General features: G+C 48.9%; 1 protein-coding gene, 1 long non-coding RNA gene and 1 pseudogene across 7 annotated transcripts; 2 read left to right on the top strand and 1 right to left on the bottom strand.

Moving 5' to 3' along the window:
• Positions 1-8,137: 8,137 nt before the first annotated feature.
• On the top strand, positions 8,138-9,214 carry LOC148685181 (uncharacterized; annotated as a pseudogene).
• Positions 9,215-17,935: 8,721 nt separating this feature from the next.
• On the bottom strand, positions 17,936-86,600 carry UCKL1 (uridine-cytidine kinase 1 like 1). Of its 6 annotated transcripts, none has more exons than XM_035122407.3 (15): positions 86,467-86,600; positions 46,867-47,060; positions 44,258-44,364; positions 42,571-42,741; positions 41,641-41,712; positions 39,191-39,380; positions 36,387-36,448; positions 32,934-32,950; positions 26,305-26,403; positions 25,798-25,891; positions 23,423-23,485; positions 21,327-21,449; positions 19,725-19,832; positions 19,259-19,415; positions 17,936-18,326 (listed from the first exon to the last, which is right to left on the bottom strand). In XM_035122407.3, exons 1-15 carry the CDS (start codon positions 86,544-86,546, stop codon positions 18,250-18,252), a joined length of 1,614 nt encoding a protein of 537 aa, XP_034978298.1. In that variant the 5' UTR covers positions 86,547-86,600; the 3' UTR covers positions 17,936-18,249. The 6 variants fall into 6 exon arrangements, with proteins under 6 accessions (XP_034978298.1, XP_034978297.1, XP_088530874.1 ...); XM_035122406.3 differs by lacking the exon at positions 32,934-32,950 and adding an exon at positions 29,243-29,262; XM_088674748.1 differs by lacking the exons at positions 32,934-32,950; positions 86,467-86,600 and adding exons at positions 29,243-29,262; positions 63,301-63,628.
• LOC132592465 (uncharacterized) lies at positions 53,888-68,271 on the top strand. Its single transcript, XR_009557965.2, has 4 exons — positions 53,888-54,026; positions 57,077-57,348; positions 60,568-60,754; positions 67,675-68,271. It is a non-coding gene; the product is annotated as an uncharacterized LOC132592465 (long non-coding RNA).
• Positions 86,601-110,930: the final 24,330 nt, after the last annotated feature.

Raw genomic sequence — 110,930 nt, 5'->3', positions numbered from 1 at the left:
AAATGTGTGAAAAAGGGCCAGTGAAGAGACCCAGGGGCCAGATACAGCGGCCTAGAGGGCTACATTTTGTCCACAGTCCTGACAAACGGGCCAGTAAAAACAAGGACCCTGAAGCTGATGAATCTAGAGGGCATCAAATGGGAAAGAAAACAGACTTGCCACACATCCGGGCTCATGTACAGTCAAAGCACCACAGCTAAGAGATATTCTCCACACAGAAGTACAGAGATGGGAGAAACTTCTGCTGCAAAGGAGAGTTGCTTGAGGAAAGCTAGCAGCCCTCCTAGGGCCAAAGGTATTCATAGATTCATAAGAGCAGGAAAGGACCCACGAGGGTCATCTAGTCCAACCCCCTTCAATGCAGGAATCTCAGCTAAAGCATCCATGACAGATGGCCATCCAACCTCTGCTTAAAAACCTCCAGGGAAGGAGAGACCACAGTCTCCTGAGGGAGGCCGTTGCACTGTGAAACCGCTCTCATGGTCAGAAAGTTCTTCCTGAAGCCATTGGTTCATGTCCTACCCTCCGAAGCAGGAGAAAACAAGCTGGTTCCGGAGGGTAGGACTCGAACTCATGGCTTCAACTTGCAAGAAAGGAGACTCTCTGCCTTGAAGATCCCCCCCCCCATGAGCCCACCTTGCTTCTGACCAAATGTCTGTCTATTTTGATAACGACACCTCCCCATCCCCCGGTCTTTGAAGGTAGGGCAACCATCGCTTGTTCCACCCCACAGAGAGAACAATCATTGGGGGTGGGGAATGGCGAGGGACGAAGAACGTGAAGCTTCGCCTCAACTGTAAAAACCCGGACTCGCACGCCTGTCAAACAAAAGAGCAGCAAGGGTTTAATGTCTGCGGCTTGGGACCTGCCTATTTTTAGCTGCCAAGGGGCCCTCATTCAAGAGCACCTGGTTGTGGCTCGATTTCTTTGTGTCCGGGCAGGAAGTCGGTCTAATATTTCCAGCAGAGCACTGCAGAAGAAGGAAAGCCAGCAGGGCAGAGGGAGGGAGGGAGGGAGGGAGGGAGGGAGGGAGGGAGGGAGGGAGGGAGGGAAGGAAGCCTTGTGCCCCATAGAAGGTGGGTGCATGGGTGTGCGGCTGTGTAGCTTGAAGCCCCATAAAGTGTGCAGACAGGCCCGTTCCTTGAGGAGATGTGTGTGTTTCGGGGAGGTGGTTAATGTAAGGTAAACACAACGGACCTCCAGCAGCTCCTCTTTATCAAAGCGAAATTGCTCAGCATTTGCAAAGGATGAGTAGCCAGGCCCCCGGCCCCAAGGAGCTTACAAATCTGCAGCTCACCCCAGGAAGACAATTGCTTTCATTTTATGCCGTCCTTCCTCTGCAGAGCTCAGAATATCTATTTAGCGTATTTTCCCATCTATAAGACACCCCCATGTATAAGATGCCCCCTATTTGAGAAATTTGGGGGGGGAGATGTATCTGTGTATAAGACGCCCCCTAATTTTTGACATTCTTTTTTAGGGGAAAAACCTAGTCGTCTACATGGAAAAATATAGTATTTATTGTGTTCATATCCTATCTTTCCTACAGGTTGGTCCGAGCAGCCTATGTAGTTACCCCCCCTCCCCATTTTATTACTATTTATTAAGTTTCTTGGGCTCCTTGATCACTGCAGATGGTAACAGCAGTCACGAAATTAAAAGACGCCTGCTTCTTTGGAGAAAAGCAATGACAAACCTAGACAGCATCTTAAAAAGCAGAGACATCACCTTGCCTACAAAGGTCCGTCTAGTTAAAGCTATGGTTTTCCCAGTAGTGATGTATGGAAGTGAGAGCTGGACCATAAAGAAGGCTGATCGCCGAAGAATTGATGCTTTTGAATTATGGTGCTGGAGGAGACTCTTGAGAGTCCCATGGACTGCAAGAAGATCAAATCTATCCATTCTGAAGGAAATCAGCCCTGAGTGCTCACTGGAAGGACAGATCGTGAAGCTGAGGCTCCAATACTTTGGCCACCTCATGAGAAGAGAAGACTCCCTGGAAAAGACCCTGATGTTGGGAAAGGTGGAGGGTACAAGGAGAAGGGGATGACAGAGGACGAGATGGTTGGACAGTGTTCTCGAAGCTACGAACATGAGTCTGACCAAACTGCGGGAGGCAGTGGAAGACAGGAGTGCCTGGCGTGCTTTGGTCCATGGGGTCACGAAGAGTCGGACACAACTAAACGACTAAACAACAACAAGTTTCAATACTGTCCTTCACCCTCACAACAACCCTGCCAGGTAGGTCAGGCTACGAGTGAATGACTGGCCCAAGGTCATTTGGCATGTTATCCTCGTAAAAAGCCTGCAGGGCAACTGACTGATGACGGTCAGCTTCATTCTTTAAGCAGGCTTTGTGGGTATCTGCCCCCTTATCCATGCATCCCCAAATATCCTATTTTTCTGCCCGGTTTTGTTCTGCTCCTCCCACCTCCTCCCTCAAATACCAGGTTCTCTTAGGACAAACCCTGCCATCACCGCTGCCTAATTCACCCCCATTGCCCACTAGGGATGTGTTATGTACTGAGCTGAATCCTAGAACAATAGGATTCAGAATCAGCGGGAGCTACCCAATCCAACTCCAGGTGGAAGTGAATCCGCAACCTGATTGGCCTGCTGGAGCAGCCAATCAGGCGGCTGGCAGAAGTGAATCTGCTACCTGATTGGCCTGTAGGAGCAGCCAATCAGGCTGCAGGCAAAAGTCAATCCACAATATAATTGGCCCACAGGTGTAGCCCTGAAGTAGCCAATCACGCAAGGCCCATTGTGTAAATAATGTATATAAGCAGATGGTTTTGGGAAAAGAGCCATTCGTCTTCTCTTCTCCTCCTTGATGACTATGAGCTGAATAAAGAGCATGAAATTCACTCTTGACTCCGAGTATATTTCACTGGCGACGAAGGTGGGATCCTGCTGAGCTGACCGCCACCACGCACTGCACCGCAGCACCGCCACCTGCTGCACCGCTGCATCGCACCGTGCATCCAGGCTTCAGCTCCAGGACCCAAGGAACCCAGAATGGCAACCGACAGCAGCTTCTCGCCATTCAAACCAGCATCAGGAGACTGGGAAGGGTACGCCGCCCGTTTCAACTTCCTCCTGCAAGCGAAAGAAGTCACCAACGATGCCATGAAGAGGGCGACATTCTTCAGCGTCTGTGGAGAGGAGACGTTTGAAATCGCCCGGGCTCTCCTTGCACCTAGAGATGTCGCTACCGTCTCTTACAAAACAATAATGGAACGGCTGAAGGAGCACTTCTCACCACAGCCCTCGGTGGTAGCTTGCCGAAATGCCTTCTACGCAAAACGGCAAGCCCCGGGGGAAACCATAACTGGGTTTGTGACCTCCCTCCGCCAAGCCACCCGGTTATGCAACTTCTCAGAATTGGAGAACATGCTTCGTGACCGCCTCGTCGGTGGCCTGAGGGACGAGATGTTGCAACGACGCCTCTACGCCAAAAAAGACCTCACGTTCCAGATTGCTCTGGAGGAAGCCCTGGCAACCGAAGCCGCCGAGAGGTCAACGCAAGAGGCACGACCGGCCCCGCCATCCCAACCGAGGGTCTACCACGAAGACCTCACCGACGAATCCGAATCTGACAGGGAGGAAGTACACCGAGTACAGCGGCGCACTCAAGCAGCACACACACCACAGCAGCCTCGACGAGAAGGAGGGAACTGTGCAAGCTGCGGGGAGAACCACGAGAGGAGGACCTGTCGTTTCCGCAACGCAGAGTGCAGGCAGTGCAGAAAATTGGGACACATCGCCCGGGTGTGTCGGGCTCGACTCACCCGTCGACAAGCATCAGATGACCGACCCAGGAGCCCCAGGTCACACGGCACCATGCACCAAGGCAACTCGACGGAGATCACGGACTACCAGGTATTCCAGTTGCCCCATCCCAGCACAGAGAAAATTTATATAGAGGTACAGATAGAGGGAGCCCCATGCCGCATGGAGCTGGACACGGGTTCAACTCTATCCATAATCTCGGCCCGAACATTAAGGGAACTGTGCCCTAATGGGGGTCCCAAACTAAGGCCGGCCCCATTCACCCTCCGGGACTTCCAGAAACGTAAGGTCCCTACTATGGGGGTGGGGACCTTCAGCGTGCAATATCGAGGGCGAAAGCAACAATTGGACTTGCTGGTAGTTAAGGGCCCCTACGTTAGCTTACTGGGACTGGCATGGTTTGGACCTCTGGGGCTAGCCGTTACCGGGGTGAACCGCACTAGCTTACAAGTGGACGTGGACACCATATGCAAAGAGTTTCCAGGGGTTTTCGATGGGGCATTGGGACGATATACAGGACCCCCCATTGCCCTACAGCTAGACCCCGCTGTACGACCCATCAGGCACAAGGCCCGCCGGGTCCCGTTTGCCCTGAAACCCCGCATAGACGAGGAATTGGACCGGCTCGTGGAGCAAGGAGTGCTGGAGCCGGTGCCCAACGCCCCCTGGGAAACTCCAATTGTCACACCCGTCAAGCCTAACGGTTCGGTCCGCATCTGTGCAGACTACAAATGCACCATAAACAAGGCTCTCACGGCCCATGCATACCCAGTGCCAGTGGTCAGCCATGTCCTCGCCACCCTGGCTGGGTCAAAAATCTTTGGCAAACTGGACTTGGCCCAAGCGTATCAACAGTTGCCTGTGGACGAAGCCACAGCAGAGGCTCAGACGATTGTGACGCACAGAGGGGCATTCAGAGTAAAGCGGCTGCAATTTGGCGTTAGCGTGGCACCAGGCATATTCCAGAATCTAATGGACTCTCTCCTTAAAGGGATTCCTGGTGTCACCCCCTTCTTCGATGATGTACTGATCGCCGGGCCCACACCAGAGGAATTTGAGGACCGCCTCCGCTCCGTCCTGCACCGTTTCCAGACGGCGGGCCTCAAGGTGAAGCGGGAAAAGTGTTTACTGGGAGTGCCGCAGGTGGACTTTCTGGGATTTAAGGTGGACGCAGAAGGGGTCCATCCAACCGGTGACAAGGTACGGGCCATTTGTGAGGCCCCAGCGCCCAAGAGCAAGCCCGAACTTCAGTCATTCTTGGGACTATTGAACTTTTACCATGCCTTCCTTCCCCATAAGGCAGCGGTAGCGGAGCCCCTACACAGACTCCTAGATAAAAGGGCCCCTTGGGTGTGGGGCCAGCGACAAAGGGCCGCATTCCAGGCAGTCAAGGACTTGCTCGTCTCGAACTCGGTCTTAGCACACTTCGACGAGAGGCTGCCAGTGGTGCTGGCATGCGACGCCTCTCCCTATGGCATCGGCGCTGTCCTGGGACACCAACTCCCGGATGGAAGAGAGGTGCCGGTGGCATACTTCTCCCAGACGCTTGCTGCAGCCGAACGAAACTACTCACAGATTGACAAGGAGGGTCTGGCAATCGTGAAGGGCGTAAAAAAATTCCATGATTTCTTGTACGGGCGGCCCTTTACCATAGTGACTGACCACAAGCCGTTGCTTGGCCTGTTTGCCCCTGAGAAGCAGACCCCCCAAGTGTTGTCTCCACGTGTCCTCAGGTGGTCAATTTTCCTTGCCGGCTACCAGTATGCACTAATCCACCGCCCTGGGAAGGCGATGGGCCACGCAGACGCCCTCAGCAGGCTACCACTACCAGAAACAGGCCCCGACCCAGCGCCTGCGCAAGAGGTTATGACCCTGGAGCTGCTTCCCGACCGACCCATTCAGGCACAAGAAGTTGCGCACCATTCCACAAAAGATAGGGTCATCTCCCGGGTCCTGGACTGGGTGTGGCGAGGATGGCCCAGCAGCAGCCCCGGGCCAGAATTCGCTGGCTACACAAGCCGCAAACATGAACTGTCGGCCCACAAGGGGTGCCTGTTATGGGGAAGCAGGGTTGTTGTTCCCCAGCCCCTCCGCAAAAGGGTCCTCACAGCCCTACACGAGACACACCCAGGGGTAGTGAGGATGAAGGCCCTTGCCAGGAGTTATGTGTGGTGGCCGGGGATTGACAGAGAGATAGAGGCCTGGGTCCAACACTGCCAGACCTGCCAAGAATCCCGCCCGGATCCCCCAAGGGCCCCAGTCCAGCCCTGGGAGTCCGCCCGACATCCATGGTCACGCTTGCACGTGGACTTCGCTGGCCCCTTCCAGGGAAAAACATTCTTCATAGTGGTGGATTCCTACACCAAATGGCTGGAGGTCGCACTGGTACCATCCACTTCTACGGCGGCAGCCATCCGGGTACTACGTAAGCTGTTTGCGACCCACGGGCTCCCTGACACCCTCGTCTCGGACAATGGAACCGCATTCACGTCAGAGGAGTTCCAGACCTTCACAGCGCAGAACGCCATCCGCCACATCCGCTCAGCACCATTCCACCCTGCCACCAATGGCCAAGCGGAGCGCATGGTGCGGACCACCAAGGACAGCCTCCGCCGCATGACACAAGGGGACTGGGAATACCGCCTTGCCGCATTTCTTCTAGCACAGCACAGCACCCCAAGCACAACGACGGGCCGGAGCCCAGCTGAATTACTAATGGGCCGGCGCCTTGCAACTAGACTGGACCGACTTCACCCCGACAGAGCTCAGGATGAGGTAGTGGTGGGGAAAGGCAGGAACCCCCGGACATTTGTGGCCCAGGACCCAGTGTATGCAAAGAATTTTGGGGCAGGCCCAGCATGGGTACCCGCCACAGTCACCAAGGTGACCGGTCCCGTGTCGTACGAGGTACTAACGGAAGGGGGGCAATGTTGGCGCCGCCACTGCGACCAGATACGGCGACGATTCCCAGGAGGAACCCGGGAGGAGAGCGGGACAGAGGGGTCCCAAGGGGACAGCAGGGCAGTGAGGCCTGCAGAGCGAGAGGGGTGGGCAGAGGAAGCAGAAGCAGTAGGCACAGAGGGGCGCCCCGAGGCTGGAAGGACACCGGAACCAGAGCTACAACCTAGTGGTTCAGTGGCGCCAGACCAGACAGCCCCGGCACAGCCAGCAGCCTCGGAACACGAGCCAGAACCAGAACCCCTGACCAAGGAACACCCCAGGCCACAACGCACACGGAGGCGGCCAGCAGACCTTGGGGACTACGAATGCAACTTCCCGGGCAGGACTGGAACTTAGAGGGGAGGGGTGTTATGTACTGAGCTGAATCCTAGAACAATAGGATTCAGAATCAGCGGGAGCTACCCAATCCAACTCCAGGTGGAAGTGAATCCGCAACCTGATTGGCCTGCTGGAGCAGCCAATCAGGCGGCTGGCAGAAGTGAATCTGCTACCTGATTGGCCTGTAGGAGCAGCCAATCAGGCTGCAGGCAAAAGTCAATCCACAATATAATTGGCCCACAGGTGTAGCCCTGAAGTAGCCAATCACGCAAGGCCCATTGTGTAAATAATGTATATAAGCAGATGGTTTTGGGAAAAGAGCCATTCGTCTTCTCTTCTCCTCCTTGATGACTATGAGCTGAATAAAGAGCATGAAATTCACTCTTGACTCCGAGTATATTTCAGGATGGAAGAGAAATTTGATTCAGTTCCCATTTAAAGCCTATTCTACCTCATTCACACTTTCTGAAAGAAGAAGCAAACTGTGACACAGCCGTCCCTCGAAAAGTGCACTTCTCCGAATTTTGCAATACAGTTCTCCAGCCTAGTCGTAGGTATATTAGAGAGAAAGGTGCACATAAAAAAATGCACATATTTGTGAAAATAATGTACAGGTGGGAAAGTACTATGCAAAAAAGGGGCATACGTTAGGCAAAAAAGGCATATGCATTAGGAGAAATTGGCACTACAGAGGAACCTCGGGTTGTGGACCTGATCCGTTCCGGGGTGCCGTTCGCACCCCGAAAAGTCCGCAACCCGAGTGGCACTTCTGTGCATGCGCGGAAGCGTGATAGAGTGCTTCTGTGCATGCGCAAAGTGCGTAGAACGCTTCTGTGCATGCACACGCGGTGAAACCCGGAAGTAAACACTTTTGGATCCGCCGCATTCATAACCTGGAAAAACGCAACCCGCAGCAGACACAACATAAGGTATGACTGTAAAATGCTGATGAGTTTTCATTTTTCAGAAAATGTGAAAAACTGAAATTAAGGGCAGTTCGTGGGGTGTGCAGGAGAGGAGAGGAGAGAGCAGGGTTACAGTGGTTCTGGGTAGGGGGAGGTATGTCATGGGAGGAGGGGCAGGCCGGGTAAGGGGCACATGGCCCAGGCAGTCAGTGGCTGTGCCATTTGCCACCCCCTCCTCCAACCTGGGGGATTGTGGTATCAGCCAGCTCTCGGGTCTGCGACTGCTGCTGTTGAATGCCAGGTCGGTTCGGAATAAAATCTCCCTGATCCATGATCTGATTACGGATGAGGAGGCTGATCTGACATGTATCACTGAAACCTGGGTGGGTGAACAGGGTGGAGTTGGTCTCACCCAGCTGTGCCCACCTGGGTACTCAGTGCAGCATCAGGCCAGACTTGAGGGTCAGGGAGTTGCTGTGGTCTATAGAGATTCTCTATCTCCAGGCTCTCTGTCCAGTCGGGTTTGGGTGTGAATCTAGAGTGTGTGTTCCTGGCATTGGACAATCGGGACAGATTAGGCAGGGGTCAGCAAACTTTTTCAGCAGGGGGCCCCAGTCCACTGTCCCTCAGACCTTGGGGCGGACTATATTTTTTGGGAGGGGAAATATGAACGAATTCCTATGCCCCACAAATAACCCAGAGATGCATTTTAAATAAAAGGACACATTCTACTCATGTAAAAACACGCTGATTCCCGGACCGTCCGCAGGCTGGATTTAGAAGGCGATTGGGCTGGATCCGGCCCCCGGGCCTTAGTTTGCCTACCCATGGATTAGGGATTCTGCTGGTTTAGCACCCGCCTCGCTGCCCAGCAGTCTCCCTTCCTGAGCTGGCAGAGCTGGTCTCGGAGGCAGTGTTGAGGACTCCCAGACTGCTGGTTCTGGGAGACTTCCGCATCCACGCCAAGGCAGCTGGCTCTGGGGTGGCCCAGGACTTCATGGCCGCCATTGCGACCATGGGGCTGTCCCAACATGTCACCGGCCCAACGCACATGGTAGGCCACACTCTGGTCCTTGTTTTCTCGACTGGGCAAGAAGAGGGTGATCTGAAGGTGGGGGGACATTGACATCAGTCCCTTGTCATGGTCAAATCACTTTCTGTTGAGATTTTGGCTGCCAGAGCGTTTCCCCCTCCACAAAGGCAGGGGACCTATTAGGAAGTCTGCCCTCGGCGGCTGATGGATCCAGTGGGATTCCAAATGGCTCTTGGGTTTTTCCCGGCTGACATGCCCCCGTCAAAGCCTTGGCCGACCTCTGGAACACCTGAATGGCTCAGGCCCTGAACACCCTCTCCCACTTCATGGAACCTGTTTGACCCCCTGATATACTCCAGAGCTTAGGGCGAGGAAACAAGCTGAGAGATACCTTGAATGCAAGTGGAGGAACCATCTGAGTGAAAGCAACCAAACGCTGGTTGAGAACTTTGCCCCAGGATGAGAATGGAAATTTTGTGGCGGCGGCACAGCGAAAGCACGCCTCTAGTTAAGAACAGTTTCAGGTTAAGAACGGACCTCCGGAACGAATTAAGTTCCTAACCAGAGGTACCACTGTACTTTGTTGCCTCCATTGCATCCTCATTGTATGTCGTCTGGTCGAGCTTTTCTGGGTTGTACAGGGCCTTTTACAGGCTGGCCCCAAGGCGGTGGTAGAACCAACGGTAGCTCACTGAGACTTGTTTCCAAAGCATTTTGTGGATAAAATCACTTGCATCCACCCAGACCTACACTCTGCTGTTATAGCAGATGAATCTCATGGGGTGTCCAGAGCACAGTCTAGTCCTGTTGCGTTGGATGAGTTTCAGTTGGTACGGCTCGAGGATGTGAACAAGGTGCTCGGAGCAATCAGGGCGGCCAGTTGCGCCCTAGACCCTTGCCCCTCTTGACTGATAGAAACCAGCAGGGAGGGAACAGCTGGCTGGGCCAGGGAGGTGATCAATGCCTCTTTAGGAGAGGGGTGGTCCCTGCCTGTTTGAAGGAGGCAATGGTAAAACCACTCCTTAAGAAACCTTCCCAGAATTCGGGAAACCTAACTAACTACCGGCCGGTTGCTAACCTCCCTTCCCGGGCAAGGTTCTGGAGGCGCTTTTTGGAAGAAACTGATTTTCTGGAGCCATTTCAAACCAGGTTTAGGGCCTGGTTTGGGCACGGAAACACCTCTGGTCTCCCTGCATAGTGTGCTCCAAGAGATCTCATGAGGTTTCGATGAGATCTCATGAAATTTTGGTGCCACTTCTCTGCCACCAGCAGGGCTTCTGCCACCGGAGGCTGCTGCCTCACCTTGCCTCACGGTTGGGCCGGCCCTGCTCCTCACCCATTCATTCATTGACCCTCTTGGCAGTTTGCCTAGAGCTTTGGCAAAGAGATTCTGCTTTCCCCCAATCTCTCCTACCTGAGATATTTTGAATATGAGACACCAGCGGTTTGGCTTCAGCCACTCTCCAACGCCCACACTCTTTTTCATTCCTTTCTGAAGCCCTCTGGATGACTTTAGAGCTGCTGGATCCCCTTTTAGTGCAAGCATACGTACGGTATATTTGTAATGTTGTATCAGTCGCTTTTTAAAAAATGCTCCAAGCCACGTGCACAAATATATAAATTGCAATTTAAAATATCAGAAAAAATGTGAGATTTAAAGACATACACAACAATACTAGTATCTAGTATCCTGGTTATTTGGTCAGTGGTAGTACCGCAGTCATTCTGCAAACTTGTAAATTTAACAAATAAGTTTTTCCAACTGGATCTCCCCCCCCCTTTTCTTCTTCTTCATGCTGCATAATATAAATCAGATGTTTAGGTCTGCAGTTAGACATGTTTGTTCAGAGGTTTGTGAGTGTCCATTTCCCCTTTCATGTGTGATGTGCTTTTCTCACACCTTCTCCACTTACGCTACTCCCACACACGATTCTTTCACATACTGACACCTTGAGAAGCGGGGGGACGGACGACGCAGATAATGACCCACTTGCAACAATGCTTCTAACTTCCTCCCCTTCGCAAGCTGGAACCTGAACAGAGGCTAGATCAGTAGGCCTTTTGAAATCGCATTTCTGTTAGTTGTGTCTGGTTTTTGTCTGGTTTGCTTGTTTCAACCAAAATACATTTTTTTTTGGGGGGGGGGGGAAATGGGTGCGTCTTGTCCCCTAATAAAATACTCTCTCGTCCAGGTCTGTCTTTACTAGCTTAAGCTGAGTTTGCGTAACCATGTCCTTAGAACATCCCTATTTTCATCGGAGAAATATTGGAGGGGGTGGAGTTATCTGACCCCTGAGCCATATGAAGGCAATCCTGTATAGGGAAGGTATTTTTTTTAAAAAAAAGTTTACTGTTTTGTTATGTTTTTATGTATGTTGGAAGAAGCCCAGAGTTGCTGAGGCAACCCAGTAAGATGTGTGGGGTAGAAATAGTATAATTATCCTTATGACGTGATCCCCGTGTAAATGGGTGGTTACCTGTAATTCCAAATAAAGTAATAGATATCAACATTCTGATCCACATGTAAGTCTGGGAAGTGCTGCGTGGGTCTGTTTCTGAATTTGCAAGGATCAAATTCTTCAAGGAGAAATGTAAAGTACTACACTTGGGCAAAAAAAATGAAAGGCACAAATACAGGATGGGAGACACCTGGCTTGAGAGCAGTACATGTGAAAAGGATCTAGGAGTCTTGGTAGACCACAAACTTGACATGAGTCAGCAGTGTGATGCAGCAGCTAAAAAAGCCAATGCAATTCTGGGCTGCATCAATAGGAGTATAGCATCTAGATCAAGGGAAGTAATAGTACCACTGTATTCTGCTTTGGTCAGACCTCACCTGGAGTACTGTGTCCAGTTCTGGGCACCACAGTTCAAGAAGGATACTGATAAGCTGGAACGTGTCCAGAAGAGGGCAACCAAAATGGTCAAAGGCCTGGAAACGATGCCTTATGAGGAACGGCTTAGGGAGCTGGGTATGTTTAGCCTGGAGAAGAGAAGGTTAAGGGGTGATATGATAACCATGTTCAAATATATAAAAGGATGTCATATAGAGGAGGGAGAAAGGTTGTTTTCTGCTGCTCCAGAGAAGCGAACACGGAGCAACGGATTCAAACTACAAGAAAGAAAATTCCACCTAAACATTAGGAAGAACTTCCTGACAGTAAGAGCTGTTCGGCAGTGGAATTTGCTGCCAAGGAGTGTGGTGGAGTCTCCTTCTTTGGAGGTCTTTAAGCAGAGGCTTGACAGCCATCTGTCAGGAATGCTTTGATGGTGTTTCCTGCTTGGCAGGGGGTTGGACTGGATGGCCCTTGTGGTCTCTTCCAACTCTATGATTCTATGATCCCTAATTATTATGAAAGACAGAGATGTTCGAAGTATGGTTGTCTCTGAATACCAGCTGCTAGAGAGAAATCAACTAGGGGTGGTATATGCTTCAAATTACGTTTTTAAATGTGAATTTTCGTGCAGAATGAAAACATCACATATTAACTAGGAAGCAAGGGGGAACAGACTTACAAATAAACATGAATGAATGCAAAAGTGAAATAGACTAAAGACAAACGGTCCCTAGATGTAATGGCCAACGATAATTTCTCCTTCCACTCCCTGAAAGCCAACAGGGGCATGCAATGGCCAGAATATTGGACTTGTACTGGAAAGCCAAAGGCACGAATCCTTGCTCATCCATAAAGCTCATTTGGTGACCTCATTGGGACAATCACAAGATCTTGGCATGACCTACCTCACAGGGTCGTTGTGGAAAATAAAAGGGGAATGGGACAGAACCAACCATACAAATGGCATCCTGAAGAAAAAGGTAGGATTAAAATGTAAACAGACATGCTGGTGCTGAGACCAATGATTTTTCCGGCCTCACTTTGCTATGGCTCCAGAGAAGCATATTTATTGTCAATCCTTTGGGATTTGCGGGAATAGAGAGCGCTGTAGGCGCTGTCACAAAATGGCTGCCATGGAGGGGGCAGCTATTCACAAAATGGCTGCCAGTCACAAAAACCTGACGGAAGGCAAATGGACCCATTTCTAGGACACCCAAACCCAGCTCAACAGAGAGTGATAAACGTCAACCCATCCCCAGAAACAAAGAGAGAAACCCAGCCCAAAAGAGAAAGAAAACAAACAAACAAACAAACAAACAAACAAACAAACACAAAAGCTAAATTGGTCCTAGTGACTGCTGCTGTTCCTCACAAAATAACATTTTTTTTCTGTCCGTCCCTCTTTGCCTTCCAACACATTTTCTCCAGGCACTTTCCCTCTTTCCTGCCTGGCTACCCGGGTGCCAAAGGCAGGCTGGCAAAGGTCACAGGGTGGAAGTAGGAAACACTGACGCCCCTTTCACTTCCTCTCTGTTCTTTTTATGGCTGTGGTCAGAACCTCCCCACTTCCTTTTCCTTCTTTTAAAATAAATAAATAAATCATCAGCATTTTTAAAATAAAAACATATCTAATATAACGGATATTTTATTTTCCGCAACCCTGTAAATACAAAGAGAAAGTAAGATTCTATTTGAAGCATAGATAGGTCGTGGTTATATTATTATTTTCTATTTCTCCCCACTTCTAAAGGAGATTTTAAAAAATGTGGGAGGAATTGCAGAGGCCTCATAGGTGCTGGGGGGGGGAACCATCTCAGGTGCAACGGTGCTCATGGGCACCAGGTTGGCGATACCAAGATTAGAGAGCGGCTGGTTTCAAAGGGCTTTGAAATAACAGAGCACCCCCTTTCCAGTTCTTACACCTTTTGGACTGAACACGTGTAATCTTTTCTGCTGGGCTTGGAGCTCCTGTGTAGTTGGAAGGAAACCCCCAGCAATATATGAGAGGACCTGTAAAAATTCCCCCTACCTGCACCCAGTCTCTGTATAGGATATTGACAATAATGGACGCTTCCGCTGGAAAGAATAGACTCTCTCTGAGCTATATATGGAAGAGCTTGACGGCTTGGCCTCTCTGAGATCTGTATCTGCCGCTGCTCTCACTATCAGCACAAATCTGGGTTTTTCTGGTCACTCGCCAAGGGAGTGGCAGGGTACGATCATAACCGGGGACTAGGGTTCGCAAGGACGCCCACACACTTTTTCCAGTGTGGTGGGGCAGCTGCCGCAACCAGCAGGATGCTCTCAAAGGTCAGCCCTTTAAGGCAGGGTTGGTCAGGAGACGAGCGATGCAGCGAATTTGAAATTGCACCGGAAAGTTGCAGGCTTAAGAGCTTTGCTTAGTGGCAGAGCACAGGCACTGCAGGCAGACGGTCCCCGATTCAACCCCCAGCATTGCCAGCAGGGGGAAAAGGTATTGGGTTGAGAGGCTGAAGAACGGACAATCCACCTCGGACCTCCAGCAAGTTCTAGCCAAAAAGAGCGAAAAATTCCTGGACTAGAAACTCAACGGGCATGGAAAGGCCTTTCAGGCCGATAGCTCTTTCTTGATACTGGGAATGATGCTGCCATTCATAGGTGGTGGAGCAATTTTGCATGGTTAATTTCAATAATAAGCTGCACTGGCTCCCGGTGGAGTACAGGACCAGGTTTAAGGTGCTGGTTTTGACCTTTAAAGCCCTATGCGGCTTGGGACCCTCGTACCTACGGAACCACCTCTCCTGGTATGCCCCGCGGAGGACCTTAAGGTCCACAAACAACAATATTCTGGAGATCCCGAGCCATAAGGTGGCTAGATTGGCCTCTACTAGGGCCAGGGCCTTTTCAGTACTGGCCCCAACTTGGTGGAACGCTCTTTCACAGGAGACCAGGGCCCTGCGGGATTTGTCATCTTTCCGCAGGGCCTGCAAGACAGAACTGTTCCGCCTGGCCTTTGGGTTGGACTTAGTCTGACCCCTGTGTTTTCCTCCCTCATGGCTTGGATTTATGGACTACTTAAAATCAGGCTGCATTTTAAACTTAAATTTAAAATTTTAATACTGTATTTTAATCTGTATTTTAATCAATTGCTTTTTATGTTTTATTGTAATTTTATTGGTGTGAGCCGCCCTGAGCCCGGTTTTGACTGGGGAGGGCGGGGTATAAATTAAAAATTATTATTATTATTATTATTAATGAACAAGACTATGGCATGGTTACACAAACCCAGCTTATGCTAGAAAAAAAAGCAGCAACACCAGCAGCAACCCCCACCCACCCAACTGGATTGCCCCAGCCTCTCTGGGTGGCTTCCAACAATTTATAAAACCACAGTAAAACACCAAACATTAAAACTTCCCTGAACAGGACTGCCTTCACATGTCTTCTAAAAGTTGCACATTCGTCTATCAGTTGCTTATTTCCTTGGCGTCTGCTGGGAGGCTGTTCCACCGGGTGAGTGCTACTGCCGAGAAGGCCTTCTGCCTGGTTCCCTGTAACTTTGCTTCTTGCAGTGAGGGAACCGCCAGAAAACTCTAGGAGGAGGACCTCCGTGTCCGGGCAGAACGACGGGGGTGGAGAAACTTCTTCAGGTATACTGGACCGAGGCCGTTTAGGGCTTTAAAGGTCAGCACCAACACTTTGAATTGGGCTTAGAAACGTACTGGGAGCCAATGTAGATCTTTTAGGACCGGTGTAATATGGTCCAGGCAGCCGCGACCAGTTGCTACATTCTGGATTAGTTGTAGTTTCCAAGTCACCTTCAAAGGTAGCTTGCTTCCACGTTTCTTAAAATTGCTATTTTATGTTTCTCCTGCTAGCCATCTTGAGCACCATTTGGTTGATATAAATTTGGGTGACATAAATTTAACAAACACATGGAAACACAGTAGTGTACTCAGCGTATAAGGGCAAGGCAGGATCCATACCTGAGACCCCAAAGAGCCCTTGCCAGCCAGAACAGGCAGCACTGGCTTTGGTGGAACAGTTTCCTGGCTCAGAGCAAGACTTCTTCACAGGTACTTTTTGTCTCCTGGCTAATCTCATCGCCGCATGGAAGCCAAGCCAAATTCTGTGGAAATACTGGTTCGGGACTTGCTATAATTAGAGAGATGGTTCTGGTTCCTGTTTTCTAGGACAAGGGCTCCTTCGCCAGAAAGCCCTTCTCAGATTTGGCCTATTTGAGCCTCTTGCCAAGCTAGAAACAGGACGGTGGCAGAGAGTTCTCATGAATGCAGCCATATTGGAGCATCACATGACTTGTCATGTGTTGCTCATTAGCCCATTGGCCACATCCAAGATGGCAGTACTGCATGTCACTCAGCCCATAGCTGCCAAGTCTCCCGTATTCCCCGGGAAATCCCCGTTTTTCCAGCTGTTCTTAGCTAAAAAAACTGATTCCCCCCCCCCGGTTTATTCTGGTGCGGCGACCATTTTGAAACTGGGCGGAGCATGCTCAGAAGTGACTTTTGATGCTGCTCTGCCCAGTTCCAAAATGGCTGCAGTGCGACTTCTGGCGCGACGGCCATTTTGGAACTGGGCAAAGCAGCATCAAAAGTCACTTCTGAGCATGCTCCGCCCAGTTCCAAAATGGCGGCAGCGCTACTTCCGGTCTGCTACTTCCGGCCCGGTCCCTTATTTCTCGGACAGCAACTTGGCAGGTATGCACTCAGCCCCAACTGCCATCTTGAGTAGGTCTGCTCTTGCAGAGTGTAGGTGCCCATTTCACATCAAAATGGAGGCAAGCAACCAACTGATTAGTCCCGCAGACATTGCTAGACTACGACTCCCACCGTACCTCATTATTGGCCTTGATGACTGGAGCTGGTGGGAGTTGGAATCCAAAAACATCTGAGAGGGGGAAGACAAATTAGTCTACCACCTTCATTCCCTTAGCAAGGTGCCCATGTTGTGAGAGGTGTTGGGATTCATCTGCCCTGACATTTCTCCTAAGACAACAACCCCCGAGATCGTTTCATCCTCCAGGTTGTTTATATTTCAGTGTGTGAATCACAGAGCCTATTTGCAGGAGACGCGGAAGGCACAGACAATGTGAAAACATACCCATATCGAGTTTAACATGGCCTGGAGTCTCACTGGAAACGTTGTTGCTTTTTAAACTCGATGCACCATCTCCAATGCACAGCTACCACCGCTGCAAACAGTCTGGCGAGAAGCTGAACACGTGGATGAGTGCATTTAAAAAACTTTTTCCCCCCTAACTGCATCAAAACTGCAATGCACAACAGAATAAACAGCCCAATCACAAATCATGGAATTCTGGAAAATGGGTCATATAATATCAAAAATACTCATATAAAGGATTACGGTTAAGTGGAAGGTGCTGCTCTTAATTAGAGTTTTTACTCTGGATTCCAAAATTCCCTAAAGCTTCTCCATTCCTTCCCAGCTTTATTCCTTCTAACTCTTCTGTACATAAAAGCCATTCTCTCAATTGAGGAATGCCTTTCGATTTCCAGTACAGCCGTACCTCGGAAGTAAAACGGAATCCGTTCCGGAAGTCCGTTCAACTTCCAAAACACATTTGGAAACCAAGGTGCGGCTTCCGATTGGCTGCAGGAAGCCCCTGCAGCCAATCGGAAGCCGCCGAAACCGCGCTGGACGATCGGGTCCCAAAGAACGTTCGCAAACTGGAACACTTACTTCTGAGTTTGCAGAGTTCAGGAGCCAAAACGTACAAGTGCCAAGGCGTTCGGCTTCCAAGGTATGACTGTATTCTATATCCTGTATAAACTATTGCATCTGCAAGGATCATACGACTCAAGGCTGCTTTTTCTCTAAGGGCTACCCCATCTGGATAAGACCGTTTTAAAAAAAGGTTGAGCTGGTGTGGTGGCTAAAAGTGTTGGACTGGGATCTGGGAGTCCAGGGTTCAAATCTCCACTTAGCCACGAGGCTCACTAGCTGCCTTTACTGCTTCACCAGGAGATGAAGGTTGGGTCTGTGGCTGCATTAGCACAAAAGATGGTTGAACTGCTGGGTTAGTCAGGAATGATTGACACCAGTCATCAACAAGACACTTGAAGCTTAGCTGAAACATTCTCTCTCTCTTTTTTTTTAATAAAATAAGTTATAGTAAATCTTTAAATTAAAATACATTGCCTCTAGGCTCAGAAACGCTCTCGAGCACATAAAAAAAAGGCAGCAAGCATCTCTCGCCATCCTCTCCATTTCCAAAAAAAATATGCTCTCAGCCACGGCCTCTGGTGGAAGATGAGTAAGAAAAAACTATGGTGCAGTGCGATAGTCTCTTTGCAAATGTTTGGGGGATGTTTTGGGGGGGGTTAAGGTGCAGTGCAGAAGCCTCTTTCCCTCCAGAGTGGTTCCTTTACAAAAGAGGAGCTTGCTACGAGTCCAGGAGGTCTTCCTCGTCACTCCAGTCGGGAGGCGCATCTGTGCCAAAGTACCGGTCTCCAAAATTTCCTAGAGGGCGGCAGGAGGGAACGGGAATTAGGAAGCGCTACGAGAAACCCCCGTGCACGCAGGAAGTACACTGAGCTGCGTCCGTGCTATTCAGAGATGTGCCCAGGACGTTCCCGTCTGGCAAAAATCCCCAAATCCTTCTGCTAGATTCGCATTCCGTTTCATGCAGGTTCAGCAAATCCTAGAGATTTGCCACCTTCATGGCTCAAGGTGGCGGCAGCAGCGTGCTTGAAGCCTTGCCTACTTCTCGGGTGTTAAATCTGGCAGCGGAGACTCTCTCGGGTATTTCCACCACCCTCGGAAGTGTGGGAAAAGCTGGCCAAGGAGAGGGCTTTCTCGGAGGCACACCCTAAATTGGGGAACTCCCCACAGAGATCCATCTCCATTGTCTGGCTTTTGTCATATGCTGAAAAGAAGTTTGCTTTCTGGGATCCACTGGATTGCTCTGGTTGGAATTATTTTTCTGCCACTCTGGGTGGCTTCCAACAATTGTAAGACCACAGTAAAACATCAAACATTAAAAAACTGCCTTCCGATGCCTTATTCAAACTGTCTGCAGCTACGAAATAAATAGTAAGGATGTGGCGATACATGCAAAAAACCAAAACAAAACCCAATGCTAAGAAATGACCTTATTTTCAGCATCAATGGTGGTAGCTGGGAATTATATTATTGCTTGCAAGCAGCTCTGAGCCATCAGGAGCCGCTGGAGAATGAAAAACTCAAAAAGTTTTTCCAGGGGACCTGACAACTGTAAGAACATAAGGAACAGCAGGCTGCTGGATCAGGCCAATGACCACTCCAGTTCAGCATCCTGTTTTCTCAGTGGCCGACCAAATGCCCTAATGGGAAACCCACAAGTGGGATCTGAGCATTCAGAAGCATCGCTGGTTCAAGACCAGGGGCAGGACCTCCTAACCCTGGCCACTCACCAATACCAGGGATGATGCGGAAGAGGTCGTTCACTTTCTTGTCCACGGCTGTCGTGATGATCTTCACCTGCGGGAAGGCGTAAGCGACCGAGTGGACGCCCATCTCAGCCATCAGCAAGGAGAGGAGGAATATCTTGTCCTCTGGGACGTCATGGTCCTAAGAGAAAGGAGAGGGTTTCAGCCATTTAGCTTCACTCCTCAGCTTGCCCTTTGGCCCTCTGGGGGTTACGGAACTACAACTCCCAACAACCCTGTTCACTGGCTGTGCTTGCTAGGGCTGGTGGGAGTTGTAGTTCAGCAACATTTGGCTTCCCCGCACCCAGCTTATGCTGCCGGCGGATGGTCAGATGAAATCCTCAGCATTGTTCCCTTCATTTCTAATGTTCATAGGGGAGTGCTGTTACCTTTTCCCTTCCCTCCCAACAACTAAGTCAAAGTTGTCCCATGACACCGGCCCGACCCTTACCAGCAACACCCTCACAGCCATCATGGCTGCCGCTCCTGTAGAGACCGTACAGTCCATGAGGATCACGTGATCTTCGCTGATGTCCTTCGGAAGCCTCAGATAATGCAGCTGGAGGAGGGAGAAGGAGGAAGGGAGCGTTTGGAGACGGCGAGCAGGGAGGAAAGTGTCCCCAGCAGGACTGGCCTGCTCATTCCTTGCATGGGGTCACTGTTGGCAACCCACATCCCCCAAGACAAAAGTTGGCGAGTACCATCAAGTGAGCCCAGAGGTGGATATGCACTAGGCCAGTCTTCCCCAACCTGGTACCCTCCAGGTGTTTTGGCCAACGACTTCTGGAAAGCTCTAGGTCAGAGAAAGCTGCAGAGCATTGCGTTGTCGGCAATATTAAGTTTTATTCATGCCCACTGTAGTAGTAGTAGTAGTAGTAGTAGTAGTAGTAGTAGTAGTAGTAATAATAATAATAATAATAATACCCATCTGGCTGGGCTTCCCCAGCCACTCTTCGCGGCTTCCAAAATACATTAAAATATCACACATTAAAAACTTCCCTAAACAGGGCTGGCTTCAGATGTTTTCTAAATGTCAGGTAGTTGTTTCTCTCTTTGACATCTGGTGGGAGGGCGTTCCACAGGGCGGGTGCCACTACCAAGAAGGCCCTCTGCCTGGTTCCCTGTAGCTTTGCTTCTCGCAGTGAGGGAACCGCAAGAAGGCCCTCGGCGCTGGACTTCAGTGTCTGGGCAGAACGATGGGGGTGGAGACACTCCTTCAGGTACACCATTGCCCATTCTGGCTGGGCTGATGGGAGTTGTAGTCCAAAAGATTTGAAGGGCACTCAGCTGGCAAAGGATGGACTATACAAAATTAATGGACTCCTTCAATATCCACCTGATCTCTTTGAACTAGCCGGATAGGATATTGGGCTGGCCTGTATCTATCGAGCAACACTGCTTAAATATATTTAGTTGGCCACAACCCATTTCTAGCTAGCCCAGGTCCCAGGACGGGTTACAAAAATATCAGAATTAAAGACTGACAACAGTATCCAAATAATATCAGTGCAATGCTTGCACAATAGAACATTCTCCCTATGCGCACCCAGCAGTGGCAGAAATTCATGCTCCGGCACTGGGGGCGGGGTTGGAGCCTGTTCTGGGGGCGGGGGGTGCCTCCCGGAGGGTTGTGGCGCACGTTCCGGGGGTGTGGCGTACCTCCCGGAGAGGCGAGACATGCGTTCCGCCCCTATCTTCCTACGCCCCTGGCACCCAGCACCCTTTCCAAATCTGCTCTGGATGGGTTGGGGGAGCCCCTGGAACAGATTTAGGGGGTGCAAGGGGGAAAGGAGGGGAGTTCTCTTGCAGAAACACAAATCCTTGTGCTGAAAGGACACGTTAGCCAGATACCGCCCCAAGCTCTGTCTCATTAAAATCATAAAAAAACAAGCCACAAAACCGACCAATAACCATATTAACAGAACCACAGTGCAGAGCAACAATGACTTGAGTTTTGAGGGGGCAGTACTTGGTTTGGGATACTGCTAGAGAGGTGGCAAGGTAGCGCAGGCCACTACCAAGCCCTTGCCCCATACCAGGCCTGGACATTTACCTCTGGCTCTCCCGTGTACCGGTTGGTCTGGATGAGGATGGTGCCAATCCGGACATCCTTACAGACGGCCCGCAGAGCTGGCTCCATTGTCTCCCCAGCCCTCAAAATGGACACGCCAGTGATCTGGAAGACAGAGGACAAGGTGGAAACCCGCAAGTATAATTCCCCCAGCTTTCTACTGCTTCTATCCCACCATTCTGTATTGCTTGGAACGTGGCTGGGCTAAGTAAAAAAAAAATCACCTCCAGATGATCAGGCAGTGTTGTTGTCATAAATGAATAAAAAAGAGTCGCTGTCTTGTTCTTCCATTTTCAGGTGAAGTTCTGTGGAGTTGTGTTAAGGCCTGCCTTAGACAAATGGGTGAGCTGAAAAAGCTCCGCTCCGTTTCAAACTGGGCCCAGACGGGATTCAGTTCGAAAAAGGATTCATTCATAATGTCGGCCAGCTCTCCTTGCAAGTTCCAAACCCTTTCTGAGTAGAAAGCTTCTTTCCTTTGAGAAGCAAGGAAAGGGGGTAGCTGGTGGGGAGGTGGGCTTGCAAGAGACAGGAGAGCCCTTTCCATCCAGTTGTTAAGTGGAAATCAGGCTGCAGGGCAAACGCAATTTCCATAGAAGAGTCATTTCCTGCCGGCAAGATCGGTACTCGGAGTTACTCTGCCTTCTACAATGAATTGGGAGGCAGAGGAAATGGCACTCCCATGATCCCTGGCAAGAATTGTCAGTGCACACTTCACCATCTGGTAGTGTGGATTTGTTAAGGGATGCGGGTGGCGCTGTGGTCTAAACCACTGAGTCTCTTGGGCTTGCTGGCTGGAAGGTCGGTGGTTCGAATCCCTGCGACGGTGTGAACTCCCCTTGCTCTGTCCCAGCTCCTGCCAACCTTGCAGTTCGAAAGCAAGCCAGTGCAAGTAGATAAATAGGTACCGCTGTGACGGGAAGGTAAACAGTGTTTCCGTGCGCTCTGGCACTCATCACGGTCCTCTGTGCGCCAGTAGCGGTTTAGTCCTGCTGGCCACATGACCCGGAAAGTTGTCTGTGCACAAACGCCAGCTCCCTCGACCTGAAAGTGAAATGAGCGCCACAACCCCATAGTCACCTTTGACTGGACTTAACCATCCAGGGGTCTTTTACCTTTTTTACCTAGTGTGGATTTGTGTGTGCGTTTTCTCTAAGAATACTTGATCAAACGCTGAAATCTCCCCACTGCTTCACCCCAAGCATTCTTGAGAATTATTCCTTTTTTAAAAAAAAACCAACGCCAATGTTTTTCAGGAGGACTTGGTGGGAGTTTGTCATCCCGCCCAGCTGTTCTCCGATAAATTATCCCTCTTCTTCAGGATCCTGGAAAAGGAGTCTTTAGTAAAGTGTTACCAAATGCATTTGAAATGAATTGGTTAATTGATTTTAAATCGCGTGAAGCTGGGCAATTAATCAATTAGAAAAAATCTTTTAAACAGCCGAAAACCTTTCTCTTGCTACATTATCCTCTTGCTTCCTTCGGTTGGTTCTGGGTTCTTCTCAACAGAAACTGGGCCTGTTCTCTCCTTTTGGGGTTTGCGTCAGGTTTAGTGGGTTCTCTCCAGATGCACCAGACTCAAGACCCAGATGTCTCTATTTTTAGGGAAAAAAGCTGTCCAAAAGCTCCAAGTTATTGAAAACTACTGAACGTGCAGATATAGAAACCCATGGGTCACTATTGTGACACCGACAGGTGCAGGAGTTACAGGTAGGTAGCCGTGTTGGTCTGAGTCGAAGCAAAATAAAAAAATTCCTTCAGTAGCACCTTAAAGACCAACTAAGTTTATATTTTGGTATGAGCTTTCGTGTATAAAATATAAACTTAGTTGGTCTTTAAGGTGCTACTGAAGGAATTTTTTTTATAGGTGCAGGAGTGTTTGCCAGCACAGCACCTGTCAAAGGCTTCAGCAAACATCCCCTCAAAACACCGCGATGCAAAAAGAGAGAGTTAAGATTTGTCCCAAATAGAAGGTGCCACATGCAGAAAGCTGAAACTATGAATCAAAACAGGAGCAGGTTTCACACACCCCTGGTTTTCTCCGGACTCTGCTTCGAGAATCCTCTGCTTGCGACACTTACTTGCTTCCCACTGTAGTTTCGGCCTTCATAGTCCTGCCCTTGGGGGGTCTGAACTGTGCAGGTCTGGAAAGGCAACGGCACACAGGAATTAATATGAAATTTGGGCAGGGGCAGAGCCCAAGTGAGAAGTAGCAGAAAAGCAGAATAAATTATGCAAAACAAACAGATGTGTGCATTTTTATGCAGGCTGCAAATCCAGGTTTCCTTAGGGCAGAATGCAAGCGCCCATCCCTGAAACCATTTCTATCCAGCTGTATTCCCAGGCCACAAAAAGGGTGCAGAGAGAGAGGGTGAGGTTCTAGAGGATTTTATGAACAAGGAAGGTCACTTTTGGGGCATAATTAAGTTTAGCCTGATATTGCTTCTTTAAACTGTGTTCAGCGAGAGAAGAAAACTCATCTCTGGACTTGAACACCACTCCATTTGTGGCATCGCCGGTCCTCAAATTTTCTTCTTAGATTTAGGGCTGAACGGAACATTTTCCAGGTCCACCTTCTAGATTGAAATCCATGATTTCAGGTGGGGCAAACCTCACTCCCCGAAAGCCCCCCAACTCTGCTTTTCTCAGAGCTCTAGTTACAGGTAGGTAGCTGTGTTGGTCTGACATAGTCGAAACAAAATAAAAAAGTCCTTCCAGTAGCACCTCCTCACCCACAATAATATAACCACCAGACTTAACATGGACACTGGTACCAGAGCCTGCAATAAACCCAGATGCCAACTTTGCTGCCACATACACCCGGACAACACCATTACTGGCCCCAACAACATCAAATATACCATCTCAGGACTATTTAATTGCTCATCTTCTAACATTGTGTATGCCATCAAATGCCAACAGTGCCCTTCAGCTCTCTATATTGGACAAACAGGCCAAACCCTATGGGTAAATGGACATAAATCTGACATCAGGAATCACAAGAAACCAGTAGGAAAACACTTCAGTCTCCTAGGACATTCTATACAAGATCTCAAAGCAGCTGTCTTATTACAAAAGAATGTCAGAAATAGACTGGAAAGAGAAGTTGCTGAATTGTAACTTATTACCAAACTTAAAACGGGACACAGGTGGCACTGTGCTCTAAACCACAGAGCCTAGGGCTTGCTGATCAGAAGGTTGGCGGTTCGAATCCCCGCAACGGGGTGAGCTCCCATTGCTCGGTCCCAGCTCCTGCCAACCTAGCAGTTCAAAAAGCACATCAAAGTGTAAGTAGATAATTAGGTACCACTCTGGCGAGAAGGTAAACGGTGTTTCTGTGTGCTGCTCTGGTTTGCCGGAAGCGGCTTTGTCATGCTGGCCACATGACCTGGAAGCTGTACGCCGGCTCCCTTGGCCAGTAAAGCGAAATGAGCACCGCAACCCCAGAGTCGGTCACGACTGGACCTAATGGTCACGACTGGACCTTCCTTTACCTTTACCAAACTTAAAACCATGGAGAGACCTGGTCTAAATAGAGACATTGGTTTCTTATCTCATTATACATGATAAAGCTATTTTTAGCCATCTCACCCATCGCTTTTTCCTGTAAGACCAATTGCAGTAGTTAACAGTCGTCAACAGGTTTACCACACCTATCAGCCAATCACCCATTCCCACCACCCTTCTGAGTAAGACCCCTCCCCACCCTCTCACTATTATAAGGGTCTGGTGACGTCTGTTTCAGCGTATCTGAAGAAGTGTGCATGCACACAAAAGCTCATACCAAGAACAAGCTTAGTTGGTCTCTAAGGTGCTGCTGGAAGGAATTTTTCTATTTTGTTTCTCAGAGCTGTTTGACACTGTTCACAAATCCCCTCCCTGCCTTGCAATCTGGTGCTGAATCATCCATTTCCCCTCTGTATTTCACTTAGCTGATCCAAAGGTTGCAATAGCATGTAACCGATTGGATTTTTTCGGCCAGCACCTGTTACTTAAGGGCACATGGGTGCCATTTTGAGCGAGGGCAATGCCTCTTATACAGGCCACATGGGTGATCTTAACCAATCAAGAGGACGCAAAAAGAGCATGTTGCCTGCTCCCTCCCAAATCACCCAAAGAGACGGGATCCTCTTTCAAAAGAGTACTGATCCCTTTCAGCTCAGCCATGGTTTGGACAGGGGTCAGCAAACTTTTTCAGCAGGGGGCTGGTCCACTGTCCCTCGGACCTTGTGGGGGGGCCGGACTATTTTTTTGGGGGGGGGAAATGAGTGAATTCCTATGCCCCACAAATAACCCAGAGGTGCATTTTAAATAAAAGCACACATTCTACTCATGTAAAAACATGCTGATTCCCAGACTGTCCGCAGGCTGGATTTAGAAGGCGATTGGGCCGAATCCGGCCCCCAGGCCTTAGTTTGCCTACCCATGGTTTGGAAGAATGCTTTGATCAGCCTACCTGGAAAGGCAGCAAGGACAGCGCATGCTCAATCAGGAGACGCATCAGCCGTTTGGAGTAGAAGATAAACTCATCCCGACTTGTCTCCTTGTCCCTGAAAGGGTAACAAAGAGGAGAGAAGGAAGGCGTTAGGTTCATAGAATTATAAGAGTTGGAAGGGACCTGAGGGTCATCTAGTCCAACCCCCTGCAATGCAGGAATCTCAGCTAAAGCATCCATGACAGATGGCCATCCAAGCTCTGCTTAAAAGCCTCCAAGGAAGGGGAGTCCACCACCTCCCGAGGGAGACTGTTCCCCTGTCAAACTGCTCTTACTGTCAGAAAGTTCTTCCTGATGTTTTGTCAAACTCTCCTTTCTTGTAACTTGTGTGGCAGAGCACAGGAAAGGGGAGCCTGGGGGCAGATGCTTGACAGGCAATAGTTTTCTTCCTGCTCTCAATGGAGTAAGTGGCTCACCAGGAGCTCTCCGTGGTGCTGAAAAGAACTTACAATAAGGCACCCAACTCACCGGATGATTGTGTGCATGCCTTTCACTTGTGGGGTGTTCTTCAGCACACTGAGTGTCTTGGGGAGAGGGTGGCATTGGTGGGCCGAGGCCAGTGCTGCCCTGAAGAAAAAGAGGAGAATTAAAGTCAAGTCGAAGGCTTCTTGGGAAAGTGCTGCTTCCTCCCCCAGCCAGAGAAGAGAAGCCACCCCTAAGAAGCCACTGCTTTCCTCATCCGAACAAACCACACAGACCTCTCGCCATGGCTAAAATGCCCCATGGACAGGCTCAATGGGGAAGGGAATCTTGTGGGATGTAAAACTGCAGTCAAGTAGAACATTACTACAGTGGACATGTTAGGGGATTCTTTGTACCACTCAGGAGAAGACTTCCTGTTTCCTCCTGAGCTGGGACAGACTTGAAGAGGGGGTGGTCTATAGTACTAGCATGGAGAACCACACCGCCTCCATGTTCTGATCAGTGTGTGTTCTGCATTTTGTATGTTGCTGTGTGTTTGGAGAAGCGACTGCTTAGTCGCAGTCACTTGGGACCAACTTCTTTATGGAATAGTTCTAGTTGTTATGTAACCTAAGCCCTGCCTTCAGAGATATGTCTTAATGAATCTGTGAGTAAACTACATTTATATTAACGTTAATCAGATTCTTGTGTTTATTCTTTTTAAGAGGGATTAGAAGGGATTTTACCAGGAAGGAATCTTTAATAGTAAGATTCAGATGAGTCAGCAACAAGCTGCTCGCTGCGTCATTTAAAAAGGGGGATGTTTGGAACTCTGCTAGAATATGGAACTTGCTAGCGCAAGTTAGGAAGGATATCATTCAATAATATATCCTCTCCTGCCTCCCAAATCATCTCCACAAATCTCACTCCCGGCCACCTCCCTTGCGTAAGTTATCGGCAGCGCTTAGCTGGGAGCCGTGGCTGAACTTGACACTGGAGGTTGGGCAGGGCGGAACCAAGAAGAGCCTGCCGGATCAGGCCCTTGGCCCATCTGGTCCAGCATCCTGATCTCACAGTGGCCAGCCAGATGCCTGTGGGAAACCTGCAAGCAGGATCCAAGCACAGGACCGACTCTCCCCTCCTTTGGTTTCCAGCAACTGGGTTTCAGAAGCATTGCTGCCTCCGACTGTGGGGTCAGGGCACTGGCATCCTTTGGGGCAAAGGGCGGGATATAAATTAGATAGATAGATGGATGACAGACAGATAGATAGATAACAGGCTTTTGAAAAGCAGCCTAAGGGGTGGAATTCTGCTTCCTGCAGGTGGTGGGGCGAAGGACAAAGCCTCGTTGCCAAAATGAAAACTGGGGGCCAGCTTCCTTAGTCGTTGGAGGAATAAAAGGGTCAGGATGAGTCACATCTGAATGACACACTGGTGGTTTCAAGGAGCTGCCGGCAGCCTAGCTAGCGAGGAGGAAGAGGAAGGAGGTTCTAATTAGGACACCCTTTTTGTGCCCCCTGTGTCTGTATGGTTGGTTAGGACGGACAAAGGGCCTCGTGGAGAGATCCTTTCCACCCACGGAATAACACACGCGAGCATTAACTCAGGGCGAGCGAAAAAAGAGGAGCATTAAAATATGCACATGCAAAACGAAGCCGGCTAAAGGTTTGCGCCTTGCCAGTTTTGGGTCTGGAAGAAAGAGGTGCACACACAAACACACAGAGAAACAACCGCAGGCCAATCGAACGGAAGTGGGTTAACCAGGAGCCGGGGAGATGGTATGGAGCTGTACAAATGCTTAGCAAGGACCCAGAAACAGCCTCAGATCCATGCACTTTTCAAGGGTTCTGGTGGAAGATCTCAAGGGTGCCCCTGTGCCCACGGGCGCCACGTTGTCAACTCCTTCATAACTTATTTGCTTTTGTGTGTGTGTGTTAATTTGTTTCTGTTAAAGGATTTTTAAAATAGCAACCGTGGGAGGCCCTGATCTGCATTGGGACCGTATTGGGAAGTAGAGGAACAGTTTATCCTTCAATGCTGCACCCGGTTTTATTTTATCTTTAAATCCCCAATATAAGCCAACAGAAGCTTCTCTTCCAGAACAAGTAACTGTTTTTTTGGGGGGGGGTATTTATTGGGACCATAGTAAGGGGGGGGAGTTTAAAGGTTTATTCCTATACTCCCTCCATCCATGCCATGGTCCTAATGCCAATTGCATTAAGATAAAAAAGTCATAAAACAGCTGGGGGGGCTTGATTCAGCTTAATGAGTGACAGCTGGTTGATTCCTCTGGACCAGGCATCCCCAAACTTCGGCCCTCCAGATGTTTTGGACCACAATTCCCATCATCCCTGAAAACTGGTCCTCTTAGCTAGGGATCATGGGAGTTGTAGGCCAAAACATCTGGAGGGCCATAGTCTGGGGATGCCTGCTCTACACTGTTTTGTTTTGTTGTTGTTTTGCTGTTTGTGTTCTCAACTGTTCTTAATTGTATTTGTTGTACATTGCCCTGAGATGGTTGTTTAGAAGGTAATTAGCAAATCATTAATAACAATAATAGTACACCCTCCTGGCCGGGGGGGTGGGGTGGGGGTTTAAATGCAAAACTGCAAGGCAAAATTGGGGGAAGTTCAAAGGACGGCTGTGCTCCGGTTCATAGAATGTTTGGGGAAGTGCAAATTGGGGTGTGTTTGCATTGACATGTGACGCAGACTGAATTTCTCCCCCCATGCCTTGTATCCTGGGTACCACAGGGCCTCCCAGCTCTCGTATGTCAAGTTGCTCATTATGCTATAAACCTCCCAGTGGTCTTTAATTGGGGGGAGGTATATAACTTTCTTAATAATAATAATAATAAACCTCGCTAATGGGGGCACGCCGACCCACATGGTATAGACTCCTTATCATGCAGGCCTAGACCTCGGCAGAAGCTCGCCACTCAATTTAGTATTCAAACCAAACCAAAAGGAAAAAAATAAGTTGGAGGGTGCAATTTGATCCTCACATATCCCAGCGGAGTTTCCTCTGTTCATCAGATGGGAGTTGTAGTTCAGGGATGACCCAAGCAGGTGACAGACAACCACACGCACAGAGACACATGGGTAACCAAAGAGGGAGGGGAGAGAAAATAAAGCAGGGAAATAAGAGCACTTAATTTTTTAAAAAAAGGGGGCGGGGATTTGCCCTGGAGAAGCATCTTGCATTTCTTTTGCCTGGATGCAGAATCCTTGACCTGTAACAAAGTCATTCGTATGGCTTGGTGGAGAGGAGTAGGAATGCCTAGCTTTGGCATGGAATCCGTTTCATGCGGCCCCTAGGAGGTTGCCTGCAGGGTCATGTGTGGCCCTCAGGCTGGTCCTTACCAAAGCTCCCACACCAACTTAATCTCACAGGGTGTTTGCTGGCGCAGCCTCTGAAGGATTGCACAGGGCAGAGATGTCAACTTCTGCAAGAGTCGTAATGATGGGAGAAGCTGTACCTCAAGGAATTCTCCCATGAGAACCTCTCAAGCGCCTTCTCGGCGATTCAGGGCCATTATTGCCAAAATAATATTGCATTTGGAGGTCTGCTTTATTAAATAACCCGGTTGCAAGCTTGTTAAAATGGAAAGGATGTTAAGAACCTAAAAAGAGCCTGCAGGATCAGGCCAGTGGCCCATCTAGTCCAGCATCCTGTTCTCAAAAGCAGCCAACCAGATGCCTGTGGGAAATCAGCAAGCAGGTTTCTAGCCCTCCCCCCCTCCTGTGTTCCCCAGTAACTGTTTCTCAGAAGCATTGCTGACTCCGACCACGGAGACAGAACACAGCCACCATGGCTTTTAGCCACCAACATCCCCCTCTCCTCCATGAATCTGTCTTTTCTTAACGCCATCCAAGTTGGTGGCCATCACTGCCCTCCTGTGGCAGGGAGTTCCACAGTTTAGCTGTGTGAAGAAGCACTTTCTTTTATTTGCCCCGACTCTTCCAACGTGCAGCTTTATTGGAGGTTGAGGTCTGGCGTTAAGAGAGAGGGAAAACGCCTTTCCTCTATCCCCTTTCCGTGCGTTATTTTAAGAACTTCTATCACGTCTAATGCGGTCGCCTTTCTTTCGCCCCTGAATTTTACACAGGTACTCGGCGCTTCCTGTCACTTCTTTGCTGTGTCTGACCGGTAGTGGAAAAAATTGATAAGCAGCCTTAAGCGGATGCTCTCTCTCTCTCTCTCTCTTGTCTTTTTCCTTTCCTCGTTCATCTTTCTTTTAAAAAAAAAAATTAAGTCTCACATTTGGAGACCAATTCTTCTGCCCCTCCTTCTCCTCCTCCGCCTTCCTCCCCTGAGAACAAAAACGCTTCCAAAAGGCCGGGTGACCAGCTCAAAAGACACACACAAATCCCCACAAAAAAAGCAGGCAGGGCAGAAAATGTCGCTGGCTCCTTTCATTGCGCTCTCGCAGAATCAAACAGGAAGCAGACAAGAGAAAAAGCGAGAAGACAGAGAAAGGGAGAGGAAGGAACGGAGCCCAGGGGAGGTTTTTCAAACGGGCAGGAGGGCAGCCTTGAAGTGGCTTGACATTTCCAAGATGTGGGGGCTATTGTGCCCCCAGACGCCCATAAGGAAGGGATCCTTATGGGGATCAAGGCTCGGAGCTGAGGAAAGGCATGGCAAATCCAAGCGGAGGGATCTATTTCTGGAACGCGCCGTTTCCTAAAAACTTCTTCTTCTTCTTCTTCCAAAAAGCATTTCCAGACATACAGAAAAATGTGTGTGTGTGGAGAAACCAGAAAAAGAAGTTCTATTCGGCTGGGCTCCAATTATTTAAACGTTTTCTAACTGCTCTCTTCTCCCCCCCCAAAAAAAAATTCTATTCTTCATGGGGACCAGAGATGTTCTGGACCTCCCCAAATAGCTGGTAACTCAAACAGCATAAAATGGCCAATGGGTGGCTGCAAACTCAGGTTTGTGGAGAGACTGGGGGATATGAGGGGACCGAAAAGGGAGGGGGGTTGTCAGTCAGGGCTGGGGGGGGGAGGCGTAGCTCAAGGGAAGGTCCCAAATTCAACCCCAGCCATGTCTCCATGGGGGGCTGAGAAAGACCCCTGATTGAAACCCTAGAGCAGGCATCCCCAAACTGCAGCCCTCCAGATGTTTTGGCCTACAATTCCCATGATCCCTAGCTAACAGGACCAGTGGTCGGGGAAGGTGGGAATTGGAGTCCAAAACATCTGGAGGGCTGAAGTTTGAGGATGCCTGCCCTAGAGGATTGTTGCTAGCTGGCATAAGCTGAAGCAAGCTGAAGCCCCAAACCTGGACTACTGCCATGCGCTCTACGTGGGCCTACCTTTGAAGGTGACCCGGAAACTGCAACTAATCCAGAATGCGGCAGCTAGACTGGGGATAGGGAGTGCGTGCAGAGACCATATAACACCAGTCCTGAAAGACCTACATTGGCTCCCAATATGTTTCCAGGCACAATTCAAAGTGTGGGGCTGAGCTTTAAAGCCCCAAAGGGCCTTGGTCCTGTTTGAAGGAGCATCTCCACCCCCATTGTTCAGCCCAGACACTATGAAGCCCAGTTCCAAGGGCCTTCTGGCAGTTCCCTCCCTGTGAGAAGTGAGGTTACAGGGAACCAGGTACAGGGCCTTCTCAGTGGTGGCGCCCGCCCCGTGGAACCCCGTCCCATCAGATGTCAAGGACTGTCTGACTTTTAGAAGACATCTGAAGGCAGTCCTGTTCGGGGAAGTTTTTAATGTTTGATCTTTTATCGTGTTTTTAATATTCTGTTGGGAGCCGCTCAGAGTGGCTGGGGAAACCCAGTCAGATGGGCATGGTATAGATAATAAACTGTTGTTGTTGTTGCTACCTGTGAGCATACCTGCCAAGTTGCTGTCAGAGAAATAAGGGACTGGGCCGGAAATAGCAGACCGGAAGTAGCGCTGCTGCCATTTTGGAACTGGGCGCAGCATGCTCAGAAGTGACTTTTGATGCTGCTTTGCCCAGTTCCAAAATGGCCACCGCGCCAGAAGTTGCACTGCAGCCATTTTGGAACTGGGCAGAGCAGCATCAAAAGTCACTTCTGAGCATGCTCCGCCCAGTTCCAAAATGGCCACCGCGCCAGAATAAACCGGGGAAAAGAAAATTCGTTTTTTCAGCTAGGAACAGCTGGAAAAACTGGGATTTCCCGGGGAAAACGGGAGACTTGGCAGCTATGCCTGTGAGCCCCAATTCTCCCCTGAAAAGGCTCCTTTCCGTTTTGGGAGGTTGGCTGGGTCAAACCAGGCGGGACCAGCCATTCCTACCAAGTGGGCTGCAAGAGCACTTCAACATGGAACCTGAGGGCCTTGTCGTGTAGGGACAGGGGGCAGCCATCCCCAGAAGGGACGGCTGCATATCCCTGCATTGCCGGGGGGGGTAGTCTAGATGACCCTCAGGTTTCCTCCCAACTCTATGCTTCTACGAAAACGCAGATAAGTGATGGGCCTTGCCAACCCTGACCATCAGATCTCTGTGCGTGTATCCGGTGACCATTCTGCAGGAATTTATATGTTTAAACACACAAGTACACACACACACACACACACACACACACACACACACGCACACACAAACACACACAGCCCCAGCAAGCCGTCGGCTTAGCAGCACAGGTTATTAAGATGCATTTTTGTCCTTGCAAACTGAAAAAGGAGGAGAGGGAGACAGTTAGGAGAAGCCCTTACCTGACGCTGAGTTCTCTCTGCCGCGGCAACACAAAGAACACCGAGCAAACCCCCGTATTAAAACAGTGGAAACACCAGCAGGGCGTTAAGAGGCAAAAAAGGGGAAATAAAAACACAGGGAGACAGGTTTTCCCGGGATTCACAGCATTTGGAGCAGTTAGCATCTTTATTATTATTATTATTATTATTATTATTATTATTATTATTATTATTATTATTATTTTAAAGCACCTGCTGCGATTTCAGCTTTGCTCAGGGGGCAGCTCTCTTGGGGGGTAGGAGGCAGCTTTGCAAAGCGGCCGCAACTAACCGCGCAGCTACATTTCCCAAATACCGCCACGTCTGGCAGGTTCCACGCCCCCCCCCCAAATGTTGCAAACATATTTAATCGGGTTTAGGATTTCGCTCAGATCAAATTTTTCTTACGGTGTCTCTTTTTTAAAAAAATATATATATGTGTGTGTGGTGGGGAGAAAACAGAAGGGGAAAATGCGTCTGAACCCCAAACTGGTAGGAGCAGCTTCAGCATTCCCTGCTGATTTCGCACTTGAATTTAAAATTAGCATTTAAAAATAACTGAGAGGAGGGAGAGATTGGGGGGTGTGTGTGTGTGTGCACAGTCTGAATGGCGCATGTTGCAGGGATCCATGGAATGCTCGCTCTGAACACCCACATGGTGTGCAAGCCCATGGACCGAGGACCAAATAAAGACATCTTTGAAGCCACTGGAAATGCCAGCCTGCCATTCGGCTTCAGAATCCATCAGATCTGCCTAGGTTCTGTGGCAGCAGCCCGCCCCCCCCCCCCAGGTTATGGGGTTTCCTTCCTGGGGATGCTGCCCTGGCCCCATCCCTTGTGACTCTCAGGCAGGCAGGGGAAAAAACCAGTGTTTATTTCACTCTTTGAAATTCAGCACTGAAGGTTTTAAGCCTGCTCTTCCTGGTTCTTTCATGCGCTTTGTTTAAATCCTGCCACTGTTTACACTGGTTTCCTGGCGTTTTCCTTTAAACTGCTTTGCGATGTTTCCACAAGCCGGCAGCAGGTTACGAAAATGCGCTTTACACACAGACGTTTGCATAAATATTATCTCTGAAGAAGAAAGGCGAGTGGTTTTTGAGCAGCCTTCCTGAAGCTGTTGGCCTCTAGATATTTTGAACTATAACTCCCATCATCCCTGGGTGTTGCGTGCACAGGGAGTTGTAGTTCAAAAACATCCGGAGGGCCCCATGCTGGGGGAGGCTATTTTAGGGGGTGCAATTGAGTGCCACAGGCGTCTTAGAACAGAAGCTATGCCCTCCTGGGCATGGGAGGCAAGGTGGGTGGCTCTTCCCAAACGGTTTCGTCATATCCTCCCTGCTAGTATGGTTTAGTCCTTGAATTAAAAATTTAGAGTTTTTAAAAACTGCAGAGCAATAAACCTTTCAAAAATTTGACCCCGAGTTGCAGATTTATCGCAAACTGCCCCCTTCTCCCCCCAATGAGTTGAAATCTTCTCCCCACCCGGCAAGAGCTGTAAACTGAGCAAAAAAGCTGGACAAGCAAACAGCTTTTAAAGAAATATCACAGGAAGTGGGGACAGGCGGTTGGATACCCAAATACCCAAACTGACAACCCAATGGGCAACAGACGATGTCATGCGGTTAGTTTGCAAGTGAGTTCCGGAGACCCCCCAGTCATTCGGGGCAGGTACCAAGAACCTTCTCAAACAAGGCAGAAATTAACTTGCCACCTACATATGCATCTCAGGGGTGGGCTGAGGCTCTGGGGTTCCTTGGTAGTTTTCTAGATCCTTTTTGCTGGTCCCTAAATGGAGGTGGTGGGGCTGCTCCCCCCCCCCCACTACAAAAACAACAACAACCCACCCCACTTCTCAGAAGGGTCAGAGTGGGAGCAAATTCCCCCTTTCCTGGGAATTCCCAATTAGCCCAGTACTTCTCAAATTCAGCTGCAGTGGCTTCCCATATTATTTATTGCAAGGACAGAGAACCGGTGGCTCTTTTTTTTTGGCAAGACTACAAATCCCATCAGCCCTGAGCACTGGCCAGGCTGACAAGGAATGATGGGAATTGGAGTCCACTAGTATCTAGAGGGCCACAGGCTCCCCAAGCCCGGCTCATTGCTCTCGGCAGCTGGGTCTGTTCCACACAGTTAGTTGATATGGGGCTGATCCTCACCATAGGATCGTAGAATTGGATCCAGTGCTGAGAAGCAGTTTGATGTGAGCTCGGAGCTGCTGCCCCACCAAATACTATGCGGTCACACTCTACCTCAGTTGTGTTGGGCAATCCTGCATAGTGGTTAGAGTAATAATAAGAATAATAATGCCACCCTTCTGCTTTGCTCAGGGCCGTCTTAACCATAGGTGGCAGGGGTGCAGGGCACCCGGGCGCCAGGCTCTCAGGGGCGCCAGGCCGAGAGCCTGGGCCCCGAGAGTTGGAGTCCAGGGAAGAGCCCACTCATCAGTTGGAGTGCTGTGAGTTCAGGGGTGAGCAAATTAGCAAGGCGCTGAGGCGGCCAGCTGGCTCCACCTTCCTACATGGCTGGGATTGGCATAGGTCCGCATACACCACGAGGTGCCCGGCTGATGCCTCGGGCTAGTTTGTTGAGCTGGGCTCCTTATGTTTCCTCTTTTCTTTTCATAAACCAGAGGTAAGCATGGTGTCAGCTCCCTGAAAAAAGATCAATAACTCTGGGCAACCAGGGGGGGGCATATGCTTAAGGCAGCCCTGGCTTTGGTTGCCGCAGCCTTGCCCCAGTCTAACGATGTGGACAGATGTTGTTGGATTCCAAGGCCCATCAGCCTCAGCCAACGTGGCCAATGGCTGGGGGGGGGGGTTATTGGTTGCTGTAGCGCATCAACTTCTGGAAGGGGCAAGGTTGGAGGAAGCCCGGGAGAGTACGTTGGATTAGGACTTGAGCTGGTAAGCATTTGGCTGCCCACAAAGTCGCAGGTCTCTGGGCGATCTCGGGCCCGTGGCCTACCTCACAGGGCTGTGGTGAGGATCAAATGCTCCAGGAGTGTAGGAAAACAGGGAAGAGAACCTGATAGGTTGCCTCACTTTGCCGGAGGAAGGGCGGGATAAAGACACGGCAAATGACTTTTGCAGTCCTGCCCAGAGAATTTGCATGAGGACAGACTTCCCCAAGATGGCCTGCAGATGTTTGGAATTTGACCAGCTGGAGAAGACTGCCTTGAGAGATCCTTTGCTAGACGACTGGGAAGCCAAGTAGGGAGTCTGATCCGGAATCCCTTTCAGCAGAGTCTGAGGGTCTTTGGGATGCGTTCTGGGAAGAGGCCGGGCCTCCTTTCAGACCCCACCAGAAAATCCACCTCTGCAGCTCCGTTTGCCTGAAGACGTGGAAGCAAAGGAGGGGCTTGCAAGAGTCCCCCTACCCAACCGGCACACCCAGTGTGCTGCCCTTCCTCCTGTCCCGACCCACGGTAGTTCTTACCTCTTCCAGCTGGCTGTGGACATGCTGCACGATCAGATCAATGGCTACGGTGTTCCCACTGCCTGGAGTGGAGGAGAGAGAGAGAGAGAATATGGATAATAATAATAATAATTTATTAAGAGGACAGAGGAAGGTTTTCCTCCCTCTTTCATAAGACTGGTACTCGTGGGCATCCACTGGAGGGGTGGAAGATTCAGGATGCGGCACATAGTAAAACTGTGGAACTCCTTTCCGCAGGAGGCAGTGATAGCCACCAATTTGAAATATATATGCCACCAATCTGACTGGGTTCCCCCAGCCACTCTGGGAGGCTTTCAACAAATGAAAACACAATATGAACAGACTGCCTTCCTGTTCACAGTGGTTTTAATTATTTATTATTATTATTTCATTATTTATACCCCACCCATCTGGCTGAGACATCACCTTGCCGACAAAGGTCCATATAGTTAAAGCTATGGTTTTCCCAGTAGTGATGTATGGAAGTGAGAGCTGGACCATAAAGAAGGCTGATTGCCGAAGAATTGATGCTTTTGAATTATGGTGCTGGAGGAGACTCTTGAGAGTCCCATGGACTGCAAGAAGATCAAACCTCTCCATTCTGAAGGAAATCAGCCCTGAGTGCTCATTGGAAGGACAGATCCTGAAGCTGAGGCTCCAATACTTTGGCTACCTCATGAGAAGAGAAGACTCCCTGGAAAAGACCCTGATGTTGGGAAAGATTGAGGGCACAAGGAGAAGGGGACGACAGAGGACGAGATGGTTGGACAGTGTTCTCGAAGCTACGAGCATGAGTCTGACCAAACTGCGGGAGGCAGTGGAAGACAGGAGTGCCTGGCGTGCAGTGGTCCATGGGGTCACGAAGAGTCGGACACGACTAAACGACTAAACAACAACAACAACAACATCTGGCTGGGTTTCCCCAGCCACTCTGGGCAGCTTACAACATATCTAAAAAAAATTTAAATCAATCCTTTAAAATTCCCTTAAACTGGGCTGCCTTCAGGTGTCTTCTAAAAGTCAGATAGTTGTTTATTTCCTTTGACATCTGATGGGAGGGCATTCCACAGGGTGGGTGCTACTACCGAGAAGGCCCTCTGCCTGGTTCCTTGTAGCTTTGCTTCTCGCAGTGAGGGAACCGCCAGAAGGCCCTCGGAGCTGGATCTCAGTGTCCGGGCTGAACAATGGGGGTGGAGACGCTCCTTCAGGTATACAGGAGCAAGGCTGTTTAGGGATTTAAAGGTCAGCACAAAGACTTTGAATTTTGCTCGGAAACGTACTGGGGGCCAATGTAGGTCTTTCAGGACTATATGGTCCTAGCAGCCAATCCTAGCAGCTGCCGCATTCTGGATTAATTGCAGCTTTGAAGTCACTTTCAAAGGTAGCCCCACATAGAGTGCATTGCAGTAATCCAAGTGGGAAATAACTAGAGCATGCATCACTCTGGCAAGACAGTCTGTGGGCAGGGAGGGTCTCATCCTGCACACCAGATGGAGCTGGTAGACAGCTCCCCTGGACACAGAATTGACCTGCGCCTCCATGGACAGCTGTGAGTCCAAAATGACTCCCAGGCTGCTCACCTGGTCCTTCAGGGACACAGTTACCCCATTCAATACCAGGATACCTGTTTTCTAACAGCTATGACCCAGGAAAGCCACTAGAGGGCAGCAGAACACAGTCAACCCATACACAATCAATTTAACATTGCAATGTCCCTTACTTACAGCACCGTTTGCCAACGTGGTGCCCTCTGGCTGTTTTGGACGACAACTTCCATCAGCGCCAACCGACTGGGACAGAAGGGATTTGCAGAATCACAGAATTGCAGAGTTTGAAGGGACCCTGAGGGCCATCTAGTCCAACCCCCTTAATGCAGGAAACCTTTGACCAATGTGGGGCTCGCACCCACAACCCTGAGATTGAGAGTCTCATGCTCTCCTGACTGAGCTCTCCAAGCTCTCCTGGTCCGTGACATGTAGTTCGAAGCAGCTGGAAGGAACGCTGCCTTGCACAGTTGCTGCCTTTTTCTCAGTTGGTAGAGCAGGAGACTCTTAATCTCAGGGTCGTGGGTTTGAGACACACGTTGGTCAGGAGGCTGCACTAGATGACCCCAAAGGGTCCCTTCCAGCTCTACAATTCCATTATGTTTCTGTATATGCTGGAAGCCACCCAGAATGGCTGGGGCAATGCAGTCAGATGGGCAGGGTACATTTTATTATAATAATAATAATAATAATAATAATAATAATAATAATAATAATAATTTATTATTATTATTATTATTATTATTATTATTATTATTATTATTATTATTATTATTTTCCCCTTGTCCCTGATGTAGCTCTCCACCCACCCCTTCTTCCCTGGTGGGAAAGTGGCGCCATTTTGTGGTTTGCCTCAGGTGCCAAAATGCCTTGGGCGGGCCCTGAGGCTCACCATACCCAACATGTCTCACAGCCATGGAGAGCCTTGTTCTGACAGATAACACGCAGAATTTAACCACTGGACAAGCTGTTGTCCTGCCAGGTGAGACCATAGAGCATGGGTAGGCAAACTAAGGCCCGGGGGCTGGATCCAGCCCAATTGCCTTCTAAATCTGGCCCGTGGACGGCCTGGGAATCAGCATGTTTTTACATGAGTTGAATGTATCCTTTTATCTAAAACGCATCTCTGGGTTATTTGTGGGGCATAGGAATTCGTTCATTATTATATATATAGTCTGGCCCCCCACAAGGTCTGAAGGACAGTGGACCGGCCCCCTGCTGAAAAAGTTTGCTGACCCCTGCCATAGAGGGGACACCTACCCCGAGGGACGACGATGTCCGCCAGCCGCATAGTAGGTTGGATGTACTGGTCGAAGGCTGGCTTGACAAACTTGTTGTACTGCTTGATGACGCCCTCGATGTCCCTGCCACGCTCGCCAATGTCCCTGCGGAGGCGCCGGACCAGGCGGATGTCGGAGTCTGTGTCGACGAATATCTTCATGTCTAGAAGCTGGAAGGAGGGAGAGGGAATGAGGCACATGCAGATACCCCACTTATTGAACCATGGGCGTAGGCAGGGGGGGCAGGAGAAGGCAATTGCCCCCCCCTAGAAGCAGGGCCGCTGGCCAGCCTGCCCCGCTGCCCGCCCGGTGCTGTCTCCCCACAGCCAGCAAGGGAGAAGGGAGGCGGAGGGAAAGCCAGGCAACCGCTTTGCGTGGCTCTGGGGCTTTCCCTCCGCCTGCCCCGGCGATTGCAGAGGGGGAGGAGGGAGTCGGAGCAGCCCGATTTTGGGCTGATCCTGGCTCCCCCTCGCCCCTGCCGATCGCGGAGGGGGAGGAGGGAGTCGGAGCAGCCCGATTTTGGGCTGATCCTGGCTCCCCCTTGCCCCTGCCGATCGCGGAGGGGGAGGAGGGAGTCGGAGCAGCCCGATTTTGGGCTGATCCTGGCTCCCCCTCGCCCCTGCCGTTCGAGGAGGGGGAGGAGGGAGGGGGAGCAGCCCGATTTCGGGCTGATCCTGGCTCCCCCTCGCCCCTGCCGATCGCAGAGGGGGAGGAGGGAGTCGGAGCAGCCCGATTTCGGGCTGATCCTGGCTCCCCCTCGCCCCTGCTGTGGCCCCTCCCCCTGCCCCTTGCCCCCCCCTGATTTTCATCCTGGCTACGCCCCTGTATTGAACACAACGCGTTCCCAGGGAATCACTTGTTAGGCGGGCGTTCGCGTAACAAGCTTAAAGTTTTCATTATTTCCAATGCCGACATTTCCAATCCATGATATCCCCCCTCCCCGCCCCCGCCACGGATCCTTCCCCAAATGGCCACAGTCAACCCGCAAGAGACGAAGGAGAAACTGACTCGTCCCATGTCTCCTGCCCAATCCCATTTGTCCAATCCCTTATGGCGGGATGCCCTGTTCCTGCTGCCTACGTGATTTCCTGCTTCTTGGTTCATGGAGGGAGGTGGAGCCCAAATTCACCTTTCTTTAAGGGTTAAAACGGCATTGGAATGAGGAGAGTCGGTTAAAGTATGGATTTTCTACGAGTTTATACAGCTAGGTATGTCCCCTGAGCTGTCAAGTCGAAAGGGAACAGCTGCATCCAGAAAGAAGGAAACAGGGGATTTGAGAAGCCTTGCTTGCAAAGGTAGAGCCCACCATGGAACTCTTGGACTGTAGGCAGAAAGTGCCAAGGCTTTCTCCATTCAAAGATTTGTCTTTTAAGCAAGAGAAGCAGCCAAAAACCACCCACTCCCCTCTAGTGCAGATGCTTCTCTCCCAGCTGGACACTGGAGGTCACTGTTGCCCCAGGATTGCCCGACTGTGAAACAGACCATTAAGTGAATGTCTACATTACGATTTTTTTCCTGTGGTCGTTATATTGTCTGTTATTATTATTAGTAGTAGTAGTAAATTGTGTTTTTAATGTTGGACACCACCCTATGATCTTTGAATAAAGGGCAATATATAAATTGAAATAATAATAATAATAATAATAATAATAATAATAATAATAATAATAATAACAACAACAGCAGCAGCAGCAGCAATAATCCTTAGGGAGCTGCTAGACACTCATTGTGCCTGTGGTCACTCTTTGTGGGGAGACACTGTTTGTGCCCCAGGTCAGACCATTTGTCCACCCAGCCCTCCTCTGTCAACTCTGACTGGCAGCAGCAGATCTTTGAGGTCTCAGGCAGAGAGAAATCTTCCCCATCCCCTGCTAGGTGAGCATTTAAATCTGGAAACGCTTGGAATCAGGGACCTTCTAAGAAGAAGAAACAGACCCTCCCCTAAAAGCAGTCCTCTGTCCCCCAATTTTATTTTACACGACTTCTATATATAACAGTATACCTGAAGGAGTGTCTCCACCCCCATCGTTCTGCCCAGACACTGAGGTCCAGTGCCCAGGGCCTTTTGGCGGTTCCCACCCTGCGAGAAGCCAAGCTACAGGGAACCAGGCAGAGGGCCTTCTCCGTAGTGGCACCCGCCCTGTGGAACGTCCTCCCATCAGATGTCAAGGAGATAAACAACTACCTGACATTTAGAAAACATCTGAAGGCAGCCCTGTTTAGGGAAGTTTTTAATGTGTGAGAATTTAATGTATTTTAATCTTTGTTGGAAGCCGCCCAGAGTGGTTGGGAAAACCCAGTCGGATGGGCGAGGTACAAATAAAAAATTATTATTATTATTATTATTATTATTATTATTATTATTATTATTATTATTAAATAAAACAGGGTTAATGGGCCATTTCTGAAACACCAGCGATCCTACCATACCTTCAGGAGTTCCTTGTCTGCAAACGCCATGATGCCTTCAAATATGATCACATTGGCGCCGTAGAGCGTTTTCTGGAAAGAGAGAGGCACGCCATGAAGACCGGATAAACAAGCAAAACGAAACAAAACGTGGCTTTGAAAGGGGGGGCATCCTCATCCGGTGGGTCGCCAGTGCTTGATGGAAAGGAGAGGAGGGCAAGCTGGTTCAAATGTGCCAGCTGAGCACATCTAGAACGAACTGCCTGCCATGTTTGCCCAACGGAGGCTTTCCTACCACCTCGGCCCTCTCCCTCGCAAGAAGCAACAGCGGCCTGGGAGCCACTTCTAATCCGAATACAAAGAGAAGTGAAAAGGCAAGGATCCTCAAAGGGGGAGAGCGGAGGTTTGCTCGTAAGAAATATTGGATTTTAAACAGGCATGAAAATGCTTGCAGGCAAGGAGGAGAGAGAAAGGGAGAGCGGCGGGAGTCTTCCCATCGGATGCCAAACAGATAAACTATACAGTGGTGCCTCGCTAGACGAATTTAATTCGTTCCAGGGGTCAATTCTTATAATGAAAAATTCGTCTAGCGAATCCCATAGGAATGCATTGAATTTTTTTTCTTTTTTCTTTTTTGCCCATAGGAACACATTAATTGTATTTCAATGCATTCCTATGGGAAACCGCGATTCGCTAGACGAATTTTTCTGAAAACGAATTCCTCTAGCGAGGCAACCTCCGCTAGAAAAATCCTTTCGTTAAGCGAAAATTTCGTCTTACAGGGCAGCCCTGTCCAGGGAAGTTTTTAATGTTTGATGCTTTATGATGTTTTTACATTCTGCTGGAAGCCACCCAGTGTGGGCGGGGCAACCCAGTAAATACATAATAAAATCATCACCATCATCCTTCCTGTATAATAACCCTTAAAAGACCACCTGAAGCGTGGCTCACCCATTCTTTCTTGCGGCTGTGGGTAGTGAAGTCGTAAATGGGAATCTTGACGCTTTTGCCTTGCTTGAGTTTCTTCAGGGTGGAGATGATCAGGTCGAAGTCAAAGGCGTCGGGGTGGTCGAAGTTGAAATCGTTGCTGGATGCCTGCTGCTGCTGCTCCTTAGTCAGGACCTGACAGAGAAAGAGAGCGGTCACCCTCCGAAGGGGAGGACAGGCAGGGAAGGGTGGGGGATCAGGGAGGAGGAAAGCCCTTGGGAAAAGACCTCTTCTTTTGGTGTGGTTCCATTACAAGACGGCCCAGAGGTGCTTCCTGTTCCCTGAATCTCTGCGCTCTCTTTGTAATACTGTTATGAGTTTGGGGTGGGGGCAAGTAGGCTGTATGCAGACCCACTTCTGACCCCTGGGTCAAGTAAGTGTTAAAATAAAAGCCAGGCTAGCTTTCCTGGGTTGAGGTGATAGCTTGGGTGATGAGCCATTAAAGGGAAGAAAAGAAAGCAGATCTGTGAGAGGTGGCAAATTTGGGGCGGGGGGGGGGAGGCCTCCTTCAACTGGCTGCTGGTTAGAAAAAGACAAAAGCAATAGTTGGGAGTTGGCAATGATGCGACCTAAAAGTAAAGCAGCGAGCTGGAGAGAGAGTCGGAGCAACTTTCGAGCAATGTTTTATTTCTGTTTAAAAACAAGGCTGTGGCTATGGGAGAAACAGGACCCTCGAGGGGGTTGATGCTACAAAGTCCTCCATCTTGACACAGGCATCTCTCACTCACAGGTTTCCCTCCTCTGGGAAACATATGTCCCACTTCTAACACCAGTGTTGCACGCAACCCCAATTGAGTGATGTGAGATTCCAGGGGTTCCAGGCACTTACCCAGGGTTTGTGTTTCCTTTTGAGAATGAGGAACACAGGAGATTGTGGGGTCCTTGTGATATATGGCTTATTTACACACACATATATAACCTGAGCCTACGATGCAGGGGCTTGCAGTATTAACACCTCGAAAGGATTCAAAGAGAAATCAAGGGTTGCTCTCAAAGGGTTGCCCTGACTCTCCTGCTCGCTGCTTTGCTTCTAGGTCACATCATTGCAAATTCTGCTGCTCTTGCTGGTTGGGGTGGGACCCTTCCGCCAGGCCTGTGAGGGGCAACGGTGGAATTGCCTGTGTGTGTGCTTGGGATCAACTAGCTCCCCCGTGATCCCACCTGCAACAAAAGCCAGCAGATCCCAGCTAGACCTCAAGAAGGCCAAGACACCACCTTGCAATGTCAAAAAACTGCATGAGGGTCAATTTTAGGAAGGTTGGGTCCCCAGGCTATTTCTCAAAGGTTGCTAAAAAAACACAACCCTCATGTATTTTCTGAATCGGAACATTCAGTTTTGTCATAATAAGAACCTGTTACATTGACATTGCAGGGCTTGAGCTTGCTTGTTTTCCTCTCCCCTCCCCACCCCTCTTTCCTTTTGGGTCGTGCCTAGTTGAACTGCAAAGCTTGAGATCAGAGACTGAGCAATTGCTATTAAGCTGTAAGCAGCCAGGGAGCTTCTTCCAGCTGAAGAGAAAAGGCATGAAACAAATGCCTCTGAATTAACAAATATGATGCCCTGCTCTAACACTTTCACCTTGTTCCCTTTCCTAAAAGAAGAAAATTAAACAGAAATGAAGGTTATGACGCTGAGCTCTGCCTCTCTCACCTTGTAGAAGGAGTCCATGGAAAGGAGAACCACCCAGGGCACGTCTAAAGCCTCGATTATCATCCTGGCCACGGTGGTCTTCCCTGAGGCACTGCCTCCGCCGAGACCTGATGTAAATGAATCAGTTTAGTTTCAGTTTCATCTATTTATTAAAAACATTTTGATTGATTGAATTTATATATTTATATCATTTTAAAAGGGCATAGGATGTCAATCAGATCAACCAAAGGCCGGGTAAAAAAGGAGCGTTTTTGCCCGGCGCCTAAAGGTGTATAATGAAGGCACCAGGCGAACGTCCCTGGGGAGAGCGTTCCACAGACACGGAGCCACTGCAGAAAAGGCCCTGTTCTTGTGTTGCCGCCCTCCGGACCTCTCGAGGAGGGGGCACACAAAGGAGGGCCTCAGATGATCATTGCGGGGTCCGGGTAGGTTCATATGGAAAGAGGCTTTCCTTGAGGTATTGCGGCCCTGAGCCGTTTAAGGCTTTATAGGTCAAACCCAGCACTTTGAATTTGGCCTGGAAACTCATTGGTAGCCAGTGCAGTCGGACCAGGATCAGTGTAATATGCTGAAACCGTCTTGCTCCGGTGAGCCACCTGGCTGCTGAATTCTGCACCAGCTGAAGTTTCTGAACTGTCTTCAGAGGCAGCCCTATGTATAACGCATTGCAGTAATCTAACCTTGAAGTTATCAGAGCATAGACGACAGTATTTAGGCCATCCCTGTCCAGATAGGGGCGTAGCTGGGCCACCAGCTGAAGCTGATGGAAGGCACTCTGGGCCACTGAGGCCATCTGAGCCTCAAGCGACAGCAAAGGATCCAGGAGGATCCCCAAGCTATGAACCTGATCCTTCAGAGGAAGTGTAACGCCATCAAGAGCAGGCGACCTCCCAGCCATCTGGTCAACCTTCCTTTATCCTGACAGATCCCAGGGCAGAATAAGAAGGATATTTTTATTTATTACTAGCTGGCCCAGCCACGCGTTGCTGTGGCTCATCCCTGTGATTGGCTCCACCCTGTCCTGACCCTTGACCTATCTCGGCCCCTCGGCCCAGTCTACAAAGCCAAGCCAAGATGCTGTGGGGAGGGAAGGTTTCCTAGCTGCAGTACCTGTGTAGCCATCGCTAGAGGGCGCTGTTTTGCAACCTCTCCTGTGCTCCCAGCACCCCCGGCTGTCTGAGTTTTGTGTTCGGGAACAGTGGGCTTTACCTGCCATAGGTGTGACATCTATCTACGCAACCTGTATATGGCCACTCACATATTCGCTTGGGACGTTGTGTCCAAATTTGAACGCAATTGGTCAAGCGGTTTTGGTGAGAAGTGGAGACCAACACACATGCTCCTTTTACATTTTTATATATATATATATATATATATATATATATATATATATATATATATATATATATATAGATTTATTAAATTTGCATACTGCCCTTCATCTTTTTGCAGAGAGCTGTAGCAAGCACAAGTGGATGCTTGTTGTGCAGCTGCAAACAGGAGGGTGCAGCTTTTGTTTCAGTCTTGTGTTTACTGATGGCTCAATTCTGGGAGTCTGTGTGTGTGTGTCCTCCGCCCCCCCCCCCCGAATATTGCCAGCATATTGAGGAAGCAACTTGCTTATCCAAATCTCTCTCTGGTCCCAGTTCTGGGACTTGGGCATCAGGTAATAAGTTAAAGAAAGTGGTCCCTACCAGGGAAGAATGGCAAACCAAGTTGATGGACTATGCTGAAATGGCAAAATTAACTAGAAGGCTCAGGAACCAAGAGGACAAGAACTTTAAAATGGAATTGCGGGGGGGGGGGGGAATTACACTGTATAGCAAATGAAAACATTAGCAGGATTTTAATCACACTTGCAAGGTAGCAAATACTATGGACAGTTTAGATGGATATAAAATATGGATAATGGAATGATATGCAGTTGTAAATGTTGGGATTAGGACCCATGGAGGGGATTGGGGGGGGGGGTGTCTCGAGATTTTTTTCTTTTCCCTTTCTGCTTTATTGTTCTTCAACACATCTATACAATATAAACATTCATTCATTATTATCCATAAATCAAAATGGTCAAATATCACAACACCACCAAAAAAAGCTACAAACTCTCTGACATTAAATTTTCTTCATCAACTTCCCGTCCTTTCCATATTACTTCCATTTTAATAAACTTGTTGCATGAACTAAACTACTTAATTACTAAAAAGATATTAAACTCATGTACATTTCCCTTTAAGATAATTCTTTACAGAAGTCTCAAGATTCGGAGAAATCTATTTATATGTAATTGGTTTTGCTTTAAAATTATATTTGTAAAATCAAATAAAAATTATTATTATTTTTTTTTAAAGAATAAGTTAAAGAAAACTGGAATGCATTGCTAGTTGTTTAAGAGCGATGTGTTGAGTTGTACCTGCAGCTTTTTTTTTTTTTTTGCAACGAGTTTAAAGACAGTTTGCAGTAAACCTGGGACTTTGCATGAAGTCCAGATGAGGGAATTCTGCTCACATAACTCTAGCAGGTGCGAACTCTGAAGGCAGCACTGAAAAGCCCCTCCATCTTATTCCCAAAACGCGACCAGCCCTCGCTCCCAGAGGGAGGTGTCTTACCGATGACAAAGGCCTCCTTCGACTGCGCACCATGCTCGTTGTACCAGGGGGGCCGGCCGGCTGTGTAGATTGTTCTCTTGCTGGTCCGCAGAAGGGGCGGCTCAGATTTGCACTGGCTGGTGGTCCGTTTCCGCGGCGACCTCGTGGAGCCCACTGCAGGGAGCAGCCTGTCCAGGGATTCGGCGCTGCTGTTGCTAAGGAGACAAGGAGAGGGAGATGTGGATGAGGTGGGAAACCTACCTCACAGGGTTGTTGTGAGGGATTGAAGGAGGAGATAACCACACATGCCGCCTCAAGCTCCTTAGCAGAAAAAGGCAGGAGTGTAAATGCAATGGGGGGGGGGGGAATCTGAGCCTGTATAGGGAACAGAGTAGCTGTAACAGTAGGGTGTGCCATTTTAAGGGGCAAAATAATTTTTTTGCTAATTTTTTTCAGTGACTTGTTTTTATTTTAAATAATGTTTTTGGGTGTGAGGAATTAAAACCTGCTATTATTTTTGTGTCTGGACAACATTTAGACTGGTAAGTCTACGTTTGATGAAGCACATAAGCTGTTTCAGTAAGCCAAAGAATTTCAGTTTTGCCTTCTGAGAATATCAGGTGATGCTGAATCATAGCAATAATAAAAAATAAAAAAATAAGATTAATAGAATATTACTCGGATTGCAAGTACTCAGCAATCGTTTTCAAAGATTTCCATGCAATTTTACACACATTTTACATTTACCAAGCAAACCGAAATCATATTAACTTAATCAAAGTATCTTTTGAATGCCTAAGCCATGTTACAACTTTCTTTGTTTGCTTTGGAATTTGAAAGTTGAAAAAAGTGAACATGCCCCAGTGTAAGAGGGACCTGTAAATTGCCCTGTGACCCTCAAATGAAGGGCAGTGGAACGGCTATTGAACTATTTGCCGCCTGGACTGCTTCAGGTGAGAAGCTCAAATCATCCAACATGTCTGACAAGCTGGAACGTGTCCAGAAGAGGGCAACCAAAATGGTAAAAGGCCTGGAAACGATGCCTTATGAGGAACGGCTTAGGGAGCTGGGTATGTTTAGCCTGGAGAAGAGAAGGTTAAGGGGTGATATGATAGCCATGTTCAAATATATAAAAGGATGCCATATAGAGGAGGGAGAAAGGTTGTTTTCTGCTGCTCCAGAGAAGCGGACACGGAGCAATGAATTCAAACTTCAAGAAAGAAGATTCCACCTAAACATTAGGAAGAACTTCCTGACAGTAAGAGCTGTTTGGCAGTGGAATTTGCTACCAAGGAGTGTGGTGGAGTCTCCTTCTTTGGAGGTCTTTAAGCAGAGGCTTGACAGGCATATGTCAAGAATGCTTTGATGGTGTTTCCTGCTTGGCAGGGGGTTGGACTGGATGGCCCTTGTGGTCCCTTCCAACTCTACGATTCTGTGATTCATGCTACAATTCCCAGTGGTTTCACAATTCATCCCTCTTCACAGGGTGTTGTGTATTGAGTCAAAGGATTTTATATCTGTATTATTATTGTCTGTATTTGCATTAGGATAAAGTAACTGCCTTTTGGTTCCAGAGGGTACAGCTACTATTGGTTCATTTAAGCTGCTGTATTTGGATCCTCTGTCTTATTGGTTTCCTCCAAAAGGCAGCACTGTGATTGCTTGATATTGTTCCCTCCAAAATGTATCCCTTCCTAGCTAGTCCCCTGTCCCTATAAATGTAGCTTTCCTCTCCTCAGTCTTCAGTCTTGTTCACTTTAATAAAGAGCTGTTACTAGAGAACTGTCTCCAGCATGTTTTGTCAAGAGAGCTGAAATCACAAACCCCACGTCACAACAACTGGCGACGAGGATGGGATCCGGAATGCTGAGGAGCGGTTAAACACAGCCCTGCCTCAGAGTCCGGATTGCAGCTTAGAACAAGACTCACTGGCCAGCTGAGAAGACGACTCTGCCCGCTAGGACAATGGAGAGTCCAAGGGTATTGGAGCCCTTCCAGCCATCAGAGCCCCACACATGGGAAGACTACGTCGAACGCTTCGAGTTCTTTGCAGTGGCTCAAGGGATCACCGATGCCAGCAAAAGAAGGGCCACATTCCTGAGCTACTGTGGGCCCGAGACCTTCAAGCTGGCCAAGGCATTACTTGCTCCAGCGAAGCTGAGTGAGACATCTCTCAAAGATATTCTTGCCTGCCTAACAAGCCACTTGGCGCCTACTGAGACCAAGATGGCCCGGCGGATGGAGTTCCATAAGAGGCAGCAGCATGCTGGGGAGTCTGTATCCACATTTCTGGCTGAACTCCGGAAGCTCGCTCAGCACTGCGGCTTCCAAAATCTGGAAGAGACTCTCCTGGATCGGTTTATTGGTGGTCTGAGCAGCAAGAAAGCCAGAAGACGCATCGTGGCTAAAGAAGAGGTTACCCTTGCTTCAGCCTTGAAGGAGGCCACCGCCACGGAGAATTATGAAAGAGTGGAGCTTGATGCCAGTCGCAAGGCCACTAAGCCACAGATAGAAGTTGCACATGCCATGGACGAGCTAGAGGCTACTCCGAGCCAGAGCCCAGTCCGTGGGGTCGAGTTGGTGCGTCAGGCCTGCACAGTGCACAAAGATCGCCGAGGCAGTTGCCCAGGTTGTGGCGGAAACCATGAGCGGAAGAGTTGTCGTTTCAGGGATGCTATGTGCCGGACGTGCGGAAAGACGGGTCACATCGCCAGGGTCTGTAGATCGGCGGCGTCGGGAGCAACAGGAGCACCTAGACTGGAGCATCGCAGACCGCCCACAGCAACTCGTTTTCTAAAGGACTGCCACTACGTAACGGAGATCAACGGGAGGGCCGTGCAGTTTCCAGCGCAAGGCAAGGCACACGTCAAGGTGAAGATTGAGGGTCAGCAGTGCGACATGGAGGTGGACTCCGGATCTGCATTCACCATCGTGTCGGACCAGACCGCGAAGACATTCTTCCTCAGGGGTAAGTTGCCCCCTCTGGAGCCCTTCCCGGCAACCTTGCAGTCGTACTCAGCAGGCCGCATCCATGTTTTGGGAATGTGTGCCGTGAGAGTACAGTTCCGGGACAAACAGGCTGTACTCAAACTGGTGATTGCGAAGGGCAGTCGCCCCAGTCTCCTGGGCACTGACTGGTTCCCCGCCCTGGGACTGAGTATCTCAGGGCTTAATTCAATCCAAACCTGCCCTGAGATGAGCGAGGCATTATGCAAGGAATTTGCTGGTCTCTTTAATGGAAAACTGGGTTGTTATAAAGGGCCCCCAGTTGACTTCGAGTTGGACCCCGGGGTGGCCCCAATCCGACTCAAACCAAGGCGAGTGCCATTTGCACTGCAACCCAAGATCGAGGCAGAGCTGGATAAATTGGTCAAGCAGGGAGTTCTCTCACCCGTGGACTCTGCTAAGTGGGAGACTCCAATCGTCACGCCCCTTAAAGCAAATGGGGAAGTCAGGATATGTGCAGATTACAAATGTACTATCAATAAGGCACTCAGGGGAAACTCATACCCCATTCCAGTCGTATCACATCTGTTGGCTAAACTGGCTGGGGGCAAGGTGTTCGCCAAAATTGACCTGGCACAAGCTTACCAACAGCTGCCAGTAACCCCACAATCAGCGGAAGCACAGACTATTGTCACACATAAAGGGGCGTTCAGAGTTAACAGATTACAGTTCGGAGTTTGTGTGGCCCCAGGGATTTTTCAAGGGCTCATGGAACGCCTGTTAAGAGGTCTGCCGGGGGTCTTGCCATTTTTTGATGACGTTTTGATTGCTGGAAAAGACCCACAGGAACTGGTTGCGCGTGTCCGTGCAGTGTTGCTCAAGTTCAAGGAGGTGGGGTTGCAACTGAAAAAAGAAAAATGCAGTTTTGGGGTGCCAACTGTGGATTTCTTGGGGTTTAAAATTGATGCATCAGGCATCCACCCCACAGATGCTAAGATTAAGGCCATCATCGAGGCACCACGACCACAGAACAAGACGGAGTTGCAGTCATTCCTGGGACTTATTAACTTTTATCATTCGTTCTTACCCCAGAAAGCTTCGGTAGCTGAACCATTACATAGACTATTGCAGAAAAAGAATGTGTGGCGATGGGGGCGGGAGCAGCAGAAGGCTTTTGACTCCTTGCGAGGAATGCTGAGTAGCAGGAGCGTCCTTGCTCATTATGATGAGTCGAAGCCGCTGGTCCTGGCATGTGATGCCTCTCAATACGGCCTGGGGGCTGTGCTGAGTCATAGGGAACCGGATGGGTCGGAAAAGCCCATCTCTTTCTATTCCCGTACGTTGTCGCCCACAGAGCGCAACTATGCTCAAATTGATAAAGAGGCACTGGCTATTGTGTCCGGAATCAAAAGGTTCTATGATTATTTGTACGGTCGCCATTTCTCCATTGAAACGGACCACAAACCACTGTTAGGGTTGTTCAACCCAAACAAACAAACGCCACAAATTCTCTCCCCCAGAATGTTGCGTTGGTCAATATTCCTGAATGGGTTCCAGTACACCTTGACCCATGTGCCGGGGAAACAGTTGTGCCATGCTGATGCGCTGAGTCGATTGCCCCTTCCTGGCGGGAGCAATGAGGATCCTGCTCCGGCGGAGCACATTATGATGCTAGAAACACTTCCGGGGGCTCCTGTAACAGCTACGGATATAGCTGAGAAAACTAGGAAAGATGCTGTTCTCTCCCGTGTGCTCACTTGGGTGGGGAGGGGGTGGCCAGGTGGTCCGCATGAAGAAAAATTCAGGCCTTATGCGACAAGGCAGCACGAATTGTCCATGCATAAGGGTTGTCTCCTATGGGGAGATAGGGTGATCATCCCAGCACCACTGAGAAACAGGGTTCTTGAGACGCTTCACATGGGACACCCGGGAATGGTCAGGATGAAGTCGCTAGCCCGATGTTATGTGTGGTGGCCTGGAATGGACCAGAACATAGAACAATGGGTACGAACATGCAAGGCATGCCAAGAGGTGCGGCCAGAAGTGGCCAGAGCACCAGTCCACTGGTGGGAGCAGTCCAGGACTCCCTGGAGCCGGCTGCACATAGATTTTGCTGGGCCATTCCAAGGGAAGGTCTTTTTGGTTATCGTTGATGCATATTCCAAATGGTTAGAAGTGGCGATGGTCCCTAGCATGGCATCAGCTGCCGTAATCAAGGTGTTGAGGCAGCTGTTTGCTACCCACGGGTTACCTGAGACCATTGTATCAGATAATGGGGCAGCTTTTGTATCCCAAGAATTCAGGGCATTCTTGGCTGATAACTTTATAAGAGGGGTCACATCCGCGCCCTTTCACCCATCCTCCAATGGGCAGGCTGAGCGCATGGTAAGAACAGCCAAAGAATCCATTGCGCGCTTAATGGAGGGTAACTGGTCGGCTCGCATTGCGCGAATGTTATTTTTGCAGCATGCGACGCCGTGTACTGCGACGGGCAAGTCGCCAGCCGAGCTGCTCTTAGGTAGAAGACTGGTAACGGTGTTGGATTATGTCCACCCAGATAAAATGCCAAACCGTAATTCAAGAGCAACCCCCCAGGCTGAGACTGACACAACAAGGTATCTCGCCCCTGAAGATCTGGTCTGGGTGAGGAACTATTCACGAGGTCCGCGGTGGGTGGCCGGTGTGATCACCCGGGCTAGTGGACCTGTGTCCTATTATGTGACCTTGGAAAATGGGCAAGTTTGGAAGAGACATATAGATCAGCTGAGGCGCCGGGCGCTCAGCAGGGAGGAGTCAGATAATTCATCCCTGGCTAATGACGCACAGCTGCGAGACCAGAGTGAAAATGGTCCAGAGGTACAATCACCAGGGGCTTCAGCAAATGAACCAGGGTCTGCTAGTCCTCATGATGACGAGGTACAGGTCGGGGACCCTGAGATGTCTGGGACTCCATCTGTTCCTGATGAAACCACTATAGCAGCCCCTCCACCACAGGTAACACCCAATCCAGAAGCTGCAACACCTGTTGTCAGGAGATCAGGTAGAAGTTGTAGGACCCCACAGTACCTGAGGGATTACGTCTGCTGTGCTCACTAGGGGGGGAGGGGTGTTGTGTATTGAGTCAAAGGATTTTATATCTGTATTATTATTGTCTGTATTTGCATTAGGATAAAGTAACTGCCTTTTGGTTCCAGAGGGTACAGCTACTATTGGTTCATTTAAGCTGCTGTATTTGGATCCTCTGTCTTATTGGTTTCCTCCAAAAGGCAGCACTGTGATTGCTTGATATTGTTCCCTCCAAAATGTATCCCTTCCTAGCTAGTCCCCTGTCCCTATAAATGTAGCTTTCCTCTCCTCAGTCTTCAGTCTTGTTCACTTTAATAAAGAGCTGTTACTAGAGAACTGTCTCCAGCATGTTTTGTCAAGAGAGCTGAAATCACAAACCCCACGTCACAACACAGGGAACTCTGGGAATTGTAGCTCTGAGGAGGGGAATGGGGAATCTCCTGGCAACTCAGCATGCTGAACAAACTACAGCTCCCAGGATTTTTGGGTGGCTGTGGGGAAGCCATGACGGTTTAAAGCGGTATCACAGCGCTTTAAACATACGGTGCGGGTGCTGTCTTGGGGGCCAGATAATGCCCCCGTTCTTCTGCCGCAGAGGCTCTTGCAGCTTGTATTTCAAACCCTGCCCTCTGGCCGGCAGCCGAGGGGGCAGAGAGGGACACAAGCGGCATGTTTGGCACCAACGTGGCCATCGCAGCCGGATAGCGCGATGAAGCTCTGCAGGCTGCCGGCTCTCCGATTTTTATATGATACGAAGCACTCGGCAAAGGTCAGCGAAGCAGCCTCTCTCTCAGCCATCAATCCCTGCGCGGTTTTGGGAGCAGGGCAGATAAACTTCCTCAAAGAGCTCTTTCGCAGTTGGCAAGCACATGGCAGGCACGCACCCGCCCCTCTCCACCCCCAATGGCCCCAGGCCAGCGGGATAAGCCGCTTGGAGCAACAGCAGCTCATTGAGACGGGGACAGGGCAGGACAGGTTATTTATAGTTGATCTTTTCCCTCGGCCGGCCTCTCTCTGCTCCGCCTCCCATTTTCCACCCTGGGCTCACATCCTCTTGCCAATGCACTGATGGGGACAGCAGCTCGGCAAAAGCCAGGGCCCTGGGGCAGGACTTTAGAGAGTACCATGCAAATGAAAACAGAGAGGGGGCCCCTCCCCTTTGCATACAGGTAAGGAGATCCAAAGCCCTCTACCCAGTAAGTGTGGGTAAAGTTTCTCCCCTTTCCAGGATTATCTGGGAGTCAAAAATGAGGTCTCCAAGTCCAAGGTCAGGCTGAATAGAATTGAAGAAAAGAGGTGGTTGGGATTGCGTTCCTGAACTTGGGGTTGTATCCTTTTTAAAATTTTAACTGGCCCCACACCTGTGCATTTAACAGCAGCCTGTCAGGTGGAAATTGGACAGGTGAAGCTTTTATCTTCATGACAAGAGAAGCCTCACCTATTTGGTTTCCACATGCCAGGCTGCTGTTAAAAGGCAGAGGAGCAGAAGAAGAAAAAAAGAGAGAGAGGAGAAGTCTTCTCTCTAGAATGGCTTCAACCCTACTTATCCTTGTCTGCAGATTCAGGATTTAAAAAGAAGGAAGTTCTCCCAGCCACGGGGCAGAATCCTATCCCGGTCACGGGACTTTGACAGAAGTGGAACTTTCACGACACTGGCACGAGAAAATCACTCATGGTTTCCAGCGATGACGGGGGTGGGTGGGGCGTGTCGGCCACTTTTGCTGCCATTTTCTGGTTGTGAGTTTCACCCTCTCTCCCCTGAGCTGATCACATACACTCAGGACACAGAAATGGTAAGAAGACCCTTATGGATCACGCCAATGACCCACCTAGTCCAGCCTCCTGTTCTCACAGTGGTTGACCACAGAGAGAAACCCGCAAGCAGGATCCGAGCACAAGAGCAGCCTTCTCCCCCTCCTGCAGTTTCCAGAAAGTGTTCTTCAGAAGCATCGCTGCCCTCCAACTGTGGAGGCAGAGCAGAGCCATTGATAAGTGTTCTCCAAGAATTTGCAGTCACACAACACAGGCATGCATGGAAGCAGCATCTCTCTCCTCCTCGGACATAACTGGTGTATAGGACAGCTCTGCCTATTGCATTAAGGACAGGTCATGTGTTTGGGTTTCAAAGTTGCACAAGGAGTACCAAGGGAAACAAAAGCAGTCATGAACTTCCCCACCCCACCCCCACCCCACCCCCGCCTTCTTATCTGGTTGCTCAGGTTTTGCAAAGCTTGCCAACCGTCTTGCAAAGTGCTCCCCCTGCCTTTGATCCAGGAAACTAAACACCTGGAAAGCTCCTTTTAAGAGTTCCCTGGGCTCCACAACAAAGTTAACTATTATCCTTATGCATACAGTACTCGGCATTTGGCCATTGAGAAGCGAGCTGAAATATTCCAGAGAAGATGCCCCTTGGAAAGATTTTCATGCTCCCTTCAGGGAAGAGCATTTGCCTGGAGTGGGGGCCTCAAATAGAATCGTAGAGTTGGAGGGGGTCCCAAAGGTCCTCTAGTCCCACCCCCTGCAATGCCAGAGTCTCAACTAAAGCATCCATGACAGATGTCCATCCAACTTCTGCTTAAAAACCTCCAAGGAAGGCAAGTCCAGAACCTTCTGAGGGAGACCGTTCGACTGTCAAACAGCTCTTACTGTCAGAAAGAGAGCCAGTGTGGTGTAGTGGTTAAGAGCAGTAGACTCGTAATCTGGTGAACCAGGTTCGATTTCCCGCTCCTCCACATGCAGCTGCTGGGTGACCTTGGGCTAGTCACACTTCTCTGAAGTCTCTCAACCCCACTCACTTCACAGAGTGTTTGTTGTGGGGGAGGAAGGAAAAGCAGAATGTTGGCCGCTTTGAGACTCCTTAGGGTAGTGATAAAGCGGGGTATCAAATCCAAACTCCTCCTCCTCTTCTTCTTCTTCTTCTTCTTCTTCTTCTTCTTCTTCTTCTTCTTCTTCTTCTTCTTCTTCTTCTTCTTCTTCTTCTTCATCTGACCGGACACGGGTTAGAGCTCAATGTCGAGCCTACCAAGTGGCGGTATCGACGGCGAAGAAGACTTTCTTCACCGCCTCTATTGCATCTGCGGAGAACAGCAGCAGGAGACTCTTTCAGGTGGTTCGCAATTTAGCGGAACCACCTGCTCCATCCGGGCCCAGTACGGGCCACATGATCTCCTGCAATGATTTTGCAAAGTTTTTTGCAGATAAAGTCGCTCAGATTCGGGAAGAGGTAGACTCCTCCATGGGAGCAGGGCCGGGGCGGGAGAGTGCTAGAGTCCTGTCTAGTCAAGTTGTGTGGGATCAATTTCAATCTGTTACCTCCGAGGATGTGGACAAGCTGCTTGGACGAGTGAAACCAACCACCTGTCTCCTTGATCCTTGCCCATCCTGGCTTATAAAAGCTAGCCGGGAAGGGCTGGGCGATGGGCTTCGCGGGTTGGTGAATGCTTCTCTCTGTGAGGGAGCCTTCCCAGACCGGCTGAAAGAGGCGGGTATTAAACCGCTTCTTAAAAAACCATCTTTAGATGCGGCCAATATGGCCAACTATCGCCCAGTCTCAAATCTTCCATTCCTGGGCAAGGTGATTGAGCGAGTGGTTGCTAAACAACTCCAGGCACGCCTGGAAGAAGCGGACCATTTGGATCCCTTCCAGTCGGGATTTAGGCCTCATCATGGGACTGAAACTGCCTTGGTCCCACTGGTTGATGATCTCCGGCGGGCTAGGGACAAAGGTGAGAGCTGTTTCCTAGTCCTGCTGGATCTCTCAGCGGCTTTTGACACCATCGACCATAACATCCTTCTGGACCGTCTAGAGGGTTTGGGAGCTGGGGGAACTGTTATACAGTGGTTCCGCTCCTTCCTCCTGGGCCGTGTTCAGAGAGTGGAGGTGGGGGGTGAGTGTTCAGACCCCTGGGCTCTCACTTGTGGGGTGCCTCAGAATTCTGTCCTCTCCCCCATGCTTTTTAACATCTACATGCAGCTGCTGGGAGAGATCATCAGGGGGTTTGGGCTGGGTGTTCATCAGTATGCGGATGATACCCAGCTCTACCTCTCTTTCAAATCAGAACCAGTGAAGGCGGAAACTAGAGAAAAGAAAGAGGGAGGCCTTCCCCACTCTTCCTGTGGTCTCGGTTTTGGTTTGAAAACCCAAACATCTGGTTGGATGCCAAAGAACGTGGCTCTGCAGTTTGAGAGTGTTTTCTAAGCAAATTATCCTGCTTTTCAGACTCCCAGCCTTCCACAGATGAGCAGAAGGCTGAGGTTATGACACTGGTATTCTCACACCAAGGACGGGGATTGTACACCTGCTGAACGTAACGTGCGAACATCCCTTTCGAGTGCGCACTCATTTGCTGCAACATGCGAACACCCGTCACAGTCGCACGTCGCTTCAAGCTCTGCTCCAGCTGCTGCAGGAACGAGGATCTTGCTGTGCTTCAGAAATTGCAGGACTCCCAACTTCCATCAGCCCCAACCAGCAGGATAAATAAGACAGGGGTAAGAGGGGGTTGGAATCCAAAGGCTGGCCATCCCTTGTTCACGGTGTGTCGATACTGCTTGTGTGCACAGACAAAGGGATCATCCGCTCTGTTGTTTAATGTGGATAGTCATCTTCCTGTACCTCCTCCATTAATTCTCCGATGTCCGTATGACGTTCTTCTCCAGATCACTGCCTTCCCACACTTTTCCCTCCTTCGATCCAGATTTTCAGACACGCCTCCTTTTTGGAGCATCTATCCAGACATCGAATAAGTAGCCTGGCCTCCAATGAGAGCTACCCCAGGGATCATACCTGCCAAGTTGCTGTCGGAGAAATAAGGGACCGGGCAGAAGTAGCAGACCGGAAGTAGTGCCGCCGCCATTTTGGAACTGGGCGGAGCATGCTCAGAAGTGACTTTTGATGCTGCTTTGCCCAGTTCCAAAATGGCCGCCGCGCCAGAAGTCGCACTGCAGCCATTTTGGAACTGGGCAGAGCAGCATCAAAAGTTGCTTCTGAGCATGCTCCGCCCAGTTCCAAAATGGCCGTCGCGCCAGAATATACCAGGGAAAAACAAAAAAATCAGTTTTTTCAGCTAGGAACAGCTGGAAAAACGGGGATTTCCCGGGGAATACGGGAGACTTGGCAGCTATGCCAGGGATCCTCCCAACTTTGTCTTCTTGGACCCACTGGAGAGGACTGGGAAGTGACCAGGGTCCAAGAGCCAGAAAGCAGTGTTGTCGCTATGGTCCCTTGGTTTGTGGATACTACGGAGCAGTAAAAAATAAATAAATGCACCCATAACAGCTATGGGTGGCTACTAGCCATGAGGGATAATAATAATAATAATAATAATAATAATAATAATAATAATAATAATAATAATAATTTATTATTTATACCCCACCCATCTGGCTGGGTTTCCCTAGCCACTCTGGGCGGCTTCCAACAGAAAAATAAAATAAAACAATCTATTAAACATTAAAAGCCTCCCTGAACAGGGCTGCCTTCAGATGTCTTCTAAAAGTCTGGTAGCCGTTTTCCTCTTTGACATCTGATGGGAGGGCGTTCCACAGGGCGGGCGCCACCACCGAGAAGGCCCTCTGCCTGGTTCCCTGCAACTTGGCTTCTCGCAACGAGGGAACCGCCAGAAGGCCCTCGGTGCTTGACCTCAGTGTCCGGGCAGAACGATGGAAGTGGAGACGCTCCTTCAGGTATACTGGACCGAGGCCATTTAGGGCTTTAAAGGTCAGCACCAACAATTTGAATTGTGCTCAGAAACATACTGGGAGCCAACTGGGATAGGTTCTGCTGCCACAGTTGGAGGAAGCATTGCAGGGGCAGACTTTGAACTTCTTCGGTAATACGGTGCCCTGAGCAAGGCCAAATATTGGTGCCCCCAAACGGATCTTCTCAATTATGGGTCTTCTCAATTTTGCCTAATAATAATAATAATAATAAATAATAAATAATAATAATAATAATAATAATGATGATGTGTTCATACCCCACCCATCTGGCTGGGTTGCTCCAGCCACTGTGAGCGGCTTCCAACAAAAGGTCAAAGGTTAAAAAACTTCCCTACGCAGGGCTGCCTTCAGACCGTACCACCCTAAATCCGAAGCTGAGCCACGGTTCTGAACACTAGTTGATGGAAATCACAGGAGGGGAAAGTGATCTTGTGTTCAAATCCTGCTTGCGGGTTCCCCACAGGCATCTGGTTGGCCACGGTGAGAACAGGATGCTGGGCTAGACGGACCATTGGCCTGACCCAGCCGACTCTTATCATAATAATTAGCCCACAATTTGCAACCTATTGGTGTCCTCCATCAACAGCTGCCAAAAAACTGCCTCACTCTGCCTAATGGCCACGACCCCCACTCCTGGCACCCCTGTTTTTAAAGAGTGGTTTTTAAGGGTGGGCTCTCACTTGTGGGGTGCCTCAGGGCTCTGTCCTCTCCCCTATGCTTTTTAACATCTACATGCAGCCGCTGGGAGAGATCATCAGGGGGTTTGGGCTGGGTGTTCATCAGTATGCGGATGATACCCAGCTCTACCTCTCTTTCAAATCAGAACCAGTGAAGGTCCTGTGTGAGTGTCTGGAGGCGGTTGGAGGATGGATTGAATCCTGACAAGACAGAAGTACTGTTTGTGGGGGACAGAAGGCAGGCAGGTGTGGAGGACTCCCTGGTCCTGAATGCGGTAACTGCCCCTGAAGGACCAGGTGCGCAGCTTGAGAGTCATTTTGGACTCACAGCTGTCCATTGAGGCGCAGGTCAATTCTGTGTATAGGGCAGCTGTCTATCAGCTCCATCTGGTATGGTGGCTGAGACCCTACCTGCCCGTGGACTGTCTCGCCAGAGTGGTGCATGCTCTAGTTATCTCTCGCTTGGATTACTGCATTGCGCTCTATGTGGGGCTACATTTGAAGGTGACCCGGAAACTACAACTAGTCCAGAATGCGGCAGCTAGACTGGTGACTGGGAGCGGCTGCCGAGACCACATAACACCGGTCCTGAAAGACCTACATTGGCTCCCAGTACATTTCTGAGCACAATTCAAAGTGTTGGTATTGAGCTTTAAAGCCCTAAACGGCCTCGGTCCAGTGTACCTGAAGGAGCCTCTCCACCCCCATCGTTCTGTCCGGACACTGAGGTCCAGCGCCGAGGGTCTTCTGGCGGTTCCCTCGCTACGAGAAGCCAAGTTACAGGGAACCAGGCAGAGGGCCTTCTCGGTAGTGGCACCCACCCTGTGGAATGCCCTCCCACTAGAGGTCAAAGAGAACAACAATGACCCGACCTTTAGAAGGCATCTCAAGGCAGCCCTGTTTAGGGAAGCTTTTAATGTTTGATGGATTTCTGTATTTTAATGTTTTGTTGGAAGCCGCCCAGAGTGGCTGGGGGAACCCGGCCAGATGGGCGGGGTATAAATAATAAATTATTATTATTATTATTATTATTATTATTATTATTATTATTAAGCACAATGCTGGGGACCCCTCACCATTTGCCAGGGCAGCTGCAGTGCATTTCTGTGAGCACAACGCAGAGGCGCCTTGCAACTCGCACTGTGCTCCTAGCAACATCGATCTGCTGGAATATGAATCAGGCACTGGGGGCTGCGGAAGCAGACAGGGGCACATGTGCACCTCACCTTCAAAATAACCACCAACCGGCTCCCTCAGAGAGAGAGAGAGAATAACGCTGCAGCGGCAATTAACAAGTGCGTCTTGTTCCCAGAGTGACGCCAACATGAGCAAGCGACAACAACAACAGCGGGGAGGGAGGAAAAAGGCAGGAATCCATGACGCTCAGTCGTAGCTGTTATTCATGCGCAAGGAGTTCGCTTCTGCTGCATTTGAACATCGGAATCTCCAGAGGGATAGAGAGGGGACTTTGGGCACCTCGACAGCACCAATATTTACAGGTAATTTGTGCGAGATGCCTTTGTCCCTGTTGCTGCCTCTACTTCCCCTTGGTAGTGGGGTGGGAGAGCTGAGGGGCAGGGAATTCACAACTGGCAAGCAATACACCCCCCCCTTTGGTTTCAGATAATACATGACGCCCGCTTCTTGGGAGAAAAGCAATGACAAACCTAGACAACATCTTAAAAAGCAGAGACAGCACCTTGCCGACAAAGGTCCGTATAGTTCAAGCTATGGTTTTCCCAGTAGTGATGTATGGAAGTGAGAGCTGGACCATAAAGAAGGCTGATCGCCGAAGAATTGATGCTTTTGAATTATGGTGCTGGAGGAGACTCTTGAGAGTCCCATGGACTGCAAGAAGATCAAACCTATCCATTCTGAAGGAAATCAGCCCTGAGTGCTCACTGGAAGGACAGATCCTGAAGATGTGGCTCCAATACTTTGGCCACCTCATGAGAAGAGAAGACTCCCTGGAAAAGACCCTGATGTTGGGAAAGATGGAGGGCACAAGGAGAAGGGGATGACAGAGGACGAGATGGCTGGACAGTGTTCTTGAAGCTACAAACATGAGTTTGACCAAACTGCGGGAGGCAGTGGAAGACAGGAGTGCCTGGCGTGCTATGGTCCATGGGGTCATGAAGAGTCGGACACGACTAAACGACTAAACAACAACAACAAAGTACCTGGGCAGACGAGTCTAAAAAGCCCAGGACACAAATTTTCACAGCCCTCTAGCAACCATGGTGGCTCATTTATCAGAAGTCATGTATTTGGCATTAACTGTGGAAGAGTATATTCAATTCTGTCCAAACTAAGCTTCCTACGGCAAAATATACATCAGAACCGAGTATACGCTGAACAACCTGTTCTCCAAAATACTATTAACGCTGAAAAGGTCAAAATTCAGGAGACACCAGCAAGGTTGCCAAAAATTATTGTCTCTGCTGTCAAAGGAGAAATCAAGGGGATGAACTCTTGTATCAGATACAAGCACATCAGCAAGCCAAATACGCAGTGAAAAAAATAGCTATTCATCAGAGAGTTGGAAGGTATGGTGTTCACTAGGGAGAAGTGAAGTGATATCTTTAAATGTGCTATTATTTTTCCATCTTAAAAACAGGGATGGGAAGAAACAACAGAAACACAAGCAAACACACACACACAAATCCATAAATAGGCAAGTAGGATCTGCAACAAAATGTTGCAGCATGGAGTGTTTCTGTTCCTCCAGGATACTCCATTCCATTCCCCCACCTGCTCAGTTTTCCATTCCATCCCAACCACAATCTGTCAGCAATCAGTAAGCATGCCCAGTTCCTCATTTTGTTGTATTGCCCTCCCACCCCCACAAACTCCTTGCCAAGTTTTTTTTTAAAACAAAAACAAAAACTTTTTTTTCTATTGCAAACTTTGGGATCCCTCAAGTTTGCAGATACTTCTCTCATACGTGTGGGTGGGGCTATTCTGACTACACAAGCAATGGCACTCACAGCTTGAACATCAGAATTAGAGGGAGCGATCATTCTCCCCACCCTCCAAGATCTGATCCGGAATAACATCCAAACCCCTTACTGTTATCATCAGTACAGTGTAGAATAGTCTTTTGGCTCAAATGATGCAACAAAACCCACCTTCCATCTCCCCAAATAGCTCATAGGTCCAGTAAGGGGCAAGTTAAGAACTTTTCTACCTGCTTCCGACTGACCAAAGGATGCATGCTTTATTCAGAGCGTGTTCTCACGCGGAAACACATTTTGCTCCCTAGTTACCATAAAGTGGGTGGGGCAGTGAATCAATTCACAAAAGAACCAGCCCAAGTGAATGCAAGGCAGCAGCACCCCTCAAAAAAGCCCAGTTGCACCCACCCACTCACCCCGCATTGCACCCTCCCGATATCTGCGAAACAGCCAGTTCTCTAATGCGCTGCTCCTGAAATTTCCAAAAACAAGAGTTTTGTTTTGCAATCCAGAAAGCAGATCTCCCCTCTCCTCTCTTCACCACCCCCTCCTCTGTTTTCGAAGCCTTCTAAAAACTCGTCCATCCTGCCTACGAGAGTTAATTTACATCTGGAAAGGGGGGGGGACGACAAAAGCACTCACCTGCCTTCAGGTCCGAGGGCCCAGCAGCCAGAAATCCTCACCCCTGAATATACAGGAGATCTGTTCATCTCCCCCTAGCCGGAGAAGGGTCTGGGGTGACTGTGGAAGTGGCAAAAAGGATCCAGGTGTTTTTGACCCTGGGAGAGCTGGCTTGTGGCGTGTGTGTGTGTGTGTGTGTCTCATCGCAGCCTCAAAGAATTAAGAGTCCCTAGGAAGTTGATTACATGCATTCTGGCCATTACAGTGAAATGAAACGTGGGTCTCGCCACGGATCACAAGGGGAGGGAAGGGGGGGAAACCTACAAACTGGCAGTGTTCAAGGAGACCCGAAAAAGTCTGGTGTGGTGTCAACAGCGAGAGAAGGAGAGAAGAGAGAGCCCTGCCCGGGGAACGAGAGAGTAGCCAACATGCATAAGAGGATAGCTTAACCTAGAGATTATGTTCATTACCTGATATTAATAGCACTGACTTTGTAAAGAGAGGAGGAGTCGCACGGCACAGCCTCCGAAGCAGCCCCTCTGCTCCGGAGGCAACCAAAACACAGGCAGCCGCTCCTGACATTTGGGGCACGTCCGGGGCCTGGCGGAGAAGGGCAATGCACAAGAGAGGTGGGCCGACGCCTGGCATGGGAAGAGGGGGCGGAGGAAGGCTTTTCTTCCCTCCTCAGCACAAGAACGCCAGTGGAGCGGAATGTCAGAAGATACGGGGCGTACAAAAGAAAGTGCATGAACTGTGGAACTCACTGCCACAGGAGGCGGGGGTGGTCAACAAATTGGATCGCTTTAAAATGGGATTACCAGGGGTCGGCAAGGTTTACCTCGCCCGGGCCGGTTCACTCCAGTGGAGATCCCTCCATACGCACACGCATAAGTGCGCATGGCCGCGATTTCCGGCGTCTGCATCTGCGCAGAAACGATTCCCAGCATCTGCGCAGACATGATTTTCGGCATCTGAGCATGCGCAGACGTGATTTGCAGCACCCCGGAAGCGAGTCCCCATGCCATGCTGTGCCAGTTTAGCGGAGTGCATGGGGACTCGCTGAGTGGGTGGCTTGGTTTGAGGGCAGCTCGTGGGCCAGTTAAACAATCCCCGTGGGCCACTTGTAGCCCATGGGCCTGAGGTTGCCTACCCCTGCGTGGATTAGGCAATTAGGAGAGGGTTGTGCTCTGCTACCACAGTTGTTGGAAGATTGCTATCTTGCTTGTGGGTTTCCCACAGGCATCTGGTTAGTCACCGTCAGAACATGATGCTGGGCTAGATGGGCCAAGCTGGCCGGGGCTGATGGGAGTTGTAGTCCAAGGCACCTGAAGGCGCCACATTGGGGAATGCCACCTTAGTTCTACACTCCCAGGTCCCAGGCGCTAATGGGAGCAGAGGCACCTCAGCTTGTAATTATCTTGCTGCAATGCAAATCATTAGTGCAGGGGTGGCTAATCTGCCCTCCTCCAGATTTTGCAGGACTAGAACTGCCATCATCCATGCTTTTACAGTGGTACCTTGGAAGTCAAACGGAATCCATTCTGGAAGTTCGTTCGACTTCCAAAATGTTTGGAAACCAAGGTGCGGCTTCCGATTGGCTGCAGGAAGCCAATCAGAAGCCCCATTGGATGTTCAGGTTCCGAAGAATGTTCACAAACCAGAACAATCGCTTTCGTGTTTGCGGCGTTCGGGGCCCAAAACATTCGTCTTGCAAGTTGTTCGAGATCCAAGGTACGATTGTATATGCAGTTTAACATGCACATTTTCAGAAGCAATTTTTCCTACTACAATGCATTACACTATGTTAATTTCCATGATATTGTCTGTGTCTCACACACACTTCCTCCTAACAGATGTGCTTTTGCAATCATTACCTGGTTGGAATTTTGCATTGCAAAATTCGGGTCATTTCAAAGTTGGAAGGATAACTGTTTTGGAGAGTGCAAATCCGATAAGTCCACCTTCAAATGTGCCCTGAATCGAATTTCTCCTCCATCCTTAGCCTCAAGTTAAGCCACCCCAGCCATGGATGTTCCTCCTTGAGGTGGTTGCATAAGCCCCAACGTAGACCGTCCATCTGGGCCATCAAAACGTCTAAGAATAAACTCCCCTCCTTGCCACCCGGTACGGCTTCCTCACTATGCGCTCTCAGCAAATTGACTGGCTGCTTGCCCTCTCATATAAGTTACAGCCATCACATGCCCTGGGTGGTCTGTTGTGGGAAACGAAACCCATTAGATACAAAGGGTGGGGGGGGGGGACAAAAAAACTGGATAGATACAAAGGGTGGATCTGCCTGAAAGAGGATGGGAACGCATTGCGGTAAAGAGATAGGAAGGCAAAAGGGGCTTCCTGTTATTGCAAAGAGAAGCACTTGCTGCCAATCGGGTGCCGAGACGGAGCAGGCCCCTTTCGGGATACCAAGCAAACCGAGCTGCCAAAAATGGGGACTAAGGAAAAGCTGATCAGCTTGTCGCATGGCAAATCTGCTTGTCTCACTAGTACCATTAACTACTCGTGAGTCGCGCTGAAGAAAGAGCCCAAAATTTATTTACTGCAGTAAATAGGTTCAGCATGGTCACTTCCACAAAGGCCGAATGGGCGTGCGTTACCCTCCCCGGACCCTTTATAGGCTTTCTTCTTTGGCACTCCCTCATAGCCGAGTAAGATTGTCCTCCATAAACACAGTTTTAACAATGAGTCCGTAAGTGACTGTGGAGGCCAAATCTGGATCCACACGTCCTTCCACAGTGGGGACATTGGTTTCCGGGCGGGAGTTGATCACGGTGTGGATTTGCCAAGCGTGCCTTCCTCTTAGCACATTTCTCCCTTGCGTCCTGAGATCGAGTGTCTTCAAAGCCCTTTGGTAAAGGTGGAGCGCTCGCAGGCAAGTGTTTCCCAATTGTTGGTGTTTATACTACATTTTTTAAAGATTTGCCTTGAGAGAGTCTTTAAATCTCTTTTGTTGACCACCAGCATTACACTTTCCATTTTTAAGTTTGGAATAGAGTAGTTGCTTTGGAAGGCGATCATCAGGCATCCGCACAACATGACCAGTCCAGCGAAGTTGACGTTGAAGAATCATTGCTTCAACACCGGTGATCTTTGCTTCTTCTAGTACACTGGCATTAGTTTGCCTGTCTCTTCAAGTGATGGGTTCCCAGACAAAGAATTCAACGCTGCAAACATTAGCAGAGGGTAGTTGGCAGAAACTCACAGGATGCAACTTTCTGGATTTCCAGCCCGCAACTTGACGTGTGTCCAGCCCTTCTAGGGCCCCTCGCTTCTAAAGTTCTGAAGCCTACATAGATACAAGCCTACATACTAAAAGAAAGGATAATTGTAGTCGGAGATTTATGTTCACCTAGATAACAAGCCTACATAAGGGGAGTCGTCCTTGGTAAGCTGAAACGGCCAGACTCCCATAATTTTACTCTTCAGAAGTTCCCTCCCCAAATGTTTTATCTTTGGTATTTCTAGCAACCAAGCAGCAACCGGGCTATGTGTCTTTTATGAACAAAAGGAAACTATCATGAACCAAGGATTTTAACAGAACTCCAATATCTCATTCAGTTGGGGCTCTTTATAAGTTTCTCACACAAAACATATTTTGGGGGCCCTTAGGGTTCCCCCACAAGGTCATATGCCAAGAAGCAGCAACAAGTGTGCTGGCGGTGATGTTTCACAATATTGTCTCATCGTTTCCTGTTCTCTTCCTCTTCCTAAGCAATACATCAGCGACATCAGGCTTTGCCAACCTGGTGCCCTCCAGACATTTTGGAGGACAACTCCCATCGGCTGTGGATGATGGGTGTTGTAGTCCAAACATCTGGCTGGCGAGACTCGAACTAAGTGGCGTGTAATTACTGGTGCCAAAGCAGCGTTCCCTTTGGTTGTCAATCTCCTTTCCTGGTTTCGTCCACCTCCATCCATGGCCTGGAACTAGAGAAAGCCCACTTTGAAACCTGCTTTTTGGATTTTTGAACAAATGTGCAACTAACTGACCCCCCTCTATGGGACCCTGTAAGTTACCTCTTTGGCCCTTTTATCGGCTCATGTGGGACCAACATGGATAGCTGGCCCTGATGAATACTTGAGGTTCCCGACCCCTACGGTTGTAATTTCATGGGCAGTCATTTAATTTTATCCTGATTCTAATTTTTAAGCTGTATTTTAATCAATTGTTTGATTGTGTTTTAATGTATTTGACATTTGATGTTAGCTGCCCTGTGCCCGGTCTTAGCCAGGGAGGGCGGGGTATAAATAAAAATTTACTTACTTCTGCTACTGTTTTGAACTTTACTGCGTTGGTGGCCCATGCAAACTGCTATTCTGAATAATGCCTTTGAGGGGCAGGGCAGGGCAGGGGGCACTTGGGGTGAGTTTATGGAACCAAGGCAGCAGTGCCTTAAAAAGTTTGGGAACTGCTGTTCAACTGCTCAAATACTTGATGTCATTTGGTCAATCTACTGATTGACCAACCTCACATGCAGGGCCAGCTCTAGGGGTAGGCTGGGTGGCACAGGGCGCCAGAGCGATCTCCGCACCACGGCGCCAGGGTGCCCGGCCTGCTTGAGACGGCCCTGCTCACATGACCAGGCCAACTAATGTGGAGAAGTACACAATTGTGCAATTCACACCCGTGATGAGCTACAAAGATGATGAGCTATGCAAGAAACACCATCTATGCCGGGGAGGGGTGGGGATATTGACACATATTGACACATCTTTTTCTAAATCAACCCAGAACTCTAGGAAAGGGCTGTACACTGTGGCTATAAAGTGACTATGTTATTTAATGTAATTCAGATATTATTTTATTTTATTTTTTGCTGTCTTTGTAGCACCGAAGTGACTTCCCTAGGGTGCAAGCCTGGGCTGTGTCTGGAGGTCTTGGGCAGTCCAGACGACAAGATCCCTCCTCTCGGCCTCGTTGATGTGGTCCCAAGGAAAGGAAAGCAATATGTTTGGCACCAGCCTGGCTGCAGGAGCTGCCGGAAGGAGGCATTCAAGATGCCATCCAACCATCTTAGGGACTCCACTCCTGATTTGTGTAGGGTTTACTCCTTAGCCCTTTCTTCTCCCAAAGGTGCCCCACAAGGCACATCATCTATTGTTTTTAAACATTATTAGTACTGTAGCATATACCACTAACATAACTGGGTGGCGTGAACTAAGAAGGTCCCTGCCTCGGGAGGATTACAATATGAATGACAAGAAAAGGTGGCCACAGTGACTTCTGCTGGGACCCATCATGCAAAGATGAGATCAGAATTAAATCTCACCTTGCATTCCACAGTCCTTTATAGGAGGTGAGGAGACAGGGCCTTTTCACTGGTGGCACCTGGGTTGTGTACAATACACTCACGAGAGACACTTACTATGCTACCTCTTGAGTGCAAATAATAATAATAATATCAAACATTAAAAACTTCCCTAAACAGGACTGCCTTCAGATTTCTTCTAAAAGTCAGATAGTTGTTTATTTTCTTGACATCTGATGGGAGGACGTTCCACGGGGCGGGCGCCCCTACTGAGAAGGCCCTCTGCCTGTGGAAGACAATGTTATTCTCCTACGCTGCTAATTTTTATTGCTACCATTATTAATATTTATAAACAGGCAGCTCATAAAAATATTAAGTCTATGTAAAAGGAAATCGCTCCAACATCACAAAACTATTAAACACAGAACAAGCAACCAACACTACATAGAGTCATAGAATCCAACATGGGACTCGAACCCACAAGCCTTGTGCTCTGCCAACTGAGCTGAATCGTATCAATTCTTTAGTAACGCTTGGCAAAAGAAATACATTTTCAGCTGAAAAGGAAATATCAGGGCTGTGGGCATCTGGCTGACTTCCTTAGAAGCAGTGTTGCAAATTTCTGGTGTGGCTATACTAAATGCAAGGTCACACTCTCGATGTCCCTTTGCTGATCAAGGTTCTCTTGTCAGGGATGCCAAGGCCAGTTCCATACTGAAACCAGACTGAAATTGGTCAAGATATTCTGTCTCTTCCAAGCGTGTCTCTATCATTGTGCTACGACTACTTTCTTGATCAGGCCCGTCCTAGCCATAGAGGCTAGTGGCGCGGAGAACCACGGCGCCGGGCACTGGAGGGCGCTGGAAGGGCGCCAAGTGAGCACAGGGTTCCGGCGATCTGACCAAGACTGCGCTCCACGAGCTGAGAGGCTGCGCTGCGTCTCTCTCCTTCTCTGAGGACTCCGCGCTGCGCCTCCTTCTCGTTTCCCCAGCGCTGGGTTGCGCTCAGTCGAGCTTCGCCACCAGCGCGCGCACAGCGCCCAAGCACTTACGGACTCATGTTAAATCCGTGTTTATGGAAGACAATCTTACTTGGCTACGAGTGATCGCAGAAGAAGAAGAAGAAGAAGAAGAAGAAGAAGAAGAAGAAGAAGAAGAAGAAGAAGAAGAAGAAGAAGAAGAAGAAGAAGAAGAAGCTTTCACTGCTGCCATTTTGCAGGTTGAGAGTTCAATGTTCACATCCTTGGATTGTGACTTTTAGCACCCTTGGAAGTTTTTGCCAAACAACAAGATACAAAACAACAAACACCAAACCCACACTCAATTCCTCTGCCTCAGGATCCATTTGAAAAGCACTCAATACTCAACCACTTTGGGTCTTTTGCCCATAATGTTTGTAACGCACTTGCAAGAAATCAATATTGGCATCCCGTTTTCTGGAACTCCTAGCCTATTAATATTAACCTCCTTTCTACTGTTTTCAGTGCCAGATAAAAAGTGCTTTTGTTAGGAAAGTCTACGGAGACATGTGCATTTTCATGGTACACATTTGTCTGTAAAACTATTGGGGTTTTTCCCTATACTCAGTGCTTTTTTTCTGGGGGGACACAGGGGTATGCATACCCCTAAACATTTTGTGAATCTAAGTTTGGCCTCATTGAGGGGCAATATTTCAGTATGGGTAGGAAAATGAGAGTAACCCTAAACATTTTTTTAAATAGAAAAAAGCACAACCTATACTATGATACATTTTATTACGTCCACATGTTTTCAAAATGTGTTTTGATCTTAGCAGTATTTTCTTGTGAATATCTTACATCTTTCCCATAAACCGATGAGGGAATGTAATTACTTTGACAAAGTGATAAATCAAATTGATACCAAGACTAATTGCTCAGTTCCTTCTTTCCCAGTTAACAAAACCAGTGGACGAGTTGGAAGATTCCACCATGTTGCCAAAATAACAGAAGGCCTCTGTGCCTTGTGCAACCCTTGCCTATGAAGGGCAGAAATTTGCTTGCCCTCAATGGGTGCCCCATGGTGGGGAGAGAGAATAGGGGCAAAATTCCCAGCATTCATTTGAACGCCCCCCCCCCTAATGGTAGCCTCCTCTCCCCTTTTGCGTGTGGGGTCTCTCTGTGAAACAGCGCCACGACCTTCCTGGACATCGCCGTGAGGTCGGGTGAGTGAATTCCATCTCCCCCCCATTTGCTTAGTCCTCTTCATCGCCCCCCCCCCCGTCCTGCAGGCAGCTCCCCTGTTTATCCCAGGTTACCCCCGTCATTCTGGGAGGGGGTTTGGGACCACGTGGTGTCCGGTGGCCATCTCAGGGGGGTTTGGTTTGACCTGTACATTGCTCTAAAGAGGCTATTTTGATTGGGGCCGCGTGTGTCTGCTAGCGGCCGCCATTTTGAGTGGGAAGCTTTGTTGTGCATATCTGGCAGCCATTTTGAGTGTGGCCGCGTGCGTCTGCTGGCGGCCGCCATTTTGAGTGGGGATCTTTGTTGTGCATATCTGGCAGCCATTTTGAGTGTGGCCGCGTGCGTCTGCTGGCGGACGCCATTTTGAGTGGGACTCTTTGTTGTGCATATCCGGCAGCCATTTTGAGTGTGGCACCATTTTGTGTGTGGCCACGTGTGTCTCCTAGCGGCCGCCATTTTGAGTGTGGCTTCTTGCTGTGCATATTTGGCAGCCATTTTGGGTGTGGCTCTGAGTTGCCTACATCAGTAACTGTATCATAATCAGTGACCGGGTGTCAGTGCTATAGTGCGGAATCAGTTGATAGCGTCCCAATTTAATCACGTGGGAACAGCGAATTTATTAGCGGACTTTAATTAAATTGATCGGTGATCTAGTGTGTTTCTAGGCTGGTGATATTCCCCAAGTGCATTTATTAATTATTGGTAAACTTGCTTCTTTGGGCAGCTAGTAATAATTGATTGGATACAGGCGTATACATAGATAAATTTAGTTAATAAACGTATAAATAATAAATAAATTTAAAAATAGATAAATAAATAAATAAATAAAATAAAAATAAATAAAATACATAAAATAAAATAAATAAAATAATAGTAATAATAATAATACTAATAATAAATAAATAAATATATATATATACATAAAATAATAATAATAATAATAATAATAATAATAAAATAAATAAATAAATAAATAAAAAATAAAATAAAATAAAATAAGGTATAAATACATATCGTAATTATATAAGTGAGGGAGTTAATTCCATAGTATTTGTCAAAAGTCCTTGCGACCATGGCTTCCAAGGGCAAGCAGGGCCAGGCCAAAAACCTGGCAGCTAAGGTGAATCCTAAGGCTTTCGCCCAGGCGGTAAATGCATTGCAATCCATTTGTGGCCAGCTGGGCCCTCTCTGCAGCACGCTGGTCCCACTGGCCGAAAGCCTACAGGATGACTCCCCACCCAGTTCACAGGATTGTGTAGCAGATACCCAGTTTGATGACCGGGATGGGCCCTCCACCTCTGCTTCCTTTTTGTCTACCTCCACCTCTGGGGGGTTTAGCGATGGGGCTCAGGGACCGCGTACCCGGTCGCAGAAAGCACGCTCTAATACTCCCGGCCAGCAATCAGTGGCTTCGGGGTCTCAGGTGCCCGGCTCCCTCAGCGGAGCGGCCCAGTCTGTTGCAGGTCAGCAGGGAACCCAGCCAGCGGCGGCTGCGGCTCAGCAGGGGGCGCAGCTGCGCGATTCGACCACGGATGACGAGGCGGCGGGGCGCGCGGCGGGCGGGGTCGCGGAGTCGCGGGAGTCGCGGGATGGAGAAGACCGTCGCCAGGGAGGAAAGGCGAAGAAGAAGTCAGAGAAACGTAAGAAGAGCAGAAGGGATGATTCGGACGACGACACAGGTACGTCCTCGGATTCGGAATGCGACATCCCGATGGAGGATTATTGGGGTGTGGGGGAGGACCAGATGGGTTTCCCTCTCTGGGTGCATAAAAGGAGGGCCAGCGCCCATCGTAAGTCATTTAGAGGTACGCTGGAGTGGCGCGACGGTGCGTTAATTCCCGACGAGAAGTATGCCACAAATTCGGACACGGATATCCTTTTGGGTTCTCATTTGTCAGATAAAAAGAGGGAAAAAATTTTAAATGGGGACTATATCGATGTGTTCACCATTCTTCCCCTGACCCAGATGATGGGAAAGGGGGAGAAGCGCCGGGATTACAGGGGTCGGCGATATAGGACGCCTCGGGCTGACCGCACGTTTGAAAATTGGTTAGAGGGCATTCACATTTGGGCAGCCGTGATCTCCGCGGCATACCCAAAGCGAGCGGTGCACCTATTTGCTTACATGGCTGACGTTAGGTTGGCTCATAAGATGGCGGGGGAGACGGCAGCTTTGAACTACGACGAAGACTTCCGCAGGAATGCTTCAAAAAACCCAAAAACGCGTTGGGACCAACGGCACCAACATTACTGGAGTAACCATGTAGTGCCGTATGTTGAGAAAAAACAAACTGACCCCCCGAAGGTAGGCAGATTTGAGCCCAGGAAAGACCCGCGGCGCAGGGTCTGTTGGGAGTTCAATAAAGGACTTTGCCAGAGGCCCAATTGCAAATACACTCACGAATGTGAGAAGTGCCTGGGGCAGCATCCGGGGGTATCCTGCTTCAAGGGGAAGCAGTCCTTTCGGGGCGCCAAGGGCAATTCTCACCAGGGCCACAGATACCCCCCCGGTGCCTCCCACGGTGCAGCCTCCGGACAGAATAGAGTCTAACTGTTCTCTAGCCATGGCCTACTCCCCTGTAAAACTGACCCCCTTAAAAATGTTGCTAGCCCTATACCCTAATAGATCTGCTGCAGTGTACCTTGAAGAGGGTTTCTCTTCTGGTTTTCGCATCCCCGTCCAGATCCCGCCTTCCACAACCGACCCGCCAAATCAAAAATCAGTCAGGGAGCGACCTGACATAGCCATCAAGAAAATAAATAAAGAACTATCGGCGGACCGGGTCGCGGGCCCATTTTTAACTCCACCTATAGCCAACCTTCACATTTCCCCGCTAGGCATAGTTCCTAAAAAGGCCCCAGGAGAATTTAGGTTGATTCATAATCTTTCCCACCCTAGGGGCAGCTCAGTTAATGACGGTATTCCGCAAGAGCTTTGTACGGTAAAATACGCGTCCTTTGACCACGCCGTGAAGCTGGTTCGCCAGTTTGGCAAAGGGGCCATGATGGCGAAGTGCGATATCGAATCGGCCTTCCGCCTCCTTCCTGTACACCCCCTCGACTACAAATGGTTGGGTTTTAGGTTCGAGGGCGCTTATTTCATCGACAAAGCTATGCCCATGGGATGTTCCGTCGCTTGTTCGGCCTTTGAAACATTTAGCACATTTCTGGACTGGGCCCTTCGTGCTAGGACCGGTCTGTCAGGTGTCACTCATTACCTGGACGACTTCCTTTTCGTGGGTGGAGCGCTCAGTGCTGATTGCGCAGGTCTCATGGAGGCCTTCGCTTCCCTTACAAGCGAACTGGGGGTGCCGCTAGCAGCTGATAAAACTGAAGGACCTGTGTCTCGTTTGACGTATTTAGGTATTGAATTGGATACGGTGGCCCAAACCTCGCGTTTACCGGCTGAGAAACTTACAGCCCTCAAGGAGTTGATTAGACAGCTTATTCCCCGTAAAAAAGTCACGTTGAGACAAATCCAATCGCTACTAGGGCACCTTAATTTCGCTTGTAGAGTAATCTCGCCTGGGCGCCCTTTTTGCCGGAGGGTTGCCAGGCTCACTGTAGGACTAACCCGACCGTTCCATAGGGCTCGTTTGCCAAAAGGGGTGAAAGCGGACCTGCTGAACTGGCTGACCTTTCTAGAACACTACAATGGCGTATCGTTATGGCAGGATAACATTACATTATATTCAGACTTTCAGATTCATTCAGACGCAGCGGGCGCATTGGGTTTCGGGGTATATTTCAGAGGAAGATGGTGTGCTGAACCTTGGCCTCCTAGTTGGAAAAACACGGACATTACTCGGGATTTAACATTTCTAGAATTCTTTCCCATAGTGGTAGCAGTGCATCTTTGGTCGGACGACTTCAGGAACCGGAGGGTCTGCTTCAACACGGACAATCAAGCGGTAGTCAGTGTGCTTACCAGGCAATCGTCGCGGTCGGAGCGGGTGTCTGCCCTCCTACGTCATTTTGTGCTGCGCAGTCTTGAGTTAAATATGCACTTCTCAGCCAAATTCGTGCCGGGGCTAAGCAATAATATCGCAGATGCTTTGTCTCGTTTCCAGATGGACCGCTTCCGCTCATTAGCACCAGATGCGCAGCAGTGTCCAGAGAGGTTCCCGGAACACCTATGGAACCTTGGAAACGGGAAATCCTGAAGGGAGTATTTGCTTCCGTGGCCCCCGCCACCCTCAGCTCCTACAAACGAGCATGGGCAGACTTCCTTGCCTTCCGGCAGAAGGGCGCTGGTGGGCGCATCGAGAGTCCACCAACCCCTGAGGAGGTTATGCAATACGTGGTATACCTCAGAGGGCTGGGCCGCGCCGCCAAGACCCTTGGCATCCACACTGCAGCTATCACCTTTTTCTCGAAATCTCTTTATCTCACCGACCCGTGCGATAACTTCCATTTGCGTAGAGCAATGGAAGGCTGGCGTAGGCAGCAGCCTCCCGTTGCTGATTCCAGGCGGCCCATCACGTTTGAGATGCTTACCCAAATCCATAGGCAATTGAGAACTCTTTGTTGGTCCAAATTTGAAGCGCGGCTGTTTTCAGCAGCCTTTTCGTTAGCTTACTTCGGGGCCCTTAGGGTTGGGGAAGTGGTGTGTGAGGACCACCCTGATGGTATTACCCGGGGTATATTATTACGGGATCTATCACTGTCCGAAGCCCAAGCTATTGTGCACGTCCGCCACTCAAAAACGGACCAGAGGGGGAGAGGCGCTAGCATTCGCCTCCCGGCAACAGGTGCCGCAGGTCCTTGTCCAGTGAAGGACACTAGACGGTATCTTTATCTCCGACCGCCGGGTCCTGGCCCGTTGCTCATTCACCATGATGGTGCTCGGCTCACTCGCCAGCAATTTACCAGGGTACTCCGCAAAGCCATTGCATCTTGCGGGTACAACCCCACGGAATTTTCTGCCCATTCCTTTAGAATTGGCGCTGCCACTTCCGCTATGCATCTAGGCTTGTCATCGGAAAGGATCCAGGAGTTGGGGAGATGGAAGTCGAATGCTTACAAAAGGTACATTCGCACGTAGGTTGACGCTGGCGACTCTGGGGGCAGTGCTGATACGGCTTTCATCTTTACTTTTCAGGTTACCATTTTATCCGGGTTTGGATAGCAGGGCACAGTATAGTGCACTGGGCCCAGAGAAGAGCAATTGAAGTTGGTCTGGGATGTGGGCTCGGCCTCCCAGATAATGTGGAGGTTTCCTGGATATCCAGAAGGGGTATGCGGTGGAACGAGTTGCTGCCGATCATCCAGGCCCGGGCTGCTTCACTTGGCCCCCCAGATTTCCTGATTGTGCAACTCGGCGAAAACGACCTGGCTTACCGCAACGCGGTCGAGTTGAGGAAACATATATTCAAAGATCTTGACTTGATGAGGGAGAGTTTCCCGCGGATGACTTTACTGTGGTCCTCTTTACTGGAAAGACGCTGTTGGCGTGATGGCCGTTGCCCTAAAGCCTTGAACAAATCCAGGAGGCTTTTGAACTCAGTCGTGGCCCGCAGAGTGTTATCATTGAATGGCCGGGTTATACAGCATCCCACCCTGAAACGAAGTGAAGCAGCCCTCTATCGCGATGATGGCGTTCACCTTTCTGCGATTGGGAATGACGCCTGGCTACTGAACGTTATTGCTGCCATAAGAGATGTCCTGGATAACGTAGATCTTAATTAGGCGAATAAGAGAGTAGGGTCACACTCCCCCGGTAATAATTTAATTAATATCTTACGACGAATTAACAGAGTGCAAAACCTCTAATTAGGGTTGTGCTGAAATTAATACCTAGGTTGGTAGAACATGTGAGCGGATTGGCGGCGAGCCTGGGGGGGGCTCGAGTGGCGGTTAGGCGTTGGAAATTTGCATAACAATAGGATGGAGGAGGGGCAGATTGCGTCATCACCTGCCCAAATTTGGAGAAGTAATTCCGTTAAAGGATTCCGGGGGCGAGGCTTGGTCCAGAGCCGGGAGTAGCCAGGGCCGTAAGGCACGCCCCGTTCGGTGGCCACAGAAGGAGTTCCGGTTGATCGGCATCGCCGGGTTCCTTACTGGTGGTTAACTTCTCACGGACTTCAACACACGGGTTGGAGTCGGTTTTAGTCTGATAGGTTCCAACGCCTAAGCCAATTCCGCTCAACATGCATATTTAATAAAGTTGTGGCCTGAACCACCCAATTTAACCTTTAAATTCTGTGTCACGTGTCATTATTATTACACTGATCGGAGGGCATTGCTACACAAAACCACTTCCGTGCCTTTGCCGGAGGTGGAGTTGTGGGCAGCCCGACGAGCCCATTGCGTGGGGGCTGCAGTGTCAGCCCCTGCGCAATGGAAGATCCCGCCTGCGTCACCCGCGCCCCTGTCCAATAGGGATGGGGGGGCGGGGCCGCAGCGTTTAAACCCCACCGCGCTGCCGGAGCTCGTTCTCTTTATCCCCAGTTCGCCGGAGCGAACAGAAGCACCCGCCCACCCGCCCCTTAATAAGAGAATAGGGGGCGCTGCTGCGGACCTGGTCGGTTGCCTGGTTAGTCAGTGGACCGGGTAGGACTTTTCCCATACTGGGCTAGCCATGATGGGTTTTTCGCCTACCTCGTAGCATGTCGTCACAACTTAGGTTAGGCGGTTAGGCGTTGGAAATTTGCATAACAATAGGATGGAGGAGGGGCAGATTGCGTCATCACCTGCCCAAATTTGGAGAAGTAATTCCGTTAAAGGATTCCGGGGGCGAGGCTTGGTCCAGAGCCGGGAGTAGCCAGGGCCGTAAGGCACGCCCCGTTCGGTGGCCACAGAAGGAGTTCCGGTTGATCGGCATCGCCGGGTTCCTTACTGGTGGTTAACTTCTCACGGACTTCAACACACGGGTTGGAGTCGGTTTTAGTCTGATAGGTTCCAACGCCTAAGCCAATTCCGCTCAACATGCATATTTAATAAAGTTGTGGCCTGAACCACCCAATTTAACCTTTAAATTCTGTGTCACGTGTCATTATTATTACACTGATCGGAGGGCATTGCTACACAAGGGCAAAATTCCCAGCATTCATTTGAACGCCCCCCCCCCTAATGGTAGCATCCAGTGCTCTTCTTCTGTTAAAACATTTCTTCTTCTTTGGTGATCCCTCATAGCTGAGTAAGAACACAGCCATGAACACAGTCTTAACAGTGAGTCCGTAAGTGACTGTGGAGGCCAATTCTGGACCCACACGTCCTTCCACAGTGGGAACATTAGTTTCCGAGAGGGAGTTAATCATGGTGAGGGTTTGCCAAGCACGCTTTCTTCTTAGCACATTTCTCCCTTGCGTCCTGCGTTCGGGTGTCTTCAAAGCCCATGACACCTTTGGTAAAGGCTGTTCTCCAATTGGAGCGCTTGCAGGCCAGTGTTTCCCAGTTGTTGGTGTTTATACTCCTTTTTTTTAAAGATTTGCCTTGAGAGTGTCTTTGAACCTCTTTTGTTGACCACTAGCATTATGCTTTCCATTTTTAAGTTTGGAACAGAGTAGTTGCTTTGGGAGACGATCATCAGTCATCCGCACAACATGACCAGTCCAATGAAGTTGATGTTGAAGAATCATTGCTTCGACACTGGTGATCTTTGCTTCTTCCGGTACACTGGCATTAGTTCGCCTGCCTTCCCAAGTGATATGTAAAAAAATTTGGAGACACTGTTGATGGAATCTTTCGAGGAGTTGGGGATGGTGTTTATAAGTGGTTCATGTTTCACAAGCATATAGTAAGGTTGGTAGTACAATACAGTCGTACCTCGGGTTACGACCACCTCGTACCCCACCTCGAGCACCTTGGAGGAAAAGGTGGTGTATAAATGGAATAAATTAAATAATAATAAAAATTCAAGTGAGCATACTGTCTCTGGGGGAGGGAGCTTTCTAAATCCGCAGTTACTGTGTGGATCACTGTCACAGGAAAAATGGTTGTGTTAGCAACCCCCCCTCCCCCCACGGGAGTCTCAACTGACTACAGTGGTACCTCGGTTTCCAAACGGCTTAGTTCAAGAAAAACGTGGAACCTGAACGCTGCAAAAAAGAAGAAGTAGGTAGGTAGGTGTCTTATGAGGAACGGCTTAGGGAGCTGGGTATGTTTAGCCTGGAGAAGAGAAGGTTAAGGGGTGATATGATAGCCATGTTCAAATATATAAAAGGATGCCATATAGAGGAGGGAGAAAGGTTGTTTTCTGCTGCTCCAGAGAAGCGGACACAGAGCAATGGATTCAAACTACAAGAAAGAAGATTCCACCTAAACATTAGGAAGAACTTCCTGACAGTAAGAGCTGTTCGGCAGTGGAATTTGCTACCAAGGAGTGTGGTGGAGTCTCCTTCTTTGGAGGTCTTTAAGCAGAGGCTTGACAGGCATATGTCAAGAATGCTTTGATGGTGTTTCCTGCTTGGCAGGGGGTTGGACTGGATGGCCCTTGTGGTCTCTTCCAACTCTATGATTCAATGATTCAATGATTCTATGTTTCGGTTTCCGAACTTTTTTCGGAAGCCGAGCACACTCCATTTTGAGTCCCCGTGTTTCCTGTTGCGCTGCTAATTTGCACCCCACCCCACCCCATTGTAATTCAAGCCTTCCGTTTCCGATTGCAGTGTTCTGAGGTGATATTTGGTGCTTTTGCTTTTGCTATTTATTTTGCGTTTTTTGTTTTGAGGCTTTTTCAGTTGATTTGTTTTTGTGACTGTGTGGATCCCAGTTCAGCTACTGACCGACTGACTGACTGACTGACTGACTGTACATTGTTTATTGCTTTTGTTTTATGGATCAAGGGTCTCATAAGATAGTAAAATTCATGTTAAATTGCTGTTTTAGGGGGTTGTTTTTAAAAGTCTGGAACGGATTAATCCTTTCTGCATGTACTTTCTATGGGAAAACGCGCCTCGGTTTTGGAACGCTTTGGTTTTGGAACGGACTTCCAGAGCTGATTAAGTTTGAGGAGCAAGGTACCACTGTATATTTCCCCCAGTGAGAGTTGATGAATCGTGGCCCTCTCTGCCGTCGAGCCGCGGGATTTTCATCTCCCCCTAGTGGCGTAAGAGCACCCAGGCACCTTCTTCAAAAAAACAAAACGAGGCACGCAAGCCAGTCAACACATGGTGAAGCCACTGTGATCATTACTTGCCACACGCAAAAATGCAGACTCACAGCGGCATGGCACCAACTGCGAAAGATAAGCAAGGAGGGCTGGCCTAGGCTAACAGTTTATACTGAAAGCAGCGCCGTCCAAATAAGAGTGGATGGAAAAGACGCTGTCTTGTTGAAAGGCACATTAATCTCAGCAAATGCTCTGGTCCTCATGGAGGGAGTCAAGTTGTGGCTCGAAGCTTGAGTCACAGAACTGGAAAGGGTCTGCGAGGGTCATCTAGCCCAACCCCCCTGGCCCAGGCGATGCAGGAATCTTTCACCCAATGTGGGGCTTGAACCCGCCCCCCCTGAGATGAAGTCTCGTGCTTTTAGACTGAGCTCTCTGGGCTGCAACCCACTTCAGAGCGCACATAGAGGCTCGCACAATTAAATTCTCCTTGCCAGAAAAGAAATAAGAATACAATTCCCTGCCAAATGAAACGTAGCATGTCCAGGAGAAGGGCTGGCATGCTAGCTTTCTATGAGGTGGGGAAATGGTGTATATGGTCAGTAATGCAAACGCTACTGGCAATATGAAGTGGTACTGCCTGGACACTGGTTTACTATTTCAGTGAGAGCTAGGTCTCTGTTTCAGGGATTGTCAACTTATATTTTCTTGGGCATCGCTGCCTTCTCCAGACAGTGCTCTGGAGGCCGGGAGAAAGCCGTTTCACCCCACAAACTGACCGCTCCATAGGTTCTGCAATCCACATGAAGCTGGTGCCATCCGGTGGTAGCTTTACCTGCGAGCTCTCCATGCATGTGGTTATAGATGGGCCATCACATTCAAACATGGAGAGAACAATATATTGCACGGCGTCTGCCTCTCGTTTACGACTTGGGAATATCCCTCCCCCTTTTCGAGCAAACACAGTCGAAAATCTTTGAAGGGCCAAATAAAACGGATCTGTTTACAGGATCTGTCCAGAGAGAGGCCTGCCAGCGTCTCTGCTCCCGTTGCCAAAAGCAAGTATTAAAAATAAGCCAGCAGCAGTGAAATGCAATTGCGTGCTTTAGTAGGAGAACAACATCCAGGAACACTTGTTTCCAAAGTGATTCTTGCAATCCCAGAGACTCTGCTTCAGGAGATACTGTACAGCAAAAAGTGAGGCATGCTTTCTCAGAAGGCCTATGGGTCTTGCTTCTAGGGTAGGGTACACAGCTGAATCCAAGCCTAAGACTGCAGTCCCGGGGTAAGGTAGCCATGTCCATTACCTACAATGGGTCTACACTCTAGTCCATGGATAGGCAAACTGAGGCCTGGGGGCCCGGATCCGGCTCAATCGCTTTCTAAATCCGGCCCGTGGACAGTCTGGGAATCAGTGTGTTTTTACATGAGTAGAACATGTCCTTTTATTTAAAAAGAATCTCTGGGTTATTTGTGGGGCAATGAAATTTGTTCTTCTTTTTTCAAAATATAGTCCACCCTGCCCCCCAAGGTCTGAGGGACAGTGGACTGGCCCCCTGCTGAAAAAGTTTGCTGACCCCTGCTCTAGTCAATAAGACCAGGCATCCCCAACCTGCGGCCCTCCAGATGTTTTGGCCTACAACTCCCATGATCCCTAGCTAACAGGACCAGTGGTCAGGGATGATGGGAATTGTAGTCCAAAACATCTGGAGGGCTGAAGTTTGGGGGTGCCTGAATAAGACCAAATTGCAGCCTTCCTAGTTCCAAATGCCTACAATCTGAATTTCAATAGTGAAGGCATGTCCAACCACTAGACTGCGATCTACCGGGAGATCCCCAGCTGATCCTGGTAGATTGCGGGACCCTTATCGATCGTGGAATTAAATAAAGTTTACCGAAAGTTAACAAGTAAAAGCTGAAGAACTCTGCAAAAAAAAGCTCAACAACTCTGGCCAATCCACCCACCCCACACATGCTCCTCCCCCCCTCCAATGACAATGGGTGGATCACTGCCAGTTTTTTAAATACTGGGAGTAGATCACAGTCTCTTGGGAGTTGAACATGCCTGCCTAGTGAATGGAAGAGGAGAGAGGCAAGGAAGCTTTCCTTGGAGCAGAACTGCAAGAACTGAAACTTCTTAAAGGAACTTTCCAGGGCAATCCGCCGGGAGGAAGATCTCCTGCACAACACCTGCTAAACCAGAGGGGGTTCATGGGCAGCTGGGCTCCAGCAGAACCCCCGTTTGTTCTAGCATGACTTGCTTCAGAGAGACGTTTCACCTGGACTGGGAACTTGGAGGCTAAGTTCCACCCAATCTATCAATGGGCTATTTTTAACAGAACTGCATGGAATCCAGAAATTATCCCTCAAGGAAATGCTTCTGTTTTCAAGCATGTTGCTCTCCCCCCCCCCCCGGCATTCAAATTGCAGGCTATTGTTGCTTAGAAAAATGTGTTTTTTCTCCCCAGATAGTGAACCCGCCAGGATTTGGAGTGACGCCTGAAAATGCATTTACACGAAAACCACCAGAGATAAGCTTTTGGTTCTTTTTCCTTTTAAAAGCCGTTCTCGAGAAACTGGATTCCTTTCCCGTACAACACATCCTTCCCTTCTTCTGCAGTAGTGCAGTATATACATTGCCTACCTCGCAGGCTTGTTGTTAGGCTAAGTCAGTGCTCCAAGCTCTGGAGAGGAAGGGTTGGAGAGAATAATACAGTAGGTCCGTACTGAGTCCTAACTCGGCAGGAAGTTAGTCAATGGTTTAGCATTAGCTTCTGGAAAGCATTGGCGTTTTAGCCAGTTGCTGCTCTTCTCCCCTGCCCTCCACACACACCTATGCAGCTGTTCAAAATTTTGCACAAGCCCACTTATGGAGGCTGGGAGAACCTCCATCGAGATCCCAGGGGCCTGAGGCCAATTTCTCAAACAAATATCTGAAAGGGAGAATTCCTCCCTACAGTCCCTCTGGGGTGGTAAGATTGGCAGAGGGGGCCACCTTACTAGTTCCTCTGCCCTCAGAGGCTGGTGGCTCGTGGCTTGGGAGAGGGCCTTCTCTGTGGCGGCCCCTAAGCCGTGCAAGAAAGTTGTGTGTGTATTCTTAAAAAAGTTATGTTCATTGCTATTTCTGGGGGGAATGGCATGTCGTTTTTCTGCGGCTAGGGGTGATGTTGAGCCTTCTCATTTCATCTGTTTGGGGGTCATTTATTAAATATAGCACAGCACATGGGTGGCAAATCCCTTAGAAATATGATTATGTTTCCGAGCACAATTCAAAGTGTTGGTGCTGACCTTTAAAACCCTAAATGTCCTCGGTCCAGTATACCTGAAGGAGTGTCTCCACCCACATTGTTTAGCCTGGACACTAAGATCCAGTGCCGAGGGCCTTCTGGCGTTTCCCTCCCTGCGAGAAGTGAAGTTACAGGGAACCAGGCAGAGGGCCTTCTCGGTAGTGGCACCCGCCCTGTGGAACGTCCTCCCAGCAGATGTCAAAGAGAAAAACAACTACAGTACCAGACTTGTAGGAGACACCTGAAGGCAGCCCTGTTTAGGGAAGTTTTTAATGTTTGATGTCTTGCTGTGTTTTTTATATTTTGTTGGAAGCCGCCCAGAGTGGCTAGGGAAACCCAGCCACATGGGCGGGGTATAAATAAATAAATAAATATTATATTTGGTGGCATCTGTAAATAGAAAAGGGGGGGGGAATTGCCTATCTCTTTCATTGCACCACGCAAATTGTGTTTTATTCCCCATTTGTAGATTCATAATTGCATCGTTTCCATTCCCTCCTGATATTTCTTTTTCTTTTGACTTCATTATGAAAAGCTCCTCTCGTTGAAAATAGCTGTTTTGCTTTTCTCTTTGTGTTTTGTGGTCTGTTTTTTGTCATTCAGATATTTTGTATGTATGTATGTACTGTATGTATGTATTATATACAGAGACGGACAAACTCCCAGGGCACTGACATCATCAAACTGGAGGCTTCCTCTTTCTAAACTTTGGGTATGGTGGGGGCGGGGGGACACTTGCCTTTGGCTCGTTGGCCAAAATGTGCAACTCCAGAGCCCTGTGTGTGATATTCAGGACAGCATCACAGGTGTTTTCGGAAAGAGGCAGGCGTGCAAGTCAGCAACAGGTTAAAACTGCCCATGCTTCCCAGAGGGCCTAATCCCCACAGTGGGTTAAATTCCAGACCTGCACCAGCAGAACAAAGAGAAAGCCCAGCCTAGCTGACAGTGTTAGGAATTCAGATATATAAGCTAATCGCCAAATGGCACCTTAATGGAATGTCTAGGCACCTTTTCGTGGTGAAGTTTACAATTATTATTATTAATTTCATTTTTATACCACTTCATATTTTAAAGGGAAAAAGTCTCAAAGCAGTTTACAATACATGAAAACGTGAAATAAAATGATCCAGTAGAAAACAAATTCAAGCTTCAAGAAAAGTATTTCAGACCCTTCTCTAAGTGACATTTGGCTTTCCCCCCATATTGATTAACTTGCTTGATTTATAGAGCTGACCCACAGCAGAATAACTCCAGGAAGGCAGTGTGGTGTAGTGGTTAGACTGTCAGACTAGGACCCGGGAGATCAGGGTTCAAATCCCCACTCAGTCATGAAGTTTCACTGGGTGACCTTGGAGTCAGTCGCCACCTCTTAGCCTACCTCACAGGGTCGTTGTGGGGATTAACTGAGGATGGGAGGTGAACCATGTTTTACATTGAACGCAACAAATAAGCTCTTCTGGTGACCTGCTTAAGAAAGCTGGAGGGACCAGCCAGGTGGAGATGTCCGTCGCCAGCCTGGCACCCAGAGATCTCCACATGGTCACAATCGGACGCATGCCAGTCGCAAAATGAGCCTGGCAAATTTCTAACACTGCTAGTTGAGCATTGCATTCACTAGACCTTCCTCCAAATGAACAACACCCATTGCCATTTGGAATTACTCTTTGCAGATTGGGAAGCGGCTTGTGACCTTAGCAGATAAAGGCTGCAAGTGAGCTTTTTTGGTGTAAAGCAGGGCCGTAGCCAGGGGGTGGCGAGTTGGGCCCCCGCCAGGTGTACAGGCGGGGGGGGGGGCACAGAATTGGCTAAAACATATCCATAAATATTGATTATTGCCTCATAAGAAATGGTTTTAAATAGAGGGTGAATTGAATGGGTGGGGGGAGGGGTTGGAGGAGAGGCAGAAAGAAGAATTAATTTGTCCGTGGCTAGGGGGCGCAATCTGGATGGTTCTGCCAGGGGCGCAAGATCACCCAGCTATGGCTCTGGTGTGAAGAGAGCCTGTGGCAATAGAAAGAGCAATGTTTGACCTCGTCGGTGGTCAGTATTATTTGCTTGTTTAAATGCCTATTCTATCCCAAAGGTCGGCACCGGATGAGAGAACAAAGATACCTATACGTACAACCACTCAAAACCTGCAAACACAATTCAAAGGGTGTTAAGTCTGCTGTAGCGAAAACAATCTTGGGGCACCGTAAAGACGAACAGATTTTAATATGGAATAAGTGTGCTACATCTGATGAATTGGGCAAAAAGCAAAAAGTTTAATCCTTAATCAAATTTACTTATATTTAAGATGTCAAAAATTACTGGTAATTTTTAGACACAAAAGTGCCTGGTTGTTTCGAAATGTTATGTGATATTCGCCTAGGGCTTGCTGATCAGAAGGTCAGCGGTTCGAATCCCCGCGACAGGGTGAGCTCCCGTTGCTCGGTCCCAGCTCCTGCCAACTTAGCAGTTTGAAAGCGCATCAAAGTGCAAGTAGATAATTAGGTACTGCTCCGGTGAGAAGGTAAACGGCGTTTCCGTGCGCTGCTCTGGTTCGCCAGAAGCGGCTTAGTCATGCTGGCCACATGACCTGGAAGCTGTACGCTGGCTCCCTCGGCTCAGCCAATAATGCAAGATGAGCGTCGCAACCCCAGAGTCATCTGCAACTGGACCTAACAGTCAGGGGTCCCTTTACCTTTACCTAAACATGGATTGATTGCTAGATTTCCGGGGTCAGGCTAGATGACCCTGGGGACCAGTTTCAAATCCTACCTTGTATTCCCCTGCTGAGGCACCCAGAGGAGCCTGCACACCTCACCCGACGGCCCAGGGAGCATGTGAGCCAGAGAGGAGAGATTAGCTTTTTGGTGCCTCCCTGGGCCTCCGTCCTTGGCAAGGACCAGGGGGGCAACTTGAATAAAATATTGAGGGGGTGGGTAAGACCCACCCTACGTAATCAATCACATGCCAGCCCCCCCCCCCCGATGAAAAAATGCTCCCAAAGCTGATGGGCATTGCCATTCAAATGCTGTGAATGTGCCGCACCATGTGATTGATTACGTAGGGTGGGGCTTACCCACCCCCTCAATATTTTAGGAGTTGGTTCCTATGGTAGAGACCAATATTTAGGAGTTGGTTCCTATGGTAGAGACCAAACTCGCCAACTCCACTGTATGCCCCAATGGGCTCCTAGTCTTCCCACATAGTTCAGTCACTTGAACATGAAACTCTAAAGCTCAAGGTTGTGGGTTCGAGCCCCAAGTTGCTCCAAACGATTCCTGCCTGGGGGGGTGGACTAGATGACCCTCATGGTAGCTTCCAACTCCCATGACCACTGAATCCTTCCACATGCCGACTACTGAAACCCAAAGAGAGACAGTGCTCAGGACGGTGCACAAAGAAGGTGACAGGGGGCAAAGGAAATATTTGAGGGGGCCATTCAAATGGTGTAAAGGAAATATTTGAGGGGGCCATTCAAATGGCTTGCCTCCCCCCTTCCCGATATTTTATTCAAGTTCGCACCCCTGCCAGGGCGTCCTCTAATTCGGCATTTTCTGCGCTCTCCTGATGGGATCGACTCCCCGCAAATCCCGGGAGATGCTGGGGACTGAACCCGGGACCTTCCGCGCAGAAGGCGGGCGCTCTGCCAGCGAGCTCAGCCCGGCCGGGGCTCCGTTTTCCGCGCATCCAGCCGCCCCGGGCGCGCTGCCTTCTCTCCCTTCGCAACCAGGCGCAACGGAGCGCGCCTCTCCCCGGGGAACACCCGTGCGGGAAGAACCACCGGGGCTCCCTCCCTCCCTCCCCCCACCCAAAGGTGCGTGTCTGCAGAGGGGGGTCTCTCCTCTTACCTGTCGCCCCCGAGATCCCCGTCTCCCGCTTCGCTCTCCGCCGTCCCGCGCCCCGCATCCGCGGCGGTTGCTGCAGCCATTGCGCCTCGCGATCAGCTGTTCGGAGCGCGAAGCGGGGAGAGGCAGAGGGGGAGAGAGAGAGAAGGCGAAGCGGAGGCGCGCCGCGCGGCACCATGGGAATTGTAGTTCGCCAGGCCGGCCTCGCTCCCTCGATGCGATGGCAAGAGGGAGCTCAAGAGGACTACAAGCACCCGGAAGCTTTGCTGTCCGGTGCATGGCGGGAACTGTAGTCTCGTGCGCCTTGGCCGGGTCTTTAACGCAGAGCTTTACGCAAAGGAGGAGAATAGAAACTGAAAGATTTCGGCCTTTGCCGAGGAATTAGTTGGGTAAACGAGAATAATAGAAACCTAGATCTGGAAGGCAGCACGAGGGTCATCTATAGTCCGAGTGCATTTTTTGCCCAACGTGGGATTCGAACCCACGACCCTAACACGAAGCGTCTACTGAGCTAAGTGGGTGCTTCTTGGTTCCAAAGGGCAGGTCGGCCCATCATCGCCTGACATTACTTCTGCTTAAATTAATGCCAATGTCAAGCAGTTTATCGTTCTGCATTTTAAGAAAGGGTTGAGCTTAAAAAGATATTTAGAGTTTTAGCCACCTATGTACATTCTCTCAGAAATAAGATCCACTTAAGTCAGTGGGGCTTACGCCTAGGAAAGTGTGACCTCGCACATGGGCATAGTCAAGGGGGGCATAGGGCATAGGCGTATACGGGGGGCGCTCCTTCCCCTCCCCCCCAGATAAGTAAGTAAAACAATAGAAATACTTAACTAACTGACCAATCACGTCGGTTCTGCCATCCCAAATCCTGGCTATGCCCATGGCGGGGGGGGGGGGTGGCGAGAGTGCCCCCCACCACAAAAACAAAAACAAATTAATACAAATCTGAGGCTCTACCCATGGGCATAGCCCGGGGGGGGGGCAGGGAGGCAGCTCCCACCCAGATACACAAATATTATTGAAAAGTATAGAAAGTACTGAGTTATCTGAGGTTCTGCCCCTCCAGCAGAAACCTGCCCCTTCAGTGTCCTATTTATGGGGTATTTTATTTTACCCGTTATTTCCCAAGAAAGCTCAACAACTTTGATTGCTATTAAATCAAATCAACTTTGATTTGCTATTTTAAAAAAGGTCCCCCCCCAAATACTGGCTACTACTGTACTAACAAAAGCCTGCCCCCCCCATCAAAAATCCTGACTATGCCCAGGGCCTCACCCATCAATGGCATGAGCCCCCGTCTGCCTCCATGAGGGTGGCTCAATTTCAGACAGAAAACTGTTCTTCACCCCTGACTTTAAATATGTCCTTTCTATATGAGAGCAAGGCGTTTTCTCTCTCTCCGCCTCCTTAAAATGTTCACCACCCATGCAGCCTTGGAGCAGTCCTTATCGTGGAGCAAACTGAAACTATTAGTTTGATAAGCCTGTTCCAGAGTTCCAGCTACCGCCTCTTTCTGGCATTCCTTGAAATTGCATTCCATTGTTTGCCTTTCTCATCCAGGCGCAAACATTCCCAAGGCCAGCAGAGGATGACCCCCTCTTTCCTATTGAAATACCTGCTTACCTGGATCTGGAAATCTCCATATGGTTCCCAAAAGGTAGCCAGGTTATCAATGATATACAATGAATGGAAGGTAAAGGTAAAGGGACCCCTGACCATTAGGTCCAGTCGTGACCGACTCTTGGGTTGCACGCTCATCTCGCATTATTGGCCGAGGGAGCCGGCGTACAGCTTCCAGGTCATGTGGCCAGCATGACAAAGCCGCTTCTGGCAAACCAGAGCGGCACACAGAAATGCCGTTTACCTTCCCGCTGTAGCGGTTCCTATTTATCTACTTGCATTTTGACGTGCTTTTTCGAACTGCTAGGTTGGCAGGAGCTGGGACCGAGCAACGGGAGCTCACCCCGTCACAGGAATTCGAACCGCTGACCTTCTGATCAGCAAGCCCTAGGCTCAGTGGTTTAACCCACAGCGCCACCTGGGTCCCCACAATGAATGGAAAAGGATGTTCAAAATAACTTTTGTAAATTAACAACCCCGCTTTTCTTTTGGGAATTATAGGGACAGAACTATGTAAATTGTATAGAAATTTAGATTCAGGTAGGTAGCTGTGTTGGTCTGACGCAGTCAAAATAAATTTAAAAATTAAAATAATGTCCAGTAGCACCTTGTTGTTGTTGTTTAGTCGTTTAGTCGTGTCCGACTCTTCGTGACCCCATGGACCAGAGCATGCCAGGCACTCCTGTCTTCCACTGCCTCCCACAGTTTGGTCAAACTCATGTTCGTAGCTTCGAGAACACTGTCCAACCATCTCGTCCTCTGTCGTCCCCTTCTCCTAGTGCCCTCAATCTTTCCCAACATCAGGGTCTTTTCCAGGGAGTCTTCTCTTCTCATGAGGTGGCCAAAGTATTGGAGCCTCAGCTTCACGACCTGTCCTTCCAGTGAGCACTCGGGGCTGATTTCCTTCAGAATGGATAGGTTTGATCTTCTTGCAGTCCATGGGACTCTCAAGAGTCTCCTCCAGCACCATAATGCACCTTAGAGACCAACTAAGTTTATTCTGGGTATAAGCCTTTCTGTGCATGTATCTAAAGAAGTGTGCATGCACACAAAGGCTTATACCCAGAGCAAACTTGGTCTCTAAGGTGCTACTGGACAATTTTATAATTTTTAAAATTTGTATAGAAATTTATTTATGTATGTTACTACAGCAACAAGAATGCTACTTGCCCCCAAGTGGAAAAAAGCAGAAGTCCCAGCAAAGGAAGAATGGATACAAAAACATGGAATATGCAGAAATGGTGAAACTTACCGGAAGAATAAGAAATCAAGTTAACAAACTTTTTAATAAAATAATGCTTTGCAGGCAGAAGGTCCCAGGGGTTCAACCGTTGGCTTCTCCAGGTAGGCCTGCGAGATCCTGAGATCCTGGAGAGCTGCTGCTGCTGCTGCCAGTCAGTGTAAACAACACTGAGCACTATGAACCAGTAACCTGACTCCCCATAAGGCAGCTCCTTATTTCTCTAGGCTGCTAAATCCCAGCAAGGATGTTCTTAAAGAGGAGAGCCACCAAAACCAAAAAAGGATATAGATGTATCCAACCTCGTCATTTCGAAATTATGTATGAACGCTGTCAAAAACCAGGTTCACACAATGCCTGAGACCAGGTAGCTCAGTTGCTTAATCATGGTGCTGATAATACCATGGTTGCAGGTTCAATTCTCCGTAGGGGACAGCTGCATATTCCTGCATTGCAGGGGGTTGGACTGGATGATCTTCAGGGTACCTTCCAGCTCTAGGATTCTATGAACTGTGCACCGAACCACCCACTCTGGAAGTGGTGTGTGTGTGTATGTGTGTGTGTGTGTGTTTAACCCCCAGTTTGGGGGCATCATCATTTTTTTCTGATCCCAGCCCAAGTTTTTGCCAATTTGGGTTGCAATGGGAAATGCTTTAATGTTGTTCCATCTTTTCCATTGCCGCCCAAATCGGTGAGATCTTCTTGGGCTGGGGGCAGGAAAACAATTGTGGTCCTTGGAGGGCTGGCCGCTCGAAGCCTAAACAGCTTGTTGGAGCATGGAAAAAGTGCTTGTGCAATGAACTTCTTTCCATTCTGGGTGATTCAAGTTAAGTCACCATCGTGGGTTAGTTTATCGTGGAACTTAATTCTGTAAAACTTTCCATCTGAGACCTTCGGTGTGTTTATTATGGGGAAGTAAACACGACTGAATCACAGAATCATAGAGTTGGAAGGGACCCAAGGGTCACCTAGTCCAACCCCAATGTTTAGAGGGAAACTATTTCTTCTAGGTGGTTAAACCATTGCCCAAGCACAGTTTGCCACGTGTCCATTCATTTTATGGCATTCATTCCAATGGGGCTTGAGCGCAAAGACTTCTCCCATGGTTTCTGGGGTTCCCATGAGGTTGGTACAACCTATTTAGAGTAGATTGAGATGATTTGAATAATAGCTTAATGGATTTGTAAAAGTTGTATGTCATACATTCTTCCTTCTCAAGCTGTGTTAAAATATATACAGTATATATTCATAAAATACATATTTTGTCTGTTTTGATACATGCTAGAAGATACATATGTTAGAGACAACCTAACCGGATGCATAATGCATGTTTATTTATTGTTATATTTATATTGTACCTTTCTTCCAAGGAGCTGCAGGCGGTGTTCATGGGTCTCCCCTTCTCTATTTTATCCTCAAAACAACCCTGTGAGGTAGGCTAGGCTAGGGTGAGAAACTGTGGCTAGCCTAAGGACACTACCACACAATGGCTCTCTTGCAGGTATTAAGTGATCGTTAAATGTGCATCTATTATGTAACTTTTCTTTCTTTAAAGGAATCCCCGTGAAGTTATCTAGCCCAAAGGATTGCAAACTCTATTCTGAGAAATCTTAATGGTGTTCCTCAGTAACATACTGTATATCACAACTTCCTCATTCTCAGCGGACGCTTTTCTGAACGATAGCTTGCTCACCACTATCGCCACAGTTGCAGGAGTGCCGCGCCTGCCCTCTCTGTGATCTCACAGCAGCTTAGCCAATCACAGCCAGAGGTCTCCATCAAATCCCTTTAGAGGTGGGGAAACCTCTGGCCTGGGTGCCCAATGTGGCCCCTTAAGCCTTTTCACCTGGCCCTTGGTGCTGTCTCCCATGGCCATAACCACCAGCCCTGCTTCACACCTTCCTTGGGTGCCTTTGCTTGGCTGAAACACGTCCTTGAATTCTGATAATGCCTTTTGCTTGGTGGGTAGAAGATAAGGAGGCGAGTGCAGAAAGTACTGTATCCTACTGTACAAAGGTAATGTTTATATCTGATGCTGGCCTTGCCCACCTCTGCCATGTGGCCCCTGGAAAGTTGCCCAGAAGAGATTCCGGCCCTCGGGTGGAAACAGAGTTTTCCCCACCCGAGGAGAAGGTTAAGGGGTGATATGATAGCCATGTTCAAATATATAAAAGGATGTCATATAGAGGAGGGAGAAAGGTTGTTTTCTGCTGCTCCAGAGAAGCGGACACGGAGCAATGGATTCAAGCTACAAGAAAGAAGATTCCACCTAAACATTAGGAAGAACTTCCTGACAGTAAGAGCTGTTCGGCAGTGGAATTTGCTACCAAGGAGTGTGGTGGAGTCTCCTTCTTTGGAGGCCTTTAAGCAGAGGCTTGACAGGCATATGTCAGGAATGCTTTGATGGTGTTTCCTGCTTGGCAGGGGGTTGGACTGGATGGCCCTTGTGGTCTCTTCCAACTCTATGATTCTATGATTCACCCCTGCCTTAGTGCTTTAGGAAACTGGAGCCCTTGTCTGCATTGTTATTCTCGGCTCCCTGGCTGACCAACAACCCACAAGATGCAGAGTATGGAGACTTTGTCCCCCCCCCCTGCCCTCAATCCTCCCCCCTCCCAAGATCATCTGAAGATATTTATATAGCACAGCTGTGTCCCCACATAGGGGCCTAGGAGTGGGGCGAGGTCTAGAAGAGGCAGCACCAATGTGGAGCTCCTGATCTCTGTGGCTTGGAGCGTCCTGTAAATTATTCCGCCAAGTTGTGAATGGGGTTGAGGAATCTAACCAGCCACTCGGGTTTCTGGAGCCCAAAGGGTTCGATCTCCCCCAAACAGACTCTTATTACACACACGCCATACATTTGTTGAGCCGAAGAGGCGTTCCTATAAAAGGAAGGATGCCCTCTGCTCAATTCCGGAACAAGAGAATCCTCTGTTTTTTACATGCACGCCCTCCCTGCTGATAGAATATTATCTGCTCCTGCAGAAAAGACACATGCGCCAGCTGAAGTCAAGAAGGCAACCTGTTGTCTGGTATCTCTCTGACTGTCAGCGCAGCTGTCCTGGGGAGCCATTAATAGCCTCCTGTGAGGGCACAGGAAGACCCGCATGCAAATTAAGGAGGCACAAGGATTTGAATAATGGAAATGTCACTTTGGCAACGCAAGACATCCTTTTTTAAAACTCAGGCCATCTCCGCCCGGTCCTCCCGGTCTCAGAATTTGGAGGGGAGCACAGCAAAAGGGTAAGGCAACGGTTCCCTCAAATGTACAGCTGGACTACCGCAATGCAATGCACACGGGTTTGGAAAATGGCCTGTAAACTGCAGCTTGCATAAAATGCAGCTGTTATGAAGTACTAGGAGGGTACATGCCTTGCCTGAGTTGAAAGGACGCCAACAGCGACTGGTCTGCTTCCAAGCACAATCCGAAGTTGGATGGTTTTTCCTTTGTTATATTTGCAACAATTTTTTTTTTAAAGGGTGGGGGAACATAATTCAAAGTGCAAACGCTTGTTTTTGAAGCCCAGCATGGCTTCGCTTCTGAGTAACCAAATGAATACTTATTTACTCATTAAATTTGTATAGTGCCCTTCATCCAAAGATCACAGGATGGTTCACAGCGTGAAGCTGCAAAATAAGAACACAAAATACGTAACAAAGAACAAAACAAAAACAAACCAATATCCCCCTTCCCACAATAATATATACTGTATATTATATTCTGTGTGAGTGCCTGGAGGAAGCGGTTGGAGGGTGGATGGCGGCTAACGGATTGAGGTTGAATCCTGACAAAACAGAAGTACTGGTTTTTTTGGGGGGGGGACAGGGGGCGGGCTGGTGTGGAGGATTCCCTGGTCCTGAATGGGGTAACTGTGCCCCTGAAGGACCAGGTGCGCAGCCTGGGAGTCATTTTGGACTCACAGTTTTCCACGGAGGCGCAGCTCAATTCTGTATCCAGGGCAGCTAGGGAAATTTTTTTAATGACTGGTGTTTTTATATATTTTTAATCTCTTGCTGGAAGCCACCCAACAAGGGCGGGTATAAATAATAAATTATGATGATGATGATATTATTTATACAGTAGTACCTCGGGTTACGAACGCGATCCGTTCCGGGTCGCAGTTCGTAACCCGAAAAGGTCGCAAACCGAGCGCTGCTTCTGCGCATGCGCGGGACGCGCGCACGCCGAAAACACTTCCGCGTTTGCGGAGTTCGTAACCCGAACTGTTCGCAACCCAAGCGGTTCGTAAACCGAGGTACGACTGTATATATATATATATATATATATATATATATATATATATATATATAGGCATCCGTCTGTCTTGGGAGACAATGGAAGAGGGCACCTTTGGGAGTGAAGTCAAACTGTCTTGAGAGTTACAGTACCTGCTGTGGCTGTAGAGACTGATGCAGGAGAGACATGTTTTGTTGCAGCTGGGGCAGAAGAAGGCGTCCGGTTGTGCTGCTGCAGACCCACCATAGCGTTTCCTCTTTCTGTGTTCCTCCCAGCCGCTCATTCCTCCTCTAAGGGCGCAAAGGACCACTAGGTGCATCTCTGCTTCTGTGAAGCATTGCCATGCCTGGACTGGAGAAAGGCCAATGCCTTTCATAGAAACAGAGAACTGTAGAGTTGGAGGCGACCGCAAGGGTCATCTAGCCCAACCCCCGGCCAGGCAGTAATCTTTTCCTGAAGGTAGGGCTCTCTATCAACTGAGCTATCCCAGGTGCAAAGCTAGCCTTTTCGGCCCTAAAAGACCACACAGCTAGAGCTAGCTTTGCAGAATCGGAGAATTGAGATTTCTGGTGACCAGTCACTAGCCTTTGTGCACTGCCTCAGAAGAGAAGCTGTGTCAAGATTGCCACCCAGTGGCCTGACGGGAATTGTGAGAGAAATGTATTGAAGGCCGACAACAGCCTCCCATGAAACAGGCCGTTTTCCACGAAAGCTCGTGCCGCACTTAGAGCGCAAAGGTGAGAACATATGGAGGAGTAAACTTTGTTTCCTTAAAACTGCATTTTCTTTAAAAAGGTAAAGGTAAAGGACCCTTGACAGTTAAGTCCAGTCGCAGACGACTCTGGGGTTGCGGCGCTCATCTTGCTTTACAGGCTGAGGGGGCTGGCGTTTGTCCGCAGACAGTATATCTGGGCCATGTGGCCAGTATAACTAAGCCGCTTCTGGCGCAATGGAACACTGAAACAGAGCAGTGCACGGAAATGCCGTTTACCTTCCTGCCGGAGGAGTACCTATTTATCTGCTTGCACTTTTGGGCGTGCTTTCAAACTGCTAGGTTCATCTGCAGATCTCACAGCATAAAAATTCAAGATACAAACACAAAATGCAAGAACAAGAACAAAACAAACCAGTAACTCCACCTCCTCCCACAAACACGTTTAAAAAGATATATCTAGGATGACAGTCTGGTTCATTCTATTATCCTATGACTCATCAGGCAGCCTTGACATAAACTGCTATTTTAATATAGGTAATGGTAATTTTTTAATTATAATAAAAAATCTATTCATACCACCTAGTAACAGCAAACGGATAAGCAGATGATGTCATGTTATTGTGGGGATCACTGATAAAGGTTGTCAAAATTAGCACACAAATGGCAAGCAAGCCAAATAAATATAACTCTCTTTATTTAAACCAGTATTACAAGGTAAGTTTCAATCTATCCATGGAAAACACTGCAAAGTAAAAAATGAGGACTTGCTGCCCATCAGTGTACCTGTGGTTCGTTTTTACTTTCCTTTTGGTATGCCAAGTCTTCTATATTCTTTCATGCAGAAGGTCATAGAACTGAAGAGGTGGAAGCGACACTGGCGATCATCTAGTCCAGGCACCCCCAACCTACGGCCCTCCAGATGTTTTGGCCTACAACTCCCATGATCCCTAGCTAGCAGGACCAGTGGTCAGGAATGATGGGAATTGTAGTCCAAAACATCTGGAGGGCTGAAGGTTGGGGATGCCTGATCTAGTCCATGGGTAGGCAAACTAAGGCCCAGGGGATGGATCCGGCCCAATCGCCTTCTAAATCCCGCCCACGGATTGTCCGGGAATCAGTGTGTTTTCACATCTCTGGTTTACTTGTGGGGCCTGCCTGGTGTTTTAACATGAGTAGAATGTGTGCCTTTATTTAAAATGCATCTCTGGGTTATTTGTGGGGCATAGGAATTCGTTCACCACCAACCCCAATATACCGGTAGTCCGACCCCCCACAAGGTCTGAGGGACAGTGGACCGGCCCCCTGCTGAAAAAGTTTGCTGACCCCTGATTCGAGTCCAACCCCCTGCCATTCAGGAATATGCCCCATACGGGGATCAAACCTGCGACCTTGGTATTGCCAGCATCACACTCCAACCAACTGAGCTATGCGAGAAGCCTGGTGTGAATGGAAAGGCCTTGTGTAAAAGCTGACAGCGGTAATAGAATAGATTCCAATTTTCTTTTCAGGGCTCTCTGTAAAAATTCCTGTCCCCTCCCCTGAAAACCCCACGGTGGTATATTTAATTTTTGCAGTGCCATGTTCAGCATTTTATTTACCTACAACGGAAAGAATCGTTAGCCTTTGCCAGATTGGCAAGCTTCCCAGCGGCAGAGCAAACAAACAAGTGCTTGGCGTTAGGCAGAAACATTTCTGTGCCCTCCCATCCCGCCCCCTTGTTGCGAACGACAGGAACAACATCTCCCGAGAGACCCCTCTCGTGTTCTCAGATCATCCCCAGGAGAGCTGCGAGCTCCAGTCAGCTTCCACCTGATGCTGCCGTCTCATCGCCAACACGTCAGGCGCCGCTGTGTGGCTCCAGCGACCCATCCCCTGATGCGCCATGTTTATTCCACGAAAACAGCTTTGGTTTTTACAACTACAAGCTTTTCAGGACAGCTGTCAGGCTTCAGCTGCAGGAAGCAGATGGAAAAGCCGTGCCAATTTTGTCTCTCGAGTGCTTCTCGTTCTTCAACCAACGGCGTAAACACAGAGGGGTCATTAAAAAAATGTAGAAAAAAGAAAAGACACATGGAATTTGCCGCTAGAAAACCGTACCAGCAGCTTTGCCTGCAATTTGCACCATTTTTTAAAAAAAATTCTTTGGGTGGAAATAGGCGTGGTTTGCAGAAATCGGTAAACCATGGCTTATTAAACAATAGTTAATTGAACTCTGTCTTAACATTATGTGTGAACCCTGCCCAGTTTGTTTGTTTACTGCCAACAAGCCACCGTCTGAAACCATGGTTGGTTGTTGGCTTACAAGCCTTTAACTATGGTTTGGTGAACCTAGCACTCTCCATTCATTGACTATGACTTGTTTGATCACCCCACCCTGGATGCTCACCAAACTACATTAAGTGTAAGGCAGGAGCAGGTGGAAAAGAAAGCAAACTTTTTGTCTGTTTGTGGTTAATTTGTGATTTATTAAACATGCCATGCCTTAGCATTACAGTCATCTCGGTTTAAGTATGCTTCGGTTTGAGTACTACTCCGCGGACCTGTCTGGAACAGATTAATCCACTTTCCATTACTTTCAATGGGAAAGTTCGCTTCAGGTTAAGTACGCTTCAGTTTAAGTACTCCGCAGACCCGTCTGGAACAGATTAATCCACTTTCCATTACTTTCAATGGGAAAGTTCGCTTCAGGTTAAGTACGCTTCAGTTTAAGTACTCCGCAGACCCGTCTGGAACAGATTAATCCACTTTCCATTACTTTCAATGGGGAAGTTCGCTTCAGGTTAAGTACAGACTTCCGGAACCAATTGTGTACTTAAGCTGAGGTACCACTGTATTTGTGACCCAGGCTATAATGTTGAAAGGATCTGTGGGATTTCAGCTCTCTCTAGCAGCAAGAACCCTGTTCACTTCACCAGCTCAACTCAAGATACAAAATGCACCTAATTTAAATGGCAAGATGCATGTAACTTTGAATGGCACGTGGTTAAACACTTGGATTTGCAGAGAGAAACAGCAAGCCAGAGATCCATTCCTTTCTTATGTGTGGCAATTTCGTCCCTCCTTCTTTTAAGGCAAACCATGGTTTGCAATTTCATCTTAATCAGCTAGAAAAACCAGGCTCGTTCTTGGAAACAAGCAGTACCCCAGCAGTTCAGAAAATGCAGCAAACTATGGTTGGCTTCAGTCCATGAATGACAGGTGTCCATCAAGTGGGGAACAGAAAGAACATGGATGTGATGACCTTTGAAGGCTCCTCCGTTGTTTAGTGCAGGCTTGCCCAACCTAGGTCCCTCCAGAGATTTTGGACTACAACTCCCATCATCCGTGACCAGTGGCCATGATTGGTGGGATTTGTAGTCCTACACATCATAAGGGCACCAGGTTGGAGAAGGATTGCTTAGTATTACCTGAGAATCAGCCCTATAACTTGTAGTTGAATGTGGGGTGAATGTGTTAGCAGGTGCCACCTTAAAATACTTCCTGTAAGTTGTGATTCAGAGCACAATACACAAGGCTCTTTGGCTCAAGCTCTGCCCTGCTTTCTTTTCACCAACAAGGAAACTCACGCCAAGTATGAAAAAAGGCAATAAACATTTATTTCATACAGCTGTGGGTTTTGTTTTAAATACATACAGTACATAGATTTCTCCCTTCAAGGGTTTTCAGTGGCGCCGATATTAATATTTATTTTATTACAGTACTCAAGCTGAGGAATTATTTTGTCAATGATTACCAAAAGGACAGGTCGTCACAAATCAGAAGTCTATAAGAGAGTTTACAGTTAAAACATTTTTTTTAGTTTTTTGCGTTGGATTTTTTTTCTCCTTCCTTCCTTTTTTTTTTTGCAAATAAACACTTTTTAATATATATTTATATATATTTATATTTATATATGGTTACAAGTGATAGACTGAAAATCTTTTTTTTTTCATTTTAACTTTTCAAAATACACTTATGCATTAATGCTTGGCATCAGAAGAAAGAAAAAGACGACGACAAAAAAAAGAGAGAAACAATTCAAAACAACATTTGGAGATGCCCGGGAATGGGTACCACGAAGAAAGGGAAGCAGTTGGGGTGGGGTGGGGGAGATGGTTTCAGATATATGGGTGAGAATGTATCGCGGGGGGCAGGCCTCCTTGGACACATGGAAACATATGAGAGTCACACCAAAGCACAGGTTCCAACGGACCATTGCCTCTCCTCCCTCCATCTCTCTCACAGAACTGCCCCCTGGTGTGCCCAGCTCCCACCTTGATGGGCACCATGTTCAGGGTGATTGTCTTTCATTCCGAATGCATCGTTCTAAGAAGTGACGTTTGGTTCTCCATACAGCTGGAGAACTACAGTAGCGAGATGATAAATTCCTCCACCCCACCCCCCCCCGGCTCTGCTGAATTATACCGGTATGCTAGCTTTGTTATGTGGCAGTCTTGTCCTCAACTTAAAACGCTCCTAGGAAGGAGGAAAGGCCCCATGGTCTTTCCTGGGCTGGTCTCTCGAAGAGCGCATGGCAAGAAACAGGGCCCAAGCACATTCTGATGGATGCATAGGACTGCTTCTCTAGCTGTAGCCCTTTTCGTGGCATCAAGCACAAAAGCACATTGTGCCGTCCGATTTTAATGCGGCTAACAGTCCAGTCTAAGGCAGAATTAGAAGCTTCAGCGCTCCTTGATTTCACTGGGCTTAGGCCCAGTCTAACTCTGCGTAAGGCCAGGGTGGGAGTTGAACAATTAAGCACGTTGAATTTCAGTGGCATGCAAAGATCCTTTGGGCACATTTGCCACTTACCCTATTAACGTGGAGGACCTGATTGTCAAGATAGCTGAAAAGCTTCAGTGTGGATTCAAATAGCTGTTTTCTCACCTGCAAGATGTTTCTTCAGCAGAAGTGGACATTCAAGTGCCATAGGGAGAAATTCAGTGCAACCACTTCATTTTACAAAAGCATTTTTTTAAAAAAGATTACTTTATGTGGCAGAGCTAAATGCAACTTCAGCTAAATTCCAACTCAATCGATCCCTCCTCCCTGACCCCTTGCTTTTCGGATGGCGTTTTGAGAGCTCTGTACGAAACGGGGTCATTTGAAAAGTTCGGTAGAAATCCAACATCTCACTTTTTGAAGACTTCACCTTGGCCAGATGACCAGTGATGCAAACCGCCATCCCAAAGTGACTGAGAAACTTGACCACTTGGTGAGAAAGCAACGGTGTGAATGGTCTCACATTAGCAAGCCATCAAGGGTTTGCATCAATTAGGGTTTACAGCTCCTCTTTCGAGGGAGTGAATTTCCACACCAATTCCTGCAATAAACAACTCCGTACTTTTGAGGATTCGGGTTTTTCTGTTTGGTTCAAGCAACAGGTGTAGTTCTTGCTTTGCCTCCATGTTAATAAATTTTGCAGCTAACTAACCCATATTTCTGTGCAGTGAGTGAAGGATCATGGGGGAATGGTGAATTTTCTAGTGGACACTGTACGAAACGTTTTATGCCCAGGAAGACAGATGGATGGTCCAGCGCAGAATGGACTGTGCTGTCTTTTACAAGCCGCCCCCCCCCGGCACTAGTAAACTATCGCTGAAGTCATTTATTGCAGTAGTGGCAGCTAACCACTACTAATTTAACACAAACCACTGCTGGCCCAGTAAGAATCTTTTGGTGATTAAGATTATCTTCAGCTGTGCCACCATGAAACAGCGTCAACCTAGGAAAACTCTCTTATGCAGGGCTGATAATTAACCTTCATTACTATATCCAACCTGTCCTTTGGGGAGCTTAAAAGTTTTTCCCTCTCCAGTACATCCTCACAACAAGCCTGTGAGGTAGGTTAGGTTGAGCGTGACAATCCCGGGTCTAAGAAGGTCGTGACTGCGTGGAATTGCGAACCCACAGCATCCAGTCCGAAACCCTTCCAGCCTCTCCCTGGCTTGCCTCCATGCAAATATTTCATGCTGAGAAAATGTCGTCTCATATAAAGTTAATATAGTTGCTGGAGTTGCTGGGAGAACTGGGAGTCGAGGCCACCCTACGGAACTTGTAAAGGATTTCAATTGCCCGCCCAAGTCTTACTAACTTAGGATGTTGTACTTGCAAGCTCACTCCCAAAAACTTTCACATGGTCCAGGGGTGTTGTTCAGGAGTGACAGCGCTGTAGATTGCCTTCCCCTGTCCTCCCTGATTTTATTTTTTAATGACTGAGCACACAGGATACTGCAATGCTGTGATTCTATGAATCAATTAGTCCATGTATCTCAGTTCTGTCTACAATGACTGGCAGCAGCTCTCCAAGGTTTTAGGCAGAAGCCTCTCCCGATCCCGGCTTTTACCCTGGGACCTTCTGCATGCAAAGGAGATGCGACCAACATTCCCCAAGGGCACGGGGCAGGTGAGAGGTCCCAGCCAAGTGAGACTCATCTGCCATGGTCCCCTTGCATGCAGGTTTCTCCAGAAATGCTACCTTCAGCTCCTGGTGGCAACAAACTGAGCTTTCAGACGTTCAAAGCCAACCCCACTTCACAATGGGTACTGTACCCCCCTCGACAGCATCCAGCACATAACCAGTGCTCAAACGTGCTCAAGGACAGCCACAGCTAACACACAAAAATACATCTTATGACATCCAAGGCCTGAGCGTCCAGAAAAATGAGCAGCGGTATGAAGTGGGAGAGTCCTGACATGAGGGAGGTGACTATACCACTTCAGGCTGCAGGTGAACGAATTGACTTTTGAACGCTCCCCTGTGCTTTCAAAATGACGAAGCCACGCCCTAGAAAAGGAGCAGTGTGTGTGTGGGGGGGGGAAGCTAAGCTAGAACTCCAAGCTCCATGTGTTTTTATATGAATTTGTATGCTGCAAGCCCACTCTAGCTGCATGTATTTATTTTGTAAGGAAAAGCGTAATAATCTTTCTAAATAAATAACAAATAAATGAACTGTGAAGTGCTGCTTCTTTGCCTGCAAGGAGGTTTTGATTTCTTTGTTTTTTTACAGAGGATTCAGAATTGGCCTCTCCACTGGCAGTCTGGAGGCAGAAATCTGCCGGAGGTCATCCTTGCTCCAGGTCTGCCTACTTTTGACTGCCAGGCTCTGCGGGTGAAGGATCCCCGTGACTTGCTACCAATGGCCTAATAACTTGAGATGCCAGAGGCAGAACCTGGGAGGACCTTCTGGAAGGGAGCAGCCCATTTGTTCTCTTCCTCCTCTAGCTGCGTATGCAAATTGGGCCTTAATCGGTAGGGAGTATTTCAACAGGATGCCCTTCAGGGGAGGAGGAAGGCCAAAAGCTGGCGAATTCCACGTGATGCCCTCAATAATCCTAAGAATGCAGGTGTGGGCATGCACAATGAATGACCTTCTCCACTTCTCAAAAAAGAAGTTGGAAACATTTGTGCTAAGATCAGCTGGTGCTGCAAAGAGCACCGCTGGGTGCACACTGGGTGCACATGTATGTTCGAGCTCCTCCACGCCCCCCTCTCAGCAGCAACATCTGAATCTGCCCAAGTCTTGGGGAGCAGTGGAAAGGGGTGGGTGTTGCTCCCCAAGGGCAGAGGGCTTAAAATATATATAGGATGCTTACTGCCTGGCCCTATATTCCCTGAAACCGAAATTTAACGCCTCACTTGCTAGCTGGTCTAGAAATTATATATGGCGGTGGCTGCAACGCAATTTGCGGAGAAATGACGGCGACCCAGTATGAATGGCCCGTTCGGATGGAACAACCCGCCACTTATACAATTCAGTTGTGTCGTGAGTGCAGCAGTCGCAGGGAGAAAAGCCCCGGCAGAACTTTTCTGAGGTCAAACGTGAGAACAGGATCAAATAGGACGAGAGGCTGCTGCTCACCGTGAACCCTGAGCAAGGTCAGTTTTCATTGTGTAAAAAATAAGCTCCTGGCCCTCATCGAGGCAGGAAAAGGAAACAAAACCCTGAAGTCATCTAGAGGCTTATGAGCCAGAGGAAGTTTGGGTTGCACTGGCTGGAAAATGAGGTAGGAGATCTTCTTCCAGTTCCCTCCCCTGCCCCAAAACAACCCGTCATATTTTGCACCCACCCACCCACATTAGCCCCCTTCCCAGGGATCCATTGTTCCCAACCCTTCTTAAATCTAGTTTTAACTTTAAAAAAAAAATCCACAAATGTTCAGACTGGGGCAAAATAATCCGTGCACAGGAAAGCATGCGTAAATGTGTAAAGTCTCCACACTTTATTATTTCAGTTATTGAATATATATTTTCTCTTCCTGTTATTTGGGGTTTTTCGTGTGCTTTTTTCTAAGTGCAAGCTTCTATGTCCTTCGCTTAGAAGGGGGTTAACAGCACAAGAACCACACAGTTCAGGAACAAAATGTCTTGTGAACCGGCCCCTGTAACCCCAAGACGCACATCACTCAAACTTCAGATCTGTCACTTAGCTGTATCTGTTTCAGGCAGCCTCCCCCATTCTGGTGCCCTCCATATGTTTGACTCCAAATCCCATCGGCTCCAGCCAGCTGGGGGAAGGCTGCAATACATCTAGATTCTTCAGGACAAGAGTCCAAAGAAGCCGATGGCTTTCCCCAGGAGGACGACGCTCTATGGCTTTAGATTCCCCCCCCCCCAGAAAGTTATTGCACAGTCTAGGACAGCCTGAGGGCCATATCCCCTTCTGGGCATTTCTTCTGGGGGCCACATCCCAGTGGCAGGTGGGGCCAGAAGCAAAAGTAGGCTAGTTCCTATACAACCCCCCTTTGTCCTCCACCCAAGATGCAAACACGTTTGAGGCAGGCACAGGGCTGGGCCCAAGAAGTGTGGCCTGTTGAGAGTTCCCAAGCACCAGAGGGAGAGGCTTGGACACTGGGCCCCTGGGCCTGAGCCTCCCCACCCTTGGCCTAGTGGGAGACCCCCAAGAAAGAAAAGTTTTGGAAGATTGAAGCATCATGTCAGGGAGTGGTTGGGCAAAGAGGAGTGGCAGGAGGAACCAGCTGGGGAACCCCCAAGGAAAGAAGGGTCACAGCCCACGGAGCAGTGGTGGGACGACAGTGAATGGTCAAGATCGAGGAGACTGGGAAGAGGAGCTTTCAGAAGCCGAAGAATTAGAATTCATGATCCAGGCTCACCTCCTCAACTGGGTGCTCTTCAGAGATGGCTGGACTCCGGCTCCCATCATCCGCCGACAACATGGTCCGGGATGATGGGAGTTGCAGTCCAACAACATCTGGAAGGCACCAGGTTTGGGGAGCACGGCCCAGATCATTCCTTTGGCTCACGCGTGAGCTAGTTTCGAGGGTCCTTCTCGGCTTATCTCAAGCTCACTTGGCATCCCTCAATCAAACATGCAACTCGGATAAATAAACCAGAATGAAATGTTGGACTGGGTGATTCATGGGGATCCTGAACTGGTTCATTCTTCGTACACCACTCAAAATCAATGACAGGTTGAGGTGAATAGCTTTTCATTAAGAAAACTGAGGTAGCAGGATTGGCTTGGAGGTGGTTCTTGGGAGCGGAAATTGGGGGGGGGGACACTCCCAGGGGTGTAGCAGGGCAGGCATGAAGCGCCACCCCGCATTTCACAGCAGAGGTGATGCCATCGTCCCCCGTTTTCTTGCCATTCCTTGGCATGCCAAATAAAAGAGGGAAAAAACAACCCACCAAATAAGCCAGGGACAGGGAGCATTTGCATTCCAGCTCCCATCAACGCCAGCCGGCATGGCCAAAGGTCAAGGGTGATGAGCATTGCAATGCAACAGCCCCTGGAGGGTCTCAGGCTTCCTACACCTGAAATAAGCTAAGCAGAAGAAGAGGTATGTTGCAGTAGCGTGAATGGCTAAAGGACCGAACTGCTAACTTTTATTCTGAAAAACCGCAAAGTTCCTTTTATTATCTGATCTATCAAAAGGTCACATGACAGGAAGCTTTTGAGTTTAACAGCCTGCATGTTAAGCAAGGCGGGAGTTGGGGGTAAGAAACAAACTGGCTTGGTACTGAAGCCCTAACGTCTGCAGTAGCCAAAAATTCATTACTGCGGTATGTTCTTAGGAGGGGCAGGGCTGTGGGGGTTGTCACAAAGAGCTGCCACATTTCAGAATTTGCTGCTTGCAACCCTGGGCGCTCCCCTCCAGGTTACAACCCCATTCATCTGAAGTACTCCTGAAATCGAAACTCTGCTTATGGTTGCAGTTCACTCTCACTTCCTTTTCACCTTGAGACATTTTGGCTGTTCTCATTAGCAATCTATTTGCACCAGTCTATAAGCAGAAATGCACAAGAGCAAAGGCCCGACTTTGCCTAGGTGATTTTGCATTATTTTTTCCTGAATCCCCAGGCAAGGATCTGTAACGCGAATGCCTATTGCACACAGCCAGCGAGAAAACGTGCAGTCAGTCCGACCCAACCAGCAAAGTCTATTTTGCAGCCAGCCTCTGGAGGACACTAGAAATATGTCACTTGTGCCTCTGGAGACGAGCTGTTGCCATGATATCTCCATGCATCAGTAGACGAGAGGTACTCTAGGGAGACTACATTTCAGTCCCAAAGCCGTAAATGGAAAGGATCTTGCATTAAGCAAATAAGCTACGAGCCCCCTGCTCAAATCTCAGCACAGCTATGAACTCACTGGGTTGGCTTATTAGACTAGCTTCTTAGTCTTAACTTCCCTCTGCAATAAGGAGATAATAACATTGGCGACTTGTTATTTGGATTACTTGAGATAATGCAAGTGCTTGAGAGAAAGTGCCATGGTTGAAAGCAAAGCATTGCACAGCCCTGGAGTTTGTCTAGCAGAAAGTGTAACCTTTGCAAACACGTCATTGGAAGCACACAAAACCATTTCCATTCGCTGCCTTGCCCAGACCTGACTTTATCATCAGCAGGACACAATGTGAATGAACCAGCTCTCTCCCATTGTACGGAAGGATCCTTGCCTAGCCGCCTGCAGCCTGATTGTTGCTCGCCATAGGTGAATAGGGTAATCATGGACGCTAGAACTAGGGATGGACAGAGCAGGGAGTTACATTCAGGACTGGGAATCACCTGATATCAGGGTGCTGCGCCCACACGCACGTCAGCTTGTTCTCGGCTTGTCCTTCCAATTATTCCGGAACTACACGGCAAAGGGGAGGAAGGGGACTTTTTAAAGTCAGGAAAAGCGAAAGAGGAAACGGAAGGAAGGGAGGAAGGGAGGAAGGAAGGGAGGAAGGAAGGAAGGAAGGGACTCTGGTGGGATGGAAGAGTGAGGCAGCCTGAGCGGACCATGGACAAAGAGGGATGAAGCAGAGCGAACTTGGGACTTTCTGAACGCACAGATGCTACACCACCGAACTATTGATTCAGACAGTCCGCACTAGGGCTGAGGAATGGTTCTCCTGGAGTGGCACACCCACAGCAACAGCCTCCTGGCACAGGAATTGCGGCCGTTCACCAGGAGGGGCGAGGCAGCTGGGTTGCCCAAGCACCGGAAGAGGCAATCTGGGGCTCTCATTGGGGCAACTGCACAGCATAAACCTCACCACCACTGCCAACCTCCCAGTAAGCAACCGTGGCGCTGCTGCCAGGAGACTATTGTTGTGGACCATTGCTGCCCTGCCAGGTGAGCCAGTCCTATTAGGCCTGGCGCCATGGTCAGGTAGGATGGCTTACCCAGCTGCCAGGTTTCCAGGGTTCAAAGGCAAGAAATTATCAGCTGCTATTTATCTCTGGCTGCCTTCTGCCTACCTACTTAAGGTGCTCAACAAACGAGAACAACCTTTCCCGCCTCCTGCTTTGTTCTTTACCAACGGTCTGCTAAAACCACAGGTAGCAAATCTATAAAGTGAGGCTGTGGAGCACAGAGGATGGCTTTGAGAGCTAATTATAGAAGCTGCAGCATTTGCACCTGAGCACTTCCTTTGTAATTCTGGGCCTTCCCCTTTCCCCACCGCTGCTAAACCTGTTTCCACGTGGTAAATAATGGAGGGGGGGGGTGCCTTTCATCAATCTGGGGAGGGGAGGCAAAGGGTGCTTATGTGCTTTAAGGAGGGATCGCTGATCCACCTTCAGTGGTTTCTCCAGTGGTGGCAAAACCAAGACATTTTGCCGCCTGAGGCAGAGGACAAGGTGGCGGCCTCTCCCCAATTCCATGCACGGAAGGCGACTGGACTGGCTGAATACCAACACTGGTGATGGGGCGGTATCCTTTTCTATAACTGAGGGCAGCAGGTTAGCTTAAGAGAGCTCAGGCACTCACAAAACACTGCTTTCCACACCTGCCTAATGGTAGGGCCGGTCCTGACCAACCTCATCAGATATTTTGAAACAGCCTCCGCTGCCTCTTCTCTTCCCTTTCCTTTTTGTGTGCAAAACAAATATACCCATTTATTTATTTGTTTGCAAGCAGCAGCAACCTACCCACAAGATCCTACCCCCCCTCATATGGATGGGATAGCAATTAATCACCCCTTTCCCCACCCTACATTGCTCCTACCGTGAGCTTGAGAGCCCTCCCCTCGTCCCCACTGCATTTCCCTGGGGGGGGGACTGCTCAAAATATGGTGCCACATCTCTATAGACTACCCTGCAGGATTGTCATACACTTCACTCACCCCCCACCCCCCATATGGGCATAACTGCAGTGTGCTATTTTGCAGGGCTGCCATGACCTGTACGCTCTCATCCCCAATGTCTCACTCCCTATGGTCCCCAAATGGGTATATGAATACAGACATAGAAAAAACAGCAACCCTTGTTCCCACAGAAGGAAATGTAGTACAGTGGTTTGTGGGGCTGGGGATTAAAAAGTTGAAGCCATGTACCGTAGTTGTTTGAGGGCCATTTTGAACCGTACAATTTTTAAAAGTGCGCACCTTAAGAGGATTTAAGCATACTCGTGAAAACGTAGTGTTTGAATGTGGCCAAACACCTGCTTGGTGCAGATGCAGCTGCCTGCAACCCTGGGCTGGCAAAACTGTGCCAATCCTGACCGCTTGGCAAGAACACAGGGTTGCGGCTGCATCTGGTGTGGAGCAGTCCTCGGGAGGAGCATAATAAGCAAGGTAGATGATCCTCGCTTAATTGCAGATGCCAGGGATTGAAGTGGGTGGCCCTGTTATGTAGACCTGGTGTTCTACTGCTGAACTCTGCTCCCTTCCTCCTCCTTCCTGCTTTTCAAAGACTGTGAGACTTTTGCAAAAAAAACAGGCAGCTATCTTGTTAAAGGTGACGCAGTTGGTAGATCTTGCACCTGTGGCTTCCCTGCAATGAACCGGCCAAGGAAAAGCTTCTGTGTGCACAAAAAAGTAACCAGCATCTTGGTTCCAACAGACCCAAGACTTTTGAGGGGCTTGATTAAATAAGTGCAAGTCCTTCTGACTTTTGCCTGCCAACTCCTTGATACTGCGAGAAATGCAGATGTTTTAATTCAGCCGCCAAGACAGGCCACGCAGCCTTAGATTTCCCCAGAGAGCCAACCTGACAAAGAGTTAAGTTGACACTTCTAGGCATTCCGTTAATGATTTCCCCGCCCCTCTGAAATTACTGAATGAGGTCTTTCCAGCGTGAAGAAAGGACTATGAACTGGTGGAGAGAGAGAGAGAGAGAGAAATAATGGCAGGAGCTTAATTAACAAAAAGGTTTACCTTCTGAAATTCAGTGGGAGAGGGGATGGGACAGATCATTCGGCCTTGTTATTCATTAGAGGGTAGTTTCCATCCCAAGTTTTTCCTGTGCTAAAACCATTAAATTAGATATTACTTTGACGATAGCGTCAAAGGCCAGAGACAAGAAATCATTAAAAGAGCAGAACGCATGGAAGGTGTTCTGGAGATACTGCGGCCTCCTCTTACCCTGGTGCAGGAAAAGCATTTCTGTCATGCTGCTATTGGCCTTGTCTGCACATCACTCTAAAGCCAGCTTCACCAACCTGGCGCCCTGCAGATTCCCATCAGCCCCGGCCAGCTTGAAGGGACCACTACAGAGAAGCAGTTTGCAGCAGTGCAAACTTCAAAAAGCAAACAAAGCTAAACAAACAAGCAAACTGATGCCCAGTTCTCCTCCGTAAGCACTTCTGCCTTGTTGGGTTGTTGTAGCTAAAGAGGTCAAGTGGGTTGAAATTTAATTCAGAAGAATGGCACCTTGGCTGGTTAAGGGAAAGAAACTAGTAGCTCAAGATGAGGGACAGCTGAAGGAGCTGGGCATGTTTAGCCTGGAACAGAGGAGACTGAGAGGAGATAGGATGGCCGTTTTCAAATATCTACTGTATAGGGTTGTCACATGGAAGATGGAGCAAGCTTGCTTTCTCTTGCTCCCGAGGGCAGGACACGAACCAATGGCTTCAAGTGACAAGAAAGGAGATTCCGACTGAACGCCAGGAAGAACTTTCTGATGGTAAGAGCTGTTTGACAGTGGAACAGTCTCCCTCGGGAGCTGGTGGGCTCTCCTTCCTTGGAGGTTTTTGAGCAGATGTTGGATGGCTGTCTGTCATGGATGCTTTAGTTGAGATTCCTGCATTGCAGGGGGTTGGACTAGATGATCCGCAGGCCCCTTCCGACTCTATGATTCTATGAATGTGTATGTGAATGCCGAAAGCTCTCAATGCGAACACTGCCATCCTATATTATGGCTCTTCATTTGATCATTCCATTCCTTCTCCTAGGAACCCTGAAGCTAAAATCGTCAAGTCAAACCCCAAGACTTGCCAACCGCAAGCCCAAAGTGTCTTCTAAGCTTCAAAGACTTCCAGTTGGCTTCTTATGCCTCAAATACAACTCCCATCAGCCGTAACAGCTGTACTCCAAAACATCTGGAGGGCATGAGGTTGAGGAAGGCTGTTAGAGCTACACCTTCACTGAAGTGAAATGGGACTGACATCTCGGGAGTCTGAACTTCTCCCCATCAATGTACTACAACTCCCAGCATGCCTGACCGTTCTCAATGCTGGCTTTGGCTGGTAAGAGTTTTAGTTCAACAAAGCACCATTGTTGACTACCCCTGCCTTAAAAATATCCCTCTCCATACATAAACAGTAGCCAGCCTTGATCCCAGAAGCGTGTTATGAAGAAAAAGCAAAGCTTAGGCCAGAAGGTGTCTATCCTTCGAAAATTCAGAGATGGCGGAAAGAGGGTTTAATCACCTTACTTAGAACTAGGGGCAAATTTTCATATGGCCTAAATCTGGCGCTTTAGGATACAGCCAAAAAGCACTTCTGGGAATTCCTGATATTGGGCAGCACATACTGGTTCCATTCACCATGTGATGGCAGAGAGACTGGTTTCAACTCAAGGCCCCACAAGCTGAGGTAAATGCTGAGGTGTTTGTTATGCTGAATTAACATAATATAACACGCCAGGACATACCCAATCCTATTCAAGTACACTTCCCACCATCTATAGCAGGAGTCACCAACCAAGGCGGCCTCCACACCTCCAACGGCGCCTGCAAAAAAAGTCTCAGCAAAATTCCCCTCAGAAATCCACAATACACGAGAGAGCCTGTTCAATCTTTCTGCTCAGATCCTGTTGGCTCCCCCTTCCCCAGCAGCTGTTTTTGCATCATGCCGCACTCTTGCAGCAGCCATCTTGGATGGCGCCTCATCCCCACGGCGGCCATTTTGTGACCGGCGTCCACGGCACTTTCTCAAAATCCCAAATGGGCCCGCTGGCCCAATATGGTTGGCATCCCCTCTGCGTTGCAGAAGTCAACCAATGATTTAATTATAGTTGGTGAGACCTTCCTGGTATTTTTGTTTTAATGAGCCAAGTTCAGGCATTCTGCATGAGCAGGAAATATCAAACCCCATCTCCGTCCCCAACTTTCCCCTAGAGAACAGGGGTGGACTGAAGGACGACTTCTACCCGTGTTTTCCTGAATGTGAGGTTAAGCCACCTCGCGATTGGGAACTCTGCTTTTGTCTTTATTTACTTGCTTATTATTACATTCAGATCCCACCTTCCCTCTAAAGAGTTCAGGGCAGCGTGTTCTCTCACTCTCCCCCCCCCCATTTTATTCTCACAACAACCCTGTGAGGTAGGTTAGGCTGAGGGGCTGTGACCGGGCCAAGTCACCCGGCAAGCTTCACAGGCAAGCGAAGGGATCTGAACCCGGGTGTCTCGGGTCCTAATCCAATGCTCTAAGCGCTACACCAGAGGAGCCTTTCCGACTGCATGGAAGATTCCAGCAAACGCGACTCAACATCCTGCTTCAGACCTTCTGTGCTCAACAAGGAAACAGCAGAAAGGATGGAGCTGAGGCCCAGAAGTTATTCGCGGCTCTGTGGCTCCTTTATGGTTTGATACTTCCTCCAGGCAGAATAAACGTTCATGAAGTTTATTTTGCACCGCAATAAGCGGTTTCCGTTCAAAGCTTCCCCCTCAAAGAAATATGCCTTTTTAAAAAAATGTTTGTGATTTCCCCCTGCAGGGGCTCCCAGGCAATAATTTACGCAGCGAGAGAACGGCCATTTTCAAAACTCCCAACAGGCCTGCTTCCAAAAACGTCTCATTGCCAAAACCCTCCCCCTTCCCCGCCCTAATCCCCAAACCTTGACAACTGAAGGACATAGCTCCCCAAACTGAAAACGGGGAACCGGGTCCCAAATCAGAGTAACGTTTAAAACGTGAACAGAACCTAACGAAACGACAATCCCGAAACGTCGGTCGTCAAACGACCTCGTCGGGTTTTTGTTTTTTCCTTTTTTCCTTCGTAA

Source organism: Zootoca vivipara, chromosome 7, assembly GCF_965207765.1.
Source record: "Zootoca vivipara chromosome 7, rZooViv2.hap1.1, whole genome shotgun sequence".
NCBI classification, from domain to species: Eukaryota; Metazoa; Chordata; class Lepidosauria; order Squamata; family Lacertidae; genus Zootoca; species Zootoca vivipara.
Note: the sequence above shows the minus strand (reverse complement) of the source record. Positions and strands in the feature narration are given on the sequence as shown.

Coding starts and splice junctions, on each gene's coding strand:
- UCKL1 (XM_088674748.1), bottom strand. CDS start 63,578: ATGCACTTTCTTTTGTACGCCCCGTATCTTCTGACATTCCGCTCCACT. Junction 21,450..23,422: donor GAAACTACAGTGGGAAGCAA/GTAAGTGTCGCA, acceptor TCTGTCTTCCAG/ATCACTGGCGTGTCCATTTT. Junction 19,416..19,724: donor TGGCTGTGAGGGTGTTGCTG/GTAAGGGTCGGG, acceptor CCTTTCTCTTAG/GACCATGACGTCCCAGAGGA.